The sequence below is a fragment of the Hibiscus syriacus genome, unplaced genomic scaffold (genome assembly GCF_006381635.1).
Source record: "Hibiscus syriacus cultivar Baekdansim isolate YM2019G1 unplaced genomic scaffold, ASM638163v2 tig00111983_pilon, whole genome shotgun sequence".
Lineage (NCBI taxonomy): Eukaryota > Viridiplantae > Streptophyta > Magnoliopsida > Malvales > Malvaceae > Hibiscus > Hibiscus syriacus.
In genome coordinates this window covers 254,007-375,902 of record NW_024063228.1, presented here as the reverse complement: position 1 = coordinate 375,902, position 121,896 = coordinate 254,007, and the positions used below count along the sequence as shown (strand labels likewise).

Sequence of the window (121,896 nt, the reverse complement as noted above, 5' to 3'; positions counted from 1 at the left end):
CCACAGTGTTGGTCGTAGGTCGCCATGCCTTCCGGGCGACTTACTAGGCCGCCATGTCTTCCCGGCGAGCTACAAGAGATTGCATGTGCCATGCACGTCCCAACACGCTGGGCATCCGAGGCCATCCGAAAGCATCCGACGCCATCCGAGAGCATCCGAGGTCATCCGACCGAGGCCATCCGAACGAGCTATGCGAGGGCATCCGAGGGCAACCGAGCGAGCTATGCGAGGGAAGCCGAGCGAGGGTAGGTCGGCCGGAGGGCATGGCGACCTATGGGTTGGGACGTGCATGTGCCATGCAACACGTTTATTCTCACGTTCATTCTCTCTGTTTGAGCAAGGGGTAGGTCGCCCGGAGTGCATGATGACCTACAAGGTCGCCCGGAGTGCATGGCGACCTACGGCCAACACTGTGGATTTCACCCTATTTGAGCAATTAATCTTGGGATTGCATTAGTTCGTGAATTAATTTCTTTTAGAACATTATCTCGAAAGTTTTGCCGATAAAAAATATTTATTTATTTATACACCCAAAAACTGCGACCAAAAGGCCAAAACCAAGGGGCTTTACCGCTTTAGTGCTTTACGCCATATAAGAATCTTCACGTGGAGATGGAAATGCGTTCACACTTTGGACCAGTTAACCGGTCAAATTTCTACGTATGAAAATGATTTCGTCGACATGCATTCAATGACAACCGTAACTGTTGCATGTCCGTACAAAAAATTTAACCGGTCTAAATATTATATACGTTTTATATAAAAGAAATAAAATCCATGTATTAGTATTATTGCCATTTTCCCAGCTCTCTCACTTTTCTTCTTCTCTGTACCCAAAAAATATCACTTTCTTCTAACCCTAAAACTCTTCCCCTCCCTCTTTAACATACCTTATAAATCAGATCAAACCCCATACTCCCCTTCCCTTCCCTTCTCTCTCACTAAACAAAGCTTCTCTTGGTTGTTGAAGTGAAATTGGTCCGGTTGATTGAGCATATATATACACATACATTCAAGGAGAGAAAAGAAGAGGTTAAAAGATGGAAGATGTATTGGGAAACTCATCGTTTTTAGCGAATAGTTTCCCATTACAAATGATTTACGATACGAGTAGCGAAGGAGACAAGTTCCCATTAGGGTTCACGGAGCTATTGGGCACTCAAGACTTTACCAGTCCTCCTTTATTTGATATCGGACAGCAGGTTCCGTCTCTTGTAACCGACCCTCCGATGAAGATCGAGTCACCGGAAACTTTTCATCTGCCTGCGACGCCTAACTCTTCGTCGATTTCATCGGCATCGAGTGAAGCCGTCAACGATGAACCTGTTAAAGTTGACGACCATGAAGAAGACCAGCAAACAACCAAGAAACAGTGAGTAACTTTACCCTTGTTTTATGTTCTGTTTGCAGTTTTGTGCTTTTGGTTAACTGTTAAACAGAAACCCCATTGTTGTTTTCACATCGAAGTGAACTTTAAGCTGAAATATTTGCTTGGAATTTTTTTTGGGGCGTAGGTTGAAACCCAAGAAGACAAACCAAAAGAGACAGAGAGAGCCAAGATTCGCGTTCATGACAAAGAGCGAGGTTGATCATTTAGAAGATGGATACAGATGGAGAAAGTACGGCCAAAAAGCTTTAAAAAACAGCCCTTTTCCTAGGTACTAACTTCAATGTTCACACTTTAAATTGTCTTGTCCCCTCGTTCTGTGTGCAGTGTCGTAATGTTCTTACCAATTTGGGTTTTGGGTTAACTTTTTCTTTGTTTTGTCGATGTTTTATTTCCCCAGGAGTTATTATCGTTGCACCGGTACCTCATGTAATGTGAAAAAGAGGGTGGAGAGATCTTTCACTGATCCAAGCATCGTGGTAACCACCTACGAAGGGCAACACACTCACCCCAGCCCACTCATGCCTCGTCCGAGCCTCAGCGGTTCTCGTCTCAACTCAGACATCGCCATCGAAGCTGCCACCGGAGCAGCTTTTAGTATTCCAATGCAAAAGGCTCAACCTCACTACTACTACCATCACCAGCAGCAGCAGCAACATCCATTTGGCAGCACCTTGTATCCTTTAGGCCATAATGGCTTCTCTACTAGCGCTGGTTTTCTTCACGAAAGGCGCCTTTGCACCTCAGGGCAGTCCTTGCTTAAGGACCACGGCCTTCTTCAAGACATTGTACCATCCCATATGCTGAAAGAAGAGTAGATTTAGTTTAAAGCACCGGTTCTCTGTAATAAGTAATTCTATTATTAACTCGGGGGGTGAAAAGAGGTGTAGATGAAATGATTTAGTTCATGTTCACTGGTAATGTAATTTTTTCTTGCTGACAGTGGCAGGTGGTGATTTTTCTTGTAGCAAAAGAACACGCCGCCCCTTCTAAATAGAAAATCTTGATGAATATTACTGTAACTTGTTGTTTTTTTTACTTTATGATCCAATGGCACATTTAGTGATTTTTCTTCTCATTTTGATCCAAGGAAACTCGGGTCTTTCCTCTTTATTTCATCTGACCCATCGTTTGTCTTATGTTTTTGTTTTTGTTGGTGAAAGAATGTGCATTGATTCCCATCGAAAGTGCTGCAAAAGAGATTTTGAGGTGTAGGGTTCCTCAGTGAACAATAATTAATGAGGAACAGATGAGGCCTGCAAACGTACAAATTTGGTGAGAAAGAAAATCAATGCGTTCCTAACATAAACCTGAAGCTTTTCTTAGAAAATGGACAAAATTTTCCCGAGTTAACATGAATTACTCTACTGTCGTTACATTTATCTCACAGATTTGGTTCATTGAATTGAATGGTGTGGGTGGAGATTCAGTGTGTTGTGTACGAGGGAAATGAAAACATTACAGTATGGGGGCATTATTCTTTTATTCTGATATCATGGAGATTTATGGATTTCGATTTCAAACATCGCTATCTCACATTTCCTTTTGTGGTGGTATATTTGCTGGCCATGTGAACTTGTCATTGTTAAGAATACACCGTTGACAAAAATTGATCACTGGTTAATTTTTTTTAAATGGTGATGAATGCAAAAGGGCAAATCAGATACCTTTCACGTTGCATAAAGAATAAGCTCGACATTGTTAGTGAGATAAGCCATTACGTAGGGACGGTAAGGTTGGATAATGGATATGATTATACAGTTCATCTCCTTTAATTTAAACATAAAATTATTCAAGAATAACAATGGTCGGAGAATGAGACCCTGAACATCCTTTACCTTCTCCCTAGAAGGAGAAAGAATGGAAGGAGAATATGAGAGATTACTCTCCCTTAACAGAGAGTATCTTGTTATATACTTTGTAACCCTAGTGTCCTATTGTCATGTAATTACTCGGACCCAAAAAATAGTTATGAACACGTATATATTAACAATATAAAATTTATATATAAATAAACATAAAAATTCAAGATGAATACAATCAATATAATAAATAATTATTTAAATATAATTTTAGATTTTAGGATGTATACTAAGTTCAGTGGATCCGCTAATGACCTTTCAAGAAATTCACGCAATAAGATTGGGGTTGAACAAAAAAAATGGTTGTCCCTTGTTCCCATATGTATGGGGTAAGGGGGAGGTAAGATAGTAGGCTGCCCCCAACACTAGGTTGAGAACAGCTTCCGTAGGAGACCTCCAAATTATGAAATGTCCTCCATAGGACTCGATCCCACGACCTCAAGGTTAAGAACCTTGTGATTGAAATGCCCATTTTAATAAAGAATATGGAAAGCTTGGAAAATTGGGCTTAGTTTAATTTTCAATGGGCTCAAAGGCTGTAAGAAGAGTATTAAAGTTGGAATTTAGAAATACTAAAGCAAGATTAGATTTGGACGGCTAAAACGTAAATAAATTCAATTGTAGGGACCAATGAGTAATTCCAGAAAATAGGTATCTAAACGAACTTAACCCTTAAGTTTATTTATGTTCGTTTATTTATTAAACGAACGAACATAAACAATATTTTATGTTCGTTTAATTAAATGAATGAACATGAAAAGAGTGTTCGTTCATTCATTTACGTTTGTGAACGTTTGGTAATATGTCTGTTTATGTTCGTTCGTTTATGCACGTTCATTTATGTTTAGCCCAATCTCTATAGACTCATTTAAAATATTAAAACCAAATAAATATTAATCTTATACCCATAAATATTTTAAAATTCAATTAATTTTAAATACAAATAAAAAAAACTCAAAACAATTAAATAAAATATAATCCTAAAATTGTTAGGAAAGAAAAAACATATTTTTATTTATGTACGTTTACGTTCATTTACGTTCGTTTATGTTCGGTTACATCCGATTGTTTTTGTTCGTTTATCATTTAAATGAATGAACATAAACGAACAAGAACAAACTGCATTCCTTAACGAACGAACATGAACAAAATATTTTTATTTTTTATGTTTGTGTTCGTTCATTTATTTAATTAAAATTAAAGCGAATATAAATCAACCCTTATTATTGTTGGTTCGGTTGGTTACATGATACTCCTTTCAGTCGGTCTTTTCAGCAGATAGGCAAATTCGTAAAATTGTAGAATAATTAAATATAAATAACCTGAAATCAAAATGCCCCTAGCCTTCTGCCTCTCTTTTACCCACCTGATTTTCCCATTGCTATGGTTTTCATTCCCCCTTTCAAAAGGAGGAGTTTTTTATTCAACAGACTCTATCAAATTCCCTAGGGTTTTGAATGGGTACGGAGAGGAAGAGAAAGGTGAGCTTGTTCGATGTGGTGGACGAGCCATCGGCGAAGCTCGTAAAATCGAACGGTTTAGGAAGCGTAGCGGCGGTGAACGCCAACAGCTCGATCAACAAGTGGAATGGAAGGCCGTATTCTCAAAGGTATTACGATATCTTGGAGAAAAGGAAAACGCTGCCTGTTTGGCAACAGAAAGAGGAGTTTTTGCAAGTCTTAAAGGCGAATCAGACCCTTATCTTAGTCGGTGAAACCGGTAGCGGTAAAACCACACAGGTTAGTACTTCCTTCAGATGAAAATTTTAGAAATTTTAATTTGATTTACTATCTATGAACAATCATCAGGGATTTCTGTTTGAGGAAAGAATTAGGCAGTTACATTCTAGTTTTCCCCCCGATTATGCAGATACCACAGTTTGTGCTGGACGCCGTTGATTTAGAAACCCCGGATAATCGTAGGAAAATGATGGTTGCCTGCACCCAGCCGCGAAGAGTGGCCGCTATGTCTGTTTCGCGCCGTGTTGCTGAAGAAATGGATGTAACTATTGGAGAGGATGTGGGTTATAGTATTCGATTCGAGGATTGCAGTAGTGCAAGAACTGTTTTGAAGTAAGTATATATTTTTCCTGTTGTTATATTTGGTATTATTGATATAGGCGTGGATTTGAATTAGAGAGTTTTGAGGTTTATCTTCTTTCTGTTGTTGGGCAGATATTTAACTGACGGTATGCTTTTAAGGGAAGCTATGACTGATCCTCTTTTAGAAAGATATACAGTAATTATTCTCGATGAGGCTCACGAAAGAACATTGGCTACCGATGTGCTATTTGGGCTTTTGAAAGAAGTTTTGAAGAATCGACCTGATCTTAAGCTTGTTGTTATGAGTGCTACACTAGAGGCTGAAAAGTTTCAGGGTTATTTTTATGGTGCACCACTTATGAAGGTGCCTGGTAGGCTTCACCCTGTGGAGATATTTTACACTCAGGAACCTGAAAGGGATTACTTGGAGGCTGCGATTCGGACTGTTGTGCAGATACACATGTGTGAACCTCCGGGTGATATACTTGTTTTCCTTACAGGAGAGGAGGAGATCGAAGATGCCTGTCGTAAAATAACAAAGAAATCGGAAATATGGGGGATCAAGTAGGCCCTGTTAAAGTAGTGCCCCTATACTCAACTCTTCCACCAGCAATGCAGCAGAAGATTTTTGAGCCTGCTCCACCTCCTGTTGAGGTGGATGGCCCCCCGGGAAGAAAGATTTTGGTGTCTACAAACATTGCTGAAACTTCCTTGACTATTGATGGCATTGTTTATGTTATTGACCCAGGGTTTTCTAAACAAAAAGTCTTCAACCCACGAGTGCGTGTTGAGTCCTTACTGGTATCTCCTATATCAAAGGCAAGTGCACACCAAAGATCTGGACGTGCTGGAAGAACCCAACCTGGCAAATGCTTCAGGCTCTACACTGAGAAGAGTTTTAATAATGATCTGCAGCCACAGACGTATCCTGAAATATTGCGATCAAACCTTGCAAATACAGTTCTCACCTTGAAGAAACTGGGAATTGATGATCTGGTGCATTTTGATTTTATGGACCCACCCGCTCCAGAGACATTGATGAGGGCGTTGGAAGTGTTGAATTATTTGGGAGCATTGGATGATGAAGGGAACTTAACAAAGTTGGGAGAGATCATGAGTGAATTCCCCTTGGATCCTCAAATGTCAAAGATGCTCGTGGTTAGTTCTGAGTTCAACTGTTCAAATGAGATTCTTTCAATTGCTGCCATGCTTTCAGTACCTTTCTTTGTTCTGTAGCATGCTTTGTGTTTGTGTTGAGTCAGATCTTAGGAAGTTGTTGTCATGGGACTTTATCATGCTTGATAACGTCCCTATCTGAGTAGTGTTTGCACTTCGGCTAGTGCACAACACAAGATGTTTAACTGTTTACATGCATATCTTTGCATGCATCGATGCAGTTAATCTGTAATGTGTCTTAGGTTGTCATCAGCAACTGTCTTGTCTGGGTTCCATGTCTCTGTTGGCATGTACCATAAGATTTCTAAGCAAGTGCTGATGCAGATAGTTTCAGTTTCTCAGTATTCTCTCATGACGCAATGCTGTCGCCTTGCCTGTATGCCTCTGCTGACCTACCATCGGCCTCTTCTGTGATAACTCAATTCTTTCTTTAGTACCCAATTGCTTTGTACGGCCTAGGGAGGCACAAAAAGCTGCAGATGAAGCAAAAGCTCGGTTTGGACATATTGATGGTGATCATCTCACACTTTTGAATGTGTACCATGCTTACAAACAAAACAGTAAGTAATTCATCTTTTTTCTTTAAGACTAGCCAAATTTTTTTCTGATAGCGATTGACTAGAGCTTTGCAATCTGCAAATACCGCAGACGAGGATCAATCTTGGTGCTATGAGAATTTCGTCAACCATAGAGCACTGAAGTCTGCTGATAATGTTAGACAACAGTTGGTGCGCATCATGGCCAGGTTTAATCTCAAGATGTGCAGCACTGATTTCAACAGCCGTGACTACTATGTCAACATTAGAAAAGCCATGCTTGCTGGGTATTTCATGCAGGTAGCACATCTGGAGCGTACGGGGCACTACTTGACAGTTAAAGACAACCAGGTCAGTATAAGGGTTGTCTTCTCTGTTTCCTGGTCATGCTTTCTTTATTGGTGAAGTTGTCTCCATTTAGGTGTGCGGATGGAACGTAACAATTTGTATTGTGCTATATATTTTGCAGGTGGTGCACTTGCATCCATCAAACTGCTTGGATCACAAGCCAGAGTGGGTCATCTACAACGAGTACGTACTGACAAGTCGGAATTTTATTCGTACTGTGACAGATATTCGTGGTGAATGGTTAGTCTCTCCTTATATAGTTAAAGCATTTGTAGTTGTGTAATTGTTTCTTGGTTCATGGAAATCAGAGACCCTTAGGTAGTCTTTATAGTGTTTTGTTGACGTCCCTTTAATTTACATATACTCTTTTGACGAATACAGGTTAGTTGATGTAGCACCACATTATTATGATCTTGATAACTTCCCACAATGCGAGGCAAAGCGAGTCCTTGAAAAGCTTACAGAAAAAGGAGAAGGATCGAGAGGAGAGTCGGAACAGGAGATGAAGCTACTATCTAGTCCGAATTTATATATGGTGCTATTTGCTAGTTATTCCATATGTTAGTTGATAAATGGGAAGAAAACGAAATTTCTTGTACCATCGTAACAGTAGGAACGTCTTTCCCTATCTTTTTGTATCGTACTATCTAGTCCAAATTTGTTATTCTAATTGCTATTTTATCATTTGTCGAACAATTCCAATGATCCTAAATGAAGAAGAAACGATTGCTTTTGGAACTAGTCCTTGGTATCTATCCTACAAATAAAATTAGCTGTGTGCTGTTATCTCCTGGACATATTTGATATATACTTTTTGGTGATTATCTGTCATCTTGAGATCCTATTCGAATAGCTCTTAACAAGTTTATTATTTTTGGTATATACTTGAGCCAAGTCGTTAACTTCTGGTTGAGCTTGAATGTGTTGGGTTCTGATCCTACCACCGATGCTTTAAGGACTTGTACGGATTTAGGTGGCATTGTACGTAAAATCAACTGACTCGACCACTCCAGGCTCCAGCCCAGCCGCAGTATCTAAGATTGTCCGAATGGACACCATCCAACTTAGAACAAACTCCTCTGGTAATTCGTTTTGTAGATATCTAGGAGCTTTTGCAACGCTCAGAAGTTTTAGTACTTCTGGAGAGCTAATCATTCATGCAGTGGTGGATGTAAGAGGAACTGTGCCGACCTTCAAATTGGAATTTTTGATGTCAATTATTTATTTTGTTGATGGTATTCATTCTAAAAAAAATTTGTATAAAAAAATTATGTTATTAATATATACTCATCTTTCAAGAATATTTTTGGGTCCGCCATGCTAAATATACTTGCCTCACTTGGCGAAGAAATTATCAAGAAATACATGATCACAAGTCCTTACTAGCTTGAATCCACTCAAAGTTTACCATAATCTGACTAAAAGTCTTTAAAGAGCATGCATGTATTTGGTTCATTTCACCATTCAAGATTCAATCTGACTAAAAGCATCGTGTTTTGCAATATTCTTCTTCTTCTCTTTCATCTACTTCAAGTGCTTCAATTCAGTTGCAGCGTTCCCCGTTTCACCATGTATCTTTCTAAACGCTGAATAAACTGCACGATAATCCCTTTTCAATTTTAAAAAACTCTGTGGCAAATTCTGGAGGTTCCAAACCTGAGTACAGATAAAAGGCCCTAAGAAATGCACCCCAAAGAACCACATCAAACTTGGAAAGCATCTCCTTGATCAAGGTCTCAGCTTTACCCATATGACCTGCTTTCCCATAGGTCTCCATCATACAAGCATAATGCTCCAACCCTGGTTGTATTCCATACTTGTGGTTCATGGAGTTGAAGTGTCTTTCACCTTCTTCGACCAATCCACTGCCCCTGCATGCTAACAGAACATTAAAAATCGTAACCTGATTTGGAGTGACACCGTTGCTAAGCATTCTATTAAATTCCTGCAATGCTCTTGTTCCAAGCCCTTGTCTTGCATAACCGGCTATCAAAGAATTCCATGACACCAAATTCTTATTCTGCATGGACTTGAATATGCTAAATGCAGCATCAATATTACTACATTTGCATACATATCAACAAGGGAAGCAGACAATACTAAATCCTTCGGTATCTCAAACTTGAGAATGCATGAATGGACTTGCTGGCCAGTAAAAAGATAAGAACACCCAGCACATGCATCCAATACATTAGAAAACGTAAACTGATTAGGCCTCGTACCACATCTTAGCATCAAAACAAATAGCTTCAACGCCTCCCGAAACCTTTCATGTTGCACGTATCCATTAATCATCACAGTCCAAGAAACCACATTCTTCTCGGGCATCTTATTAAACATAGACCTAGCTTTATTAACCCATTTATTCCTAATGTACCCATCAATCAAACAAGTCAAAGAAACAATATCCCTCTCGGGCATCTTATCAAATACCCTAGGAGCCTGTTTAAAGTATCCTACTTCTATATATCCCGAACCAAAGCATTCCAACAAGCAACATCCTTTATCAAAATCTCATTAAACACTCTCCCAAGTGCCTCAACATTCCCCATCTTCGCGTACCATTTCATCAACGTAGGCACCACCGATATGCTCATATTAAGCCCCGAACAAACAACAAGCGCATGAATTTGCGGGACCAATACGTTAAACTTCGTTCCCGAAAACGCACTAACTAAAGTCGAAATGGTGTACTCGTTTGGTTTAAAACCAAATCTACCCATCTCTAGAAAGCCTTTATAAACTCCTCTGGGTCTTGGCTTTGTTTAAGTCCGATAAAAAGGTGTTCCAAGAAGCGGGGATTCTAAGCGTCACTTCATCGAACAGTTTATGGGCGTGTTCAGTCTGGCCATTTCTAGTAAAGAGTGTGATCTTTGCGTTCCATGAGAAGTCTCCGGCAATTTGCTTTGATCAAAGAGCTTTTTGTCTTCGTCCAATCGGGTGATTTGAAGGCAATTATTGATATCTTCGTTGAGATTGCTCGTCGAAAGATGACGGAAATTCTCAGATGCTTGATTGGTGTTATCTTCGAAATCCGCATGGCGGGCAAGTACTTGGCGCCGATGCACGTGGGAGGGTAGCCGTTCGCTTAATTTTATTAAACTTTACGTTAAACTACATCAATAGTCACTAATATTTGGATAATGTTATTATTTTAATAGTGCAATTTTGAAATTTATATTATAATCACTAACATTATTAATTTTTAACAAAATATTATCCTACAGTAAACATTCATTAATTTAATCACATAATACTTTAACAAAAATATTAATACCTAATTTAAAATTTAAATTATAATTATAATAATAAGCCCATTCAGCATTTTTTAATTTCTCCTTTTTTTTTAATTTTTTCTCAATAGAAATATATAGAATTGATCGACATGGTTGATTCAAATGATAAGCAATTTGATCTTTTTTAAGTAAGTCTTCGATTCGAGACTTTGTGCATATAGAAAATCTCTGAAAGATTCACTCACTAAAATTAAGTGTGCGATGCGAATCGATCAAGATTAATCGAGACAAAACTCTAAAAATTGGGATGACAACCAAAAAAATATATATACAAAATTGTATCAGTAAGAATCGGCAACGATTCCGGATCGGAAATGGCTTTATTTGCACCAACCGGGTTAACCAAAACCCTAACCTTTTCTTCTCAGCTAGTACCTACAAACACCCTTCAAATCCAACGATTCTTATCTCTAAATCAACGGAGACGTGTCCCTCCAGGAAGAATCCAACAGCAAACAGACGTAAAAGCGTCGAGCCCGAGCCCGAGCCCAGGCGCAGTCACCGGCTCGTCTCTCGGGGTGTACTCCTCAAAGCAATTCGAGCTCACCGCTCAAAACGTGGACCTGGTTTTGGAGGATTTGAGGCCTTACTTGATCGCCGATGGCGGAAACAATGACGTTTTATCCGTCGAAGACGGCATCATCTCTCTCAAACTCCTAGGTCACTCTCTTTAGTTTTTCGTTCGTTTCATGATTTAATATCCATGTGCTTATGGCTAATATAAAATTGATTAAATTTCAGGAGCATGTGAGAGCTGCCCTAGCTCAACACCACCATGAAAATGGGGATCGAAAGGGTTATGAAAGAAAAATTCGGGGATGCAGTCAAAGAAATTCGGCAAGTGTACGACGATGTAGTAAAGGAAACAACCGTCGAGGTGAGTTTTCTATATCAAACTTGAGATTCTCAGGGGGGGGGGCGGGGAACAAAATTTTCACCTAAATTGAAATTTGTTTGGAATTTGTAAGTAAACAGCAGTGAATCGTCATCTTGATATACTGAGACCGGCTTTTAAGAATTACGGTGGGAGCGTGGAAGTATTGTCCATTGATGGCGGGGATTGCTTTGTGAACTACACAGGTCCCGAATCGATTGGATCGGGAATCAAAGCAGCGATTAAGGAGAAGTTCCCAGATATAACCAATGTTGTATTAACCTCATAAAGCTTCATTCTTACATCAGAAGCTGAAAATTTTTGATCTTTTTGTGTGTGTTCTTCAGAGAAAGGCCAGCTTGTTGAGGTAATTGATATGCAATCTCTTGCTCATGGTGTTCTTCAGAAGCTTTTTACATGTCTTCTTCTTTCATGGGTCATATATTTAGTCTTTGTAAAGATACTCAAGATTTCATGGGGAAATCAAATTCACTGTTAATTTCTAAGTTCCTTAGGTAGATTTCTCGGTATCAGTAATAGCTTGAGCTCAACCGTATTTTATTTTTTAACTCTTAAAGTTTAAGCTATCAAGATAACCGACTTCGTTTACCAAGTAAATAATGAGTTTGATTTCTATGCTCGACTTCAAGTTTGATTACTTATGTTCAGAATTCAGCCCAAATTAAGAATAAATTTCTTCAATAATAATCCTTCTTTTTCATAAAGAAAAGGTTCGATTAAACTTGCGATCAAGTCGAATAGAGTATTAGGATACTTGGATGAGGGTGCTTGAGTTCGAATATAAAGGGTAAATTATAAATTCAATAACTATTCTTTACTCTCTCTCCTATTTAACTCATTATACTTTTAATTTTTTTCAATTTAACCACTGAACTTTATACATTGAGTTTTTTATGACTCAACCTTTAATAATCTAACGGTATTATGATGTGGATTAAATAAATATTTCTTAATCGTTAAAAGAATCCCATGAAGATAGACAACAATCATATGCAATCTAACCCAGACTTATCCTCCTCCTTCGACAGTGGTTCTTCAGCTGGAAAGGCGAAATTTTGGAAGGAAGAAGACGCCCAACAAGACTGCGGTGGTCTGAGACCCCATGATTTTAAAGCTCGACCACATGCGTTCAAGTATGAAATAGCAGAACCAATGCCTCAGGGAGTACATGCAGAACAGGGTTCAATCTCAAGCTAAAGGTTACATCCCCCAAACTCCCATTCTACAAATTAAATTAGCCTCCTTTTCATCTCGGCAAAGTGTTTGGAATTTTAGATGCTTACCTATTGCATTGTTGACAAAATCGCTGCATGACGTTCCCAACCGGAAGTTTACTAGCTTTGGAATGCATATCACAAAGCTTATGCCATCTATGGTAATCCCCGGCATGCTAACTGCACGGTTTCCAGAACCTCCACTCAAATTGTCCTTTTCCCACTAGTTACCTCCCACGTTCCCATCTCAATTTGACTAGTTCCCACTAATTCCTAATAATTTTATTAATATGGAATGAGTATAAAATAATATATGCTAAAAAATTCAACCCTTTAATATCGAATGTTTGTATCCTTAATAATAACAATTATTTTACCATTGAAGTCATTTAGATCGTGCAATAAATACTAAAAATTATACATACATAAATAAAAAATATGAAATTAAGTTTATTTTTGTCGCATGAAATTCATAAGTTTATGACATATCCATAAATATAGGTTTATGGTTGTCATATGGCTCTTATAAATTTTTATTTAAAAAAATATAAAAATGTAAAAGAAATTTAAAATTAAATAAAATTTTGATAAATTTACATAAAAAACATGTAACATCTACTATTAATTTAAAAAAAAATGTCACGCTCGACGAGCATAGATAAACTCCATTAATGATAAGAATCATTAAACTTATAATTATTAATTAGTTAAAAATCTAAACGTAATTTAATTAAAATGCAATATTTATAAAACATTAATTTTTAGGGTAAACTATACTATTGACCATCTAACTATTTATATTTTTTACTTTATAAATATTGTATTTTAATTAAATTACATTTAAATTTTTAATTTAATTTATGATTATGCGTTTAGTACTTTATAATTTAATATTCTATGAATTCATTTAATGATGTTCATCGTTAACGATTCTCATTCACTCTCGACTATCATTATAAAATTGTTCTTTAAAAAAACTATAAAATTTACTACCAATATTAAACAAAGATATAACTTTTGAACTCTTCTAAGTTCCAAGGCCTTTAAACCTGATTTGTAAAATACCGATAGTAGGTATTTGGGTCTAAAATTGTTGGAAGCTGGGGTCCACAGGGACAGCCCATTAACTGGGTAAACTCGTGTTTTATATTTCCTGCATCACCATCCAATCATCCATTCCATCTTTCTAAACCAAAGGTTTAGGCCTCAAGGTATGAGAAATCTGCTCATTTCTTCCTCTTTTTAATCCCTTTCAGTGACTTTCAGCATCTAGGATCTCATGATTAAACAACCTCACTTCTTGCTTTTGTTCTTGTAAAAAAATACAGATTCTTTGTTGCTATTATGATCACAGAAAACACAGATTAGGTTTGGTAAAGAAAACCAAAGATCCTTATTGTTAAGCAGCTCGGCCATTCACAGTAGTATTTTTCTCATCAATTAAGCTTACAAAAACACTCATTTTCCCATCTGATCTTCACCAGGTTTCAAGTTACCATCATCATCATGGACATATTCTCCCTTGAAACTATCATGGTTGTTGACAGCAACATCTTGAGGATATTTTGCATAAGAGGAATCTCCATGGACGTTGATCGATGCTTGTTGACATCAAAGGATGTTGACCTCTCTTCTGGTGCTATCCTAGCTGAGCTTATTTTAAAGAAGAAACAAGAACAACCTGTTTCCTCTTTCTTCTTCTTCTCTTCCTCCACCATATTCACTTCTTGACCTTGTAAGGCCTTTTCTTGACCTTGTAAGACCCCAACCTAAATGCACTACTCTCATATCAACCTCGAACCATCAACGATTCCCTCCTAACTCACCAACTCAATCCCTGTCTATCCCTCCTGAGCTACCATCAAACGTTTGAATCAACTGACACGAGTGGTTCGAGTTTTGATCGTATGAACCTCCATGATGTTGTAGTTACTTTCATTTTGTATTTCATTATTTCAGTAGGCGTTGAATTCTAGTTTGTGTTTCGAGTGAGTCAAACCGTTTGACATTTTGTTTTATCATTTTTCGCCATCGAAAGGTCACTGATATTCTCTCTCTCAGTTCACTGATATACAGTGCTGATATATAGGCCAATGCATATCATTGATGCTGTTGTCGTGTGCAGTTTTAGGAACACACATTAGTTTTTGTTTGTCAGGCGGGGGATGATTTTGTCGCATTTACATACATAACTCCTGCTCTTTGATGCATCAATGTCCTTCCCTTTTGCTGTGTCTGAGACTCCATCTCTTAAATCTGCAAAAAGCAAAGGAAAGGTGCAGGGCCTGCTTATCCGCAGGGGGAAATATGAAGGGAATGGAACAGGGAAATTGGTAGAATTTTGATAATTAGAGGGCAGTAGTTCATATGTATTAAAAAAAAAACCAGGCATGTGTACACATTCATGGAATGCTTTAGCATTTCCTAAAACGAATTCATGGGTATAATATCCCAACCTAGTTGGCTAGATCGTATGGTGAAACTATAACGTAGAATTGTTTTTTTTTCCTTTTAGAATTTATTTAATCATATGGATGATGTATAATTTGATGTATTATCAATGAATTAGATGATGACACATCATCAACAATTTTATAATGAGTTGTATCATCTTATTTATTTATTGTGTGTAAAACTTATATGCCGGACAAAAATGAAATTACAATTGAATTATAAGGTATAATAGATTGCTTAACTTTGAAAAATCTAGAAATTAAATTATTATCTTCCGAGCAAGTGGTTAAAAGGTTTTAATTAACATGTCTCTTCTCCCTTAAATTGTGGGTTCAGTACTCCTTCCCCTACCCCTAAATAGCAATTATTATAAAAATTCTAGGTCTTAAAAAAATAGAATTTTGGTTTGATTTCAAAAAAATAAAAATCGAACGATCTCAAGAAATAATAAAATCAAGAAAATTAGGGTCAATACTTAATTTCATTAATTTTAAAACTTATATATTTTTGAAAATAATTAAATTAAAAAATTGAGAGAAATCAAAGCTTAATTTCAATAGTTTCAAAACTACCATCTATTTAAAATATAATTACATCATCAAATTAAGGGGCCATGCCCATCCCATCTACAACTTGTGATTGTTGGTGTATGAAACATTTAGAACATATATTATCTTTTGTAAGATTAATAAAAAAAATTATCTATTATCTTTTAAGTGCTCGAGATTTTATTATCTTTAAACGAATATTATTTAAATTATAAAATCTTAAGTTAAAAAAAGTTAAATTGTACGTTTGTAACATAGAACTAGATCGTGACATTTAGTCCAAAAAAAAAAAAAAGATGGTGACATATCACATGCAATGGTAGAGAAAAATACATGGTTCGTAATCCATTCAAGATTGATGATTATGCTTTATGGCTTTACCCAACGGGTATTGTTTGATGCCTATTTCTCCCCGCCCATTGCTTTGCCATTTCAATGGCCGAACGAGGCATTATGAGAGCCACTTTTACAAGTACATTTCAATGGATGGTGCAGGGGAATGGGCAAATACAACACCTAGAAAAAAGGAAAAATATATATTATAATATTATTTTTAGACATCAACTACCAATTAATCTATCTTTTAAGATTAAATATTTAAATATTGATACAATGTGAAGGAAACAAATTAAAATAAAATAATTACTCTTATAATAGAACTTTACATTATTTTATTTGAGTTAATCAATTAATGAATCAAATAACATAACAATGATTATACCAAAAAGTATTATCCTTATACTTAGATATTGGATTCAGGGATGGACCCAGAGGAAACAGGTGAGGATAGTCATATCCTTTTAAAATCTTAAATTCTTTTATATTTTATATATTTTCTTTATATTTTTAATGAAATATATTTTCGTTTCTCCCTTGATTTTATAAATTTGTGTGTACAAGGTCCCCAACATGGCCTTGATTTCTCCCCTCAATAGTTGAATTTAGTTAAGAGATAAATGATTATAGCATTGGATTCAATTGACTTTTGTGAATGTGAAGCACACTTTGGGCTCATCTTTTCACAAGAAAAAGTGGTTTCCATCTTTTAGGTAGCATGCTAACATGGGGCACATTTGATTGGCAGATTCTGTCATTTTTGTGCTCAGCATATAATCTACTTCCTTTTTCTTCTTATTATTAGGTCTGATTGTGTCATTCAAACTTTTAAATTTAGTCCATCTACTTTTGATTTCAGGAATTTAGCCTCTTTATTTGTTTGATTTTCAAGGTTAAACTCTACTTACAACTGTTTCGACTAACTTCTGTTGAATTTTGAATATGTGTTGTTGGTTCAACTTTAATTTTCAAATCGGACTGGTAGAAGGATTAAATTCTTGGCATAAAGAAATTACATTTCAAAAGTGTGAAAATACAAGGGTTGAGAACATAATTAAACCTATTATATTTTGCAAGTTGGGAAAAAATGTAGGAAAAGACACCTCTTCAATCATATTTGCAAGATGATGAGAAAAAGGAAAGAAGAAAAGTGTAAGGGCCTATTGTGAAGGCCTAATAACTATTTAAGCCCCTACATATCCGTAAACTTTGGGCAGATGATGAAATGGTGATCAAGTTTCCTCTCACGACAAAGGAGTCCCCTATCTGACATTTGATAGATGAGCTACACGTGGACTTTTGGACCTCGACGTTTACATTCATGGACCTATTGACCCTAGTCCTTTTTGGGTTCACGTACCTTTGTCGGCCCACGTTAGCTACATTGAGGGACTTCAAATGAAGTAATCTAGTATGGGTTCCTGCCTGTCTTAATATCATGGGGCATGCTCATAGCCCATAAGACGTTTATTGTACAGTTAAAATAGTTTGAATTGGTCGAATTTAATTTGATTTAAATAATACTTTTAATAAAAATAGTTATTTAGAATAAAATATTTTTAGTATTTTAATTAATTTAATTAGATTATGAATTGAACCGAATGTTTAAACCACTTTCGCACATGAGGTCATTAGGGTGAGTAAAATTCGACTTAATTAAAAAAAATCGACTCTAATTGATTTCGAATTGTAATTTCATAAACTCGACTCGAAAATTTTTTAAGATCAAAATGATTTGTAAAATACAATCAAATAGCACGAAATTTGTAATAATTAGTGGATTGTTTACAAGTTTGAGTCGAGTCCCATGACTTTGTATTATATGTATATCACGTATGAAAAATATGAAGAAATATATATGTATTGTATATGGTTATAAAAAATCATTTAAATTGGAATCAAATAATATAGTATAATAAATATTTATAATTAAATTTAAATAGAAACTCAAAAATTCGACTCATCTCGAATTTTATAAACTCGACTTGAAATTTTTTAAATTAAGTTCGAAACTTAAATAACTCAAACTTTTTGACTCAGCTCGATCGAACACTCAACCCTAGAAGTCATAGTCTATGGATAAAAAGGAAAAGCAATTGAGATCCAAAGTGTTAAGGATTAGAAAAGCAATTGAGATCCAAAGTGTTAAGGATTAGAATCAAAACTTATTTTATATCACTTTTAAGAGCGATTTTATAAATCAATTGACAATCATTTTATATGATAACGACAATGTCAATTTTTTTGAGCGTGTATCTATAATTATAAAACATTATATTAAGGTATGAATATGAAATTTGATATTTACAAATTGAACAAATTGTATTGGAGAGATCAATATCATCTATATTCGCCCGAATTAATAGATTAATAAATTAGATATATTAACTTTATAAAAGAAAGATATAACCCTTATACCCTAAAAGGCCTAATGTCTAATTAAGCCTGTTATGGGTTTTGCAGCAATAAGCTAATATTTGATTATTCACATAATTAACTATAATTATAGTTGAATCGAGGAGTTCGATATTATTTAGGTAACATCTTGAAATTAAATTTTGTGAATAAAAAACTAAAAAGTGTTTATCTCACAATAAAAATTAATTTTAAATTATTAATTATCAAATGATTCCTACTTTAAAATACCAATTTAGATTTTTTTTTTTACAACCTAGCTCAAGGTCATTCTCGATCAAACAAACCATCAACGTTCCCTTTAGCCAATAGCCATGTTTACCATTAAAAAGCACGTGCTTTAAATGAGCAAACAATGACGTGTCATAATTTGTCCAAATAACCTAGCGATTAAAGAGTATATTTAAGGGTTTTCAAGGTTCAGGAATCCAAGGGTTGTTAAATATCGAGGTGTAACGCACAAACATACATCACCGTTCACTTTTCCTGCTCAAATCATGCACGAGGAGAAATGAAACACGAGAAAAGGACCTCTAAGGCAGGTGTGGATGCTGATTAGTTTATCATTAACATCAAGCTTTTCCTTTTTCTTTATTCTATCGAAATACTTAATTAAGATAATAATAATAAAAAAAGTCACAAACGTCATATTTGATGTAATTTAACATATTTAAAAATATTGTCAAAAAATTAACATATTTAAATAATTTAAATTATAAACCGTAAATTTTATACCATAAATCATATGCTTTAAATTTTAAACAAGACATAATAGCATTAAATATTTTATGAAATATTTATCCTACTATTAATGTATGAGATAATAATCCCTTAGATTATGCACAAATTATGGATATAGAGTATAAAATAGTTTAAGACAATGATGTCTAACTCGAAGATAAGAGTATGCAATGTTCTTACAGCACTAGAGTGCTCAAATTCTAATATAATTTGATGAACTGATTATGATTCGTTTTCAATTAGGGACTTTAAGTAAATGATTTGGATCGAATTTAGGGAAACATTTTACTCTTTACGATATTAAAACGCATTAACAATATTCTTTTATAATTAAATTTTATTAAAGAATTGATTTGTTAAATTATTAATATCCTTATTCAAATTCAATTTAATTTGATATAATATTATCAAATTAAAATAAATATTAATTCTATGCGTGGAAAAAATGCTAAAAGAATTATAATAAATTAATTCAAACGGTCATCATTTATAATTTTTGATCGAATCGGTCCAATTAAATCGATCGTAATAAAAAAAATAATTATAATAAATTAATCCACTTTAATTTAAAGGATTAAATTTAATTATTTACACTAATAAGTATTAATTAAAATATATTGATTAATTTAATTATTTTTTATACTTTTAATGGAATCGACTGAATACACCGATTGTATTATGTATTTTTCTAATCAAATTAAGAAGTCGAATAAGGGCCGGATATAATTTAAAAGCCACGCGTCTTGGAAAAGCGTATAAAAATTCAAAAACAGAAAAGGAGAACCCAATTGGAGCTTGGAGGGGACAAACAGCCGCAACAGGCAAGTTGGCCCCCAACCATGCCTCCCCACCTAATGTTTTTGATTATGGCCAGTTCCAGAATGGTTTGGCAATAAAAAATTGATTTTTTATCCTGTAAACAATATTAAGCAGTTAAAAATTAATTTAAAATTGATTAAAAAATAAATTTTTATCTAATTTCAGAAACTCAAATTTCTAATTTTTGTTGTAAAAATTTACTTTCAAGTAAAATTATATTTTTTCCTTAAATACTATATTACTATAATATAATGTCAAATTTTAATAATAATCTCAAATAGTTAAATTTTAAATTATATTTCTCAAAAATATTTTTAAAAATATTTTTATAACACTTTCCAAACGCACTTTTACCAAACTGGAATCCATCTCACCTTTGAAAATTTCACCTCCTTTTCTCCCACGCGCACCCTCCAACACGTGCTCAGAAATCATTTCCCCTTAACTATTTTACATGAAGAGTTTTGGCCCATCAGTTTAAATCCACGTCTTCCTAAATTTATAAATTTTATAATGTTTTATGATTTTCTCTCATCTTTGCGATTATAAATAGTAGGCAAGCTTAAGAGCCATGAACATCACACCTCTTCTAAAAACTCTCCTTGTCTCAAACCCTTCGACTTCATTATATATATTTTAGGTAAAACAAAGACAAATGGTTGTGCTGTCGTCGGTAGCTTCAATGAAAACCAGGGCCGTGGGATTCCGGTCGTCGACCTTTCTCTAGATAGGGTCGATCGTGTCGGAGCTGATCGTCAAAGCCTGCGAAGACTACGGATTCTTTAAGGTCGTTAACCATGGCGTTCCTAGGGACACGATAACCACTCGAAGACCAAGGGATTTGTTTTTTCGACAAACCAGCCAGTGACAAGCAACGTGCAGGGCCTGCGACGCCGTTTGGTTATGGTTTGAAAAACATCGGGTTCAATGGTGATAAGGGTGAACTCGAGTATCTTCTTCTCCACACCAATCCCTTCTCCATTGCCGAAAAATCCAAAACCATCTCCGATGACCCTCAGAGTTTCAGGTACGTTACTCAATTTTGACCTTTATCTTCTATACATTCATATACAAAAGATTTTTCCATGGACATTAATTATATTAACAAAAACCTTAGCAGGTGGCTTGGTATTATTCGTTGGCTATCCATTTGTTTATAATCCAAATAAATAAGAAGAATTTTAAGGATAATTTTTAATAACATGATTTTGAATTCATATTGTTTACAATTAATGCTTCGGTATCCTAGAAAGGGACATCTCCCCTTTTATTGCTTTTACACTGTCAACGATTTATCTTCAACATTTCATGCAATGCCTCTTTGTAACAGCACATGGTCCTACCTTTAAAAGGTCCCCTACCCTATCTCCAAAAGAATTTGTAGGGGAAATAAGTAGCACGATCCGATGAGTTAGATTCCCAACATTCTCTTCTACTTGTAATTTAAGTAGCACGATCGATGAGTTAGATTCCAACATTCTCTTCTACTTGTAATTTTTTTAAAAAATCCATGCATGCAAACGGGAATTCGGACAAGTATCATATGAAAACTTGTTTTGTTTTACAGTTGTGCCGCAAATGATATAGAGAGCAGTGAGGGATTTAGCAAGCAAGATTCTGGAGCTGGTGGCCGAGGGTCTTTGGATGCAAGACAAGTACGTGTTCAGTAGGCTAATCAAAGACCCCCGAGCGACTCGGTCGTAAGATTCAATCATTATCCATCTTCCAACAAACCATGCCAATACGATCAAATCGGATTCGGGGAGCATTCCGACCCTCAGATCCTTACCATACTACGATCCAACGAGGTTTCCGGCCTCGAAATCTCTTGCATGACGGGTTATGGATCCCGGTCCCCCTGACCCATCCCAATTCTACGTGATCATCGGTGATTCCCTGCAGGTTCTAACGAATGGCAGGTTTACGAGCGTGAGGCATCGGGCGTTGGCGAACTCGTTCGAAGAATTCAAGAATGTCCATCATGTACTTCGGTGCACCACCTCTTAACGCAACGATCGGTCCTCACCCACTTCTGTCTCGCCCCAAAACCCTAGCCTCTACAGGACCTTTCACTTGGGGTGAATACAAAAAAGCTGCCTACTCCTTACGCTGGGCGATTCCCGCTGCGACCTCTTCAAGCTTCACCCCGACAGCACAAAATACGAGCATAGAAACTAGCAGACAATTGGTTTATATCACGATCATGTGACCAAACTATATTTTCTAAAACTGAGTTGCATTGGACACTTGCAGTTTGCGGACATATGTTTGCATTGCAACCAAAATCATCTCGTGTATAATGTTACACTTCTCTTAAGGCAACCAATGGGGAGGAAACTTGTAATCCTTATTTCAATCTCCAACTATGACAAAAACCAATGTTGGTTCGATCAACTACAGTCTGATGGCCTTTTCTGGTAATGAAAATGATAGACTTAAAGAAAACAGTTTAAAACCATATTAGGATACTTACCTCTTTAGATTGATTTTCGACCGATATAATAATCATTGGTTTAATATTTGTTTATAATATGATATTGATATAAAATAAAGCGTAAACTATACAAATAGTCCTACAATTATAAAGTGTTGATTTGTTGAGTCTTCCGACTATTAAAAGTTACAAAATGGTCACCTGACTATTCATATATTTCAAAGTTTTCATTTTTCATTAAAAAATTAGCGATTTTATGAGCTGGAACGTCAATAAGTTAACATCCATATATACAACTCATACAGTTTTGACATCATATTTTATCATATTTCAGTCAACAAATTAACGTCCAATTCAGACGATCATCAAATTTTTAATGGAAAACGATGAGATTAGTACATAAGAATAGTCAGATGATCATTTTGTAACTTTTAATAGTTGAGTGCCCTATAATTAGGAGACTATTTTATAACTATTAATAGTCATAAATTCAACAAGCAACACTCTATAGTCAGAGGACTATTATATATTTTATCCTAAAATAAACGTGCTCTTAAAATTATTTCAAAAAGAAAACTACGTCTTCGATAATGAATTTTACCATATCTAAGATCAAGGAACAAAATTACTGTACTTAATAATGACTTTGGATATAATATATCTAATACAACTCGAATTTAAATATTTAAAATCAGGATAATATTATATAATTTAATTATTTAGCATTTACGTGAATATAGATTCACTCATTTTCCATGATGACAATACGATTAGCTCACTAGTTGTCAGGAGAAGATACCAACTCACCCTAATTTCTAATTTGGCTTAATTGTCATTATTTAATTAGGATGATGGATGCCAATCAAGTGATGACTACATGCCCGTGAATATCCATCAATCATTATGATTTAAACAAACAATAATAATAATCAAAATTGGTGTGATTGTGGACAACGGCTTATATATACGGAAGTGGACCCATTCATATGCGTATACGTATATCGACTGGATTTCCCCCCTATAAAGTTTGAGTTAATTTTGTGTTTTGGACAACCATGTTACTTTAATGGATCAGATTGTTTGGTACTTCAGCCTTAATTCCACCACTAATTTTATTAAATCCTCGTGATAATTAGGATAAGAACATGAAGTTTGCCAAACCTTCATTGACTAATGTATGGTGAGAACTGCATCAATATATTGGTGCCCAACCTACGGTTTGTTTAGGGGGCGAAATACAGCTATTTTTTAGTTAAAGTATGGATATATTTTGATTTTCTGGATCATAATTATGTCATTTTCTTAAATAAATAAAATTACATATATATATATATATATAAGAAAGGTATAAGCCAATTTATTTATGTATGTAATAAATTAATAAACTGATTACATCGAAACCAAAACCCTAACATCTGCCATAAAACAAGTTCATTAAATTAGGGATACACACGTGGAGAATGGGCATCAGTCAAAGGCTATGACATTTTTCCCGGCTATTTCCGTAAGAACTGGAAGTGAAAATTACGTGCAGGGTTTTTGTCGCCGAGATGATTCAAATGAAAAATTTATACATGACTGGAGAGTTGTAACACCCTAACCCGTACTCGACCCGAATACGAGTCTTAGGTGTCACATTGACCGTTCAAAACGTTTACTTTGACAAAATCCAATAAAATCCAAATAATTTCTATTGTATAAAACATATAGTTTTACGAATTGATTAGAGCGTTTCTAGTACAAATCTTTTATCTTACATGTCAACTACATTTCATATGACAAAATACATAATTTAAACCTATTTCTGATCTGAAGTGTGTAAATGAGAATCTGACCTATCTTGCTCCACATTGCTCTTTATTCCTCTCACTTTGGTAACCTACGTGTGAAACAATCACACGCTAAGTCTATGACTTAGTGAGGCATTAAACACATTAAAGTAATTCTAACTACTTAATCATGCATGAACATATCATATCATATCATATCATGCTATCACACCAAACAATATAGCATTTCATGTAATCAAATGTACACCTATACACATCATTCATCCTTTCCATCATTAACCTTATTCTATTATCCATACTATTACCATTTATATCCTTTAATCATACATTTTTATCAACATATGACTCATTCAAACCATACACACATCATCATATCAATCATATAATACAATTCATATCACAAAAGCATATACTTTACATGTACTATATATATTTACTGTTATCTCTTTGTTAGCCCATGTACATCTGTGAGAACTGTAGATATGTGAGTCTATTGAGGTTGTGCACTATGCTGTCACCACAGCTCGTAAGAGGTCCCACTAGGGGCTATGAATTTTGTCCCGAAGGACCTATGTACTGTATTTGTCCCGAAGGACCACTCCTTAAGAACCATATACATATTTCAATGGATCACATATGTATCTCACAAGACCCTGTAAATGTTCCAAAGAATACATATATGTCCCGAAGGACCACGTAGAACCCTCGACTCTTGGCATGCAACTATACCTCTAGCTCTCTTTACACATAACATGGGCATTTTCGCTTATATCATTCAATACATTTTCATATCACCTGTTCATATAAGCTCATAGCTTCTTTCGCATATACATGTTGACATATAGCTTCTTTTCATGTAATTCATATCACTTTTCATATAATTCACATGTTCACATATAACACCTATTACTATATTCATGCATAAATAATAATCATATCACCCATATTAATATTCATAAAATCATGTAATCAAATGTTGGAAGTAGACTCATCGTGAGTCTTTTCCACACACATCATTAACTAATGCATATGCACTCACCTTGGCCTCACTAAGTTTCAATCCACTTTTATGCTTTCATCTCTTTCGATTGAATCTTAACTTGATAATCGTTCTGGAACTTGTTCGTGCTCGATATCTATATAATCATACATTGATACATATCAGTATTCAATTGATATACACTAATCTATCATTTCTTAGATCAAAAGAAAGGTTTATTTCAATTTCCCCTTGAAGTGCATCGATGCATCTTACCGTGTATCGATGCATCCCTTAACGTGTGCATCGATGCACTCCCTATGCATTGATGCATTAATTGCATTCGATGTTTCCATTTTAAGGGGTGCATCGATGCACTTCATGTGCATCGATACACACTGAACAATTCTGGAAATTTACCCTTGATGCATCGAATGTGCATCGGTGCACAGAGCCCAGAATTCATTTTATGCCCGAAAATCCACTCTTTTCAGCTTAATACTTCTATTTTAAGCCCCTATCATGTCATTAAACTCAATTACCATTACTTAAACCAACTTATATCCATATAAACCATCTTTATCTTCCATATCTTATCATGATTCTTAAATTTTAAAAATCTTGTTAAACTTTCAACTTTGTTATTAATCCTTTCTAACTTCATATATCTCTTATTCTTAGTGATGACAGTCAATTCCTTCTCAAATTTCACTTATTAACTCCTTTCCAGAAATTCATCCAAAACTCATTTCTTTAATCTCTTCTACATCTTTCATCTTATTGTTTTAGGACAAATTAAGCTTTCCTTAAGCTTAATTATCATCTAATGGTCATAACCCAACCTTAAAATCAATAATTAATCAACAAACAAAGAAACTCACCTTTGAGTCAAGCCTTCACGTATGAAGAAGGAAGAAGAGAAGAGAAGAGAACTCTGGAACCTTTTTTTCCCCACGTGATTTCCTTATCTTATAAGGAAAATAAAAATCTTCCTTGTCAAATGACCCTTTGCCCTCAATTCATCTTATAATTACTAACCACTTTTATGATTTATTTCCAAATAAATCATTGAACTAATCCATGGTTCCACTCTAGTCACCAAATTCTGAAACTTTACAATTTGATCACTAACCCGATATTGAGGATGTTACAAGCGTCTTCTAACTTGTTTATGTTTAGATTAATTGAAGTTTGAAGGATTAAAAATCTAAGGCTGAGGGCAACTTCAGCGTTGAAAGGAAGAAATTAAAGCTAAAATACGACGAGCTTTCTTTTTCTGCACTTTTATAAGATAGCTAAGTATTTTAAATGGTACTTTTTTTCCCTTCGTGTCTAACGAGAGCACCATGATATGTAGGTTATTGGGTATTAAAATTATGGGGTATCGACTAGGCTTTGGGCTTATATATAACTTATTATAATATTTTATTAAATTAAATTAATTATTTAATTTTAAATCGAATTAATTAATAATAATCATTTTTGGATTGAATTAAATTTGTTAACTAAGGAATACTTGAACAAACTGATTAATTGAATTAATTAAGTTTAATTGTTTAATTTAATTTTAACCGAATAATGAATACTCCTACTTATTTGTAAGAAAATAATAAATGTGAAAATTAATATTATTCAAGAATCGTATATAACATCACAGAAAAAACACACATATTTTATACACACGCATCAAAATTGATACGATCTTGAAGCTTTATTCAGCTTAACTTCCATGTGTTCACCATTGATTTTGAATTTCATGTAAATATTTTAACAACGAGTCAATGACATACAGCAGACATTATTAAATAGTTCATAGAAATACATAGAGACCATCGTGGTTTGGGGCCTCATTTGATCCTGCAATATGAAGAACTGCTAGGGTTGTATTAAATAAATATTAATACATGGCGAAAACATTTGAATCAAATTATAGCAAGCACAATGTTTGCCCATCTTGGACTGATGAGCCAAGGTCTCCTACAACATAGTATTTTTTTTTATTGACTCCTACAACATTGCAAGTTGAGGTCAAGAAGTTACCACCTTTTTGACCACCTTCACAGCGTTCCAGCTTCCGAAACAGAACAAGTTACAGAAATTATTTCACATGTTTATTGAATCACGAGAGTCGAAGTAATTAAAAACCTGTTACCCCAGCGAGAATGGAGTGAAGAATCAATATCTGTTCTTCGAGGCTGATGTTTCCTCGTCTAAGTTCAGGTCGCAAGTAGTTCAACCATCTCAATCTGCAGCCTTTTCCGGTCCTTTTACAGCTAAAAAAACAACTCTCACGTCGAAACAGATGCATAAATACAAAGCTACCGTTATAATTCTGGGTAAAGAAGACATGAAATTTTGAACCTGAAAAACGAGCAACAGAATTCCAGTGACCTTCACCGAGAAGAGTGACATAGGTCTTGAGCAGGGAGTCCTCTTCTTCCGTCCACTGGCCCTTCTTTATGTCCATCTCTTTTTCATTTTGCATAGTTTCAGATATAAAATTTAAACCTCTCTCGTAAACTTTACAATAACCTTTTAGTAATGCTAAGTTTCTCCACGTTTCGATGAACTAGGAGTTGACGTATTGACAAAAGTTTTTCAAGTGGAGAATGGGATTCTAACGTTTTTGCATTTATATTCGTTGCCGTAAAAGTTTAATGAGTAAATTGAAATCATTTAAACTTTAGTGATCAACATAGCAATGAGAAGAAAGTTAAGTGACACAAATTGTATTTTACCCAAATATTTAACAATTAACTAAAATAAGCACATCCTACCCATTCCATTCCAACTTTAACCTCTACTAATTAAAATATGTGATTGTCCAAAATCTTCTCCCAACCACAATTCCCAGTGTTTTATCATCAAAGACACGTGTACGGTTACCACACACCTCAACCTCCATTACAAGCGCTATATAAACACTTCTGCATTATTCGTAAAATGTGAAGGAAAACGGTTAACGCAGAACCAAAGCAGTTTCTGCTTCCTTCATATTTACCAAATTCATCTCCCCAGCAACGCCTCCCCTTTGCGGATCGAAGTTATAAAAAAAAGAAAAAGAAATTCAACAATTTTCAATGGCCGACAAAGCTTACGTCATTCTTGGCCGGCGATGGCGATTACGTGAAAGGCGTAGTAGCGTTAGCCAAGGGGTTGAGAAAGGTCAAATCAGCGTATCCATTGGTGGTCGCGGTTTTGCCAGACGTGCCCGGGGAGCACAGGCTCATAATTGAGAACCAGGGATGTATAGTGCGAGAGATCCGACCCGTTTACCCGCCCGATAATCATACCCAGTATGCCATGGCTTACTACGTCATCAACTATTCAAAGCTTCGTATATGGGAATTCGTCGAATACAGGAAGATGATATATTTGGATGGTGACATTCAGGTATACGACAACGTCGATCACTTGTTCGATCTGCCGGACGGCCATTTCTACGCAGTGATGGACTGTTTTGCGAGACAACATGGAGACACACACCACAATATGAGATAACTTACTGCCAACAATGCCCTGACAAGATCAAGTGGCCGGACGAGAAGGGTCAACCACCTTCTCTTTACTTCAATGCCGGCATGTTCGTCTTTGAGCCCGGCCTTGAAACATACGAAAATCTATTGCAGACGCTCGAAATCACCCCTCCAACACCGTTTGCCGAACAGGATTTTTTGAACATGTTCTTCAAGGACATTTATAAGCCAATTCCTCTGGATTACAATCTCATTCTCGCCATGTTATGGCGACACCCGGAGAATGTGGAGCTCGAGAATGTTAAGGTTGTCCATTACTGTGCGGCGGTAAGTATTGGAGTGTCTATAGTATCTTCTTCTTCTTCTTTTTGTGTGTTGGATCAATGGTGATGGTGTTTGGTGTGTGAATAAATAGGGATCAAAGCCATGGAGGTACACAGGGAAAGAAGAAAACATGCAAAGAGAAGACGTTAAATGATAAAGAAATGGTGGGACGTTTACAACGATGAGTCACTCGATTACAAGAAACCAACCATTGGTGGGAGAAGCGCGGCGACAGTCTCAGACGCCGGTGAAGTTAAATACGTGACCGCTCCATCAGCTGCTTAAACGTGGTCGGCTCTCTTTAAGAAGAAAAAAAAAGAAAAAAAAAGCAACTAAGAACCTAGTAAAATAATGTACGGTGAAAAAAGAGCAAAAATCCTTCATGTTTGAGGAATGAAAGCTTCAGATTTTGCAGTATTCTTCTTCGTTGATTACTAAACGATTCGTGTTAATGAAATGGGCAAACAGTGTAATTATTTTGCAGCAACGGTGAAATGAAAATACTGAAATTCTTGTGACCGAAATCTATAGTTCAGATGAATTCTTTGTTATAAGTGAAATTATATTTTGCTTATTTCTATTCTTGGAATTGTAATTTTCCAATGATCACATTATTATATTATATTCACATTTTATATATGAACTATATATATAATATTTTTTTATAAAACTTGTATAATATATAAATAAATGAGTAAGAATCTATTTTAAATTTTAAGATAAAAATTATATTTTGCTTATTTCTTCAAGAGTCTTCTCTTTTAGAAGATTTTCAATGAATTTTTCTTCTTCCAAGTTAGAATCTATTTTAAATTTTAAGATAACAATTTATTCACGATTTAATCTAATTAAAATATTATTAAATTATATATTCTAAAATTTCTTTAAATCTTTTTTATTGAAATTAAAGTAAGAAATGAATCGAGAATCATTGATTCACCCAAACTAGACTTAGCCATCACTTTGGAAACAGAAATGAAAATTTTAAATTTCTTTTAGCCAAACAAATGATTTTTAAATGCGAAACAGCATAAAATTGCAGAATAAAACTGGAATTTATAAAAAAAAAACGTAATCAAAATTCGTTAGTTTTAATTTTTTTATCAGTCTAATATTAACATGGATTTTTTTTAAAAAAATTTATGGATATATTTGTAGACGTGGAATTTTTTTCTGATTGGCATATATATATATATATTCTGTTTTTGAGTTAAATTTAAAATTCAATTTAATTAATTCACAATTTTTTAACCATTTTTTAATAATATTTATTAATTATTAATCTCGGTAATATTATTTGGGTAATTTAATAAAACCAACTTCTTTAAACATTAATTAAAGAAACCTGAAAAGCTCATAATTGAGAACTAGTTTTTAAAAGTAGCTACATAAGGAATGCCAGTAGCGGGCAACCAATTCTCACGACTCAAAAGGAATGGTCGAGGTGTGAAACTTCATGGCGGGTGTTCCGATCGATCTTGTGATAACCTTTCCAGTTAACCTCCGGTCGAGATTAGCACCGGGGCCACGGTTGTTGTATTCGGCGTAGTAGAGAGTATCTTCGAAAGCGCTTCCGGCCCACGGCGTCCATCCCTCGGGACGAATCAAGTCTCCCAAGGTAGACTCCATGACCACGGTGGTTGAAAACTTCTTCCATGGCCTGCCTAAGTATGTCGCCAGCCTCAACCTGTCGGGAAACAACTTTTCCTCCGGTACGATCCTACAATTTTGGATGACGATACCGGTGTTCTCGTTGGGATCACTCTTGCCTTGTGCTGTCACCGTGTTAGCTTGGTTCCAATGGCTTCCTCACGATGATCAACGAGTTCTGTATAATGGTAGGGGAGTCACCGAAGATGAAGTCAATAGTTCCGGAGATGACACAATTGCGGAAGAACTGACGATTTGCGTGATTGTACAATGTGTCTTGGTAGGCATCCATTCGGCAATTGAAGAAGGCTGATTTATCGGATTGAATGCGAAGAGCCACGGCTTGGTGCTTTGCAGCTCCGGCAGTATTCTGAACCCATTGATCTGGCAACGAATCCGGTTCCGATAGCGGCTGCACCGATCAAATTCACGAAATCATTTACTATAACAAATTTATCCAACAGATTTTTGATGCAATTGTTGGACTGAAAAATTACAAAAAGTAGCAGTTTTCCAGGTTTGAACGCCATCGACAAAATTCTTTCTGCCAGTGACAATGGTCCTTCTTGGCCCATCTCCGAACATAAGGATGTTGGTTAATGATTTGTCCAAGGTGATATACTCATCGTAGATTCCGGCCTTGACATAGATAACATGACGAACTGCCGATTTCTTGGGAGCAGCCGCGAGGGCAGCTGCAATTGTCCTGAACTGGCCACTGCCATCTTTGGCCACAATCGCGTTCGGTTTAATATTATTGTTATCGATCTTAGCAAAAAGCTTTCGGTCTACATCCGAGAACCATGAGGGGAAGTAGCCATGTGTCTCAACAGAAAGAAGTTTACGAGAGTTGGGAACATTCAATTGGAGGCCAAATTTAGCAAGAATTTCCGTTAATTTCGTCACGATCGCCAAGGCGTTGGATGTGAGTTCACTAGCATCCGTAATCCCGTCCGTCATGTTCTTTTTCATTGTATCTTTGTCTTCGAAACCATCCAAACATGATTGTTGGTACGATATAACAGCGCTCAGCCACGTCCTGAGATCTGACACCCGATCAGTCATGCTGTGCAACTGAGCATCACCGACCTCCGAGTACGATGCCTGAAGGGACTGAATCGCGTAGTCCATCATGTCCTTGCAATCTTCCAGTCCCATCCTCGTTCGGCTATCGTTCTTGACCGTGACGATCAAGGAGTCGGAATAATTGAAGAATTTTTTCACCGCATCCTCGGCGGCCAAGATAGACTTCATAATATATTCTTTGGGGTCCGTGCTGTCGACGGAGCCGAGGGTCTTCTGGCAAGAATCTTGGTGATTAGTAGATGAACAGAAATTGGAAACGGCCTTCATTGACGGGGACAAATCAGAACCTTCATGGCTTTTCTTATATTGAACCACGGCAACAACGCCGATGGCGACTCCGATCAAAAGGATGATGGAAACCGCCGTTATTATTATTTTGGCCGACATTGATCCTTGGCTAATGTGTCTCGCACCGGTTCCCAAAACACTTGAAAGGGACTCGGATGGAAGGAGTTTATTAGAAAGCTCGGTTCTTGATTTTGCATGGTTGGTTTTTTTATAGCTAAGTGGAGGACGTCTAAAATTAGGGGTTCCCTTTTTGCATGGATTTTTAAATGGAAGTTACGAAAAGTGTGGTTTATCCCCTTTTTTACTTGTGGATTGTGTCCATTTTGTTGTTTGAGACACAACGTTTTTCCCTTACATACTACGTACTCCATATAATTTATTACAATTACACACGTGTTTAAAACAAATTGAACCATTGCTGTTTTATAAAATGTTTTTTTTGACTTTGGTTAATGCGTTAGCTAATCCATTGTTATAAGTCTAGTTCTATTGTTTTAATGTTATTTAAGTTTTTTTTAAATAAATTTATTTGTCATTTGATTCTAATGTTAAACAATAATAGATATTTAATCTAAATTTGACGAGTTTCAATCTAATTCGATTTTATAGGATGAGTTTTTTTTTATATAAAAGCAGAGTTCAAGTCGGGTTAGATATTTTAAAGGATAAATTCAGGTTGATCATATCAAAGAATAATATAATTGATCTCTACATTTAAGGATAATTGCTATAGTACTCATAAAAATGATATATATATATATATATATATATATATATATATATATATATATATATATATATATTGGATTAAATATGGGTGTAAGCTTTTACTTAAAAAAAATACTATATGAAACTTCCCTAAATTTGAATCAGGTCGAATGACATATAAAGAAATATTATACTCCAATAAAGTTATGATAGACCTAGTACCCAACTCGATTTAACCCATTTTCGATTATTTTATGAATAATCGAAACAATTTTATAAAATATCTTTTTTTTTATTTTATAATTTAATTTTAAATTTTATAAAATATCTTTTTAATTTAATTAATTTTTAATAGTGTATAAGATATGGAAAAGAATAAGGAAAGCACCCAATAGGCCAATGAATGTCCATGAATTTATGACCTCGCATGCTTTTCAAACTGAAAAGAAAAAAAGGACAGAGCTTTTCAATCTGAGTAACTTGCCCTCCTCCGAGGTGTTTACTGATTGACTCAATAGAAAACTGAACAGAGATTGATTATTGAGTCGATGAAGGGATCTAAAGGAAGAGATTGAAAGGAGAAAGGTAATAATTTTTATGTTAAAGTTACAGGCATAAATCTTTCACCGACAATAATGCGGCCGGTGATGACGTCGACGATGACAATAGTAGTTGTGGTGATCGGTGATGGCCGGTAATGGAAGTTTAGAATTAAGGATTTAAGCTTTTTCCGTGATTTTGGATAAATTTAAGGTTTATTTTAAATATATATAAATATAATTATGAGTTTTTTTTAATAATTTTTTAAAATTATAAAAGCGACACGTTTCAGATAATCGTTCTTTTAATGGCGTCACGGTGTAGGCACTTAAAAGAATAACATTAAAATCTTATTTTTAACAAATTCTTTAAACATCTAAAATCAACTTTATAAATAATATGGACACTTGCTTTTGTATTAAGCCTAATAAAAATAAATAATAATCACAAGTGTAGAACGAAGTGTGTGCTTGTTCAAAACACCTTCACGAATATTGTCTGGACAGTCTAAATAAAAGGAAAATATATCGCGCTTGTTTATGAATTTAAGAATGCTTTTTGTTTGTGATTTTTCAGACCCATTTTATGATATGTTTTTTGTCCGAAGGATTTAGTGTTGCTTAGGGATAGGGCTTTAGTCTCTCAGTCTCAGGCAATTTGTTTCTTATGTTTTAACGCTTAATCGAAATTTTCGCTTTTTTAAACTGTTTTTATTTCATTTTTAATTTAAAAATATATATTTTTATATATAAACCTATAATAGATTGAAAACCATGTCATCAAAGTGTTCTAACACGTGCATGTAACGGTAAAATATAAGTTGAGAACCACACTAGATTCTAAAGAAAAGATTAGGTCGCATTAGAAAGTAGGTAAATATTTCAGGATGGAGACATGCTCGCCTAGTACACGTATATCCGCCACTGATTGAATATCACAAACTAGATCGTGAGAATATGTTTCTTCCTATGTTCCAATTCTCATTCATTAGCTTCAGCAGCAACTACTAATCTATTCATCAGGTTACAATTCAATTAGAATCAAATTTATTTTTGGAAACCAGATAATTATTTACATAATTTAAGGGGAAACGGCACAAAACCTGGAGAAAACGTATTTTCTTTTCTTTCTTTTAAAGCTATGGAGGTAATACAACAATGGAATTTGAAATTTAATCATATTATTCTTACTACATGTGACAAACGGTAATGTTTGCAAGGAAGACCAAACATTCAATAAAAGCCATAACGGTTGAACGAGGTAGACATCAGAACATCAAAAAGGGACTGTTAATTCAATTGTGCCATTTATGCCTGCAATTATATGTACATTTATCAGCACAATTCTGCAAGTTTGGGTTTAACAATAATCGGGCATGATTTGCGTGAGCTTACCTTGCTCGCAATATTGTTCGAGAGCCAGTCGAGTCCCTCGTACAGTCCTTCCCCAGAAGTGGCACAAGTGCTCTGTATATACCTGCAAAATACATATTATATAGAGGGTGAGATAGCAATCTACAAACAAAGAGGGCCGGATAAAGACTGCGAGAGAGATGAAATGAATTGTCATCTTACCAGTGGCGCTGACGGAGAGAATGTAGGCCAAGCTTATCAGTGATCTCGGCAGCATTCATAGCATTTGGAAGATCTTGCTTGTTAGCAAATACTAGCAGCACAGCATCCCTCAACTCATCCTGTCAATGCACATACAATAGTAAGTTCAACATCCAGAGTGACGATGGCATCCAGAGTGAAACGTTTAGTAATTTCGCAACCACGTGTTCAAGATCAATTACCTCGTTCAACATCCTGTGCAACTCATCTCTAGCTTCGACCACACGTTCACGGTCATTGCTATCCACCACAAAGATAAGTCCTTGTGTATTTTGGAAATAATGCCTCCACAGTGGCCGGATCTTCAAAGAAAGACGAAGGAAATAAGCAAGGTGTATAATTGAGAAAAACAAAGACCATAAGCATTTTGTTTAATCTAATATATCTAACAAGATCTAAGATGAACTCAAAGCATAACCATCAACCCATGCATATACTTAACAAATATATAGCATATGTTTTCTTCTTTCTTGGAACAATACGACACTTAATTGATCACGGAATATATAAGACCGCAAAATAACTTCCATAATCATTCCCTTTTACAAGCTATGGTAAGAAAGTAATAAAAAGAACATATCAAAAGATGTACAGATTTTCCATTTCATGCAATATTTACGGTTCATGGTAATATGTTTGGGGAAAAAAAACCTAAAACCAGTTACCTTGTCCTGGCCACCAACATCCCATACAGTAAAGCTGATGTTCTTGTATTCCACGGTTTCAACATTGAAACCTACGAGATTATAATATTATCAATTAGAAACAAAATTCAAATGAATTAAAAGACGTTACAACTTCATGAGATCAATAAAAAGGGGACTTACCAATGGTGGGAATAGTGGTAACGATCTCTCCCAGCTTGAGCTTGTAAAGAATGGTGGTTTTACCAGCAGCATCAAGCCCAACCATCAATATACGCATCTCCTTCTTGGCAAAAAGCCGGCTGAATAGCTTTGCGAAAGACAGCCCCATTCTTCACGTCTGCCGAAACACCAAATTACAAAATCATCAATTTAATTTGAAAATGAAAAACAAATTGTATTATTCAAGATCAAAGCAGATCCAACGGCCGGACCAAAACAGGCCAGAATTCACCATATCAACACATAAAAATCTAAATCAAACGAACATAAATTCAATTCGAGAAATACAAATCTGTGCAACCCAACGAAACTCACGAGGATTCAAAGATTTAGATCAGATTAACACCACGCGAAGAATTCAAAATTCAAAAGATTTGACACAATTTCGAAACAAAATTGAAGTCAAATCTTATAAAAAAAAGAGAGAGGAAGATGCAGATCAAGAGAGATAAACACAGTGATATAAATGAAGATATATTTGTTGAATTTAACAATAAGTGATGGAAATTTTGCCTGCCAGAAAATGTCAGCGGTTGTTACGCGGAATCGAACGACTGAGAGAAGTGCGAGCGAAAAATATCTGCTCTCCGAATCATCAATTCTTATTATTTACAGATCCAAAAAGAGGATCTTGGTTTGACTGAACACCGTCTTCCCATTTCGAATTTTCAAAGCTAACTCTGTGGTTTCGGCTTTTGAACCAACGCTTGAAGTTGAAGCTTGGGCCCTTAAGAGCCTATATATAGATGGATGACGGCCCTATAGGAGCCCATGAAAGGAAAACACTTTGCCCTTATTGGACCATAAAGGGCCTCTAAACATCATCGACCTTGAACAAAACTTCGAAATGGGAACATATTACAAAGCTTCTTTATTGATTGTTGGGTTAGTAGAATCAATCACGATATGCATTTTTTTTTGGTTAATTTGTGGGGATTCGAACATATTCAATGGTGCAATCCATGTAAACACCTAAAGAATATCTGTCATCATTTGAGGACCTACCCACTTAAGGTTGATGGTTGAAGAGAGAAAAAATTATAGATCAAAATTAATATAATTTTGTGTTTACCTTACAATTTTTTTTATAATGATTCAAAATAAAGTATTCGAATTCAAATAAAAATCATTTATATTCAATTTCTTTTAGTATATTTGTAAATAGTGGAAGAATTTAATAGTATTTTTTAGAGTTATTTAAAATGTTTAGATTTATAAAAATCGATAATAAATCAAATATTCTTTAGTGTAAAGAATACTTTTATCATATTTTCATTTTTTAATTAAAAAATCAAAATTTTAATAATTTGAATTCTATGTGTGAAAATTACTCCTTAGTATAAAGAAAAATGGGTGTTTATAGAGAGAGAGAGAAATGATTGTAAGAAATGAAGAATATTTGTCTGAAATTTACTTTTATTGAAGGGCATGTAAACATACTATAAATTTAATGTTAGATTAAAATTTATAATCGTGAACACATATGTATAATATATAATGTTAAAAAAATATGACGTAAAATTAAATGACCAATTATATTACGTGTATTATAATAATTAAAGTATCATAAAAATAAAAATATCATAAGTTGTATTTAAAATTTCATGAGAGACAAAATTATAAATACTTATAAACTAATTTAATATTTAGTTTATATAAAGAGACAATAATTCCTAAGAAATAAGTTAACTTGTATTAATTTTATCTCGTCAAAGAGAGTTATTACTAAAGAGAAAACATATCTTTTTTGAAGATCTCAACCTTCTAAACGATCTCTGACAATGAAATTAATTATGCTTCTACAAATCTTGTATCTTAATTTTAAAATATATTTGTATAATTTTTTAGTGAGTTTTTATAGACATAAAATATTTTTTATTATTAAATAAAGTCACAGCAGGATAAATTTGAATAACGAAATATATATTAGAATAAATTTTTTTAAAAAAATCACTTATATTTAAATACAATAAATTATAGAGTATCGAAAAACTTTTCTGGCATAAATATAAATAATGCATGTGGGTACGTAAATTAAAGTCAACTGATGTAGCTTTCCTTTTATATATAATGCTTTCGATTGAGTGTTACTGCGAACAATAAATTGAGGAATATCCTTTAGTCCGCGAGGCTTTAATGTTTTATTAAGGTACATAACAAAATGGTTCCAATAATAATTAAATAAAAAATGTTATTTAATAGTTTTATTAGATCTAATTGTATCTTAGGCCATCTCCAATGCTGTGCCACATTTCAGCAATATCTCCAGTGTGGAGATAATATCAGCTCCAGCCTTGCGCCATCTTCAACGATACAGTACCTATGTGCTACAGTATCGCGTTAGATCTAGTGTGGTACTATAGCTAACGTTACATTTTTGCTTTTTTTTAATTAAAATATATTAAATTATAAGATAGATAAAAATTTATTAAAATTAGATAAATAATCATACTAATTTTTTTATAATTTTTCGGTTTTTTTATTTTTTTTATATTTGTAAAATTAATATTATAATAGTTAAATATTGTGAATAAAATAGAGTTAGTGGTAATATAAAAATAACGCTGGAGATGAATTATTGTTTCATCTCTAAAGTAGAGATAGAGATGCGTTATAATAGAGATTAAGACTGAAGATGCTTTTAATCTTAATTTAAAAGAAGTAAAAAGCGCTACAGAATAAAAAATTAATTCGTCTATAAATGTGTGCTGGCGTGGTATTCTATGTCATAATGGAGGAAAAATTGCTTACTTTTAGCTTAAAAGCTAACAAAGTTTGTACACAGTGGTTATAAACTAATTAATGAAATATAAACAAATAAAAGTCGGTATTAAAAAAATAAAAATAAAGTTGAAATCAAAAGGAGTAGATCAAGTCGAATGTGTTAACCACCATGCGAGGTCGTATGCTGCCAAAGAACAAAGTCTAATAGAACACTTGCCTCGTTGGAGGGAAAGTGTAAATATAATAGTGATGGTTGCCTTATGCAGTGGAACCTATGGTTGGAATTCAGAGTCCAGACGCAAAAAAACAGGTCAATGGGTCCCGACGTCGGTAACCTGTGAATGATGACATGGCCCCAATCAAAGGTGCATACACAACTAGCAAAAGAATGACAGTGAACGTCAGTGTCATCCCCCACACTCCCCCGGTTTTTACCCGCCTATACTTGTCTGCAACTGCATCATATAATTTTGTATTCAATATCAACTTATTTTATCTGAGCTTCTTTGTCTTTCTTTTATTTTAATATGTGGGGCATCTGTCTTTTCACAATGAAAAAAATAACCGAGTAAATATTGGTCGGAACTTCACCAAATCTACTTCACATCTTTCAAGCAGGCTTTTATATATTCGGATCCTTCCCTTTTGTCCTTCTACACACCCCCTTGCATTGCATCTACAGACCCTTTGTTGTGTTCCTGTTTCCTCTTATGTTTCCTCTCACAATTATGTAATTTGCTCGTCTCTCTTCATTGTTCTTTTCAGTACTTCATATCTTTACCCCATAGTCTTGTCTTCTCTAAGCCTTTCTCAAGTCATGTAAATTGTTTGATTCTTGCGTTTAACAGCTTCATCCTGCATATTAACAATTCTTGAGATTATTTAAGGAAGAGAACTAAATTAGCCGACCATTTAGAGGATTTAGATAGAGAAAAGAGTAGCCATGGAAGAGACCTTTGTGCCTTTCCGAGGCATAAAAAATGATCTCAAAGGGAGATTAATGTGTTACAAGCAAGATTGGACCGGCGGGTTTAAAGCAGGCTTCAGGTATATACTATGATTCTTTGCAGAAATTTATTATGCTTCTATGTATTTTTAGGCTAAATAATATACTGTGTTATCTTTATAGGATTCTGGCTCCCACCACTTACATTTTCTTCGCTTCTGCGATCCCTGTCATTTCATTTGGTGAACAACTTGAGAGAAACACTGGTATCTATAACATAATCTTAAGTCTTCTGTAGAATACATACACAAACATATATATATATATATATTGATCTGATGATCCACCATGTGATCTGTAGATGGAGTTCTCACAGCGGTTCAAACGTTGGCATCCACGGCACTCTGCGGTGTCATACACTCGATAATCGGAGGTCAACCCTTGCTGATATTAGGAGTTGCAGAGCCGACTGTCATTATGTATACATTTATGTTTGACTTTGTTAAAGACAGACCAGATATGGGTCGGGACAAGTTTCTAGCATGACCGGATGGGGGGACAAGTTTCTAGCATGACCGGATGGTGAGCTGTTGTACCTCAGCTAGTTTATTTGATCAAATATATTGCTTCATTTATGTTTTGTTGGGGCTTCTACATTTGATATAGTTGCCTGTTGTTTTTTCCCTTTAATTTTGTAGGGTTTGTGTATGGACTGCAGGCTTGCTGTTCTTACTGTCGATCCTGGGAGCTTGTTCCATTATCAACAGGTTTACCCGTGTCGCCGGAGAATTGTTTGGTCTGCTTATAGCTATGTTGTTCATGCAGCAAGCTATAAAAGTAAGACCAAATTTTGTATGTTTCTGTAAAGCATGGTGAATTCTTCTGGGATGCTAAAGATCTAAGCTTATTTTGAAATTCATATGCAGGGTCTTGTGGAAGAGTTCCGGATTCCGCATAACGAGAACCCGAAATCGACACAATTTTTACCTTCGGGAGGTTTTGCCAATGGCATTTTGCTTTGGTGCTTTCATTTGGCCTTCTTCTCACGGCACTACGAAGCCGAAAAGCTAGGTCGTGGCGCTATGGGACGGGTAAGTTTATGTCACTTGATCATGTTTTGGAGATATTTGGGGCATCATCTGCTTTGAGAACTGAAAAAGAAACTGTTTTGTTGTATAGGTTGGCTTAGAAGCTTTGTAGCGACTATGGTGTGCCACTTATGGTACTAATTTGGACAGCATTGTCCTATATACCCACTGGAGAGTTCCGAAAGGAATCCCACGTCGTCTCTTCAGCCCGAATCCTGTCTCCCGGTGCCTACGAAAATTGGACAGTCATCAAGGCATGTTTAACCAAGTACAATTGCCAATCCGTACCATATATATATATATATACACACTCTGTCCTTACAGGACTAATAAACTGACACTAGAAACATGTAAAAATATATGACAGGACATGCTAAATGTTCCGGTGTCTACATTATCGGAGCCTTCATTCCAGCCACAATGATCGCCGTGCTTTATTACTTTGACCATAGTGTAGCATCTCAACTAGCTCAACAGAAAGAGTTTAATTTGAGAAAACCATCTTGTTATCATTATGATTTACCTTTTGGGATTCCTGGTATGCAACAAGTTCCCTCCTAGTTCTCCCATCCTTTATCTAAATTTCGTCTATGGTTCGATCCTTAATACGTTTTGGGAGATTGCTTTGTGACAGACATTGTTATGTGGTCTCATTGGTGTCCCTCCGGCAAATGGGGTCATTCCACAATCTCCAATGCATACCAAGAGCTTGGCAACTCTGAAGCACCAGGTGATCAAATTGTTTGAACTTTCGTTTTCACTCTTGTGTTCGTCGATATATTTTTGCTGATACTGATTTCCGGTTGTTCTGCAGCTACTTCGTAATCGACTCGTTGCCACGGCGCGAAAAATATGAGTAAGAATGCTAGTTTGGGACAATTGTATGGAATATGCAAGAAGCCTATCAACAAATGCAGACCCCTTTAGTTTACCAGGAGCCATCAGCAAGGTAAGATCCAATAAAAAGATATTATACTTTAAAATTTTCAGGGAGACAGCGGTGAATATAAAAATCCATAAAGTATTTTAAAATGTTCACTAGCGTGCTTGGATGACTAATACATGACTTCACCATCATGTTCCATCAAATAAAAAAAAAACTAATTATTTGCTGTCACAATTATGCAGGCTATGCTTTTGACTAATTAATGGATTTCAATTTTGCTTAACCAGGGACTGTATGAACTAAAAGAATCAACCGTTCAAGCTGCAACATGTTCAGGCAACATCGATGCCCTCTCGAGAGACTTTATTCGATATCGAGAAAGAGATCGATGATCTATTACCGGTGAAGTAAAAGAGCAGCGTCTAAGTAACCTGCTTCAAGCCGCCATGGTAGGAGGATGTGTTGCAGCAATGCCCATTCTTAAAAGGATTCCAACTTCGGTCCTGTGGGGCTACTTCGTCATTCATGGCAATCGAAAGCTTACCGGGTAACCAATTCTGGGAAAGGATCTTATTGCTCTTCACAGCACCAAGCAGGAGATATAAGTAAAGACAATTCATTAACTCATTTATGTGTTTTTCTTTTGAGTCTAGAGTTGAAGAGAGATTTTGTTTTCATGCAGAGTTCTTGAGGAGCAACATGCACCTTGTGGAGACTGTTCCATTCAAGACAATTGCCACTTCACCATTTTTCAAACTGTTTATCTGCTTATATGTTTCGGACTAACTTGGATTCCGATCGCCGGCGTTATGTTTCCTTTGATGATCATGCTTTTAGTCCAGTAAGACAATACTTCCTGCCCAAGTTTTCAAAGGGCACATCTTTACGATTTGGATGCCGCTGAGTACGAAGAGGCACCTGCTTTGCCATTTAATCTTGCCACAGTAAGATCCCTTCAACTATCAAACACTTTCAGCTTCTCATTGATCACAATTACTATATTAAAATTTTCCCATACAGGAGACAGACCTAGGACATGGAGCATCATATGCAGGGGATGGTGAGATACTAGACGAAGTCATCACCCGAAGCCGAGGTGAGTTCAGGCATACATCGAGTCCTAAAGTCCAAGCTCCACCACTACGCCAGAAATTGACACGAGAAGTCATCGAAGTCCACGCCTCTCGACTAGTCCGCGTCTCAATGAACTAAGAGGAGAAAGAAGCCCTCGAACAAGAGGACCTCATAGTCCGATGATTGGGGAACCGAGACCATCTAATCTGGGAAAGAGTCCTCTTAATCCAGCATTGAGTTAAGAGGAATATTGTTGAATGTTTTGATAAAATCTCTTGTTAAAGAGCTTTTAAAATGGTTTTGGTCATTTTCCCAGTTGTTTTGAGTGTTAATGGTGGCTTAGGTGCAATGTATAATGTTCTCTCTTCCAATTCTACTTCTTAAAACCCCAACTTCATCTGTAACAACGTATTTCATTTACTTTTCTTGCAAGAAACATATATAACAGGATGGATATTGTCAAATCCATTACCGTTCCATTGTAGGCATGTTCTAGGTCAACTCGAATACTTCTATCACATGATGTTTGATGCATTCATAACCGTCTCATCTTATCCCGACCCGACCAATTCGATATTTATCAGGTATTTCGAATACTTTCAACGTGCTTTTATTCTGAATCAATTGAACAGTTGGTGTTTTGCCATCCTATATATTAGTTACAAAAGCTACTTGAATTAATTAAGGACCAAATATGCATTGCAAAAAGAATGTTGCCACACATAAATACAATGAATTTGTACAAGTTTTCATTACCCTTTTTGAAGTGCATAATGGAAAATGCTCACCACCTGAAAACTGAACTTGAAGAATCCTTGCTGCCGCTTTGTCATTTCAACTAAACACTCAAAAACAACACAAGAGTCAACTCTCAATTGCAGGTATGAGGCCCTACATTCTCAATTGCAGGGAGGAAAATTGCAGAAATTTTGATGTCTTTTCACTATTATTACATCAAGCTAACATCATGTTGCTTTAGATCCTGTCCAGAAAGGAAAGATTGATCAACATCATCAATGTGAGGAAAACCCTGAAATTTTGGCTGATCTGAGTGAAGATTGGATGTGGCAGTTGACCATATAACCATTTGTCATTTGTGGCCAACGCCAATTCGTGGTCGGTAGCAAACCCTTTTTTCCCCCTCCATGAACATTACTATGAACCACAGGAATTCCTCAAAAAGTGACGCCAGAAAGAATAGTGATTATTTTGTAGACTAGCTCCGACAGACGATTCACAAGAGAAAATTCGCCCAAAAACCAGAGAAAAAAAGTCTCTAGGGTTTAATAAAATATTATAAAATCAATAACTATCTCAAAAGCAGTCCACAAGCCGGACTGTTATAGCAAAAGAAATCGTCTTTATTCGAATTTTGCCAAAAATAGCAAAAATCGTATTTATTCGAATTTTTGCCAAAAATAGCAAAATCTCGAAAATCACTCTAAATTGAAATTCGAAATAAAATAAGCAATCTCCCAAAAATCCGGTCTAAATCGGATTTAAATTGACTTCCTAATTAACAATCGAAATATTACCATAAATAGTAAAAAATAACTAAATCTAGTGATTCGGAGGGGAAAACGGCAGAATTTGAGGTTGAAAAAAAGGCCACATGGAGCGTAGCTCAATGTGGAGAGCGTGCGCGTCGAAAAGAGCTTTCCGGATTGGGGTCTTATGCGCGATTCTGACACCTGTAGCCAAAGTTATGGCCAAAAGACTGAAACATACTCAAAACGACCCCAATAAGGAACATGTCACAATCAATTCCCGCCTTTGCGCTGATCTGCCAACTCATTGTATCTCAGCGCCATCAACGTGCAATCTGACAGCTCAGCATCATCTGTCTCGGATCCCCCTACATCAAAAAGCAAGCAGACAATCATCAATGAAACGAAAACCATGACAGTTTATTTAAATATGAATGATTTAAAAAACCCAGAAAAAAGAAAAAAATCATAGTGACAAGTGACAACTAAAAGATAAACCGACCACCATGATGATCATGACAGGAAAAAAAAGTTAAAAAAAAAAAAACAGACATCAAAGGGAAAGGTTGAGATCTAAGTCTTGATGTTCATTTGTCTTCCTCTTTTGTTCATCATTGCTGTTGGAAGAACAAGGGAGAGTAATAATATTTGTGAGATGTGGATGATCTTGATGAGCGAAGTCTTCCCATTGGAAAGATGGAGTCCAAGTTGATTTCTCCTTTGCTGCTTTTTGTTTCTGATCCTTTGTAACTTGAGACCCAATCAACATCTGTTTATGAACATCTCGAGTATTTCTAACCAAAGTGAAGAAAGCATTGATCTTCTCTTCTTCTTCTTCTTCTTCATCGTCATCATCATTGTTGTTGCCGTCAACTGATGGAGTCTCCCCTGTTTTTGCTTCCATGTGTTTCCTCTTCATCGAAGTCTCCCTCCCTCTCTCGTTAAGATTACAATTTCTTTAATTTAAAACAAAGAATTATGATATTGTTAATTCTCCTAATACATTTAATATATTGATAATACATCCAATTTTGTAATTCCATCAATGAATTAAATATTGATTCTCCTAAGTAAATGAATAAAAATATAATTATTATTTTTAAATAATTATAAGTATAGATTAATCACTAAATAATAAAAGCAAGATCATATAAGGAGAGAGCTAAAAAATTCAAAAAGATAATAGATATGAACGAACACATCACTAACATAAATTAGATATAACGATGTCACGTTGACAAATGATTTTATATTTTAAATTTATTTTACCTATTTAATATCTATATACTACTTTTTATATTACAATTATTTAATTTTATATTTTTACCAAATTGGTAATTTGATCAATTCAATATTTTTAGACTTTGTCCTAATTTATCAAAGAAACTAAAATATTACCAAATTTATCATACAAATTACAATTATAAAAAGAAGTCAAACTTTAAGAAATATTTGGAAATTTTTGGGCCAAACACACATTACCTCATGTTTATATATTAATTATCATGATTAAATTAAAAATGTAAAACCTTATAGGGGCTAAAATGAAGTTTGACAAAATTTAGGGGGCAAATGGGCTGACAAATCTCAACAACTTCAGCCTGTTCAACGCCAGGCAAATGGGCTGAATAGCTGATAGGTGAGCAAGTTAAGTAGGATAATTATTTATGTGAATAATACTTAAAAAATATTTAAAAAATAATGTTTAATTAAGATATATTATGTAAATGTATTTTTTTAAATGTGTATTTTGTAGATTTATTTTACTTAAAGGAATTTTGAAAAGGATTTCTAAATATTTGGATCATTTAAATTTATTATTCAAAAAATTTAAAATGAATTAAGGACACCTTTACATCATTCATGTAGGAATTTTGTCAAAAATATATTATTTTTTAAATATTATTCTCATAAAATTACCTAGAGTAAATGTCATAATTATTCTAAACCACCTACTGATATTCACCTATTAATCCCCTTCTCTTACTTTGAGGGTGTGTTTGGTTCACGGAATATAAGATTACCAGTGATAATAAAATATTATCAGAGAATAAGATTACTGGGAATGTTGTATTTTGTTGTTTGGTTGGTTTAACATGAATGTAAGATTACCGTGTTTGGTTAAAGGAATAAAATATTATTGGAATGTATATTTAACCAAATTTTCCTTATTATATATTTGTTTTTTTAACAAGTTGTAAAATATTTATATATTTTCTTTAAAAAAACTTAAATTCATAAAATTTATATTTTTTTTACAAAATTGAAAATATAAAAATGTTTAATGAAAGGATAAAATTTTATTTTAACCCCTGAACTTCATATAAAATTTTAAGTATAGATTTTTTTTTGTAAATCTAAAATAGTTTAAGGATAAATTTGTAATTTAACTTTCGTAGAATTTTTATTATTCAATAACAGAATAATGATATTTTTGAAAGAAATTTTTTTTTTAAGGGCATTTTAGTCCAAAACGTCAGTAATTCAACAATAACTAAAAAAAGGGAGGTAATGACATTCCCGGTAATATACCAAAAAAATCTACTATTGATAATGTAAGATTATCATGAATGACATTTCCGATCAATTAAACAAGAAAATATAAATTTCATTTCTATTAAAATCTCACATTCCCCGACCAAAAACACGCTGACAACAAATGAAATCGATTTGAGTTAACCTAAACCCTTGTCTTCCGCTCATAGGCACTTCAATTACGATTTTGTCAAACCTTGGGTTTCTACGTCAAAAGTAAGCGGTCGGTTGACTAAACCCACAAGCCAACACTCCTTTTTCTCTCTCACCGATCAAATTCAACCCCATATGTCAATTTTAGAAATTAAAGATTCAACGTTGATCATCAAGAACAAAAATAATACAAGACGAAACCAAAAGCAACTATTGAATTCTTTTATGAATTAGTTTGTAATTTAACAAAGAAAAAGCAAAAAGGTAGCTAAAGTGTTAGCTTAAGATCTAAGCCATCGTCGTCTCGTTGTTTTTTTTTAATATCATCCGTGTTGTTGTATGGCGTCGGGAAGATAATCGGCGACCTTGGAAACTCGATATCCTCTGTAAAGTCGGCCCATTCAAAACAGGGAACCCAACTCGATTGCTCATTCAGTCTCCGTGCCTTGTTTTGCTTCTTCTCGGTTATCTCCTCCCTTTGTCTCAGCTCATCTCTCCTCCTGTCACGCGCCTCCTGGAATTCCTTATTAGGGCAAGAACTGCTCCATCTTCTCCTCTTCTTCTCCTTCGTCATTGTCACCATCGCAGCAGACTTTACTTCTCGCTCTCCATGCGAAATAAACAGAAATAAAGGGTTTACTCGTGTGTTCTGCAAGTTTGGGGGCTATTTATAAACCAAATGTAAGGGGAAATTGGTTTAGAAAAAGTGAACCGAAAAGTCCTGACTGCCGACCGGACAAAACTCACGAGATTTTTATTCTAAACATCTTCAGGGCCGTAAACCATGACGCGTGGGGTGATGAGTTGCCATGACATGGGTTGAGATGTTGATGCCTTGATGATGGCATGGCGACGTAAAGGCTAGGATTTGCCATGACATGGGTGAGATGTTGATGCCTTGATGATGGCATGGCGACGTAAAGGCTAGGATTAATGTTGACGTAACTGTAAAGTAATGACGTAATGTCTAATGGTGTGTTTTTCTCTTGGTTTTTGGCTCGTGTTTCTCGCTAGTGCCACTACTACCGACGAAAACGTTTTCCCTGCTGATTTTTTTTAGATTTCAATGGATTTCGACAACCATCCTAACTTTTGACAATTGGGTAATTGTATTTCTTACTCCTTGAATTTGGTTTTATGATTCGAACGGGTAACCATGTTTTTTAGGTTACTATTTAAATGAAATTTCATTTTCACCAGTTAAATGTGTTAAACTGTGTCAAAGTCAAATTCAGATATCAACAATGGTGAGACAAAAATTGTATTTAGAAATGCCATAATTGAATTACTAATTTAGGGGGTTAGAGTGCAATCTCACAATGTACTAAATTTATGGCGAGACAACATGGTTTGCGAATTCAACTTCAAAACGATGATTCTGCCCAGGGTGGGTTCTGCCTTTGCAAGCTTCGCTTGCTCTTAAGAATTTAGCTTAGCTGTCCCCCTAGCATACTGTACGTGGATGATAGGATTTAATTAGTTAACAGTTATATACATGATTGATTATCAATGAAGCTTAATAATAATAAATAATAAAGGGAACTAATGAACATTGATGATGAAGAAGATAACTAAACGGCTTCTTTATCATATAACTGAAACAAACTACTAGCTACTTCTCTCTACAATAGCCCAATTTCTGCAAGATGCAGACAACAAGATTAAGAAGAAAGGAATTCCATCATAATCAAGGAAGGCCACATGCTTTCTCGAATGCTCCGGGATCAGTTTCCCTACATATCCGCAGCACTCCCTTCAGTTCTGAAAATACGGCAACGATCATCAGTTTCCAGTTCAGTAAAATTAGTGAAAACATAGAGAAACATGTGTTGGCTTGGTTTTTACCATGAGGCTTGAAGTTGAACAGTGGGGGAAGAAATCGACATTAGGTAAGCGGGTGTTAGGATCACGTAGCTCGTCAAAGAGGGATGGATCAAAGCCTCAACCTGCACAGAAAGTAAAAACACTCGTAAGATAGTTCGTCAACAAATAGAAATGTTCATCAAAGAAATAATATTTGCAGGATCCATCATATGTCAGAATCCCCATCAAAAAATGTCAGACTACAGAGAAAGAAACCAATAACAATGTGTCGATTCTTACAGCTGTACTACGAAGGTTTGGAGAGTACTGCAATAGTCGTGAAACAAGATCCACAGCTTCAGGAGGCATTCGCTTATGGAATATCTGCATACCAAGGATACATTGATCAATACCATACATTACATATAAATCTCCAAAAGAGTAAAGAAATATGATCTCCACTACTTGTGCCACGGGTGAGCTTTAATTTGGGGAAATTTGAATTCTGTGTAGTTAGGATTCATGCACTTTATTTCTTCTCTTGTTGGGGTACCTAGAACCTGCATAAAAATCACAGGTGCGGGATAAATCAGAGATCCAACGCTAATAATGCCACAGATAATTTAAAAGCCACTAGTATGGAATGAGCTTAGATAGGTTAATATCTTCCATCCTTAATGTTTACCGGTCAATTTTTTTAACACTGTCATGATAAAACTATTATTGATGAGAATTTTTAACTAAAATATACCTTAATAATCTCAACAAGCTGATCTACTCCACTCTCACCAGGAAAAAGTGCTGTAGTCACAAAAATAAAATTTGTAAGCAATAAAGGAAAAACACACACATAAAGTAAAAATATATGCAAGGAAACATCTACCTGCCCAAGCAATAGCTCAGCCAAAACACATCCAGCAGACCAAATGTCAATGGCTGTAGTGTATTCAGTAGCACCAAATATTAATTCAGGTGCTCGGTAGTACCTAGAACAGATGTAAGATATGTTTGGTTCCCCTTTTACCTGGCCAAGTTAAATAAAAATTAGGCTCATGAACAATTAGGCAGAAGCAAAAGAAAAAAATAATGATTCTATCGTACATACCAAAACTTTGGAACTTCCAAAATCACAGATTTTTAACTGGTGGGTGTGTGGGTTGACCTGAAACAGGAGCCATTGTATTGATAAGAGTAGGCATTTTAGTGTAAATGTACACGCTGATGAATAAATCCAACCTTATATAGTAAATATACAAATAAGATGGAAACTACGTTATTCCCCAAAATAAAAAACAAGAAGTACCTTTGCAACAAGGAACAACATGGAGTCAATATCTTTGAGTGAATTTATTACAAACTCATTCCATTTGAAATTTAGAGATGGCAAAGATTTTTGCTATGAGTTTCAGATTTCACGTTACAATAAATTAGCATGCATATATTCCCCAGAATGCTGGATTGTTTCTTCCCTTGCCAAATTCAATTATCTTTTCGAAGTTTGGCCATAATCATTATATATTTTAAAACTAATACAGCTTTAGCATCTATCAAGTTGCTCGTAAACATACCAATAAATTTTGAGGCTTTATGTCCCTGTGGCACACACCAATACTGTTATGAATGTAAGCAAGAGCTCTGCAAATCTGCACAAAGACAAAAATATTACCAATTTCATTCAAGGGCTGCATATAATGGCATCATGTGTTCTTGTTTCCATAGAGATGTACAAGATAGACATAAGATAGCAAATGTAAATATCTTAACCAATCTGATACCTGGTAGAAATAGAGTTTAACATATATAAGTGCATCCTTTGGCTCATCTTATTATAATGTTTGATAACACGGTGAACGGTCCCGGAACATACTCAGCACCAGATTGATAGAGTTCATCTTTTTCAGTAGTTGAAAAGAAACAATGCTTCAGAGAGACAACATTAGGGTGGTCTAGAAGACGCATGGTCTGCATTTCACGGTTCTTGTATCTTTTGTCTTGAAGAACCTTCTTAATAGCAACAGTTTCGCCTGTCTCTAAACATTTAGCCTGAGATACAACACGAGTAAACTTAGAATATGAAATGTGAACATGTCTTCAAGTTTAGTATGAAAAGGAAGAAATCAATGTGTACCTGAAACACTACCCCAAATGATCCATGCCCAACAACACGCTCGGCCATATAGCTTATTGTCTGAAAATGAAAGAAAGTTCAGTTAGATTGTTAGAAAAGCATACAAACATCCGAAATCAGACCCAATAAACTCTATTTCACAAGGATAAAATTATAAAATTAACCTGCTTTGGATGGCCATTTTACCCCCATAGTGGTGACAATTATATGCCCTGTCTCAGTTTCCGTTCCGTCAACTATGGTTGCTTCCGCTTCCTGAAACATAGTAATAGCTTTTATAAAGCTGATCCGGTCCAATCAAAGCAAACTACGAAAACAAATCAACATACCTTGTCATCCCTAATTTTCATATCATTCATTTCATCAGGTAATCTATCCACACAAAACTGCATTTCCACTAGACTCTCTTAATCGGAAGTAGGTACCATACCTATAGAACCATTGGACTAAACAAAAGCAAATAACAAGAATCTCCACAGATCCTCCTCAGTAGGATATCAAGCTTTTTAAATCAACCAAAATAAAACTCAATGAGTTACCTGAAAAACACGTTAACATAAATGTCAATGGTTCATCCTAACAAAAATCAGCAATAATTGTTACATCAAAATAACATTTAAAAAAACTAAATCTCTCATCCTTTGAAAGAAAATGTTAACATGAATTTGAAAGAAAACACACACACACGATCATTTTGAATACGAATGTTGCATAAAACTAGATAAAGCATAGACCGTTGTTCTTCCTTAGCACATTAACGTTAGCGTGTTAAGCTCCTAATAGGTTACTTTACGCATGACATTAACGGAATAAGAGATGTTTCCTTTCCCGTAATTCCTAGTGAAAAAAAGGATAAAAAAGTATGCAACCTTAGAAGGAAATAAGGATCTAAGATCAAGCAAAGATTAAACAAAAATAACGATTTAAAAAAAATCAAATAAGAGCCAAACACGGCAACCATTAGACTCACAACCAAATACCATAAAAAAAAAGACAAGTACAGATGAAATTAGTTACCGGCCGGTCAAGAAATCGGGGAATGAACAGGCAGGGGAGGTGGAATCATAAGAGGGAAAATACGGGCACGGATTCCGGATCTTAAAATGGATCTTTGACGGTGAATGATCGCCCTATTGAATTTGTTTTACAGAGGAAAATAAAAGAGAGAATAAAGTGTGGCTTTGAGAGGTTTGTTGGGTTTAAAAAAAAAATTATTTGGTTGGTGGTGTGGTGATGGGGGTGTTGATGACAGTCAAAAGATTTATATTTCTTTTTACGTTATTTCTTTCTCGGTTTTCAACAGTAAGTAGGGTCTTTCTTTTTGACCGTTCAAACACAGGGTGGTCCCCACTTTCCGCTTTCTCTCCCTTTTCACGTTTTGAATCCAACTGTTCCCTTTGTCTTTGCCCGACACATAATTTTACTCCGGAACTTTCCATTTAAATATTATTTTTTTATTTTTTTAAGTTTAAATACTATTGTATTTAACTCTTTTAAAATTAATTTCTTTAAATGTTCTATAATATTTTGTTACTATTAAAAAAGGCGAATGGCTTGTCATTTATTCGTAAATTACAACTGGAAATATTTAAATGGCAAGATGTCTCGTCAAAGACAGGATTATAAAAGTGGTTAAGTGTAATTAATTAAGATTCCAAAAACCCATGCAGAGTGGAATTGGATAATGATGAAAGATGTTAGACGAATGCTGTCTTTAGTCCCTCTATTATATCTAAATTTATGAATTTAATACTTATATTTTAATCAAATTAATCATTTTTTATATATTTTAAATGTTTTTAAAACGTTTAACCCTTTGAAGAATCTTATTGAAAACAAGTCAATACCTACAAATGTGATCAATTTATTCAAGCCAAGCATTCCCAATATTTAAATTTATTTGAAAGAAGAAAAACTAGGCCTTTCCAGCCTTAGGGTAGATTTGAAAATTCGATGGCTTTGGTGGTGGTGGCTTGGCAGTTGGCACCGGCAAGCTAACGGCGACAACTATTACCATTTAAATATATAGTCTCCAAGAGCAGGTTGAACAAACTACAGGGGTTATTTATTTATTTATTTATTGTCAAGTTGTAACCATAAGAAAAATGGATAAAGTATACAAATGATCCGTGATTATAGAGCATTGTTTAGTTAAATATCTTGACTAGTAAAAATTATAAAATGATCTTCTGATTATATGACGTTGCTTTGTTGAGTCTCTCGATCATTAAAAGTTACAAAATATTCACTCGACTATTCATATGTTCAAACTCGTCATTTTTCGTTAAAAATTTGACGACAATTAATTTGAACTGGAAGTTAACCTGCTGACTGAGATATGTTAAAATATAATCTCATAATCTCAAATTATTATTACATGTTAGTCAATATGTTAATGTCAAGCTCAGATGACCGTCAATTTTTTACGCAAAAAAATGATGAATTTGGAACATATAATTATTCAAATGATTATTTTATAACTTTTAATAGTCGGATGACTCAACAAAGTAACATCTTGTAGTTAAGACCCTGTGATTTACCTAAGAAAAGTACGATAAAAATACACGAAAATCAATATAAACCCATCATTACAAGCGTTAATCGAATTAAAATTGATGAATTATAATATGGTCACGCTGAGATTTGATAAATAGAGAATAGAAGGTGTGATTTCAAAGCATGTATGATGGGGGGTTGCCGGCAAAATCAGGAAAACTGAGTCGAAGCTAGATTCTTGCCTATATTGAATTTGTGTATGCTACCAGCACAACAGTCAAATTAAATCACTGTCAGTGCCACTCCATTACACCAACACACTCATTTAACCTTCATTATAGACTTTAAAAGCCTCTAAACCACCGAAATATAAATGGAAGTGTGAGCATGGGAGATGACCATTCAAGGAACGGCTATGATCAATACAAATTTATAGATTTTGTATCCTCAACTTTGTTATTTTAGTCTTTAATCCTTGAACATTATTGCATTCCTTTTACTCCTTGAACTTTTACTCCTTAAATTTTGGTACAACTTACCACTATAATCGTGGACTTGGACTTCAATCAAGGAGACCTAATAGACAATAATTTCGAGATGAACTTGGGCGTAAACCTTTATATAAGTTTCAAGTGCTGGGAACGTCTAAAGCCCAAATGAATAAACAATATTGTTTTGAGAGTCTATAGTTCATTTAACGGGAGGTGTTAGTGAATGGACCGACCTGATTTTGTATACAATAATCTTTGTGTATTGCAAAATGCAAATTACTGGGAATCAAAATGGGGATAAAATTTTATGTCTATTATTTAACTTTTGAAAGTTTGATATCTAAAATGATCATTTGGATATAGTTTAACGTCTATTTATAAATTTTATCTTATAAAAGTAGGGGCAAATATCAATGTTAAACATTCATTCTAGAATTTTCCAAATGTAAAAGTGTAATTACATGGATAGATAGAATTTATAAATGAACATTAAACTGTATCAAAATGATCATTTTTGATATCCAACTTTAATTTTATAAGATTTACATTTTAATTTAATCATGTATTCTCTAATTATATATTATAATATATTTCCGTAAAAAATTAAATAAGATAATTTAATACTTTAAATAATATTATATTTTAAATTTTTTATTTTTAAAGATAATTCTATATTCTATAAATTGAACACGTTCTAAAACATAAATTTACAAAAACATTTGATCTTCCTGTCAAATATGGGTTTGCAGCAAGTGATAAAGTATAAGACATGACTATGGGCGTCCATTGTATTTAATTTTTTATTTGATAAAATCAACTTGTAAAAATTTTTTTTTTTAATATTTAACCTATGGACCATACATACCAACTACACATTTGATATTAATACGATGTTGAAAATTCTTTAACAAACCTTAATTTGAGTTGACATAAATTAAAGTAAACTCCTTGCATTGAATTATATTTTAACTATATTACCCTAACTTTATTTTATCAATGAAATGAACGGCTCAGATTTCGATTCAAAAAGATTAAAGAAAAACCTTTCCAGCAAGTGGCATTAACTATTGAATTGATTAACCTGCACACCAATCAATAAAGATTTAAAATTAATTATCAAAATAATATGGTTTAATACATAATACTATTATGTTAAATTAAGTGCAAAATCTTAATATTTATATTTTCGAACTGCTCACGAGATTTTCGAGTCGAGTATCAAGTAGTTTGTTTCGGCTCGTTAAGAATTCGAGTCGAGCTCGAGCTCGACTCGAGTCCATTCGATCCGAGTATTTATCGAGCCTTGACTGAGTCGATCTCGAGTAGTTCACAATCTGTCTCGTCTCATTTATAACCCTAAATACAACCGTTGAGGTATTTATAAGGTCATAAGTTTAGAGTTTTATTATATACAAATATTATTATTAAATTTTAAATTATTGATTTTTTAATTTAGAGTACATATGCAATAAACTTTGTTTAATATTACTTTAAAGTTCAAATATTTTTTAATTATAAATTATTACAAACTCGTCATTTGAGGGTACCTAAGTCTATTTGAGCAATAAATGGCCGACTCGGTGATTTCCAACAAACTCACGCTACTGCTGCTTTGCAGCCAGCCAGCCGAATACCCTCGAACGAGATGAACGTTTAAAATACTCGTCGACCGCCCAACAACTTCACTTCCCAAATTTACCCTTCCATTATCGCAAGATAAAAAAAAGTTGAAAAATAAGGTAAATTACAGTGATAGTCATTAAACATTTAAAATGTTTTAAATTTAGTCATTAAACGTATAAAATTTATATTATAATCATTAAATTTTTAATTCACTTTAATTTCGATCATCATCGTTAGCTACCGTTAATAAATATTGATACATTAAAAAATTCTTAAAGAAAAGCTAAAAGATTCCAAATTTATAGTCGTCGCGAAAGTCATTTTTGTGTGAATAGAGCAGTCATCAATCAATTATAACGGTGAGAAATATTCTTTATTTTGATAAAATTATCATAATTTAATTTTAAAATGATACAACATTTGGCGGTGATAGAAAAAGAAGTTTCAAATTTTAGTTTCATTTGAGATTTGATGAGATTGAAAGATTTTCTTACAAGCTTAAACTGAAGAAAAAAAATAGAAGAATAAGATAAGTAATTTGATGATCTTTTCAATTGGAGAAACTACTAAATGATCATAAAAAGAACATCAAAAGAGGTAACATTTCAACTAAAACTAGAAGTTAAAATTTTCTAATATGTTATTGTTAATTGTTAGATCAACTTAAAACTAAATTATGTTAATTTTTTAGTCACACAAAATCTTCTCATCGTTGAGATTTACCGACGATCACTTCATTCCTCAAAAACTCAACATTTACGATGACTACTAATTTAAAAAATTAAGATATTTTAAGAAAGAAGAATTTAATATTTTACATCAATGTTTCTGAATAAACTTGACCGTGATGAAACGAATTAAAAGTTTAATAATTATAATACAAGTTAAAAGTTCAATTGCCAAAGTGAAAACACCCTAAAGTTCAATGACTATCAATATAATTTATCCTAGAAATTTAAGGAGCGAGCTGTGGAAGGTACGCGGAGGATGGATTGGTCATTTTCTAACGAAGAAGCGCCTTTGGCAAAGTACTCGGGAAAAAAAATTAAACTTGAAAAAGAGTGACGCGTGGCCGACGTAAAAACTACAAAAGCTTTCACGCGTCCGTCAACGTTAAGCTAAGCCTTGAAATATTCAACGTATACAGTAATATGCACACAACACAATATTAGCACCAATAATTTTGATATTATCAGTATACTAATGATTAAACTACCTCAAGGAGACACGTTGCTTGGAGTGTGTCAATTGTTATGATCGAAAGGCTGGGAGACTTACACGTGTCAAATAACAGTACTTAGTTACCTCTTCGTCCCCATTTCTGACCATATAAGTACTGGTTCAAGCCCACCAAAACCGAAGTTTGATCATTTTTTAAGAAGAAAATAATAATAAATATTCGTTCTAGTTTGAAGAAATTTGATTTTTCAAGGCTCTTGCGTGTTTCTGTAAGTTAATTTTCTGAACAAAAGGAAGTGAAAGAGATGGTAGCTGAAGCTGAGGTTGTTGTCGACAGAGCGGGCCGGTGCTGGACGTTCCGTTTTTGGTAAAGGGAGTAATATCGAGGAGATTGATGAAATCATTGCGATTTCGTCGCCGGTTTCTTCGCCTAAGTTCCGAAAAGTTCGTGTTGCTGCCGAGTCGGTTTCCGCCGATTTATCCACCGCTCAACTGGTTAGATTTCCCGCCGTTTTTTTATATATGTTTGTTAAGAACTTGAATTTTGTTGGATGTTGACTCACAACTAAGTTTCTTAACAAGGTTGCCAAGGTTGAAGTATAAATATGTTGGATTTTATTTTCTGTCGAATTTAGCTGAAACTTTTTTTTTATTTCTAGTTATGTGTAGGTTTATAGGAAAATATGTTCATCGCTAATATCCTTGGGATCCAGAGATTTTTCTGTTTTAGGCTTTTCTGAAAAAAATGGTAAATTCGTTAAATTTATAAGCTTGGTGATCAGATTTTGCATGGTTGATATTTGACAAGGATTTATCAACCAAGTTTATAGCTGTATCTAGGGAATTAAAAATGAAATTCGTTCAGCTTTTGCCACTGCTAATGGGAAAGCCTTTAAATTCTAGTGTAGTTTAAGTTTAAAACCTTTTAAGCGTCATTAATTCCACCACATCCCATTTCAGGATGTGAAATCTCTAGATGAAGTCCCTGATCCTAATGATTTTGAATCTACCGTCCTGCAATTTGTCCCGAGTATCCGTTCCGGTAGCTTTGCTGATATTGGACCGAGGAGATACATGGAAGATGAAAATATTAGAATAGATGATCTATCATCACATTTGGGATCCCTTTTCAAGTTTCCTAAACCTTGTGCTTTTTATGGGGTATGTACCATTTTAGCTGTTGTTGCCTTGATTTGATGCTGTTGTACGATTTAGTTAGTTTTCTTCATATACAGGTGTTTGATGGTCATGGAGGTCCTGAAGCAGCAGCGTATATAAGGAGAAATGTCCTTCGGTTATTTTTTGAAGATGTCGATTTCCCCCAGTCATGTGAAGTTGATGATGATTTCTTGGAAGGGGTCGAGAACTCGTTCCGTAAATCATTTCTTCTTGCTGACCTTGCTCTTGCGGATGATTGTACTGTGAATAGCTCTTCTGGAACAACAGCACTTACTGCTCTTATATTTGGAAGGTATCTTCATTGTTTATACCTTTGATTGCATTTTTATTCTCTTATCTTGAGTGTTGTTTTTAACTTTAAATCTTTGCCTGACTTGTTTTCTGTGCTCTAGGCTTCTAATGGTGGCCAATGCTGGTGATTGCCGAGCAGTTCTCTGTCGGAAAGGGGAGGCAATAGATATGTCTGCGGACCACAGACCAATTTATCCGTCAGAACGTAAGAGAGTAGAAGAACTTGGTGGGTTTATTGATGATGAATATCTTAACGGCGTTCTATCAGTTTCCCGAGCCTTAGGGGACTGGGACATGAAGTTTCCCAAGGGTTCTTCTTCACCACTCATTGCTGAGCCCGAGTTTCGCCAGGTTGTTCTGACAGAGGACGATGAGTTCCTCATCATCGGATGTGATGGGATTTGGGATGTCATGTCTAGTCAGCATGCAGTCAGCCTAGTTCGCAGAGGGTTGCGACGGCATGATGACCCTGAGCAGTGTGCTAGAGACCTCGTCATGGAAGCCTTACGACGCAACACATTTGATAATCTCACTGTCATTGTTGTATGCTTCTCTGAACCCGATCACAGGGAGCAACCATCTCCTCGGCAAAGAAGATTGAGGTGTTGTGGCCTCTCTGCAGAAGCTCTGCGTAGCTTGAGGAACTTGTTGGACGGCAACGCCAATCGGTGAACGGAAATAGTTTTGAATGATGCCTCTTGTTCAACCTGGGATATTATGTTTATATACTGTTTCCGGCTGCTTCAGTTAGAGCTACAAAAAGCAGCTATCAGTTTTGCAGGGGTTGGTTTTGGAGTATTTATGGTGGATTATTGGCGGATGTACATAGAGAATGGTGGTGTAAAGATGGTCCGAAATATTTATGTGTGCTTAGTAGCTCAAAGTCATTTTGGATTCTTTTACGCAAAAATCCCAGGTGGCTGTCCTTTGATAGTTACTTCATTGTTCATTCGAGAGATGTATGTATATATGTTTTTAATAAAGATCCTAATTTCCATTGCTGTTTTTGTTTTCCGCTTTGACCCAATTGCGTTGGGTTCTTGTTCATCTTAAATTCAGAGTAGGGATCAGCATTTGATCGAGTTTAAATTATATGATATAAATTAATTTTAATTTTTTTCAAATAAAATGAGAATTGAAGTTACAATATTATCGTATTCTGATGAAAATTTCATCAAAAAAGATTTAAAATAAATAAAAAATCAAAGTTGAGTGATTTTTTTTACTAATTAAAGGTGAGTTTTTAATTGAATAAAATTAGTAACTTTAAAAGATTATAAGTTGTTAACGTCATTTTCATTCAGTTTTCATTGATTCACGATTCTCCCAGAAAAAAAATGGAGATCGAGGATAGATCGAGGATGTCCATGACCCCGATTACTTTTACGACTCCTACACCGTCCACGTCGAAAACCACTGCATCCTCACCATCGTCGCCTACTGAGACGTCACCGCCACCTAGTGGCTCAAAGACGCCAAGAAAGACAACAATACAAGCTTCCACCGCAACACCCTGGTCGTTGGCTTCTCCGTCGAGCGCAGGTACGAAGAGTTCACCCGTCACAGACTCCTCGACACTCCGTACGATCTTCTCAACCTCTGCATCGGCTCACATTGCCTCATCTACCTCTTGGATGACCCTGATGCTGCCTACTACAGCTACCAGCCTTCCAAGTTCCTCAATCCCTTCTTCGATAATCCGAAGGTTGTCGTAGTCGGGATGGGGATCAAAGCAAAGGCAGCTCGTTTGGAGGGGGATTTCGGGGTGAAGATAAAGAGTGCCGTGGATTTGAAGGAGTTGACCGTGAAAAGGATGAGGAGGGACGAGATTGATTTGGGAAGGTTGATTTGGATAGGCTTGCTAATGCGGTGCTGGGGAAACACATGGATGTCGTGAGGGCCGGGAAGAAACTGGAGTGGTTCAAGGAGACGTATCGGTATTGTCACCGTGTTGAGATGAATGAAAGGAAGGTAATGTTTACAACGACCGATGCTTATCTTTGTTACCGAATTGGATCTCAGCTGTACAGTATGATCCATGGGAATGATTCCTCTGCTGTTGCTGCTGCTGCTCCGCCCAATAGGAAGAAGAAGAGGAAAGATCGGAAGAAGAACAAAGGAGTTAAAGAACAGATGAGCTATATTGGCTATGATTTTGTGGTAATCTGGGGTTGGTACTGTGTGTTTAGTGTTTGCTTTTTGCTTCAGCTATTATCGGGTGAACTAATTTTCATAGGATTTTGTTTTCTCCGAGGATCTTTTATGTGATACATGCATGATGGAATGAATAGTTGCATTGTCTTTTGCTGCTCCGTACAACAAGAAGAATAAGCGGAAAAAGAACAAAAATGGTAAGAGACAGATGAGATATATAATCGACAATGATTTTTAGTGGTAATCTGGGTTTTGTACTGTTTGGTTCGTGCAGGGCCGTGGCAGGGTTTTCGGGGCCATGTACAAATTCGTATAAAGGGGTCCCTATTTTTTAGATATATTCGATTTCGAGACAATAATAGTGGCGTTTTCTTTACAAACGCCGCAATAAATCCATATATATATAAGGGCATTTTATCAATAAAGCCGCAATAATAGTGGCGTTTTTTTGAAAAAACGTCGCAATAGGTCTATCTATAGTGACATTTATTGATAAAATGTCACTATATATATTTTTTTTGGCCCCATTTTTTGGGGGGCCCTGCACGGTCGCGCAGTTTGCGCCCCCCGGCCACGTCCCTGGGTTCGTGTTTGCTTTTTTGCTTATCGTGGTGAACTAATTTCCGTAGGATTTTTTTTCTCCGACGATCTTTTATGCTATACATGCATGATCGAATGAACAGTTTCATTTTCTTTTGCTTCTTTCAACTGATACGATAAAATGAAATGAGTAACGTTGTTTTGATGTTTCATGTGTTCTAAATTCTATTAAAATGTACCCTGCTTGGCTGGCGAGAAAACGCAAAGGAAACGTGGATTCGATGTGAAAGTTTTCTTTGATCGATTACGTCTTTAAACAGAATCAAAATTTTTAGTTTAAGAGATTACCCAAGTGCTCTACTCTAATTCAATATCCTCTTTCTGTTGAGCCTTACCAAAAGGGAAAATATAGAATCCATAAATATTTCATATCTTCCATTACTCCTAGCGTTTTCCCATCAACCAAACAAAAAAAAGCACCAAAATGTCAATTTCTTCCCGATCAAGCCGTACGTATTCCTATACGAATCGTCAATACGAGAATTATGCTGCGCAACCATACCCCGCCGTTTTGAAAAATGCAGTACGCGGCGACCCTTTTGCAGTGCATACTGCAAGTTGTTAAGTTTCGACTAACGAACAATCGCGTGTCCCATTGTGATTTATCCACGCGTCAACAGGACATAGTTTTGGACCGTTGAAAGTAATGGACTCGCTTCCATTTTCATTTGTTGTTGTTTCAAGTATAAATTCAAGCCCAAGGTTTGTTCTGGTTTGTGTCCAATGAAAATTTGATAATAATTGTACGGTTGTGTTATGATAATAACGAATAAAGAAGACAAGAAAATGTAAATTTACGTAACCATGACTCCATGAGTCGAAGTATTTGGAACCAATTAATGCATCTCTAACGCCTTGTATGGGATTTTCTTTTTCCAGGATATGAGAAGTTGGTTGTTACTTGTTAGATAACAATGCCACGAAGCAAACAAGAAGGCGGTGATTTAGTTTGCTACTACCATCTGGAGGCTGTGGATGGTACGATGTAAAAAAATCTTTGAATCAGATGATGACGTGTATGATGGTGTCTGTCTTTGGCACAACAATATTCTCACTAATACGAAGGTGGTGTTGATGGTAAATAGGTAACCTGTTCTGTCGACTAATATTCATCTTCACATTGTGTGGCACGGTGACAGCCTCCAAAGCATGGAAGGATGAAACTAGATACAGATGGGGCTTGTCAGGGAAATTCGGGTATATCAAGTGCGGGCGGTATATTGAGAAGTACATCTGGTAAGTGGATATTGGATTTTCGACACATTTGCACGAGCGTAACGGTTAAACTTCATGCCATTAGAATCATATTATCGATTGCATGAGATTATGTATATAGAGCCATTGAGTGAGTTGAATGCTCAAGCGGCGTTGCATCTTTGAAGTAACGGGTTCTCAAGGTGAAAATTGGGATACTTGTTACAAAACCATCGGGACCGGCATCAATGTCGAACTGAGGCAACGAATTCTATTAAACCTAATTATTATGAACAATAAGTTAGGCCTCTAGGACCCTGTTTGTATAATATCCTTTCTGGACAATGATATCACAACAACAATCAAAGCCAGAGTTCGGTAGATCTATTCACGGATTGAATTTGATCTGATTTTTGTAAAAATTCAAGCCTAAATATATTAACAATTTGACTTGCCATTCAAATGTTAAGAAATATTAAAAATACAGTGCTATATTAATGCTCACACCTTTCTACAATTAAATTCAAATTTAGAAATATATTTTATTATTTAAATCGAATCCAAATAAACCCTTGATGTCAGCTTGAGCTATTCATTACTTGCTACGAAGTTTACGTGAAGAACGTGATTCAAACCTGTCGGTCAAAACTACCATTCCCCTGTATCAAACCCAACAGCTCAATCTCTCAGTAAACTAAACAAATTTCTGCTACTCTTCCACTGGTTTTTTAACCAATGACGATCATCAGATGCCTTTCTTAACACCAATCGTCTTCTTTGCAGAAGCCAAAGAATCCGGTCCAACAGCCTCAGACTCACCATGGCCCTGGTTGTTTACTGGTACGATTTCATCTGTTTCGGCATTGTGGCGGCTGCTTTCGTTGGGTCCTTATGGGTACTATGGAGGAAAGAAGCTGCATCTAGAAGCGACGAGGAAAGCGTATACGAGAGTCTGTTAGCAGCTCAACCGGATGCTGATGGGTTCATACGTGCTACACCGAGGGCTCATGTTGGCTCAAACCAGTTGTGGACTAGTTGTTGGATAAGGGTGCACCCTGTATGGCTAGTGGTCACTCGTTTTGTCTCGTTCGCGATTATGGCCGGATTCTTGTCATGGGATATTGTCGAATGGGACACTTCCATCTTTGTTTACTACACCGAGTAAGTTTCTCCATCTTTGTTTCACATGTCTTCCATTTTACACACACATACATATACAGTCGATTCTAATCTAGTGAAACAACAAATCTGCAGGTGGACATTTACACTGGTTATGGTCTATTTTGCGGTATGTAATACAGAGCTTAAATCCCATTTTTCTCCCATTATATTTATTTCTTGACTAACATTTTATTAAAGCAGCTCCACCTTAATATTCATGCCTTTTCTTTGTCTAGCTGGGGACTGCCATATCTGTTTACGGATGTTGGATTTGCTTAAGTACACCTCTTTCTGAAAATGGTGCAAGGGATCAATTTCTCAAAAGGGAAGTGGAAGAAGGTAGAATTGCAAATGCCGTAACCTATCATGAAAAAATGTTTGGGGTAAAATCAAGTTGCAGAGTCACTATGCTCAAGAGGAGTTCCAGAAAAGAGCAGGATTTTGGGGTTATCTTATGCAAACTGTATATCAGGTATTCCTTTAAGAACTTGATGAGACCTTTAGTATGGGCTAATATACTGTCAAGTGATAACTGACTATTTACTTTCTATTCATTGTAGACCTGCGGAGGAGCTGTTATCCTGACAGACTTCATATTCTGGGCAGTTATCGTCCCGTTTTTATCGAATTCGCACCTTGGCCTGAACATGGTAAGATTTTGACTTCTTCTAAACTACAAAGGCTATGAATCTTGTTGTAATCCTTAAGTATCGATCATTAGAGTATTCAGTGATTTCTGTTCATAATTCTTTGACAGTTAATGGGTTGCATGCACACTGTGAATGCCGTGCTTCTTATACTGGATACCCTTCTCAATAGCCTGGTAATTATCATTTACTGCTTCTACAAACTACAAACCACAGGCTCTAGTATCAATTAAATCTCCTCTTTGTGTCAGCCATTCCCCTGGTTCAGGATTGCATACTTTGTTCAGTGGAGCTGTCTGTATGTTATTTTTCAGTGGGTTCTTCATGCCTGCGGATTTACATGGTAAGTATACTTGTTTTTCATTAGCTTCCTCTCTTCTAGTTCAACAACTACTTAACCCTGTATTTGCTACTTTTCCAATTCAAAGGTGGCCATATCCTTTCTTGGAGCTTACTACCCCATGGGCTCCTTTATGGTACGAGGTTTGACTGACTCAAAGTGTTTCCATCACATTTTGACTCAAATTGATAAAACATACAAGAAATTAATGAATGAAATGTACAGGTACTTCGCCATTGCTGTGATTCACGTCCCCTGCTACGGAATCTATGCATTGATTGCGAAAGCAAAGAATTCAATACTCCCAAGATTGTTCCCTCGTGATTTCGTGAGATCATACTAAGTTCACATCCCAATATGACGATTGGGGCATTCCTCACATCCATTCCCTCCACAGATTATTGTTCTTGAGTCATGTCTAATATGTTTACCATATGTTACATTTGCTAAAAAAACAAGGTTTTTGCTATTTGTTTGATTTCCATTAGTCTTACAATGACCGATTACTGAAAACAGAGCTTCCAATGCCTACTAGCAACAAAGAATACTGATGGGTCATAAACAGTCAACTTCATTCTACAAACATCACTGGCTACAGTCTTTAGCATGTATGTAAAGGACTTAAAACAATAAGGCCATACGAGGCACCAAACTAAATTCATCCAACTCTATAATGATTTAAACAAATATCTTGTTTAGAAGATAGAAGGAACCATAAGCTTTAGGAAATCGGGAGGATAGCAGACACTATCTCCCACCAACTCTAATAGCCTACCATCAATTGTATATCCTATGGTGCACAACTTCATTCTACAAACATCACTGGCTACCGTCTTTAGCATGTATGTAAAGGACTTAAAACAATAAGGCCATACGAGGCACCAAACTAAATTCATCCAACTCTATAATGATTTAAACAAATATCTTGTTTAGAAGATAGAAGGAACCATAAGCTTTAGGAAATCGGGAGGATAGCAGACACTATCTCCCACCAACTCTAATAGCCTACCATCAATTGTATATCCTATGGTGCACAACTGTTTCGTCATATCAAGAGAATCCAATCAAAGCTTATCGAACTATAGCAATATGTCATGTGGGTGTAAGGCAGTATAAGACATCAACCCCATCCATTTTAACAACCCAGCTTGTTACTTTTTAACACTCCCCATCATAAAACAAACAATGCATTAGGAAGGACAAATCTGCTAAAGCCCCAAGCGATATGCAAAAATAACTAGACATTTTCCTACCTCATTTTAATCAGACAAAAAACTCATGCTTTCTTGATCCTCTCCATACTTCAGATGCTCAGGAAACCATAAAATGTCTAAGGCATGCAACAAAAATACAAATATAAAGCATGGAAGCATATACCAAATTCACCAGAGAACAGAATCGTAAACAAAACATAAAGCATTGAAGCATGTAGAAGACCCATAAAAACCATCAATTGGTAATCAAAATTCCAAATATCACATCCCACAGTATTATAACATATTCAAACATAACAAAATTCTTTCGATTAAACAAAGTCCAAGCACTACTGAAAATTAAATACTAAAATCTATATTGAAAGTGACCTAAAGATTCGTCTTTTACCACGAGTCGAACCCCACTCAATCTCCACCAGCCTTCTGGTAAACGTAAGTGAGCCCACACTTACCGCAATAGTGCCTATCGAAATGGTTAGCCATGAAAGTCCCGGCACCACACTCGGCATTAGGGCACTCTTTCCTCAGCCTCTGAACTTTTCCAGACTCATCCACCTTATAGAACTGGAGAACGGCGAGCTTGACCTTCTTCTTCTTGTGCTTGATCTTCTTTGGTTTGGTGTATGTCTTCTTCTTCCTCTTCTTGGCGCCACCCCTGAGACGAAGGACTAGGTGGAGTGTGGACTCTTTCTGGATGTTGTAGTCGGCTAAGGTGCGCCGTCTTCGAGCTGCTTTCCGGCGAAGATAAGGCGTTGCTGGTCCGGTGGGATGCCTTCTTTGTCCTGAATCTTAGCCTTGACATTGTCGATAGTGTCGGAAGACTCAACCTCTAGGGTTATGGTCTTACCCGTTAGGGTTTTGACGAAGATTTGCATCTTTGGGTGTTCGATGGCAGAGGAAATGGGGGCTCGGCTTAGTTTCTTAAAACTGGAGATGATTGTTGGGTGTTCATATATGAGGGTGAAATTAGGGGTTTTTTTTTTGGGAAAGGAAAGTACGTAATTGTCCATGCATTTTTCGGTTTTGGATCTTAAATGGGTCATTTACCATGCGATGAGGCCTTTATAATAAAGTTCAATTTAGCTCCATAAAATTTGTTTAAATGATATTAATTAATAATATAATCAAGTATTAATTTGATTAATATTGTTATTATTATTATTATATTAAAAGGACTTTAACTATAAGAAAAGATAAACACTGTTAATATTATAATAATGGTTTAATATAAAAGTGAGTGTCTAAATTATATCATTTTTTCTATTTAAGTATTAATTTTTTTTATTAATCCTACTATCTAATATTACATATGTTATGATTTTAAGTATCTCAACCGTCGTTACGACGGTTAAAAATATATGTTAAATGACACACAACACATTTATATATTTAAAAAATTTTGATATTTTAAAAAATTAAAAATATTATTTAGAAAACTTTTTTTTTCCAAAAAAAAAAGTCACTTCCACCTTTCAAACCCCACAACCTGCATCATCGTCCTCCACATGGGCATGGGTCGGGTTGGGTCGGATTTTTGGTCCATCCGATCCGACCCGAGAAGAAAGGGACCTCCACCCGTGACTCGACCCTACCCGAAATAATAAAAAAAATTATTTTTATTTAATAAAAATAGTGACTAAATTGAAAAAAATAATATATAGAAGGGTATTATTATAATTATTCCTAAATATATAAGGTAAAATTATATATTTTTCTAGGGTCGGGTCGGGACGAATTTTTTTCACCCTAAACCCGAACCCGACCCGACCTGACCAGAACCCGATTTTTTTTAGAAAAATCCGACCCGATCGGGCCGGGTCGGATCGGAACCCGTCGGGTTCGGGTTAGATGCCCATCCCTACTTCACCACCTCCCCCTCTTCGTCTTCCCATCCCCACGTTCCTGCTACATTCCCATCCTGCATCAAGTAGTTCAAGTCAGGTTAGACCTACAGCAAGTGTTGGAGCTCTAACATCACTTGCTAATGGTAATGGCAACAGGGTTGCACAGTTGGGCTATGCCAGCTCAACTCATGCACAGGCTCCAGCTCAGTCTCATGCTCGACCCACAACAGCAGATATATTAATGTCATCTGGGTTAACAGTGTATTTCGGCCGTGATATAGCAGCTTCGCCGCCGTCCGATTTACATGCGACGGTCACAATCACGGTCGAAATAACCGAAAATGCGACTGCGACCGCGATTTAAAACTCTCCATGATGGTGGATACTCAAAACCATCCGCTTCTGATTTTCCTCTAGTTTCTGCTGCACAAAGGCACAAGCAACCAGGTGCTGACGAGTGGATACTCAGAACCATTCGCTTATGATTTTCCTCCAGTTTCGGCTACACAAAGGCACAAGCAATCCTCAAGCAACCAGGTGCTAATGACTGGATACCCTGAACCACTCTCTTCTGATTTTCCTCCAGTTTCTGCTGCACAATGGTACAAGAAATCCTCAAGCAACCATGTGCCGACGAATATGGAAGATGTTCGTTCAACCAACAAATCTTTGGTGGAAAAGATGCGAGCTGATCTTGAATATGATGAAGAAAAATATACTGCTTTTAAAGAAATATTTGGGCAGTATTGTCAGGGCTTAATAGGGACAGACAGATATTTGGATTATGTACAACATGATGGCTTGTCACATCTAGTTCTTGATCTGGCTAAATTTTGCCCTGATGTTCAGAAGCAGAAAGAGCTAATTGACACCTACAATGCTCGTGTACAAAGTAATGGTCTGGAAGAGAATGGAAGGGCCAGGGCAGTGTGCGGGGTTAAGAAAGGGAAAGGGATGTCTGTCAATGCTGCAGGCAGTAATTCAAATGATATTTTGGCAGATAGCATTCTGAGCAGTGTACGTAAACTACAGTCAAGTTATAAGCCTTCTGAAGAATAGGTAGAAGTGCTATCAAAGGATGGTTACTGTCCTTCCAAAGGCAAAACAAAGGTGATGGTTGAGGAACAACGGGTGCAACTAAATTCAAGCAATCAGCCATCAACAAAAATTGGGGGCCAAAATGAGTCCTTACCTGTGAAAGTTGGATCAGGGGATGGAGGTGGTGGTAGCAAGCAGCGAAGGAAAACTTCAAAATTTCACCTAGGGCGGCTTGGTGATGATTCAATGGCATCATTACTGGATCTAAAAATTTCTGAGTCAGACCCTGAACCCCTAGAGAACAAGGTTGATATCAGTAAGAACTCAACTAGAGCAGTGCCTGTACGGGGTGTTTGGAAGAAGGGAGCGAAAAATCTCTTTCTATGATAGGCTATAAGACAGAATATCACCAGAAGATGGTGTTTGGCTCATAATTTTTTGTTTTGTTTTGAAAAATGACCTGAAAGTTGTCAATAGTGATTGTAAGGTATGGCTCATAAATATACCGGTAAAGAGGACAGGGGATGGAGCGGAGTGAGCGAAGCGAACATCAACTGTCCTTATAAAGAAAGTCTCGTAGAGGGGGTTACGATTATGTGGGTTGGGGGTGTGGGGGCTGCGGATCGCGGTACGGTACAGGGTTAATTTTTAAATTATGTACCAGGGTTTTCTATTATAAATAGAGATATAACCTAAACCTATTATCATTGAATACAATTTTTCTAGCGCCGCCTAGGCACCGAGGACGTAAGCACATTGCCGAACCTCGTTAAAATTCTTGTGTTCTTTCGTTTACTTTGCACGATTTTTCAACAATGATGGAGTTTTGCTATGATGTTCTTGAAAGCTGTCGATAGATGGAGAAGATTCTATTATTTGCCTAGGTTTTTAAGGAGTTGCAAGATTTTTTTCTACTTTTTATGATTGGCCTCTATTACATTTTGCCCAACATGGTAACACAATTTGTAATCAAAGGCTCGGTCGAAAACAGAATTGTATGAAAGAAAACGTAACATATAATCTTATAACGACTTACCAGTTTGAGTAGTGTTGTTGACAAACAAAAAAACGTGCTTTTCCATGGGTCAGGTGAAGCCTCGAGCTTAAGGTGTGAATGAATTGTCCAACAGACATGTCCCGAGGAACCAGATACCTATAAAAGAAGTTCCCACTTTGGATTCATATCCTTTCTTCTGGTATGGCGAAAGCCTAATATTGAACAAGGCATCAACTGACTAGACTGACTAAACTTTGGGTTCGATTCGATATTTTTTTTCTTTCTTTCGTGCAATTTGACAATGTCAGAGTATCGATGATTAAAACAAATGTATCCTCAAATTCAATATTGATAGTGATTCTTGAATTAGGCAGAGTTCACTAAAATGAATACCGAGGTAGAAAGACTATAAAAGCAGGCAGCGTTGTGCATGGCTGAAACTTTTTCTTTTCCATTTCCGGAAAATCTGCTTTTGAGCATCTTTCTACAATCGTCTGCAATGTTTTAATATAATTATCCGTATTTGATTTACATCACTGCATATATCTATAACGTTTCTCTCAATCTAATTTATTTTATTTATAATATTAAGATTCCAACTTTAAATTTTGTTTGAATAATCCAATGTATCATCCCTTAAAATTTGATTTTTGTTTTGTTTTGAATTGGACAAACCATTTCGGGCCTTCAGAATGGGCAAACATAACATAACCCTTCTTCCAAAGCCCAATAAATCTTTCTTTACACCGAAAAACATAACCTTTGCGACTTCCATCTGTTCCCAGTTTCCACTGTCCAAGTTCTCAACAATGGCGGGCTCGAACCTGAAACAAAGCCACTGCAACATACGTAGCAGCCAATACCTCGGAGAAATCTCAGCCCTCTGTTTTCTCCACCTTCCCTCTCATCTCTCTTCCTTTCCTTATCTCCTCGCCGGTATAACTTTTCTTCCCTCAAATACCATCTCCACCTGATATTCTTTTTTCTTCTTCTTTTATTTAAATATGTCTAAACTTTTACTCTTTTCAAATCAGGAACTGGTTCTCAAGTTCTTCTTTATGATCTAGAATCAGCAAAGATGATCAAATCTTTTCAAGTCTTTGAAGGCATTCGCGTACATGGACTCATTTGTAGCTTGCCTGATAATACTTTAACTTGTAAAGTCGTTGTTTGCGGTGAAAGAGAGTAATTTATTTAACTTAAGCTCTGAATTAGTGTCCAAGTCAAAAACCCAGAGTGATTTTCGCGTGGACTTGAGCTTAATTCATTCTTTGCCGAGATTTACTCATTGGGTTCTAGATGTTTTGTTCTTAAAGGTAAAGTATTTTTTCTGTGTTTTCATTCACTACTGTTTATTAAAAGTTTGAACTTGCTTCCTATGTTGCATTTTGTTTTTCTGTTAACGTTTGTTCTTGTATTGGTTGCTAGAACCATTGTCTTGCCATAGGATGTAGTGACAACTCTGTCCATGTTTGGGATATATTGAAGTCTAGTTTGGTTCTTCAAGTCCAATCTCCAGGTTAGTTGTATCTAAATTATGGGAATTTTTATACACCCGGTTCACCATGTCACGTTGTTTCAGCTTCTTGAGTTTTTATTGATGATTTTTTGAACAAAGAAGGATTTAGTTCCTTTTCGTAACTTTTATTCTTGCACATACCTCTTAATTTATATGTAGATAGGTGCCTTTTGTATTCCATGCGATTATGGGGTGACAATCTTGAGGCTCTTCGAATTGCATCTGGCACAATTTATAATGAGGTGGCTTGTCTTTCCTTGCAATGAATACTTATCTTTTTTGTAATGCTCTCACATTCTTTGGTATTCCTTTTAGTGATTTAGTAAATAAAAAGCCCTTGAATTTCTAAGTTTTTGGTTCTTAGTTGAATTTTATAATTCTCAACCCGTGAACATATAACACAAGTATGGTACTTTGCCAATAACTAGTTAAATAATGATGAACCTGGGTTGTTTTCATAATGTAATCATCATTATCATCCTTAAGGTGTTACACTCTTTAGGGTTAACTTCAGTCCTATGCACCACTAACATTAAGTGATCTCTCACTAACCACATTTGTTTAAGCAGATTATAGTTTGGAAAGTCATTTGTCAACATGATTCACCTAGTTCAACAAGTTCAGTGAAAGTTTGCAAGAACTTAAGCAACTCCACTTCCAACTTTTCTGAGTGTTATGATCAGGAGTATAAAGCTGTTCACATATGTGGACTTGTGGGACATGAAGGTTCGATATTTCGCATTGTCTGGTCTTCTAGTGGAGCCAAACTTGTTTCTGTCTCAGATGATCGGAGGTGAATAAGTTTTTTTAACTACTTTGTTTCCATTGTTCTACTTTATTCTTGGAGGTATGTAATGGATTAATATGGTTTCTTGATTCAATAGTGCTCGTATCTGGACAATTCCTGGTATGCAAAGTGATTGTGATGACAAAAGGGAGGTTGTAGGCCCTGTGCTTTATGGCCATAGTGCTCGGATTTGGGACTGCTGTATTTCTGATAATGTAAGATTCATGTAATCCTGTTGCATTAGTACTTGCTGGTACATGTAAAATTTAAGAACAGTGAACTCAGAATAATAATATCTGTGATTGATTAACGCTTTTAACTTGTTCTATGAGTGTAGTCACATGTTTGATGTTCTTTACAAATTCCAATGTGCAGTGTCTGAACTGCATCTGGAATTAATGTGTTTCGTATCTTGGTTTTTAATATTATGGGTTTCTCTATCAGACTGATCTTTTAAGGTTTCTGTTAGTTAATCATTACTGCTGGTGAGGACTGCACATGTCGTGTGTGGGTCTGGATGGAAAGCAGCTTAGGATGATTAAGGAACATATGTAAGTTGTGATTCCAGATTTTTGTACTTGAGTTTTTTCTTCCTTCTGAAATTCTTTGATATTTTATATTGAAACTCTGATGATTTTGGGAGATAATCTGTGTTGAATTAGCCTAAATCTGATCAAACTAGTATTTATTACAATGTAGATATTTTACTCGAATATTTTTAATGGTGCAGAGGAAGAGGAATATGGCGATGTTTATATGATCCAAATTCTGCACTTCTCGTTACTGCTGGGTTTGACTCTGCAATTAAAGTTCACCAGTTGCACACTTCTTTTTGTAAGACGTCGGAGTTGGAGGGAGATGCTGAATCTGAAGGTACCATTGAGGGAGCACAGATAATCACTACTCGCATCCCAAATTCAATGCAGCATGCTGGACTCATGGACAGGTATGGTTTTATCAATGGACAACACAATTTTCCATCACATTGCCTCTAAATATTGGTTGTGCTGCCTAGATTCCATTACAATGTTCTCAGCTATAAAGAAACATACTTTATAAATTAAAAACAATTTTGTAATAACTTTTGGATAGGTCATGTATAGCATTAAGTCGGATTTCCTAGATAGCACCTCTCTTGTGAGTATGGATCAGAAACTTCTGCCCCCCTCCCTCCTTGCCTTTGCATTATTTTTTTTATTCTTTCATATTTGTATTCTGATTATTTTGCATCATATGCTTATGGTCAATTTTCATTGTTTGTTCTGTTGTTGCAGCAAAAGTGAATATGTGCGCTCCTTGTATTTTAAATGTGAAGATACCATTTATGTTGCTACAAATCATGGTTATTTGTATCATGCTCTATTATCTGAGACAGAGGATGTTAATTGGACTGAACTGGTCCGTGTCGGTGGAGAGGTTCCAATTGTTTGTATGGATCTGTTGTCCACAAGCCTTTCTGAAAATCATTGTGGTATAAATGATTGGATTGCTATTGGAGATGGTAAAGGAAACATGACAGTTGTTGGAGTCACGGGTAATCGTTCCCCACCTCAAGTGGGCTTCACCTTTAGTTGGTCAGCTGGAGCAGAGAGGCAACTCTTAGGAACTTACTGGTGTAAGTCACTTGGATGTAGGTATGACTTTTCTTTATTAATCTGATTTTATCTTGATTCTGATTATCTGGCAAGTATTGCTTGCCTGAGCTGTAAAAATCTATATGCTTGAGTGTGAATTTTAAACATTTATTAATCGTCTAGCTCATTTATAAATGCATTTGCTGGTTTATTAATATGATAATATGATTGATAAAGAAGTGAAGCTCTTATGCCACATTGTCCAATGCAGAATCTGTAGTTTTCCTGCTGATAACCTGGCATTGACAGTCGAGAGCCATCTTAAGTCTCATTCTTTACTTTGAAGATATAGAGGATTTTGAAATATCATCTTTTTTGTTATCTAGGTATGTCTTCACAACTGATCCCAGAGGAATTTTGAAGCTGTGGAAGCTATATGACCCCTCAATATCTGTTTGTCAGGATTCTGGAAGAATTACCCTTATAGCAGAATTCCCTTCAAGCTTTGGAATACGAATTATGTGTTTGGATGCATCATTTGAGGAAGAGGCATGTTTGGCCTTCTTATTTTCCCCCGCTAATCTTTACTTTATTGGTTTATCTCAATGGCTTTCCTATGGATTAAAGATGGAGATTTTTAAAAAATAGAAAAGCTTTCAGTTTCAACATTGAAGAAGCTGTTGTTAGTCCGAAGCCTGGTTTAATTGAGTTTACTATGTTTGCAAAAAAGAAAAGAAAATGTATGAATGTTCTTACTACGTATTATTTATTTATGTAATGTAGCTTGTACTTTTGCAGGTACTGGTCTGTGGAGATCTGCGTGGTAATCTGGTTCTGTTCCCTTTATCAAAGGAGCTGTTGCTGTCCACATCTGCCTCTTTAGGTGTAAAGATATCTCCACTAAGTTATTTCAAAGGAGCTCACGGGATTTCGACCGTGTCCAACATTTCAGTTGCTAGATTAAGTCACAATCAAATTGAAGTCCGAACGGTATGATATGAATCCCTAGTACAAGGAAAATACTGGAATAATAAATCTATCTTATGTTTTCTCTCTGGTTTTGGTTTTTCTAGGAAGCTTTTACCATATAGAGATTATAAAAATGAAATATTCGTAATAGATTTAAGATGTATCTTATATAGTTTGTTCTCCCTTGAGGAAAAGGGATAATTTCTGTTACGAAATTCATATGAACATCCATTAACCTTAGGAAAGGGAAAATCGTGTGTACCATCAATGATTTGATGCATCCATTAGCCTTTGGGGAAATGGTTTAATGCATTATGCATGTCTGTCCGTGTGCTCATATATTTCTTCATGTTCAAGCATTTGTAAGTATGCCAATTATTTTCTGATTTCCTTTCTTTTTTTCAGACTGGAGCAGATGGGTGCCTATGTTATTTTGAACATGACAAGGGCCGAGAAAGTTTTGAATTTATAGGAATGAAACAATTGAAAGAATTGAGTTTGATTGAATCTGTCTTTGCTGACTTAAAATCTGCTGATGATCTGGCAAACTGCAACTATGCAGCTGGTTTTGCATCAACGGATTTCATAATATGGAATTTGATAACCGACGCAAAGGTATTCTTCCCTCCACCCTCCCTCCTTCGATAATGGAGGTAAGAATCTTTTTTTTTGATAGAAGTTGGAGGTCTCATTAAAAACTCCCTTCGTATTCTTCCACATACTTAGAAGTATGTTGAAGAACAAGGAAGGGAGAAAAGAGTGCCTCATATTTTATTAAATATAATACTAAGTACATGAGGTAACACCAAACCCACATGCGGGAATAAAACACCAATACAACCCATATCACCTAGAAATCTTACATCGTCAACCAAAAAGCCCCTAAATCACCTCAAGATGTAAGATAACATAACAAAAAACCAACAATTACAACCACAAACTTAAAAACGCCTCTGAATACAGCAGCCGAACAATCACAACCCAATTGGAGGATCAAGTTCTAAAGAAATATCGCAATCTTCAGGAACCCAAGAATTAGGTTTGAAGGAAGGATCAACTTCATGCACCAAGATTTTGAATAAATGATCCCCGACCTTCAACTCCAACAACTCATTAATTCTCACTTGAGCGTTTGTGAGTATTTGGATTTTAGCCCGATCAAAGACGAAGGGAACTCACAACTGTTATCGATTGCTATTAACTTGCCCCACTTAGTAGCTATGTTTTTGAAAGTATCCCAATTCCAAGCGTGAAAAGGAATACCTTCGCAAACTAGCCAAACGCGCCGGCTCTCCACCACAAGGCTCTCAGACCAAGTTTCCACTCTGGAAAACCATTCTGCAAGAGTTTCTAACTTTTCATCCTTCACGCATCTCAACGAATTAGAATCTTCAAAAACCATTAGAACTACATTTCCAGCAGCTCTCATAAGCGTGAAACCCGCTAGTCCTTTGGCTTGTATTTGGTTAGCAAGATTACCAATCTTGATAAAGTTCTTGCACCACCCCACAAGACAGTTAGACAACACATGAAGTTTATCTGCGTCCACAACACCCTCAACTTCACAGTGTTTAATCGTCGGAAAAACTTCCAGCCCCGACTTACTATGAACAACTTTCGAGGACTTTCGCCAGTAAGACTGTCGGGTTTATGTTTAGCCAAAGAGACTCTAATTTTGTTGCCGTAAATACGATAACCATTCATCTTAGAAATCGATGTCTTTGCTTCTTCAATTGTAGCAAAGCGAATAAACCCAAAACGAACCCCATTCGAGTTTCTTTTTTTGGGAATGAAGGCATCAATAACTTGACCATGTGAGCCAAATATGGATCCAAGTTTCTTCCAATGGATCTTCTCTGGAAGGTTTTCGATAAAAATCGTGTAACACTCCTTTCTGGACCCATTGCGAAAATCTGGTTGGCCTTCTTTCGACCGATTATAAAACCCATTTCTTCTTCTTCCCACCACTTCGGAAAATTTTGCATCGGAATACCCTTTCGAATAGATTTCCTTGGCACCACCATGATCAACATTAGCGACAGGAAGCGTTGGTGTTGCGTGAACAAAAGACAGCTTTCCGTTCCTATGTTTCCCTTCTTGTGAGCATTTCTTCAAAGGACTGGATGATAGTGGACTTTCACCCGACCTCGCCGAAACTGATCCCGAAATTTGTTGATTTTGGGTTGAAGGAGAGTGTCTGTAAGTGGTGCCGTCGGACTCAACTATCCAACCCGCCTCACGTGCCAAGGCTGCCAAAACATCGTTCTTAGCAGCATTCGGTGGAATAGAGAAGTTACCAACTGTCTCAATCCGGCCAACAAGCGTCTGGTAAAACTCTTCTTTGCGGTTTCCGTAACCTTGTCCTCTCCTTTTCATTCTCAATTTTACGATTGTCCTTACCGGAGTAAGATGAAGAGGCAGCACCAGCGGATCCAGATTTCTTGAGAAGACTGCCTCGTGGAACTGCATTTTCCTTCATTTTTAAATCATTAACCCGCTTATTCAACTCTGCCACTAATGCTTTAAGAGCCTTCACTTTCGCTTCTAATTCCTTGGCAGACTCCAGGGGGAAATCACCAGCTGCAACACGGCAGCCTGGTTCAAGCGGGAGATGAGAACTCCTAGACGAAGAAGGAGGAACAATAGGAGGCCTCACGGAGGAAGCAGCCACCGCACCAGCTGAGTCAAACCCTCGAAGTTGGCTGGGTTGAGACGTGGGTTGGGGTTCCATGGTGAATACTCAGCTGTACACCACTGCTCGACACAAGAGAAGACGGGATTAGGTCACGTTTAGGCACTGCGCTGGGTTGAGTGGCGGAGGCGAACTCGGACGGCTGGAGGCTTCGAAAATCTGCAGAGGGCGAGTGTAGATCTGCGACTAAAGACAGCGTTTTTCGCAAATGCAAGTCCAGATCTGTATTCACCGTGAGCAGACGACCATCCTAGGAAAAAGCGGCGTCAAACGGTGGTCAGAGTGTGGCGGTGGACGGCTGACGGCGGCGTCAGGCGGCGGGCGGCGGCAGCGGCCAGCAGGCAACAGACGAATGAGACAACACTTTTAAATTTAAAAACACTTTTGGTTATACCTTTTTTGCTAAATGTTTTCATTGGCACAGGTTCTGCAAATTCCATGTGGGGGGTGGCGCCGTCCTCATTCTTATTACCTTGGTGATGTACCAGAGATAAGGAACTGCTTTGCATATGTCAAGGTATGCTTACTTCTATTGTTCAAACCTGAATCCTTCGAGAAACATCAGAAAAAATGCAAATTATTACTTTAATTTATGTGATTCACCTGTCTATGAGTGATGACTTGTACCGATAAGGCATTGTTGGCAATCATTCATCAGTAAGCCACATCCTTGGAATTTCATGAACAATAAAGCATACTCTGGCCATGATATCTTTCTCGAGTTTCTGTATCTTCTGAGCACATCATTTATTTTTAATAATTTGTGCAGGATGAAATTATCTATATTCATAGGCACTGGTTACCAGAAGGTGTGGGGGGGAAATTCCCCCGGAATTTACACTTACAGTTTCACGGGAGAGAGATGCATTCCTTATGCTTTGTCTCTGAAAATTTGCAAGTTAAAGGAATGAAGAGGAAACTTTAGTTGATAAATTTATTTGGATTGCAACTGGATGTGAAGATGGAACTGTGAGGTTAACTAGGTATGTTGGTAGTCATATGCCCCTTAGAATGTGGTGCGATGCTTCGTTTTGGACACATATTTTGTTTTGTTGGAGAAACTTCGGATGGTTGACCTTTGAATTTCAGCATTTGCATGTGCACTGCATATGCTGAATGTATACTAAAAACACAAATGTGTGTCCCATATGTTCTTCCCTTGTTTTTATCTCATCGATTCTTGTCCATTAATAGATCATCTTATAATATTACGGGTGGTTTAGGTTTACTCCGGAAGTGGAGAATTGGTCTGCATCAAAATTGCTCGGGGAGCATGTTGGTGGATCTGCTGTTAGATCAATATGCTTTGCGTCAAAGACGCACATAATTCCTTCAGGTGTATCCACCATGCCTGACATGCAGGAAGGACAAAATGATACTTCAGATGGCAAACAAAATCCATGTTTGCTGGTTTCTGTTGGTGCAAAGCGAGTTCTGACAACTTGGTTACTAAGAAATAGGAGTCTGGATGAGGAAGAAATATACCCAAGACAAAATCTCAACAGATGTGAAACTGGGCATAATCCAATAGTCAAACAGTGTTCACCAATGTCATTTAGGTGGCTCTCCACTAATATGCCTGTTAAAAGTTCCATCATGGGAGGAAGCGAAAAAATTGCGAGTGCTGCCAATGAAGTTGCTAGCCTCAATAATGATGCAAAGACCGGAACAACTAAGAAAGGGGGAACAGAGTCAAAAACTTGCTTGGGGAATAAGTATGAAGATGATTGGAGATACCTTGCTGTGACAGCTTTTCTTGTTAAATGTGCTAATTCTAGGTAAGCTCTGATTTTATCTGCCTTTTGTTTTATTTATTTGTTATTTTAAGAAAACAAACTATTCCCTTTTCTATCCATTGCAGGTTAACCGTCTGTTTTGTCGTCGTTGCTTGTTCAGATGCCACATTAACATTACAGGCTCTGGTCTTACCACATAGATTATGGTATTCACAAAAGCTCATTGATACTTCAGTCAATGATCATTACTAATTCCATTTTCATTACTTCAGCATGCATCATGAAATATATTTTATCCTCTTATAATTTCAGGTTTGATGTTGCTTTATTAGCTTCGATGTCATCTCCGGTTTTAGCATTGCAGCATGCAGTTGTTCCTATGCATACACCTTCTAAAGGTAGTCTTTTCCTCAAAATCATGAGTTAGATTAAGGACACAGCATACCCTGGCTGCATAGTATTAGGGTTAAAAAGATCTCTTTCTGGTTTTTTATACCCTCTGCTGACTCTTATTGACAATCTTCAGTAACAGGAAACATCCAGATTAGCAGCCTATACCTTGTGATAAGTGGAGCTACCGATGGCAGTATCGCCTTTTGGGATATAACTGAAAGTGTTGAAACATTTGTGCAGCGAGTTTCTAGTCTTAATATAGAGAAGTTCATTGATTGTCAGAAACGGCCACGTACAGGAAGAGGAAGTCAAGGAGGGCGGCAGTGGAGATCATTGAACAGTAGTATGTCTAAGAGAAGATTTGGTGGTAACTCTGTAACTAAAAATGCTGGAGACGTGGATAATAGTGACTTGAATGTTACGCGTTGCCCATCCTTGGAATTAAATGACGTTGAAAGGAGCTCAAAGAACTCTTCGCAAGCTGAGCATAACACTTTGCTCGAGCCAGAAACAAGCAGAACTGATTCCTTAGCTGAGATATGTGAAATACAGCCTATACATGTTATGAACAATGTACACCAATCCGGTGTGAATTGTCTCCATCTTTCAGGGGACCTCCGAGATTCCGAGAACTGTTTTCTGCTTAATATTGTCAGCGGGGGTGATGACCAAGCACTTCATTATCTTCGATTTAAGCTGACACAGTCATCAACTGAGTTAGATGCTAAACTTCCGACCTCAGAAACAATAATATCAACCATCCAGTCTGATAGTATTGACAATGTTGTATATTATAACAATCCGAACCAGTCCCGTAATTATCACATCAGATTCTTCAATCAACATAGAATCTTTTCAGCTCATACTTCTGCTATAAAAGGTCAGATAATGAAAACTATCCTCAGATTCTTTCGAACTCTAGCTCCTGCAGTTTTTTGTTTTATACTAGTCATTTGTACTAAAACCAAGTTTTCTTTGATGAAGGCATTTGGACAGATGGGACCTGGGTGTTCTCAACCGGTCTCGATCAGCGTATCCGGTGTTGGCTTGTTGGGGATCATGGCAAACTATCCGAGCAGGCTCATCTAGTCATTAGTGTGCCAGAGCCAGAAGCGTTAGATGCAAGAGCGTGCGGCAGGTCAGTGGAGCGTTTATGTGCAACTTTAGATCGCTGCAATCCTTTATTACTGTTTCGGAAATTTCAATCCTTGAATGGGTGTTTCAGGAACCACTATCAGATTGCTGTTTCTGGAAGAGGGATGCAAATGGTCGAGTTCTTCCTCCCTTGAAGGTAAAAAGTTTTGCAGCATCATCAGCATATAGGTACCAACTTCTTGTGCAGCTAGCTCTAATGTGAGGTCATCCCGGATTAATCAACCGTTATCCCTGTCGGTTGACTTGCGAATCCAAAGAAGGGTGGTCCGACTTACCATTTGTTTTATTTCCGAGCAAAGCAGCCTCGAACACAGCTCATTTAACCCTAACCAGAATGGATGGACTATTGCTACCTTGGACTTCCAGTGGTTAATCATCTGAGCTCGAGTGTTATACCAAAAGAATTCAAGATGATTGAAATTCAAAGTCCAATAACTAATGGGATTTACTTGCGTGATTAATATTAATTAGTTGTGTCAAAGTCCAAGGTTGCCTTGATGACTCTGTTTTGTTACTTGAACAAAAACATTGAATGTTCCTGCCCTAACCTCATCATCAAGAGCTCGGACAAAATTTTTAGGATTTATTTCCTTTCATTGGATGAGATCATATGAGAGCATAGACTGAAGAATTGGTAAAATCAATAATATTCTACTGATTAATTTTCTAAAATTTATTCAATTTACTTATATATAGTCATGTATTGTTTGCATATTTCAACATTATATATATAGCATATTTTTCATTTGCCAAGTCTTTTCTTTTTCAATTTCAGGTTGGGATAAATAATATAAGAGTCGATAATCATCCCTTAATGGTATTAGTGGATGCTGAATTAATTTATAAATTTACAATTTTTTTAAGAACCAAACTAAGGGTCAGGGAATAAGCATGATTTTTTATATCAGCGAGATTTTTCTAATATATATATATATATATATATTAGCAAGGTCTTACATCAATGATAATTTTGAGATTTTAGAATATAATATTATTCTTATTGATATTTAACGTAAAAAACTAATGATTATGATGGTTTATTAAAATTTATTTATTTTAAACCAATAGGAATTAGTTTAAGCGGTAGTAGTTTGATATTACTTAAGCAAAGATTTGAGCTCGAGTCTTTATGTATACATAAAATCTTTGTTGGGAGACTCGCTCACTAAAGTCAGGTGTGCGATGCAAGCCGGTTCTAACTAGTTTAAGGCAAAGTCTTGAAATCGGAAGGATAATAAAAAAATTATTTATTTTAATTTAGATAGAGAATTATAATTTGAGACAAACTTTAAACATGATAAAGATATAAAAAATAAAGATGTGTATTCTCGTGCATAGAGGACGGAAATTAGTAGAACATTTTATAAGAGGCAAGACATTCTTTCTGTTGAGAAAGAAACGGATAAAATTATCTCTTTTATTCGTAAAGTCGTGTAGTTGTTAAAATATAGTGATTGATGATAGGAAAGGAATCAAGATCGTATGTTTAGAGAGATCAAATTATCAGACTTAAAAAAGATAAGAGTTTCAGTAATTAAGTTGACAAAATTTAATTTATCTAATATTTAAATTATCATCATATTATATTCCTTAAAGATATACGTATTTTCCCCCATATTTTTTTAATTTCGTCCTTGATTGAAGAATACTTTTTTTTATAGATTTCATTAATATATATTTTTACCGGTACAACAATCCGCCATTTTAAATATATTTCAAAAATATCATTTTAAAATTATCGATTTAAACTTATTTATATACGCGTGTGTGTATATATATATATATATATTTATATGAGTCTTACGATCATATTTGAACATTCAAATTAAATACATGTGTTAGTGGAAGGTCCACAAACCCATACGCCCATTAAAATCTGATTGCATTAAATCATGTTACGAGGCAAATTCCATGCCTTGCATTTAGGCATGGGCATGGACCCGAACCCGATGAGTTTTTATCTGATCCAACTTGATATGGTAAGGTTGGATTTGGGTTTAAGGTGAAAAATATCCGATTTTACTTGAAAAAAAATACAATGTCACCTTATATATTTAGGAATAATTACAATAATACCTCTTTGTATATTATTTTTTCAATTAAATCATTATTTTTATTGAATAAAAATAATATTTTTTATTATTTTTAGTTGGATTGGATCGGGTTCAGATTTTATCTTAAAAAATCAAATCGAGTTAAGAGTATATATTTTTTGAATAGGATCGGGTTGGCCGAAACCCTACCCATATTCATCCCTAGTTGCATTTATAATTAAAAGAAAAAAAACTTGATCCACCAAACCCAAATCAAGCTTTTAGCAATTATCGTCTCATGGAATGATATAAACATAGCTTTATCGCATCGCATATACTATAAATTAATAAAAATCCAAATATAACCTTACTTGCTCATTTGTAAACACTTGATATTATTTATTTTATTTTATTTATTTCTCACCTAACAAAATTTGAACCTTCCTCGATTATCAATGCACCTACTCTTTCTATTTCCAAGAATTGTACACTGAAATTATATATATATATAATACTGTCATTTTTTATACATAAATGGAATTTGTTCTTAATATTTAAGATTTTAAAAATATTTTAATATAATTATCGGTATTTATTTATTGATCGACTAATTTAAATCATGTATTATATAAGGTCAATATGAGGATAGTCATTCCAATCCAATTTATCCTATTCATAATATTAATATTTACACAAATCAAATTACCTTAGCGGTTAAGTTATTATTTTTTGAAGTTTCAGGTTTGAGCATCGCATATGTTAGATATGAATATTCCTTGTAAAATAATTGAAAGTATTTGAATATATATTACTTTGTATTCACTCATATTTATTAAAATAAATAATATTAATATTTAAATTTTCAACCTCACTTAAAGATCTAGAGTTTCAACCTATTAAATCAACTAGTTATTGATAAATATAAATATTTTTTGTGCTATAATAAATTACAAATAGTAAGAAAATAAAATAAATTAGATTTTGTCACATTTACGATGGAGGTGAAAAATATATGTAAAATATTTTGTACAATTTTATTAACAATAATAATTAATGGAGTGATAGAGAATTTATATATAATTCTTACAAAACATGAGTTTAATTCTTAAAAGTTCAATTTTTGTTATGTATTTAAATATTATATGAATACAATTATTATTGTAATAATATAATTATAATTCAAAATAATCATAATTTAATAGTTTTAAATTAAATACATATTTGATTAAGTCATAATACTAAATTCAATCTTAGTTTTAATTATTAATAACCATGAACCACCGGCACGTGCCGGTTATTTCCCCAATCTTTTCGGAGAGTTGGTACAATAGTACCTTATAGACTACACTTCCATTCCTGATTCCTATAGAGTGCCTTTGCCTAGTTGTTGCCGCATCGTGTTGTGTGGGTGTGGGGATGCTACGGCTGCCTCCACTATGATCGGCTTATGGCTCTCGGCTGCTGAATTACATTTTCTATTTAAAATATCGCCATAATTGTAGACCTTTTCTTTGCTCGTATTTCGACGGCCAATGTTAATCTAAACATATTTAAAATTAATTTCTGATTTTTGACTTAGAATTTATAGCCTCCAGATGCAATATTTGTTGAAATTTTTGACTAACCTTAATCCTTTTTTTACTTTATTTATTTTTTGTTGTCGTATCGTATTTTATTTGGTCAATAAAGTATATTTCGAGTCTATAATTTTTATTTGTTGTTTATCAAATAAAAGTTAAATAATTAAATTTCAAATGTACATATAATTACAAGATGAACCTATTTTAACCTATATTATTTACTGAGGTTAATTTAAAAAAGAAATGAGATGAGAGGGGAAAATGAATTTTATTCTTAATGAATATTGAACTCATAATCTAAAGAAAAAAGTGTTAACTAAGAATTTTTAACCGCATATTTAAAATTATTGACAATTAAATAAAAAAGATTACTTTCACATAAATAAAAGAAGAAAATGTTTAATATATAACGTGCACATAACTCTGACTAGTTTTAAAGTGAAATAATACGGTAATCTTTGGTCATAATTAATGATTACATTAGCAATATGAAAGTGTAAATTTTTAATCACTAATTGTTATGACTCGATTTAGGGACAGTTAGAAGTTTGACATTGGTTTTGGAGGAGAATATGGTACAATTTTTCTTTAATCCCTTTAAAAATTATAAGTTATAATTAACACACTGATAAATCATAACCTATCCCTATAAAATTAACAATTCATTTTTTATCCTCTAAATGTAATTTATGTATTCTCTGTCTTCTGAGCCTTATTATTTTTATTTTTTGTATTATAAATTTTTTATGTTAATATACTATTTAAAAATTAAAAGAAAATATACAAAATGAAGTTATTAATTAAAGAGATTAACATTTTTACGGAAATATTATTGCTTGCTCGACCTATTCCGTAAGGTTAGTTCGGTACTTTGAAATTATTTCCTTCAATAGTGTTGTGCTGTACGGCCGTATATTCTCTTAACATTTGAAAAGTAAAAGGGGCACGGACGGAAAAACATTGCAAGAATAATGTAATACTTGGAGGTCAAATTACGTTGTTTTTTATTTTAGCAAATATTTATATCAGTATTAAATTTTTTTAATTAAATTGACATCATAAATGATTATTATTATAAAAACATTTGTTTATTTCGATATGATTTTTAATTAATTAAATTAAAACTTATTATTTGAGAAATTAAATATTCAAAACCAAACATATAATCTATACAATTTTGTAAAAATCCTTCATTACTCTCTTCCTAATTAATATTTAAAATAAAAGGTATAAATATATCTTCTAAATATCAAATATTTTACTACACTAATATAATAGACGTGAGATATCCAATTATATATATATATATATATATATATATATATATAAAATTAAGTTTTTACGAATAAAATATGTTCCTATAAAGAAATGATTAAAAATTCAAGTACTCAATCAAACAACTAATAAAATAATAGATACAAACAAAGATCACTATCGATAGTGAAAGATAAACAATATCAACACTAATATAAAAATGTATATAACAATAATGACACATTGATAAACTAATTTTATCACAATTCAATTACGACATTTATTTGGTGATTGTGAGTGTCTATCAATAAAAGAGAACTAATTCGATGTTATAAAATATAAGTAGCTTAGCACAAGAATTAAATAAATGTAAAATGAAAGAGATAAAGTATTGTAAGAACATACAAAAAATATACTATAAAAATAGATAAAAATCATCTATTATTTTTGTATTAAAAGGGAGATAGTAATTAAACAAAATAATATAATATAATTCATATATATAAAAATAAAATACAATAAATGTTACGATAAAACTTTAGGAATAAGAGAAAAGAAAGAAAAGTAATGAGTTAACGATCAATGATTAATCATGAATTGGTATGGACATCGGCCATTAAAGATATAAAAATTTTACAAGATGAATGTTATATGAGAAAAATAAGAAAGAAATGATTATATTTAATTTTAAATTTCAATATATATTTTTTAAAAGTGTACACTTAAATCAATTTAAAACTTTACATATATAGTTGTCGTAACCGTCTTTCGGTTGGGCCCCAGAATTGGGCTTCGACTTGAAAAATGTGGATTGGAGTCGCCACCGATCATTTATTTAAAAATAAATGGGTTGATCGGATACCCTATTTCTTACCTGATCTGCGTCTTACCAGAAATATGTCGGGCTCGGGAGTCGGTTACGGTCAAGGAAGGATTAGCACCCTTGAACCGCCCTTTCGGTACTACGTAATTTCCAGTTGTCTTAATTAAGAAAAATGACAAGTTAAATTAAAAAGTAAAGTTTCGATCCTAATTACTTACCCTTGATTGATTTAAAAAAAAAATCGAGAAATGTGTTAGATAAACAAGGTAAAGAAAACAAATAAGATACAAGGGAAAAATAAAATAAATAAGTAAGATAAGAAAAAAATAGTAAAGTAATAATTGTATAGTAATATTTGAAAAAGGAAAAATATAAATATATATATATATATATATATATATATATATATATATATATATATCAAAGTATTAATAAAATAAATAAGCTATATATGTACACCAAATACTTAAAATAGAAAAGATACCCTCTCAATTCACCGAAAGTGGGGGCTTTAGTAAGAAATAAGACAAAAAATGGACCCTCTAGGTTAGTAATATATAATATAATGTTTAATAATAATAATGATAAAGACACAAGATTTTTTAAAAATAATATAATAATAATAAATAAAAAAACGAAAATAATAAAAATATATATATAAAGTTATAAGATATATTACGTAAATAAAAAAATAATCAAATAAAATAATTAAGAATATATATTAATAATAGGTATATAAATAAACTATTAAAAGTATAAAAAATATGACTATATAAAGATAATTACAATATATAGATAGTAATATTAGACTTATAAGTAAAATATTAAAGAAATATATATATATATATATATATATATAGTAAAATATAGTAAAAAATAAATGAAAATAATTTATATATATATATATATATATATATATACATATAATAATAATAACATGAATAATAAAAATAAATGAATAAAATATCCATATAATAATAAAGGGACTAATATAGATTTTTAAAAAGCTCTTCCCCTCCTTTAACCGAAAATCAAACCAGTTTTTAAAATAAGCCTCGGGTAGATCTAGGTTCGAAACTTCGAAACCCCACCCGTTTTGGTCATCGGCGCAACCTACGTTTTGGGTTATTCGAACCAAATTTCAAGAAAAATAACGTGCACATGCAAAGAAAGAAAAAAGAAAATGCTACCTTTTATTTCCTTTTCGAATCCTTTACAATAGTTTTGCCTTTGTATCTTTCCGTGCTTTCCTCTATGTTTTTGTGTGTAAATCGTGTCTTACAATGGTGAGTTACAATGGCTATTTATAGTGCTTGTGGATCCTATCTTTAGGAATTTATATAATAGTATAACTCTATCCTATTTTTAGGAGTTTGAATCCTAGCAAATTTTATCCTATTTTTAGGAGTTTGAATCCTAAAATTCTATCCTATTTTTAGGAGTTTGAATCCTAATAGGACGAAAAATGTGTGTTGACAGCTGCCCCTCTTTGCCCATAGTCGTGTAACGGGGATAGGGCAAAGATTAAAAGACACACTTTTCGTTCAGTGGAGTTGAAAATTAACTCTGATGTTTCAATAACTCCCTGTCGAATTGAGTTACGGATGACTCCTCCATCGTGAAGTCGAGTTCATCTTGAAATGATATGAAATTAAAGTCGTAGTTCGGAATTTGAATCAGCACGTGGCTTCCCGTTACCCTTCGGTCTTCTTCTCGGTTTAAAGACCTTGGATCGGAATCGAACTCAGAAATCTTCATTGACAGATAGCTTTTTCTTGACTTAAGCTATGCTGTTTGAAAATGGTTGCTTGTCACTAAGGCACGGCTAACCCAGGTCCTCTTCTCGACTTGAAAACCTCGACTGTAACCGGAAAGTAGTGCGATTGATGTGTTATCGAGCTGAATGGAGTCGAACTCGGCAATAATCCTTCTTTGAGTTGGATATCCTTCGTCGTGAAGTTGAAATCCAAGTAAGTAGCATTGTTCCAAGTCTAATATCCTCCGTCGTGAAGTTGAAATTGGCTCTGGAACCGGGAAATTGTTTGTTGACAACCAGTCGTCCCTTCGTTGTGAAGTTGAACTTGTGTTGTCTCGAGTCCAATATCCTTCGTTGTGAAGTTGAAATTGAATCTGAATGAAATTTTGTTGACAAGCAGCGGTCCCTTCGTCGTGAAGTTGAACTTGCGTTGTCTGGAATCCAATATCCTTCGTTGTGAATTTGAAATTGGCTCTGGGATTGGGAAGTTGTTGTTGACAAGCAGCGGTCCCTTCGTCGTGAAGTTGAACTTGCATTGTCTGGAGTCCAATATCCTTCGTTGTGAAGTTGAAATTGGCTCTGAGATTGGGAAGTTGTTGTTGACAAGTAGCAGTCCCTTCGTCGTGAAGTTGAACTTGCGTTGTCTGAAGTCCAATATCCTTTGTTGTGAAGTTGAAATTGGCTCTGAAATTAAGAAGTTGTTGTTGACAAGCAGCGGTCCCTTCGTCGTGAAGTTGAACTTGCGTTGTCTGGAGTCCAATATCCTTCGTTGTGAAGTTGAAATTGGCTCTGAAATTGAGAAGTTGTTGTTGACAGGCAGCGGTCCCTTCGCCGTGAAGTTGAACTTGCGTTGTCTGGAGTCCAATATTCTTCGTTGTGAAGTTGAAATTGGCTCTGAAATTGAGAAGTTGTTTGTTGATAACCAGTCGTCCATTCGTTGTGAAGTTGAACTTGTGTTGTCTCGAGTGCCACGATATCCTCCGTCGTGGAGTTGAAATCGCAGATGGCCCCTTCGTTGTGAAGTTGAGCCTTGACTTGAATATCCTTCGTCGTCAAGTTGAAATCCAAGTATTGTATGTTGCGGGTGGACACAATTCCCTTCGCCGTGAAGTTGAAACCGTGGAGACCCCTTTATTGTGAAGTTTGGCTTCGAGCTAGATATCCTTCGTCGTGAAGTTGAAATCCACTCTCGAGCAAATTGTGTCGCTTTGAGTTCAATATCATTCGCCGCGAAGTTGAAATTGACTCTAGCTAAAACCTGAAAAAGTTATGCATATATGTGATGCTATGGATGCAATGCTCTTAGGTGTGCCTAAAATGCATATGCAACATATGTTATCTTGGGGCTCTGGAGAGAAATCTCGATCTCTAGTTGCCTGTCTGGAATCTTGATTCTTGAATCTTCAAATTTTGATCCCTGATCTTGAATTCTTCAAATGTTCAAATTTGATGTGCACATTCTATTTTGATTTGAGAAATGCTTCTCGACCATCTCAAGTATGTGCCTGAGCTGAGTGTAACGGTTCAGATGATGCTTCAAAAGAAGTTGTCTTGAAAGAGATAGAATTCGTTTCAAGGGAAACGATCTCAAAGATATCTGTTGTTTCATGAGAAACGGTCTCAAGGGAAACAAAATTATGTTTTAAGGGAAATAAATTTGAAGATTTTGTGTTTCAAGAGAAATTGTCTCAAGGGAGACAAAATTTGTTTTAGGGGAAATAAATTCAAAGATTTTGTTTCAAGGGAAATTGTCTCAAGATAGACGAAATTTGTTTCAAGAGAAACTGTCTCAAGAGAGACAAAACTTAGTTCCAAAAGAAACTGTCTCAATGGAGACGAAATTTGTTTCAAAGAAACATATTCAAATATTTTGTTTCAAGGGAAACTGTCTCAAGAGAGACAAAATTTATTTCAAGGGAAACTGTCTCAAGAGAGACAAAATTTTGTTTCAAGGGAAACTATCTCAGAGAGACGAAATTTATTTCAAGGGAAATGTTTTCAATGTTTATGTTTCAAGAGAAACTGTCTCAAGGGAGACAAAATTTGTTTCAAGGGAAACTGTCTCAAGAGAGACAAAACTCTTCTAGTGAAAACGGTCTCAAGCGAGACAAATCTTGTTTTAAGAAAAACAATCATGAGTGAAATAAATCTTCTTTCGAGTAAAATAGTCCCAAGTGAGACAAAGTCTATTTTAAAAAGCAATCTCAAGTGAGATAATCATCTGCATTAAATGAGACTGTCTCAAGCGAGACAAAATTTATATTGGAAATGTCGAATCTGAAAATGAATGTCGATCTTTCTATCTGTCGAGTTGGTTGAAGTGTAGCTTCTTGCTGCTGAGCTAAGCAACCGACATCAATTTGTAAAGGCGCTTTTGAATCGAGTATCCTTCGTCTTGAAGTCGAAACTTGACTTTAAAAGCTGCAAAAATTATGTATGTGGGAAAAAATGATGCTCTAAAATGTATGCATAAGATGCATATAACATGAATTGGTTATATTTTATCTCTTGAAAAAGGCCTGATAATTCGCATTAGGATGTTGAATCCCCAAAGATGCCCAAAAAATGCTCCAATATTTCATGTTGAATCTTCAAAGATGCCCCAAATGTTCCTCATTTCTTGCTTCAGCATTGATTCTGAGCATGAGTTTTGTGTCTAAGAGTCACATGTCATTTACCAAGATCCACTCTAGAGAGACTGTCTTGTTTGAAAAAATGTTTTTCTTTCTCTTTTATTATCAATTAAAAGAGTTTCAAAAAATGTTTAATCCCAAGTTTTAAAAATATTGCCCCTTTAATGGTTTTACAATTGAGACAAATCATAAAACTAGAGTTCATTGGATATCAAAGAATTAATTACAATGTTAATACTTCAATAAATTATAGCTATTTGACAAGTGTCAAGATCAAAGCTATCTTTGAGAGATGGTCAAGTAAGGAAAGGATAAAAAGTCTCAGGTCATTGTGTTTGGTCAAAGGTTTGGCATTTGATGCTCAAGGATTGATGGGGTAGCTTGCATGCTTCTCTACTGGAAGTGTTCTCTGACTCTCAACCTTCGTTGTCACACTCGGATTGTGCGATGCCTTATCAAGGAATTTGTGTGATCGCTTCAGTTGCACAATTTTTATATTCGAGCAGCCTTTTCAGGTTTTCAACTCGAATCCTCCTTTGGTTTCAAGACGTTATTCGGGATTTACGTCTTGAACCCCCCTTTGTTATTTTTCTCTACCATACATTAATTACATTATTTTTTGCAAACAAAGATTAATCCTGATGGGCGGGATGAATATGAAGATAGTCTCTTCTATTTAGAAATCCTGTATGATTAGAAGGGACTTTTAAGGCACGTAATGTAGGCCAGGGTTCGTGGTTATGAAAGAAAAGGATAAATAGGCCCAAACAAGTGTTTCAGGGTATTGAACCAAGGATCAATTCATTCTGATGCCATCGATCTTGTCTTGCTCAAAATGTCTCTTTCTCTTGATGCTCTATGATCTTCGAGTGAAGGGATTCAGTGATTCGGGAATGATTGTGCTTGATCAATCTTATTGAAGCTTGATGCACCATTTTTCTTTAGGGAATTTTTGCATGTACTTTTTGTTCCCTTTTTTATTTTTGTTCTTTCTTTTTTTGTTCTTGTTTTTTCCTTTTTTGCTTCTTTTTTTTCTTTTTGCCCTTTTTGTTCTGATTGAATCATCGCACTTGGCATTTGGTTCACCTTTCGGTATCTCATCTGAATCAATGTCTTCACTCATGTGAGCAGATTTTCTCCACCTTGCCCCCCAGTGTGGAGGGTGATCCTTGGTTAGGGTTGAATCAGAAGAAAAAAATACTATAGGCTCAAAAGGGGACGCAAGGGATATATATTTTCTCCTGTTGTGAAGGGATAAAGAAGAAAGCCGTTCATCATTTCATACATGTAAGTCTTCACAGAAGAGGTATCCCCAGGGGATAGATTTTCAGGATTAATTCTATTCACATGAAAACAGTGCAATTAATGCATGATAGAATTATTTCGAATGAATTATTTTTTCTGCTCCTTGCTCCCAACATGTCTCAATGTTCAGGCTCCTGGCGAGATGCCCCAAACTGTATCTTGGAAGAATGCTCATGTTCAAATGAACAACTCAATGCCTTGGGTTTTATTGGTAAAAAGGTTAATTTTGAGTCTAAAAAGACAGTTGTGTGATCTTATTGACTCAAAGAAAGGTGTGGGTGTATCAAAAAGATAAAGGTAATGTTCAAGAATTTCAAATGGAGGTAATGTCAAAATTTGGTTTTTTGATAATGACAATGAGTTATTTTGGGTAAAGAATCAAGGTGTTTTATTCTAGGGTTTGAGACAGGGTAAGAAAGGTCTAATCTTGTCATATGTCAAAAATCTATAATTCTTGAAGAATTAAAAGAATCCTCAATTCATTTAATATTCAAAGAACTAAAGATTAAAATTTGTTCAATTGCTCCACCTTAGAAAGTAACATGAATTCAATCGTTTAAAAGATGTGTTCAAACAAAATAATCCTCTAAGTGCAAATGGTATATGCCATGCCCCCTTCTTCGGCAAGCGCCTTACAGTTTTCAGAAGAATGTTTGGGAATCCTTATGTGGCAACAACTTCAACATCGTAGCCCTTAGGAGATGGGTACTCTTTTCTCAGATCATCCTGGCAGGCTTAGTCCTACAATCAGCTGATCCAGCTCCCCCTGTACTGATTTCAGTTTTTCTTTAATTGTTAAAATCTGGCTTCCATGTGGTGTAATGTGGTTAAGACCACTTCATCGAATCCTCCGTGATTTAATTTCATGTTTATGAAAATGCTTAAAAATGTAGATGAAGATGCAAAAATGCAAGAATGCAAGAATGCATGAAATGTTCGAGGCATTGATCCAGAAAAGTGTCCATTATCATAAATAATCCTTATTCAGACAAAAATGTTTTATCTTGTAAGAGACATAAAAACAATAAAAGGTATGTTCGGACTAAATCTTCTAGACATTCATCCGAGATACTTTCTTCCATGACTCGACTGCTTCTTTGATCATCTTCTTATAACTGTCACCGTGATACATAAACTCTGATATAGATAATCCATATGTTGCTGGGACAAACTGATGTGTCCCATACTGTCTAACTGCCAACAACGGAGCATACTCAACTGCACCTCAAAGTCCAAATAGGGTCATAGTGTCAGAATTCCCACACTTGAAAAGAACATCACTGAGGAACAACCAGGGGGCTCTCCAGGTAATATCCCGGTCCTGTAGATGAGTGAAGACTTTCATCCATTTCTCTTTTGAAGCGCCTTCATATCCTGTCATGGTGATGAACTCTCTCAAAGGTGAATACGTAGTGTTAAATCTACAGTAGGCAACCCCATTAGTCTTCTAGAAGTGGATGTGAATCCAGACTTGAAGGAACTGAACACATCCAATGAATCTACCTCCGCCAGCTCTTCGGTAATGGTTGAGAGACCAAAAGGTCTCGGCTGAGATGGTCGGTGATGGGTTGACTCGTTTCGGAAGTTGCTCAAACAGTTCCACCACGGCTGCGTCAATGCATCCTAAAACCTTCGGAAAGATGATCAAGCCATACAGACCTAGTGCAAAAAGGTCTATAGTCTTGCCCGTTACCTTTGTTTCGGAGTCGGTCAGTCACCCATTTTTCATCAACTCCTGCAATCTTAGCCAGTCCGTTCTTGAAAGGCTGACTCTTGATGTGTTTGATGTAGGCTCGCTCCAGTTTAATGCTTTCACAATGCAATAGTGTAGTATACTCCTCGATGGTAGGTACCATGTCCTCCTGGTTAAAAGTGAAGCAACTGTATCCCAGGTTCCAAAATTGAACCAAGACTCTGATTAAGGGCTCATTGGTCTTAACATGAAGCAAAAGTGCAATGTCACCATACCGCTAATTGAACTTCTATTTCCGATCATTCTTCCAACTATCTCATATGTCTCGAAGTTCTTGCACATTATTCTGTTTTAAACTGATAGAGGCGTAGCTAACTAGCTCTGACACATAGCTTCCTTGAAGACTATCTCCATTTTCCTTCTGAGTCTTCTCGGACCATAGTCGTACCTCGGGGTTTTTAATCTCTTGTATTACAACACCTTTGTCCATGGATTCAGATTATTCGAGTTTTAACAAATACGTTTTAGTGGATCAATGACCTCTTTTATGATGCAAGTGATGAAAATAAAATAAAATAAAATAAAAGAAAGATGAAAAGAGTTAGTGAGGTGAAAAAAATAAAAAAAAAGATCATAAAAATGAAAGTCCTACCCCACATGATATCTACCCCACATGCTTATTATTCCTACCCGGACATGATCTCTATCCCGCATGCTAATCTCAAACAAATCCTAACCGCATATTTGTCTAGTTCGCATGCTTTGAACAGAAAGTAAGGCATGAAATAAAATCAAAGCAGCCTAAGGTTTGGAATGAGGTTTTGGGGTGGGCTCTAATTCTCCATCGTCTCCCGGTTTAGGTTCTAAAAAATTGGTACCCGAGTTCTCATTGCTGGTGCCCCTTGGGCTTGCCAGACCCTTAGTCCTAAGCCTATTACAAACTTGTGTGGACTAAGTTAAACTCGAGAGGACACATTCCCTTATGTCTATGCGGAGAATAAATTCACACGAAGACATAAGGTATATGAATCCCGAAGGCTACTTGCTAGGCATATGCGGTGAATAAATTCACACGAATGCGTCGCTTTCACCCCCATTTAAAATGGGTTCAGAGCTCGGGTTTAGAGCTTTAGATGAAAAAAGACTTTAAGGGCTGAAATCATTGAGAAAACGATTAGTACAACTATTTACTCGAAAAAATATAATCAAAAGTAAGCAATAAGGATCGAAAGGTTACCTTAAAATTTAAACTTACCCTTTTCGTTAAAAAGACAACTGGAAATTACCTTAGCCTGACTCACTTACCTGTGTCCCCAGCGGAGTCGCCAAGCTGTCGTAACCGTCTTTCGGTTGGGCCCCAAAATTGGGCTTCGACTTGAAAAATGTGGATTGGAGTCGCCACCGATCATTTATTTAAAAATAAATGGGTTGATCGGATACCCTATTTCTTACCTGATATGCGTCTTACCAGAAATATGTCGGGCTCGGGAGTCGGTTACGGTCAAGGAAGGATTAACACCCTTGAACCGCCCTTTCGGTACTACGTAATTTCCAGTTGTCTTAATTAAGAAAAATGACAAGTTAAATTAAAAAGTAAAGTTTCGATCCTAATTACTTACCCTTGATTGATTTAAAAAAAATCGAGAAATGTGTTAGATAAACAAGGTAAAGAAAACAAATAAGATACAAGGGAAAAATAAAATAAATAAGTAAGATAAGAAAAAAATAGTAAGTAATAATTGTATATAGTAATATTTGAAAAAGGAAAATATAAATATATATATATATATCAAAGTATTAATAAAATAAATAAGCTATATATGTACACCAAATACTTAAAAATAGAAAAGATACCCTCTCAATTCACCGAAAGTGGGGGCTTTAGTAAGAAATAAGACAAAAAATGGACCCTCTAGGTTAGTAATATATAATATAATGTTTAATAATAAATGATAAAGACACAAGATTTTTTAAAAAATAATATATAATAATAAATAAAAAACGAAAATAATAAAAATATATATATAAAGTTATAAGATATATTACGTAAATAAAAAAATAATCAAATAAAATAATTAAGAATATATATTAATAATAGGTATATAAATAACTATTAAAAGTATAAAAAAATATATGACTATATAAAGATAATTACAATATATAGATAGTATATTAGACTTATAAGTAAAATATTAAAGAAATATATATATATATATATATATATAATAGTAAAATATAGTAAAAAATAAATGAAAATAATTTATATATATATATATATACATATAATATAATAACATGAATAATAAAATAAATGAATAAAATATCCATATAATAAATAAAGGGACTAATATAGATTTTTAAAAAGCTCTTCCCCTCCTTTAACCGAAAATCAAACCAGTTTTTAAAAATAAGCCTCGGGGTAGATCTAGGTTCGAAACTTCGAAACCCCACCCGTTTTGGTCATCGGCGCAACCTACGTTTTGGGTTATTCGAACCAAATTTCAAGAAAAATAACGTGCACATGCAAAAGAAAGAAAAAAGAAAATGCTACCTTTTATTTCCTTTTCGAATCCTTTACAATAGTTTTGCCTTTGTATCTTTCCGTGCTTTCCTCTATGTTTTTGTGTGTAAATCGTGTCTTACAATGGTGAGTTACAATGGCTATTTATACTGCTTGTGGATCCTATCTTTAGGAATTTATATAATAGTATAACTCTATCCTATTTTTAGGAGTTTGAATCCTAGCAAAATTTTATCCTATTTTTAGGAGTTTGAATCCTAAAATTCTATCCTATTTTTAGGAGTTTGAATCCTAATAGGACGAAAAATGTGTGTTGACATATAATAAAACTAAAATTAATATTTTATATATAATTACTAAATTAAAATTGATATATCACGTTACAAATTAAATCACAAGTTGTCATTGTAAAATTTATCCTCCTCACGTTAAAAATAAATATCTAAAACATTAAGGTATTATTTGTCAAAATTAAATATCTAAAAATATTTTGAAATTTTATAAAATATAATTTAAAGTAATGACCACAAAAACCTTTTTATTTTTTTTCAAAATAAACCTCTTTTTTCCGCCACCACAAAAAATACTAAATTAATCCCAAACCAATTTTGATATATCATAAATTCAAAAATAGCTTCAAATATCCAATACGACCATTGAGGTACACTCGTGCATCTGAGATCCCCAAAGGCCAAAGCAGAAACCAACATATTTTTGTCTATTACCCACATTTTTGTAATATTAAACTAATTTAATACTCCATCAATCATCTTTCGAAGGGATAGACATGAGTCGGGTTAGATCGGGTTTTTGATCCGTCCGATCCGACTCGAGAACAAGAAATCCTCCACCCGAGATTGGACCCGTTCCGATCAAAATAAGATTTCACCCGATCTGAACTCAACTCGATATATAACTTAAAAACTTGACCTAACCCGACCTGAAATAATAATAAATTTTTTTATTCAATAAAAATAGTAACTTAATTGAAAAAAATATAAAGGGATATTATTGTAATTATTCCTAAATATATAAGATAAAATTATATATTTTTTTGGATCGGGTCTGATCAAGTATTTTTTACCCTAAACCCGAACCTAACCGATCCGAACATCACATTTAAAAAAAGACCCTACCCTACCCAAACATAATTTTTTTTAAAAAAATCTGACCCGATCATATTAGATCTAAGCCCGTCAGATTCGAAACTCATGCCCATCCTAATGGAAAAAAGACTCAAGCAAAGCCACGTGGCATGATGGCTTTGGAAGCTACTGAGACAAACGGCTCTAGCAAAGCCGTAAAGCCATATCACCGGCGATGGTTGGTGAGTGACCAAAGTTTCCCCGTTACTAATAATAACCTTAAATTAAGTTTATTTTTAAAAACCAAGGTCTAATTATTTTCCCAGTCCCTGTATTCTTCGGATATTTAAAAATAATTCTTGTACTTACCCAACTTAAAACTCAAAGTTCAATTGATACGTTCTTAATGGACTTATGTATTTAAGTATGTGATTATTTAATTAACATAGCTATTACCAATTGAACGCGAGTCCATTTAATTTTAAAAATGTCGTAAGTATCTTTAATTTAATGGAATTTTAGAATGGTGTTATAATTAAAATTTTAAGTAAATAGATCAAATTGATTGAATTTTATATCAATAGATATAATTAATATTTTAATATCTACATAAATTTATGTTTGAATACACTCAAGTGTGTATTAACCTCTAATTTATGAATAGAAAAGAGTTTGAATAGTTTATTTATTGTATTAACAAATTCATTAAATCTATTATAAGAAAAATAAAAACAAAAAATATTTCCTTATTTAATTTTTTAAAACAAAATCTCATTTTAATTACAATTTTTTAAATTAAAAAAACAAAAATAGAAAATATTTTCAAAAACTAAATAGAGCCTAAATTTCTAATGTCTGAAGATTACAAGGACTGTACACAAAACTATACCAATAATAATAGGCTAATGTCTTATCATTCCCACCAATTCCTACCAACCGCTGAAAGATTAAATCACAATCAGACAATCCCCTGACATCAAACGGCTACAGTTCTTGCTTCCCAAACTCCGATATCAGCCATGATATCCTAGTTTTACTTTCATCAGATTCCTACCCATCTCACCCATTTTCTCTATAAATAGCAGCCTCGGAGGCTATGTTCGTTGTGCCGTTGAGTTCCGCTTCTCTAGAGGTCTGGTCTACTCAACACTCTCTCCTCCCTCTTGCAACCAACGACTTAGATCCGCTCGGATTTCTTTCTCCAGGTTGCCATTTCTACGCTTTTTATTTTTTTATTGCTTTGCTCTTTCTTTTTTGTTCGGAGATTTCGGTTTGCTGTTCGTAGCAGCGGGAAATGAGTTTTCTGTCTCTCTTTTTGTAGTCAAGTTTGGTTGAAATGCTTGCAGATCTGTTCCGTTTAATGATTGTTTTCGAGTTTTTAGGCTTAACATACTGGACTTTGAATTTTTTTAAAGATCTGAGATCTAACTATGGATTAAATAATGTAATTTTACCGCATAAATGTTCATATTGTTTTGGAGTTACGCTTCGAGTTGAAGGTGAATTTAGTATTGACGGTTGTCGATCATTGATGATGTCTTAAACTTTGGTTGAATTTAACTTGAAAAGCATTCCAATTTTGAGTAGGATCTACTGGATCTCTGTCTATATCTTTCAAATTGACTATAAAGTTAAGAAACCTCTATGTTGGGATCTTGTAGAGAACAGGGGAGAAGCGGAAAGGACGTATTTATTGACTTGTTTCAGACAATTTGAAATAACTGCCGATAACATAAATATCAAATTGCAATAGGATCCGTGAATATGATTCCAAAATTATAGATTATGAACTTATGCTGTTGTGACGTAAAAGGAATCTGTTGAATTATTTACTTTTGTGTTCGCATCCTGCTAAGAACATAATCTTCTAGGCAACTTGAAGCTATTGTGCCTAACCTTGATTCTCCTGATCCCTGGAGTGGAACTGCACTTGAAAAGCATGAGCAATTTGTATCATTGCTAATATTCTTTTATCCTACAGTATTTTATCATCAGCATATTCTATACCTCGCTAATTAGGAATCAAGATTCCTTTTATGAAGTTACTGCTCAGAAATTGTATTAAGATTCGCTTGGTATTCTTGCAATGTTCAGACTTAGAATGGAGACCTTTCTATTCACATCGGAGTCCGTAAACGAGGGTCACCCCGACAAGCTTTGCGACCAGATCTCTGATGCTGTTCTGGATGCCTGCCTTGCCCAGGACCCTGACAGCAAGGTTGCCTGTGAAACATGCAGCAAGACCAACATGGTCATGGTCTTTGGAGATCACCACTAAAGCCAACGTAGACTATGAGAAGATTGTTCGTGATACATGCCGCTCCATTGGATTTGTTTCTGATGATGTGGGTCTTGATGCTGACAACTGCAAGGTCTTGGTCAACATCGAGCAGCAGAGCCCTGATATCGCCCAGGGTGTCCATGGCCACTTCACAAAGCGCCCTGAAGAAATTGGAGCTGGTGACCAGGGCCATATGTTTGGTTATGCCACTGATGAAACCCCTGAACTCATGCCTCTTAGCCATGTCCTTGCCACTAAACTTGGTGCACGTCTTACTGAGGTTAGGAAGAATGGCACTTGCGCCTGGCTAAGGCCTGATGGTAAAACCCAGGTTACTGTTGAGTACTTCAATGAAAATGGTGCCATGGTTCCAATTCGTGTTCACACCGTCCTCATCTCCACCCAGCATGATGAGACTGTTACAAATGATGAAATTGCTGCTGACCTCAAAGAGCATGTTATCAAGCCTGTCATCCCTGAGAAGTACCTTGATGAGAAGACAATCTTCCACCTTAACCCATCAGGCCGATTTGTCATCGGTGGTCCTCACGGTGACGCGGGTCTTACTGGACGTAAGATCATTATCGACACTTACGGTGGCTGGGGAGCCCATGGTGGTGGTGCTTTCTCCGGAAAGGACCCAACCAAGGTGGACAGGAGTGGTGCTTACATCGTTAGGCAGGCTGCCAAGAGCATTGTAGCAAATGGGCTTGCCCGCAGGTGCCTCGTCCAAGTCTCTTATGCTATCGGTGTTCCGGAGCCCTTGTCCGTATTCGTCGACAGTTACGGAACTGGAAAGATTCCCGACAAGGAAATTCTCCAAATTGTTAAGGAGAACTTCGACTTTAGGCCTGGTATGATCACCATCAACCTGGACCTCAAGAGGGGTGGCAACAACCGATTCTTGAAGACAGCTGCTTATGGACACTTTGGAAGGGACGACCCAGACTTCACCTGGGAAACCGTGAAGCCCCTCAAGTGGGAAAAACCCCAAGCTTAAGTTGAGCCTTGTCTGTCCTTACTGCGCGGTGCTTTGCTTATCCATAGTGCTAAATGATGTCGGTTTCCTTGCGGCTGCCCTATACTCTCTATGTCGAATCCCCAGAATGCTTCTAGTCTCATACATATAATGCCTATTGGTTTTCTTTTTCTTTTCCCTTTTCTTTTGGTTATTTTGGATTTTTTGTGTCATGTAACAGTGTCTGTGTTGCGATAAATGTATGAGAATTTTGCTATATATATTGATGTCTCTGGAATTAACAAAGCTCTCCCCTCCATGATTGCAATATGGAATGCTAAGCATATAGGGTCGAGATTAGGGTCCTCTCGACCCTGACCTGCCCATTCTTCTGGTATTCAGTTTGTTGGCTCCATTTGGTTAATCGCATTAAATTTGTGCATGTTAACCTTTGTATTTTTAACATTTACGAAACCTAGATGCTATCATTATTCAGGTCAGGTTTGTGTACTTTAAATAGGGGGCCTGAACACCTTTTGATGCATTGAAATCAAGATTGTCAATGCGAGTATTAATTTTGTTCTAGTATTGATATATATTACTAGTGATACCTGTACCCCTGGTGAAGTAAGGAATCATGGCTGATATGTTTGGAATAGATTTTGTTTTGAGAGTTGAAAAAACACTATCTCGTTGAAAGGTTATATACATTCACCCTTAAAGCATTTTTGTAGACAAAGAATTCATTATTATTATTATTATTATTATTGTTTCTTGGATGCTAATATTCCTTAAAAGATGGAGTGTAAATCAAGCCCATGCTTGAGTTGAAAATTTAAAACCAGAACAAGATGTAGTATCAACCAGTACGATATAACCAATGCCGGTACAGCAACGGTAACCATGATTGAAATTCTACTTGCCGATAGGAGTATGAAAATACACGCAGGTAAATTATTTTTCTCAGTTGAAACCAACTTTTGTCTCTCAACTACAACTGAAATAGAGGACGCATCACACAACAACATTAACTTTGATAGACATGTCTTTCTCAGTAGATCTCGGGGCTTTCTGTTCATCACATCGGATAGTTACAGCTCCCAATGGCTGCCAACAACAACATCAATTAAAACCCAAATATCTCTCAAACATCAACACACTTCAATAGACAAATGGATAAATGCCGATCTGAATTACACATGATGTGGAAAAACAACTTACATGGATCCTCTGAAACGATGATGCCAGTACCATTGAAATGGCAGTTCCAAGTATTCTTCCCCGCAGCCTTGTAGAAGAGATTCATGGCTTAAGAAGCATGGGAGACGATAGTGTTCGGGCGTAGCATGTACCACCGGTTGGATTGGCCTGCATCCACTCCGCTCTGCCAGCAGCTGTAATTAATATGATATTGAACCTGGCGTTATCTGTTGATGGCTTGGCAATGCACCATGTGTTTCCACCACTGCTTGCCTAGAAAACAACTTATAAAGTCTGTTACCTCCATTTTGTTAACAGAAAAAAACTTAAGGTGGCATTATAATGCTGTTAAACTTGGGATCTATTTGGCTTGCAACTCAATTAAAATTCTACTGAGACCCTTTAGCCTGTTCTGCTTACTCCTAGGGACTTACCTTCTGGTTCTGGTTCTGGTTTCTCCCATTACCACGTCTTCTTGTATCTGCATGCAGCAGCACAACCCGATTTTAGTGTACAAAAATGCTTTAAAACATCGACAAAGCAAAAGGAGATTAATGAAGTAGAAATACACTAAATGCAGTTAGATTGTCAGCCGATTTAGAGATAGTTTAGCAAGACCGTCACCGTTGAAAAGTACTTAGCAGTCAACTTTTTTTTTATTTGGCTCCAAAAGTATTCTTCAATTGACATTACTTTCGCCGTCAAATGTTATTTTTGTACAGCTAAAAGCAATGCTAAGCACGCCCTTAGACTCCCGGTGCCACGATCTCTAATCATGTGTCAAAACTTAAAGGCGATAGAAATGATAATGGGAATAAACGCACCTGCACAAGCAGCAAAACAAAGAAGTGAAGAGAAGGCAATATGAAGAAATGCCAAGGCAAGATTTTTTTCTGCACACTTCATCTCTTTTTTTTTTGGTGTTGAAAGAGCTTAGACTTGGTTAGTGCATGAATGATCTCCCAAAGGTATATAATATGTACAGAGTGAAGTGTGAGTGAATTTACAGTGAGGTAAAAATGTAAAATTTCAGTCATGCTCTCTTAACTAGGAAGATATTTTTAGGTTAATGTGTTGTATAACTAGTCTCAGGTTAACCTAAGCCTGCTTTGAAAACTAAACATTTTTTCTAACAGCTGTTAGCAATAGCATCGTCTTCCCCAATAGTGATACCTGTACAGTACTCTAGCTAACAGAATTCACTCATGTGAATTATGTTGGGGTTTCATTATTACCTTGCTAAAACATCATGGATATCCTGTGGTACCTCTGATGTACAAAGAATAAAATGCAGCGATGTCTTTTGGTTAATTACAAAGAATATCCTTTTCTCCTTTTTCTCTTCCTCCATCTCTCTTCACAACATATATCATATTTTTCAGTTAATTGGACCACCGACTGCGACTCTTCGTCCAAATCGAAAAAGGTGAACTGCCGAAAATCGTCGCAATCCTGCTTTTTCTATCAACAATGATCTTCCTTGAATATATTTTTATCGAATAAATATACATACCCAACACCCGTGTCGGAGTGATAGATTTTGCTTCTTCATGTTGATGCTTCATATGTATTAGAGCAATCCATTGTACTTCTTGCTTTCCCACATCTTTTTCCTCTCTTCTCATGTGGTATAGCTAAACTAAACTACCAAAGGAGATAGCATGCTTCTAGTTGAGTTTCAAATCTATCAGCTAAGCTTCCGTATAAATTTATTTCCCAAAGTAATTGTGTACGTACATACATACAATTTAGTTCCTATTAAGTTTAAATACTAAAAAAAATTAAAATTTCTCTAAATTTTGAATTTAAATACATTTAATAAACCTTTTGTATTTTTATAGTTCGATAATTTAACCTCTTTCCATTCGATCGATCCTATATACATACATGCATACATCGACCCTCTCCATAATCTTAACTTTTAGTCTAACATGATGAACTAACACGGAGCACTTCTCAATGTCATAAGAACCAGAGAGTTCTTACCAAAATGAAGAAAACTATGCAAACTAGACACGTTTAATCAATCGACAGGGGCATTGACACTGCCATCTTAACGAACAGTCAATGGCTTGAATTATTTTATTGCAAGGTAAATGCCAACATCTTTCGAAAAAATAAACAACGCTCACAGACTGTGTCTTCACGTGAATTCTCTCTCTGGCAATTGGTGGGTCATTCCTCACGAGTTGCCAGATTAGCTCTGCTGCATTTGTCTGCCATTAAGAGACTATAATCTTTGACCGGACATTGCCAGTCTTTTTTTGGGGACTATGGCCTTTGGCTTCTTCCCGGTGCCTTTGTCCACTACTATCAAGCCATTCACGAGAAACAATTTGCAACCCAAAAAAAAACATCTGTAAAAATAATCTAACTGATTTTTGTTGATAATAAGACTGAGTTGTTCCCTTTATATGTAAAGTCGTAAAGAGTAAACTATATGAAGAAACATGAACCGTGAGAAAAGTTGAAAGAGATTAAGATTGAAAGAGTTCCCTATTCAACTTAACATGACAATTTATATATATTTTTTCAGTGCTGTGTCAAAATCTTATCCAAGTGTATGATAGATACATAGATTCCGACTATATCTGAGTTTGAGACGGCAGTTACATCGACTACATCCGAGTATCAGAGACAGTGGTATCGAAGACAATGGTTACACAACAAAATCTATATCCGGGCTGCAACAACACACGTTTTTATTATTAATGGTTACAATGCTACATCTCCCGCTATCAGTATCAAAGACAAGAACCTCATACCCAAGGAGAACTATGCATGTGTTATCATGTTGCATACCCTGATAAACATTACATTGATAACAGAATAACAAATAAATATATGTCAACAATCTCCGTAACTCAGTCGTAATACTGGTGTTAATACACCAGATTCTAACTTTGTAGTATTAAACAGATTACAAAATACAAACCCTTATTGATAGTTGCCTACATAGGGCGAGTTGCTGGACCTTAGCTTGCTCCGTAGTCCAACAATTCCCACCTGAAGGGACGGAAAACATACAGAACTTCAGGACAGCTCTTAAATAGTAGAGCAACACAGACGCATACTGCGGCAACTGCTACCATGGAGAGCATTGCAGGCCTGTACACTAATGACCTGTTGGCTGTTGCATATCCATGTGCCAGCTTTTGATCGCAAAGATGCATTGTCGCTTCATGGATCTCAATTCAAGCTTCCCAATCTCAAAGCTGGAGGTTGACTCGTTATTTTGCTTTTGGTTTGTGCTACAGTCGGAGATGGCACTCGGGATATCAACAACCACATGCCCAGAAGTTGGCCTCTTATTAATTTTCTTCTGTACCAGGCGGATGTAAGAGTAGTGGCCACGCAAGCGAGCATAATCTTCAGGTGTAGAGCCGGTGCTGTCTCGAGCACTCTTCCAAGCATCAATGCCAACCTAAATGGAAAATATACACTTGTTTTTCAAATGAAATTCAACACCAAAAAAGAGTGAAAATAATAGAATAGTAATCAGACTTAACACTATTAGTCTTAACTTAGTGCAAATAACTCAGAAATAGATCAGGCAGACAGAATCCGGATTGAACAAGGCACAAAAGGATGTGACTCAGAATATGATAAAAAATTCACGAGAACAGAAAGAACTCTGTAGTTCTCTTCCAGGTATGCTTAGAAATAAATAATAACGGATTACCTTTCCAGGATCATCGGTCATGTGTCAAGCAAATCCTCAGAACCATCTTTACCCGCTGCAATGTGAAGAGGAGTCAAACCACCAGGGCCTATGGCATCAGGCCTAACAAAAAGCTTTCTTGAACATCATCAGCTACCTTCTCATTTTCAAATCCCAATCGATCAGAAGCCTTCTCAGGAACAAATCTTAAAAGAAGCTCCACTAGAGATCTACAATTCTTCCTAACAGCTCTATGAAGAAGGCCCATCTCTGTTAATGCAAGGTTAAGGGAAGGATGTTCCCCTGAACTGACTGTTCCATCAAGAAGAATATTTAAGAGCTTCTTCACTACAGCACACCATTCATGGTCCATAGAGAACTCCATAAGCCACTTGAAGCGCCTGAGAGAAAGAGTTCGGGTTAGGATCCAAGTGGCCCAATCTAGACTTCAACTGACTTCTATGCAGAAGCCAACCAACTTCATGAATGAAATCCATGGCTTGATTTTTGGCTTCCATTTTTCCAGTCCTGCCAATATCTGCATCGGCGTCGGTAATCTCCAATATACTCTCAAGCATCCGAATCTCTGAACAAACATCATCCTCAGCAACTATGAAAGGGAAGAAGCTACTATTAAGACCATGGTCTTCAATCTGGAGAAGATGAAGGAGATGTCAACTTCAGTTAGGGAAAGGCTTATTAATAGTTATATAATATCCATCTTCATCACATGCATGTAAGGGAATAAAAGAAAAAAGATATTACAGTAGAATTTATTTATTTCCATTCCATGAGAAGAATGCAACATCTGAGAGTACAATGCAAAAGGAAACCAGAAAGAGTCATGCTTCTACATCTTCTCTACATTTTCACCATATCTATAATAATAACAGAGCCAACTATAAATTTAGAGAAGTTTTGGAAGCAGCTAAGTATCTAAAATAAATGAGTTGACACCATTTATCACAAATACTAGCCATCCTGGGACCGTCCTCTTCCCTCCCTTATCCCCAAAATAAGATGGAGTTTCATGTAAGGAATTACAACAATAGACCTTACCCACAATACATATTGTAATCTTTAACCCCATTCGAGAAACTTTACTAAATTCAAATATTCAAAGATAATAGCAAGGGAGGAGGGGGCAACATGATCGACTATAAAAAAAAAAAGCTACCTCAATGATCCTCTTCCAATCACATTAGGGATGGAGCAGGAAAGGTAACACACTGAAGACTATCTTGCTCCTTGAATCATCATTGTCATCCATTAACTCATTAGTAGCTTCCCGTACCAGATACTTCCCTTCTACTGCACAGAGCAACCTGAGAAAGGAAATCCAAGAATGTAAAAGGCTCTGGAGCACCGTAGAATGTCAGCAAAACAAACAATGCAGTAAACTAGACCTAATTTTATACACACTCCTGGTCAAATATAGCCATTGAGTATGGCACAAGAATAAGGACTGCAAGAAAGAGTAAAGAATACCTTGTGGCTGGCCGAGACAGATTGATACCTTTAACTGAAAATTGAGCTCTCTCAGTTGCAGATATGGCAATTGGTTTGACACTCATGATTTTACTATAATGATTGCTTTTAAGAGGTAAATATGTATCTACGACAACCTGACCTGCAACATAAAAATAAGTAACATTCAATCCTGCATGCAAAAGTGCTTTACTGTTGTTTGTTTTGGTCATATCAATTAAATAAATACCGGTGAAGAAAAAGAAATAAAGACCAAACCAACCATTATGAATGAATGCTATTTGATCTAACACCCTTATACAAATCCATCCAGTCCTCCAGAAAGTGTCATCTGAATAATGCAGAAGACGACTCAAACTGAACCTTAGCTCACAGCGAAGCTGACAAAAGATGTAGAGGATTGAAATTATGAAGAAATTATATAATTAAAGCAAAGATAAAGTCCATAGTTCAAGAAACCAAGCTTACTTCATTCCACGCAGCCTCAGCTTGGCGAAGGTAGATTGTCAGAACAATGCAGCCAGGCCTTATATAGCTCTCAATGTCAGTGGGACTATGTGATAGCCAATCAAGAATCTGAAGTTCAAACATTTTACATAAGCATACTTTCCGAGGAAGCAAACCCAAAGTACAGTTTACATTCAAATACTTAAAAAGTACCTGTGCTCGCAAGACAAGAGGAAAATCATTTGGTTCCTTCCCAAATAATTTAAACACAATCCTATCTGTACGGCTCTGTTGCGGTCAAAGTCAAAAGAAATCATCAGAAGCTAAAGTTTAATAACATAGTTAATGACAGATAACTCCCTGCCTATGTTATATTTATCCTACACTTTCTAGAACTCTTTGAAGGAACCAGTCGAGGTTAGCATAATCTTTTTCTGAGCATGATTCCTCGATGAGGCTATAACCTGACTTATTCCTCAATGAGAACTAACCTGGCTCATTCTTCCAGAAACTAGTCAAGGTTAGCATAATCATGTACAACTTGTGGCACAATTTGACCCTTCTGCACATGCTAAAGCCACCTAACAAATCCTATACCTCTTAGAAAAATATTCATGGAATTTTAATCACAAACATCATGCAATCATGAAACTATGTAACATAGACATACCTGAGCATCGCCACTGGAACTAGAAGGTGATTGAGCAGATGCTGAATCGAATTCCTACTGGTCTGGGTGGACTTGATTGATGAGTCCTGTTGGACCCATGAAGGGCAATCAAGGGAGCTAGTCCCTGCATTCGCAGGTGCAAGTGACCTCTCTATGCCATCAGTGCCATCATCTGAGTCAATGTATATGTCTTCAGATCAAATTATTTATCTTGACTGCTCCAGCTGTGTTGCCTGGCACTTCAGCACCTTAGTACCACAGGACTGTATTGCTTTATGCGGAATCTCTGATGCAGGTCCAGGGATCTGGTGCTTAAAAGGCCGGGGAGGGCCTTGGCCATTCGAAAAAAAGCCGAAACAGCTTCTGAATCATGATGTTCTGGCAAAAGCCCAGATATGTTTCTCCCCCCTTGTTCACCAGTACCCCTTGTTTCACCCTTGTTCACCAGTACGGTTTGCAAGGCTCCTAAGAAGATGAGATAGCAAATCCTGATCTGTTGTCTGGTCAGATCTATTAGCTGTAAGTTAAGAAACAGAATCATCCACCAGGGTAGTGCAAAAGCAAACACAAAATATTCCAGGAAAATATATGATAGCTAGAACCATGCTACTATAAAAGAATCATGCCATCTATTTAACTCTAAATTCATCTAAAATCCAGATTTCATCGAAAGCTCGCAATAAACATCAACAAAATTTTTTCACATTGCTTATTCAAACATGGCCTTCAATTCGAATTAGGTCCCCAAGAAAATTGGGGAAACTGATTGTGAAGTATGAAAAAAAAAGAAGCTACGGAGCCCCATTGTTGACTGGAAAAATGAATTGTTATGATAAAGCAATCAAGTTATACTTACAATGCATGTTAGAAAGTACTTCAAAAGACTTAACAATATAACCACTAGTCTGCTCGTCATTCAGTGAATTGCTATTGGCAACAGTCTCGGGATTTGTTTCCTCCTCCTTTTATTGTGGCCAGCCAAACGTCTGCGACAGCTTCTCTTACCTTCATCAAACTCTTGAAGACATGAAACCTAAAAACCAAACAACATATCAGCTTGAACAACAAAAACTCATCAAGACTTCCTTTCTATCAGAAATTCTACATGTTAAATTAGCCTCTCTTTCGTGTCAGCAAAGTGTTGCAAGTTTTAGATGCTAACCTACTGCACTGCTGACAAAATCGCTGCATGACATTTCCAACCAATGCCTTACTAGCTTTGGAATGCATCTCACAAACCTTATGCCGTCTATGATAATCCTTGGCCTGGCTCAGATCAGCACCACAGTCCTTAACCTGACAAACTGCACGATTTCCAGAACCTCCGCACAACTTAGTCTTCTTCCACTAGTTCCGTCCAAGCTCTCATCTCGCTTTGACTGATCATCATCCTCCACCACAATAACCCTCCTTTTCTTTTCCAATTCCCTTTTCCCTTTATCGGTTTCAGGATTCATTTCTTCAGAATGAAGATGAACTATTCGATGAATTTCCAGGAATCCCAGACCCAAGTGGAAAAACTGCCTTCCCATGCTGTCAGCAGACACTTGATTTATCGAGCTAGCAATGAAAAGGTCACCATCCCATTTCCAATCATTCAAATCCCACTCCACTGTCCTTTCCCAACTGCCAGCAAATCCAACGGACTCATTCCATAAAATGAACGAGCTTCAGTTGCAAGTCTAGCCTCCATTTTTCAAACCCAGATACACAACGAGATCCAAACCCAGTAATTCAATCTAAAAATAAATTTAACAACACAAAACCCATAACTTTAACCCTATTTCAGCGACAGATCGGAGCTCCAAAACCGCCAAAATAGACAAATTTTACAACTAATTACAACTAATCAGCTGCAGTTCTTCCCAAAAGTCCAAAAACAGTACACAGGCACATCCATGATTCCAATAAGAGCAACCCACATACCAAATTAACTTATGGGGGGGGGAACAAAAGAATCCCACTTCTCAATTCCAAATCTTAAAAACACTGAGCCTCTTCTTTTTTTTTCCTATTTCCAATCTAAAAAAAAACTCCAAAATTAAATTGAAATACAAACTAAAATTCAATTAAACAGGCAGACGGAATCAAAGGTAAAAGGATAACAAACTTAAAAGGAAACTTGCTAAGAAAACGGCGGGAAGAGTAGGGAAAGTGGTAGACGGAAAGTGAACGCAAGTCCTTTCACAAGTGCGCTTGCGCCAGGTTTTGTCTGATGAAAGGAACGTGTTTGTTTGCTTGGAAAAGCGTTTCTGGTGATGAGTTGGTGGTGCGGTGTGGAACACACAAAATGGCAAAGAAATAATTTACAAATTCACTTGTTTTTTCCCCCCTAAAAAATGGATTAAATAATTTCATCGATAAAGGGAAATGCTCTTTTTTTTTTATTTGTTCCGATTCCGTTTGTTCGAGGGTGAAAGAGAAGGGAAAGAAACGGTAAAGAAAGGGGAGGAAGAGAAAGAGTGGAAGGAAAGGAAACAGTACACACATCATTATTGAAACCAGAATGGTGGGCCTACTTGCACGCTCCGTGTCCCACTCCCTTTGCTAAGGTAATAAGTAGGAGGAACCCAATAAATAATTTTTATAACATATAATATTTCATTAACTTTTTTTACCTGAATTCAATGAATTTTAATTTAATCTTATAAATTGTATTTTTTTTTAAAAATTAAGATCTTTATTTGAAGAATAGTTAAATTTAAAATAGAGTTTAAAATAAGAATATTACCTTAAGGGTGCGTTTGATTCGACAATGTAAGATTACTAGTGGGAATAGGATTATTGGGGGAATCAGATTATTAAGAATGATATATTTTGTGTTTGGTTCGTTTAGCAGAAATGTAAGATTACAGTATTTGGTTAAAAGAATAAAAGATTATTAGAATGTATATTTTACCAAATTGTCCTAATTATATATTTGTTTTTTAACAATTGAAATTCTACTATATTACTATAATTAATTTATATATATATTTTTAAAAATTTAAATTCATAAAATTCATATAATTTTTTTACAAAATTAAAAATATAAATAAGTTTATATTAAAGGGTAAAATTTTATTTTAACCCCTGAACTTCATATAAAATTTTAATTATGGATTTTTTTTGTAAATCTAAAATAGTTTAAGGATTATTTTTTAATTTAACATTCATAGAATTTTTATTATTCAACGAATAAGAAGGATATTTTTGGGGGGGAAATTTAAGGATATTTTAGTCCAAAACGCCGGTAATCCAACAATACCTAAGGGAAAGGGGTAATTACATTCCCGGTAATATATCCCAAAAATACCACTGTTGAGAATAAAAAATTATCGGGGAATAGGATTACTGGTTAACCAAACGGGAGAATAACATTTCATTCTCCCGGTAATCCCATATTATCAGAACCAAACACCCCTAAGAATAATAAAATAATTAATGTTTTTATATATAAGGACAATTATTAAAATATAATATAAAGAGTTAAATAAACATATGAAAATTATAATTTTGTTTTTAAAATGAGTTTTTAATTTTTTAAAGTATCATTTTCTTTTAAATTAGATCTAAATAAAAGTTATTCCGTTTTTTTTTTTTTTGCTTTTATAACATAATTGTTCGACTATTTTTATGATATGATTTTATTTATATTTATAATAATTTAATGTTTGTGTTAAATTCATCATGATCTTTTCGTTAGAAGAAGTTAGCAATATCATATAGTTTGATTTTTTTAAAGATACTTTATCTATATATTCGCCCGAAAAAAGTAAAATAATGTTATTTTATATTATAAAATAATATAAAAAAACCCATTGATATAATGAATTAATTATTAGCGGACTAATTCGCCCCATAAAAGAAAAAAAAAAGGTCGGTTATGAAAAAACATGTGTTGTGATCCAGTGCATCTGCATTCAATTATGGGAAGTAAAGTAAAATCCTGCTGACCATGAGGAAGCCAAGTATCATTGACTCTGAGTTCACGGAGAAACGAGAAAGATATTTGCGGAGGTGGCACAACGGTCAGACTGAAGGAGTCTGCAGGTGGTCTCAACTTTCAAGTAATGGAGTGTGACCGAGTCTTTCGGGGTCGGGATCTGATGCATCTACCGCGTAAGTGGGCCACGATCAATTAAAACAATTTAATTTAATTTGTCTTGTTTTGTTAATATTCGTTTGACAAACCATGTAAATAATAATGTTATTTTTAAGCGATAAAGAATATATATTTAGTCAGATTTAAAAGATTAAAAATCATAGTAATTATTTAAATTGGATTGAATTGATTTCAATATTTAATTATTTGGTAGATTAAATTCACATGACGTGGAATTAGGATTGTTTCTTCAATTCAAGTGATTGATTTATTTAAAATAATAATATTTATTTAAAAGAATTATAAAATATTTTGTAAAGGAATATAGATAATGAAGATTGGATTATATTCGAGTAGAGGGGGGGGGGGGATATTGTGCCATAAGATGGGAGAGATATGGGTTTGTAGGCAGGTACAAGAGCCCACGAATCAAAGCAAATCTCTTGCTAATTTCTCTCCAGCCTGTCCAAGTTGTTATGTCTGTAAGCCGTTTAAATACCCACATGATCTGCTGATCACACCATTTGCCAAATTAGCTAGAAACAATAGACTTGTTTTTGTATCTTAACCTAATTATTTACTCAAAAACACTTGTTTATTCTTTTGGTCGTATTTGCACCGATTAAAAGATGCCGTGCCAAGTGAAATTGTTGATTCCGAAAGGAACAGAAAACCAATGATTGTTTGTAATGATCCTTTCCAACATAACAAACTGCTTTCGTGACAATCATATGATTGAACAGGCAAATGGATATATTTTCTAGCCAAGACAACATTATTCATGTGAATATGTTGTCTAGATCACGATAAAAATTTCAATCATTTTCGTTGTAATTCATTCCAATATTGTTTGTCGCTAAGCTAGCTATTCAGATTTCAGTAATATATGCACCCTTTGAGTTTCCTTCTGCTACAATACGAGAAAATTAATTAAAAGCAAACATTTGTATTAACGATGGGTGATTAACTTAAATGAAATAGATGAATGAATGAAGATGAGCATGGAAGAAGAAGATTAGAAACGAATAGGAAGGTGGTGTGCATGAAAAGGTGGCTATCCCATCACATGGTATTGGCAATTAATATCCCATCACATGGTATTGGCAATTAATATGAGGTATGTATACTACTTTTGTGGACGTTTTGATTCACGTGAAACAAAAGCGAAGGGATACTCGGTTTCTCGCAAATAATTGAGGGGGGTCTGATGTAGACTTGTCCTAGGGTCACAAGTTAATTTCCTCCGTTATTCATTATTATTTTATGTTCTATTTATTAATAATTAATCCAGATTGATTATTGTAAAAAATATTATGAAAATAATAATTTCTTAACTCAAAATAATAAAATTAAAATTTTTAACTTTACTTGAGAAAATTAAGTAGGAGCTTATGTTTTTTTTATGAAATAACAGAGCAAACAAGAGTTAAACAATAACTTCTATATCACGAGCAGAGTAGTCTTGCTGCAAGAGAGAAGCAACTTCCAACGGAGGCGTGGAGAAAACTATGTCAGCAACACCTCTATTCAGGCCATCTTCGCTAGCTTATCAGCAACTTGGTTAACGACCCTGTTAATGTGTCTCGAGTTCACATTCCACTCCCGGTTAGCAACTCTGTAATTCTGTCTAGAAGGGTAAAGGACGATCCTCTATGAGATGTTTGTTGCAACATACGAAAAACCTCCAAGATATCCACTTCAACATCACTTGTCTCTCACCAAGGTTCCAAGCATGAGTAAGACCTTCATGAACACCCCATAGCTCCGCCTCAACAACATAATTAAATTGGTGATCGCTAGATCTTTAAAACATGGCTTAAATTAAATTCATAATTTTATTTTTACTTTTTTGTATAAAAGTATCCCTCCAATAAGGTATAGAATCAAGATCTCAATTCAGGAGGATAAAACATAACTTTTTGAAAATAAAGAGATAATTACTAAAAAATATTTAAATTATATAAACTAAATTTATTTTTAAAAAAAATTACAGGGTGAGGGACTGCAGCCCCCAGTCATCAAATAAATCCATCGTCTCTTAATAAACCAATTGATAATTCACATATGACACAATTGATAATTCACATATGACACAATATTTTATGAACATGTCAGAACTCATAGATTATTAGCATTTTAAGTGATTTGGTTAAAGATGAGGCGTTGTTGATCGGGCGGGATGCCTTCGTTGCCTTGGATCTTGCCCCTGACATTGTCGATGGTGTCAGAAGATTCGAGCTCTAGGGTTATAGTGTTACTAGTCGTCTTCAGCGCTGAGACGAAGACGAAGGGAAATAGGTGGTTTTGATATATATTTTTGATATAAAAATTTATAAAAATAAATAAATTACGACCTCAAAATGTAAAAAGTTCAGTGATTTTTTTTCTCCTGAAACTATAAATGTTTCTTCGGGTTGTCATGTTTTTCTGTACAAGAGATGCCATAATCTAAAGAGAAATGAATTTATCTATTTTTAATTAGTTTAAAATAAAAAGAGGATATAATATAAATAGAAGACATTAACATATATGAAAGAAAGAAAGAAACAACCTCACACATTGAAGTGCTTGGTGGTGTTTCAGCAGCTGGTCCAGGCCGTGCGTTTAGCAGCGGCTGAAGAGCTTTAACAACGATGCTCATATTTGGCCGAAAATCAGCTTCGTATTGCACACAAATGCAGCAACAGCCATCTGCAATCCAAACAATGAAGAAATGCTTTGAGGGGACTAGATAGGAAAGGTAAAATAGGTTTAAATTGATGTTTATATTTGATAAGGGCTGCAGAGGACATCCAAAAAGATCTGTTTTCCCCAATTCTCTTATATTCTACTGGCAAATTAGTACAATATGGGCAAATATGCTAATAAAAAAGACATTGTTGCAATCAATTAAGCATATTCATACCTTTGCGACAGCCTTGGGAGGATAATCTCCTCCAAGTCTTTCATCGATACATTGCCTCACCTTGTCTTCCTAAGTTTTGGTGTAGCCTAACACAATTCAAAACTCATCCATCAGCTTGTATGAAAGTTAACATTGGAACACGGTTGGATTATATATATTTATATAGCAGAAAAATACCCATGTCACGAGACTTTGCTGACCGCGGGGTAAAGTATGATCAACAGGCTTTCTCCCAGTCAGAAGCTCCAGCAGCACTACACCAAAGCTGTATACATCACTCTTGCATTTAATTGCCCAGTCATTGCATATCTGTCAACCACAAAGAACAACACAGTCAATGTTCATGGCATTCATACCAAAATCAAGCTACATAGAATGGCTATTTATAAAATATCATTAAGTGTAAGAAGAATCCCAATTACATACTCAGGAGCATGATACAAAGGTTCCGAGTACACGAGTGGAATGAAGGCGAGCTGCCATATCAGGTGCCTGATTAGATAAATCAAAGTCTGCAATCTTAGCAACATCATCAAATATTAGCACATTGCTGGACTTAATGTCACGATGAATGATGCGAGGATCAGCCTTCTCGTGCAAGTACTCAAGTCCTTTGGCAGCTCCTACAGCAATTTTTACTCTTTGAGCCCATGTTAGGACAGGACCTGGCTGAGCTCCCTTAACACCTTTTCTACCTGAATTGTAGAATAGAAGTATCACAATATTAACAGCAAGACATGTAAACTTTACAAATCGGATTCTGTTTCCAAAAGAGGAAGAAGCTTAAAATTTTATAAGTGCATCACAAAGAGATCCTAGCTTCAAGCATCATCACACCCCCATATGTTTTTCAACCTTTTATAACTGGAGCAATGAATGAAGCATCATCATATATACCATGGAGAATATCATGCAACGATCCATTAGATGCAAATTCATAGGCAATACGGGAGCTCCCATCAATACAGTACCAAGCAATTGAACAAAGTTTTCATGCTTCAACCTTGATGCCACGGAAACCTGAAAATCATGAATCAGTGGATATAAATCTGAAACTCCAGAATCCTATTGTTGACATGAAGTAAATGTAATGAATTATAGCTGTTAATTGAACCTGGGCTAAAAACTCATCATCAGTTGCTTGCTGGCATCTAACTTTTTGATTGCTGCAGCCTGCCCACTTTTTAGAACTCCATAGTAGACTCTACCATATGAACCTTCTCCAATCAGAGAATTAGCACCAAAATTTTCTGTGATTTCCTTTAATTCATCTACTGGAATCTCAGGGACTTCAATAGGCTGAACCTTCACAGTTTGAGCACTCTTTGATGCAGTTTCAGATGCATGGTAAACTCCATTGTTTGCCTGAGTGGTCAAATTCAACCCAGATTACACCATAGATTCAGTAAAGCCAACATAAATCATAGCAATCAATAGTATGCAAAAGAAAAGATTGGAATACTATGTAACAAGTAATAAATTAAATAGGGAAGGAAAAGGAGTTCAAATGCATTTCCTGCTAATAAAAAAATAAAAACATAAAAATAAAACTAATAAACAAGATATAGGTTAAAGTTTAACTAATTATGGGAACAGAATGAGTTTATGCTATCATACCTATCATCTTTCATTCAACTGGTTCATATATTGATCATGCAAAAATATCCAATTGAAATTCATGAAGATGCATGTTATCAGCTTTGATGTGAATTTCAACCATTGGATTACCTGCTGAATTTTTAACCATGTTTGGCCTCCATTCTCAGTGGTTCTGTGGATATTGTCCTCTTCACAACAACCAAAGCAACTCATGGTTCAATACCTTGAGAAGTGTTTCGAATTTGTAAAATCCAAATACACAACTTAGCAATGAGTAAGTGCAAATGTAAAATAAAATACAAGAAAAAGTGTTAAATCAGCTTAACCACCACCAAGTTAAACATGCAGGCATCAAAATGCAAGTAGAGAGGGCATAAGTATTTGGTTAATATAAATGAAGTAACGGCAAGGCAAAAAGCAGATACAAAATGCATTTCTTTCTCCACCATAAGTTGGTGTGGATCAAGATATTAAGAACTGCAAATTTTGATTACGTGTTTAATTCTGAATATCATATCTAACTCTAGACCAGGCTCCCAGTTTTTTGCATAATTAGCATTTCTATTTAGCATATTGAATGTGGCATATGAAAAAAATAACTATAGGATGCGTACAACATCAATTCCATAATACAGATTACAGACTTGCAGCATCTCATTCTTAGTCATACACATGATGTCCCCTATGAAATGAGAGTGAAACACTACATTGGATCATCCATATGCACCGGGCATTCACAATATCCAAAGAAATAATACATTATTCCTACTCACAACCAAGTTGAAATGGCACATGCATGGAAACGTATTGGAAATGAAGTTGTTGTCACATTTTTCAGCCGCAGCAACTGTTAATTTTAAATGGCATAAATCTACGATTCACCAATTCATACACCTGAAAGTTTCTCAGCATATTAATTCAGTTCCAAGTAGCTTAAAACCCAGACATGATCACAAACAAAAAACTCCTTCGAGTACAACCATGCATAATACTCCAAGCCAAAACTTCCTATCAGTAAAAGATCAACGCTCCCCAAATGAATCATAAGGTCAACTTTTCGGCAACGAAAATTCAACGCATAAAAGTACACTCAAAATTCACAATTCAACAACCATTCCTCGATCGGAATTTTCCGAAGCCAAACGGTTTCACAAACCGGTAAATTCAACTGGTCACATTAATCCGCATGCATGTTAATCAAAACCTACTTAGAGTCCAAAAAAACGAATAGAAAATCAAAGAAAAATACAGTATAAAATGTCACCTAAAATTCGATCGCCGACGAAGTGGACAAACACTTGTAGTTGGGTCAGTCAAATAAGAGACTGTCGGTTGCAGTTGAGCAGGAGATCTGAGACGACGAAGCCGGCGAAAGGTGCGCACGTTAAGATAATCGATGGATGCGTAGGACAAAGAGGAAAACCGGAGTCTCGACTTTATTGACAGTTCTATTAGATTGCATTATTAAGATTTTATATATTTTTAACGATTTTTACGTTATTTATATGTAGTATCATATTTCAATTAAAAAGTATATATTAAAAGAGGAATTGGAGCTTTTCGCCCCAAATTTCGGAAGTTCCAATTTCAACTTTGACAAATTTGAGCAATTATTTAAAAGAAAAAGAAAATTTAAAGTCGGGTTGACTTGATTGTCCCTGTATCCCAAATCTCTCCTTAATTTCCACATACACATTTGCTTAAACAAAGGGGTAGAGAAGTGATTCCACTGTCACGGAATAGAGGACGATAACAATTTTAGAAGGAAAGCTGGTTGTAGATACAAAGAAATAGATAAGAGAGAAAAGGAATTTTAGGGAGAAAATAATAAAATTTTATTACTTCATTTACAGGTATTTTTGTTAAAAATGCACTTTTACTACATTCTTGTGGTCTCGAGTTTTTGTGTGTTATCAATTATATTTATTTTATTTTATACAGTTAAAACTCTATAAATTAATAATGTCAGGATCGGAGAATTTTATTAATTTAGAGAATTATTAATTTATCGATAAATTAATAATTATTAATTTAAAGAGTTTTTAAGTAATTATACTGTACATACCAAACAAAAAGACAAATTAGTTTATGCCTCTTAGAAATACGTTGCAAAAGATGAGTTAAATTAATCATGAGCTCCAAATAGACTTGAACTTTAAAGGAAAACAGATAACTATTGAATCATATTTCAATAGAGTGTAATATTTTCTTTTCAGTTTCTATGAATTATTAATTTATGATTTTCTTGGGACCGAAAATTATAAAGGGATCTCACGAAAAATTATTACCTTATTATTTTATCGAGTTTTTCAATTTTTTACATTGACCCAAGTCGGGAACGGACAAATTTATTATTTTAGAGAGTTTATTAATTTACCGAGTATCAATTTAAAGAGTTTCTACTGTATTAAGTGAAGTTAAATAAATATACGTTGAAATGAATTTTTTAATTACTAAAATTTTAAAAAGTTATTAAATTTATCAAAATGTTATAAAAAGATTATTACACGTTATAAAATAATGATAAGTTTTATTAAATTTAAAAATTATTGTATAATCGTTCGATATGTTTAATGACCATATTATCATCTAAAAAGTCATACTTGTAAAGTAGGGGTCATGATTATAAACAACTAAATTGGTACAATAAATATTTAAACATATTTATGAGTTTTTAATTTACAAGTCGATATGGTTGGATTTCTTAACTCTACACTTGAGTTAATAGCCTAAAGGTCCTTTAGTGGTCTCAACCTAAAATTGTTATTATATCAGGTCTCGTTAAATATAATTATTTTTAATGGAAAAGTGACTTAATTGTAATAAAATTTTAATTAAGTAATTAGATTATAATAGTTTAAGATTTAATGACCCATTTATAATATGACTAATAATTGGGGTATTTCACTCTGAAGATTAACTCTTAAAAAGAGCGTTGCAGAGTGAAGTAACAAAAATACTCGAAGTCAAATCTTGTTAGATGCTATCCTGAGCCTCACGACTTTTTTCTTTCTATCGTGCGCCACACATGGGAGGAGATGTAACCGGAACGTTTAACACCGCCGCCTCCACGGCTGCCACTTCATGCGGTGGGGGCCCGGCTGAACCTCAATACGTGTCGGCGAAGACGTCGGTTTGGTGGGACATAGAGAACTGCCAGGTCCCCAAGCACTGCGACCCGCATGCGATCGCGCAGAACATTAGTTCGCGCTGGCTAAGATGAACTACTGCGGGCCCGTTTCCATCTCCGCCTACGGCGACACTAATCGGATCCCTTCTTCTGTGCAGCAGGCGCTTTCGAGCACCGGCATCGCACTCAATCATGTTCCCGCCGGTAACTTATTCTAGATCGCTAACTCCTTTTTTTCTTAATTATCGCGGGAAAGCAAGATTGAATTGTTGTTTCTGATTGACTTAATCGTGCAATAATAGATAGGGTTTGAACTTGTTATATTGATTTTGACTAAATGTTTTAGAAGTAATGTTGATTAGTTGAGCTTTATACTTGAGCAGGTGTGAAAGATGCTAGTGATAAAAAGATTCTAGTTGATATGTTTTGGGCGGTAGATAATCCTGCTCCTGCAAATTATCTGTTGATTTCTGGCGACAGGGATTTTTCTAATGCGCTCCATCAGTTACGAATGAGGAGATATAATATTCTTTTGGCACAGCCTATGAAGGCTTCTGTTCCCCTTGTTGCTGCAGCCAAGAGTGTATGGCTTTGGATGAGTCTTTCAGCTGGTGGTCCGCCTCTTTCGAGTGGTGAATCAACTAAACTCGCTATTGGTCAGAATAATTTTAACTTTGAAATGTCGTCCTATAATACAATTCCTGAAATGTCGTCGTATGATCCAATTCCTGAAATGGTTCAGTATAGTCAACAGATGGTTTCAGGTTCTGAAAACGTTACAATGGAGCAAAATGTACCCAATGCTGGGAGGAACGGTGATAGCAAATACAAAGGGAAATATATCAGGAAAACCCCATATCAGCCAAGCAACTCAAGAGCCTCTAGTGTTCCAAAAACTACCAATCAAGAAAATATGAACAATGTTTATTCTTACCAGCCAGAGTATGCACAAACAAGGTCATTTAAGAAAGCACCACATGAGTTTTTTGGTGGCAGTGAGCCAGCTGTTTCTGCAAGCAGGTCTGCGCCAAGCCTTTTCCCTAGCAATCCTAACCCTTCAGGTAGTAACAATGCTAATTTCCCGGGTGTTTTTCAGAATCATCATCCTCATTCAATGAGGCCAAATATTCTTCCTCTGAGACCAGCCTTTGCACAAGATAATTTGCTACCTCCGAATTCACAAAATAATGGTTTCCGCCCGATACCTCCTAGAATGGAGGGGCCTAGATTTCCAGCCTCTCTCTCAAATATGCCTGATGTTGCTAAGTTAAATATCTCTGAACACTCCACCTGTCCTCAAAATGGTAATTATTTTCCTCACTCAATTGGAGAAAAGTTTAAAAAAAGCTCTATTGAGTCATTGCCTAATCAAACTGGCATAAATGCACCACAAAGAAGCCAGATGTTCCACAGTGGTCAAGCAAGTCGGCATGATGCTTTTAGTAATAGGTATCCGCGGGGTCCTGAATTTCCATCCCCATCATCCTCAACAGTTTCTAGTTTTAGCAATGGCGTTTGGGGAGCTGAAGGACATTCAAAGTTTAACACAAGCTCTTTTGAGTCATTGCCTAATCAAACTGGCATAAATGCACCACAAAGAAGCCATATGTTCCACAGTGGCCAATCAAGTCAGCATGATACTTTTAGTAATAGGTATGCACGGGGTCCTGAATTTCCACCCCCATCATCCTCAACAGTTTCTAGTTTTAGCAATGGCGTTTGGGGAGCTGAAGGACATTCAACACCTTCTGAATATGTGCAAGGTCTTATTGGCGTTATCTTACTTGCATTAAACACACTCAAAAATGAAAAAATTATGCCTACTGAAGCAAACATTACTGATTGCATTCGTTACGGAGATCCAAAACACCGTAATACTAATGTACGGCAGGCTTTGGACAGTGCAATTGAGCAACATATGATATTGAAGCAAAGTTTAGGGCAGTACAGTTGTATGTGCTAAAATCAGAAATTATGGAACTGTGTCAATCCTATTGGTGGAAATCCTAATCGGTACCCAAGACGATGTGGGATGGAATACAAAAGTTTTTGTCATCCCCTGATGGACGATCAGCAATGATGGCTTCTCAATGCAGGTAATTATGTTTGATCGTCTACTCCCCCCGGTCTCTCTCCTGTTTCATTCTTTTAATTGTTCCTAGGCTTACTGGGGGAATTCTTAGCTAACTTTGTTATCAACATTGCAGATATGAAGCCGCTTCAGCTTTAAGAAAAGCATGCTTGGAAGAATTTGCTTTAGGTGATGTTCTTCAGATCTTGAATATGATAATTGCTATGAAGAAATGGATACATCATCAGTCAGGATGGCAACCAATTACAATAACCCTTCCGGAGACTAACAGAAATAGGTACTGAAACTGTTGCTTGACCTGGTCAAGAGTGGTTTTGGTACTGAAAGTGACCCAAATGCGGTGAAAGATCATAAAAAGTGTGTTAGGGAATTGGGGATAAGAAGCTAGGTCACTTTTGGAAAAAAATACTAAGTATCAAGATCTAGGGGCAGACTGTTTTGGGTTAAAGACTGCAGAAGTAGAGTAGATCCTGTTTCATTATGTTTTTTTCCCTTTTCCTTTTTAGTATTTGCTGGGAGACTAAAATACAGAGCTGCTGAGTGGAAAAAGGTTAAGATGATGCTGCGAATTAGACTAGAAATTTTTCAGGTTAGGAGCAGAGGTAAGTTCGTTTTCTGCATATCAAACCTGAAGATTTTTTGTGCCCGTGCTTATGTTAATTTGGTATATTACAAGCAATCCCTATATGCTTAAAGGTTTTCTTCTCTCCACCCAAATGCTGGTCTGGTTTTACTATACATCTGTGGTATCTCATCTATATCATCATCTTACGAGAAA

General features: G+C 35.4%; 7 protein-coding genes, 2 long non-coding RNA genes and 14 pseudogenes across 11 annotated transcripts; 13 read left to right on the top strand and 10 right to left on the bottom strand.

The window, feature by feature from the left end:
- Window positions 1–888: 888 nt before the first annotated feature.
- On the top strand, window positions 889–2,425 carry LOC120173692 (WRKY transcription factor 23-like). 2 transcript variants are annotated; one of them, XM_039180775.1, is made up of 5 exons: window positions 893–1,148; window positions 1,182–1,372; window positions 1,515–1,658; window positions 1,788–2,211; window positions 2,270–2,425. In XM_039180775.1, the coding sequence occupies exons 1-4, from the start codon at window positions 1,041–1,043 to the stop codon at window positions 2,203–2,205; spliced, it is 861 nt and encodes a 286-aa protein (XP_039036706.1). In that variant the 5' UTR covers window positions 893–1,040; the 3' UTR covers window positions 2,206–2,211; window positions 2,270–2,425. The 2 variants fall into 2 exon arrangements, with proteins under 2 accessions (XP_039036705.1, XP_039036706.1); XM_039180774.1 differs by having other exon boundaries at window positions 889–1,372.
- Window positions 2,426–4,570: 2,145 nt separating this feature from the next.
- LOC120173735 lies at window positions 4,571–8,089 on the top strand (annotated as a pseudogene).
- Window positions 8,090–8,875: 786 nt separating this feature from the next.
- Window positions 8,876–9,772, bottom strand: LOC120173734 (pentatricopeptide repeat-containing protein At2g13600-like). Its single transcript, XM_039180813.1, has 3 exons — window positions 9,522–9,772; window positions 9,051–9,411; window positions 8,876–9,007 (listed from the first exon to the last, which is right to left on the bottom strand). The coding sequence occupies exons 1-3, from the start codon at window positions 9,770–9,772 to the stop codon at window positions 8,876–8,878; spliced, it is 744 nt and encodes a 247-aa protein (XP_039036744.1).
- Window positions 9,773–10,942: 1,170 nt separating this feature from the next.
- On the top strand, window positions 10,943–12,091 carry LOC120173611 (annotated as a pseudogene).
- Window positions 12,092–20,724: 8,633 nt separating this feature from the next.
- LOC120173610 lies at window positions 20,725–22,247 on the top strand (annotated as a pseudogene).
- Window positions 22,248–27,176: 4,929 nt separating this feature from the next.
- On the top strand, window positions 27,177–29,528 carry LOC120173733 (annotated as a pseudogene).
- A 911-nt stretch (window positions 29,529–30,439) lies between these two features.
- On the bottom strand, window positions 30,440–32,195 carry LOC120173732 (annotated as a pseudogene).
- A 2,298-nt stretch (window positions 32,196–34,493) lies between these two features.
- On the bottom strand, window positions 34,494–36,437 carry LOC120173795 (ADP-ribosylation factor 1). Of its 2 annotated transcripts, none has more exons than XM_039180872.1 (7): window positions 36,337–36,437; window positions 35,785–35,941; window positions 35,623–35,693; window positions 35,140–35,259; window positions 34,919–35,037; window positions 34,739–34,820; window positions 34,494–34,657 (listed from the first exon to the last, which is right to left on the bottom strand). In XM_039180872.1, exons 2-7 carry the CDS (start codon window positions 35,930–35,932, stop codon window positions 34,652–34,654), a joined length of 546 nt encoding a protein of 181 aa, XP_039036803.1. In that variant the 5' UTR covers window positions 35,933–35,941; window positions 36,337–36,437; the 3' UTR covers window positions 34,494–34,651. The 2 variants fall into 2 exon arrangements, with proteins under 2 accessions (XP_039036803.1, XP_039036802.1); XM_039180871.1 differs by lacking the exon at window positions 36,337–36,437 and adding an exon at window positions 36,139–36,288.
- Window positions 36,438–39,222: 2,785 nt separating this feature from the next.
- On the top strand, window positions 39,223–42,943 carry LOC120173799 (annotated as a pseudogene).
- Window positions 42,944–44,581: 1,638 nt separating this feature from the next.
- LOC120173731 (protein NIM1-INTERACTING 1-like) lies at window positions 44,582–44,947 on the bottom strand. The gene has a single exon (XM_039180812.1). The coding sequence runs from the start codon at window positions 44,945–44,947 to the stop codon at window positions 44,582–44,584; it is 366 nt and encodes a 121-aa protein (XP_039036743.1).
- Window positions 44,948–46,912: 1,965 nt separating this feature from the next.
- LOC120173798 lies at window positions 46,913–47,338 on the bottom strand. Its single transcript, XM_039180874.1, has one exon. It carries the CDS (start codon window positions 47,297–47,299, stop codon window positions 46,985–46,987), a length of 315 nt encoding a protein of 104 aa, XP_039036805.1. The 5' UTR covers window positions 47,300–47,338; the 3' UTR covers window positions 46,913–46,984.
- Window positions 47,339–48,242: 904 nt separating this feature from the next.
- On the bottom strand, window positions 48,243–51,045 carry LOC120173800 (annotated as a pseudogene).
- On the bottom strand, window positions 51,040–51,856 carry LOC120173801. The gene is made up of 3 exons (XR_005521096.1): window positions 51,665–51,856; window positions 51,100–51,186; window positions 51,040–51,051 (listed from the first exon to the last, which is right to left on the bottom strand). It is a non-coding gene; the product is annotated as an uncharacterized LOC120173801 (long non-coding RNA).
- A 4,870-nt stretch (window positions 51,857–56,726) lies between these two features.
- LOC120173793 lies at window positions 56,727–58,586 on the top strand (annotated as a pseudogene).
- A 30-nt stretch (window positions 58,587–58,616) lies between these two features.
- LOC120173802 lies at window positions 58,617–58,906 on the top strand. Its single transcript, XR_005521097.1, has 2 exons — window positions 58,617–58,772; window positions 58,864–58,906. It is a non-coding gene; the product is annotated as an uncharacterized LOC120173802 (long non-coding RNA).
- Window positions 58,907–62,589: 3,683 nt separating this feature from the next.
- Window positions 62,590–64,416, top strand: LOC120173730. The gene is made up of 8 exons (XM_039180811.1): window positions 62,590–63,015; window positions 63,109–63,142; window positions 63,252–63,518; window positions 63,576–63,665; window positions 63,773–63,838; window positions 63,914–64,005; window positions 64,091–64,138; window positions 64,228–64,416. The coding sequence occupies exons 1-8, from the start codon at window positions 62,675–62,677 to the stop codon at window positions 64,343–64,345; spliced, it is 1,056 nt and encodes a 351-aa protein (XP_039036742.1). The 5' UTR covers window positions 62,590–62,674; the 3' UTR covers window positions 64,346–64,416.
- Window positions 64,417–65,468: 1,052 nt separating this feature from the next.
- On the bottom strand, window positions 65,469–66,163 carry LOC120173796 (annotated as a pseudogene).
- A 1,267-nt stretch (window positions 66,164–67,430) lies between these two features.
- LOC120173797 lies at window positions 67,431–68,539 on the top strand (annotated as a pseudogene).
- Window positions 68,540–69,850: 1,311 nt separating this feature from the next.
- On the top strand, window positions 69,851–80,591 carry LOC120173792. Its single transcript, XM_039180870.1, is given in 23 exon segments — window positions 69,851–70,031; window positions 70,130–70,280; window positions 70,282–70,411; window positions 70,524–70,614; window positions 70,774–70,856; window positions 71,184–71,407; window positions 71,499–71,616; window positions 71,871–71,910; window positions 71,913–71,952; window positions 72,132–72,347; window positions 72,676–73,035; window positions 73,362–73,524; window positions 73,774–73,965; window positions 74,350–74,559; window positions 77,061–77,153; window positions 77,406–77,538; window positions 77,541–77,619; window positions 77,860–78,414; window positions 78,498–78,578; window positions 78,685–78,770; window positions 78,905–79,645; window positions 79,750–79,903; window positions 79,991–80,591. Coding segments are annotated over 23 exon segments (4,131 nt in total). The 5' UTR covers window positions 69,851–69,904; the 3' UTR covers window positions 80,055–80,591.
- A 17,061-nt stretch (window positions 80,592–97,652) lies between these two features.
- LOC120173807 lies at window positions 97,653–99,962 on the top strand (annotated as a pseudogene).
- Window positions 99,963–103,719: 3,757 nt separating this feature from the next.
- On the bottom strand, window positions 103,720–109,751 carry LOC120173810 (annotated as a pseudogene).
- A 4,132-nt stretch (window positions 109,752–113,883) lies between these two features.
- On the bottom strand, window positions 113,884–115,722 carry LOC120173729 (annotated as a pseudogene).
- A 3,097-nt stretch (window positions 115,723–118,819) lies between these two features.
- LOC120173811 lies at window positions 118,820–121,803 on the top strand (annotated as a pseudogene).
- Window positions 121,804–121,896: the final 93 nt, after the last annotated feature.

Bases quoted from the DNA above. Each gene is read 5' to 3' on its own strand.
- LOC120173692 (XM_039180774.1), top strand. From the start codon at position 1,041: ATGGAAGATGTATTGGGAAACTCATCGTTTTTAGCGAATAGTTTCCCA. The intron at 1,373-1,514 runs GTGAGTAACTTT...TTTGGGGCGTAG, and splicing joins CAGCAAACAACCAAGAAACA to GTTGAAACCCAAGAAGACAA. The intron at 1,659-1,787 runs GTACTAACTTCA...TTATTTCCCCAG, and splicing joins AAAAACAGCCCTTTTCCTAG to GAGTTATTATCGTTGCACCG.
- LOC120173734 (XM_039180813.1), bottom strand. From the start codon at position 9,772: ATGCCCGAGAGGGATATTGTTTCTTTGACTTGTTTGATTGATGGGTAC. The intron at 9,412-9,521 runs GTGTTCTTATCT...ATGCAAATGTAG, and splicing joins GTATTGGATGCATGTGCTGG to TAATATTGATGCTGCATTTA. The intron at 9,008-9,050 runs GTTCTTTGGGGT...ATCTGTACTCAG, and splicing joins TGCTTTCCAAGTTTGATGTG to GTTTGGAACCTCCAGAATTT.
- LOC120173795 (XM_039180872.1), bottom strand. From the start codon at position 35,932: ATGGGGCTGTCTTTCGCAAAGCTATTCAGCCGGCTTTTTGCCAAGAAG. The intron at 35,694-35,784 runs GTAAGTCCCCTT...ATAATCTCGTAG, and splicing joins TACCACTATTCCCACCATTG to GTTTCAATGTTGAAACCGTG. The intron at 35,038-35,139 runs GTAATTGATCTT...GTGCATTGACAG, and splicing joins TGCACAGGATGTTGAACGAG to GATGAGTTGAGGGATGCTGT.
- LOC120173731 (XM_039180812.1), bottom strand. From the start codon at position 44,947: ATGAAGAGGAAACACATGGAAGCAAAAACAGGGGAGACTCCATCAGTT.
- LOC120173798 (XM_039180874.1), bottom strand. From the start codon at position 47,299: ATGGTGACAATGACGAAGGAGAAGAAGAGGAGAAGATGGAGCAGTTCT.
- LOC120173730 (XM_039180811.1), top strand. From the start codon at position 62,675: ATGGCCCTGGTTGTTTACTGGTACGATTTCATCTGTTTCGGCATTGTG. The intron at 63,016-63,108 runs GTAAGTTTCTCC...ACAAATCTGCAG, and splicing joins ATCTTTGTTTACTACACCGA to GTGGACATTTACACTGGTTA. The intron at 63,143-63,251 runs GTATGTAATACA...TTCTTTGTCTAG, and splicing joins TGGTTATGGTCTATTTTGCG to CTGGGGACTGCCATATCTGT.